At 47.7% G+C, this 117,851-nt stretch overlaps 1 protein-coding gene and 1 long non-coding RNA gene across 2 annotated transcripts; both read left to right on the forward strand.

Moving 5' to 3' along the window:
• Window positions 1-3,337: 3,337 nt before the first annotated feature.
• TAS1R2 (taste 1 receptor member 2) lies at window positions 3,338-33,284 on the forward strand. Its single transcript, XM_037810415.1, is given in 16 exon segments — window positions 3,338-3,459; window positions 3,461-3,528; window positions 7,803-7,871; window positions 7,874-8,035; window positions 8,038-8,146; window positions 8,267-8,276; window positions 11,579-11,648; window positions 11,694-11,857; window positions 31,212-31,294; window positions 31,296-31,442; window positions 31,444-31,531; window positions 31,580-31,682; window positions 31,685-31,970; window positions 31,972-32,021; window positions 32,024-32,063; window positions 33,227-33,284. Coding segments are annotated over 16 exon segments (1,629 nt in total).
• A 15,771-nt stretch (window positions 33,285-49,055) lies between these two features.
• Window positions 49,056-78,260, forward strand: LOC119520669. The gene is made up of 4 exons (XR_005214213.1): window positions 49,056-49,142; window positions 61,218-61,324; window positions 61,919-62,005; window positions 75,805-78,260. It is a non-coding gene; the product is annotated as an uncharacterized LOC119520669 (long non-coding RNA).
• The last annotated feature ends 39,591 nt before the right edge of the window (window positions 78,261-117,851 follow it).

Genomic DNA, 117,851 nt, shown 5'->3' on the forward strand with positions numbered 1-117,851 from the left:
CCTTGGATCAGGACTCAGAGCTTGGGGGAGGGACATGGGAGCCTTACCCCCTTGGCAGCCCCCCACCCCCACCCCAGCTCACGCAGGAGCTGCCACAGATTTGTGCAGGAGAGGCTGACTCCAGGCAAAGCTGGCCCATTCTAGGAGCCTGTGAATGGCCGTTCCCAGGCTGGAGCTTAGGGAAGGGAAATGGGCTGGGGCTGGGGGGTGACTTCCTTTTAGAGCATAGGCCCTGCTAATGATTTTTCAGTGAGTGCAGTGGCTTGCCCAAGGTCACACCAAGACAGTGGCAGAGTAGGCTAATTACTGGCTGTTTATCCACACAGTCTCATACAGTCTTGACGGAGACCTTACGTGATCTCATTTAGCCTTGACAATGACCTTATCAGGTAGCCATTATCTGCCTTTAATGGAAGGGCTAGTGGAGGTCAGAGGGGTGAAATGACTAATCCTAGGCCACTCAGCCGGTTCCTAGGAGGGCTGAGGTTTGAACCCAGTCTGTGGGTGCCCAGAGTCCACCTGCTCCATCAGGGTCCCCCGACTCCCAAGCCATGCCCTTGACCACTGTAGTCTTCCGCTTCCCCCAAACCCTGGTTCCCAACTCTCAAGGGTCCAATGCCTGCTCGGTGCCCGAGTGCTCTGCATGGTTGCCACGGTAAGTCCTGGGACCGCAGTGTCCCAAAGAGCCTCTACATTTCCCTGCTGGGGCTGGGGCTTGGCCTCAGGCTGGGATGGAGTGTGGACCATTTGAGGCCAGTCGTCCTTGCCGCTGTCATCAGTGGGCTGCCACTAGGGTGAGCCCTCTAAGGACATGCAAGGCCACCTGGGCTGCCTCCCTGGTCACCAGGCTGACCCAGAGCTCCTGGGAGATGACAGGAAGCAGCAGCATGTCACAGAGTCACATCATTTCCATCAGCCCTTCCCTCCATCCCTTCATCCTTCATCATAATTCCTGTATGTATGCGGTTTGAAACCACCTTTAATTAAACACAGGCTGTGTGCTAGGTGTTGTGTTAAGTGCTCTAGAGGTCAGATCCTTGGGTCTTCACAGCTTAAGGTTCGTAATGTTACTCCCATTTTACAGATGGGGAAACTGAGGCACGGGTGGGTTAAGTAACACACACCAGTGAGTTTTCAATCCCAGACCTCTGACTGTCAAGCTTTGCTCTTAACCACACTGCACTGGCCCCCAATAGCCCCCCAAACACAGCCCCTGGAGTCAGGCCTGGGCTCTAGCCTGGCCTTCACCCCTCTTATCTGTGCCCCCAGCTTCCCGGGCTTCAGCTTTGAAAGGTCTCAGGGGGCTGAGGAGCAAATGAAATATTAGAACGTGCTGGGTACCATACACTGCAGAGTGTGCAGTGCTCAGCAAATGAGAATTTGTTCATTTCAACTACCCCCAACACGTCTTCATTCTGGATGTGTACGCCCAGGAAGGAGGTGATGCCAGATCTAACTGAGCACCTGTTACAGGCCAGGTGCTTCCACTAATTTTCTTGGACCACACCAGACCTGTGAGGAGGAGGGTTTATTTTAACCCCATTTCACACATGAGGAAACCAAGGCTCGAGGAGGTAGAGGGCCAGTGGCAAGAGGGGAACTTGTTCCTAGTGGCCACGCCAGCACCCCCTGGCCCTGGTCCCCCATGGGTGGGTGGATGGGTGGGAGGATGCGCAACTGTCGGGGCCTGGAAGTTTGGGCTGATTTGTGGCTCAAGCACAAACAGCCAGCCTTGTCCTCCCCTCACCTAGGTTGCCAGGGCATCAGAATGCTGTTCCCAGGCTCTTCGCCGTGCCCTCCCTCCCAGCCCTGGATTCCCAAGTGGTTATCCTGAGCCCCTCAAGCCTTGGGCACACGGAGGCTGGAGCAAAGTGAGGGGCTGACATTTTGCTGGGCACCTGCTTCCTGACCTGCCTGGCGGCAGGTGTGGTTGGGAGGAGATCGGCTCCGGGAGGGGAACTGCTGCACAAGGTCACATGGCCAGTAAGGGGCAGAAACTGGGATCGGAACCCAGGTCAGCCAGAGCTGAGTCTCCGGAAGTGAAGAGTCGCCGGGTCATAGACCCGAGCCTTCTATTGGGGCTAAAATTGAGAGTCTCACACCAGTCTTTAAAACAAACGACAACACTGAGCAGGTCCTTGGCGTATGTGATCTAATCTCATCACCCAGGGGCCACCCATCTGCCCAGACCTTCCCTGGAGAGGTCCTGCCTGCCCATCCCCTGTTCCATCCTAAGCCAGATTGGAGCTGTCCTGGAGGAGGGAGAACTAGTAGGAGAGAGACAGATGGAGAATGAGGAAGAGAAGCGAATGGAGAGATGGGCAAGGGTAAATCGAAAGAGATAGTGGGAGGGGTGGGGGAAGAAGAGTGGGTGTAACCCCCAGTTCTTCTTGGGAGTTCCTTCCGTGCCCATGCCCCTTCCCTCGACCATGGCAGGGGGAAGGAAATGCAAGGCTGCCCCCTCCATCCTAAAGCAAATGTGGCCAGTTCCTTCCTGTGAGCACCCGGGGAAGAAGATGCCCAGGTGAGTGGGAGACTTCTCCAGCCTGCTAATTCCATGGCTCCCCCTTCCTCTCCCATGCCCACCTGCTTTACATTGGCCAGTCACAGGTCTCTGTTGCCTTGGCAACCAGAGGCCATACCGGTGTGAGCTCAGGACTCAGGCCCTGGGCCTCAGGTGAGGGCCTCTTTCAACCTGGGACGCCGTGTGCACAGCCCTGTTCTCGACACTGAAGGGTGTTCCTGGGCATTTGTCCCCAGGGTGGCCAGTGCCCTACCCAGCACCCACTCACCCCTCCCAGGAGATTCCAAGGCCAGGGGCTTCTTGGAGATCACCCAGCCCAGGCATTCAGCCCAGAATCCATGGACGAGCCCATGAGCTGTGACACTCCTGGATTTGGGTGTGCATTGCATTTGTGGGTGTGTGTTAGTGTCCAGGGCTTCCATCAGAATCTCAAAAGGATCGTCTCCCCACCCCAAATGTTGAAATGTTTGGCATTTCAACATTTGGGGTGTTGAAAATGTTTGAGGCACAGGAAATGTTTGAAACATCTGGGGGTTCAGACCTGTCCTCAACCAAGGGGCAGAGGCGAGGGCTTTTTTTTTCCAATAGGGTTCCCCTGGACATCCAGCCCCACTGAGCCCTGAGAAAGGACCATTCTAATCCCAGCTCCCACCCTCAAGCCCTCAAACCTCCCCACCTGTCCCAGGTGCTTCCCCTGCCCCATGGTCAGTGGCAGGCACCTCACTATGTAAATGTGCAAATCCCATGGTGTCAGAGGAGCCACCAACTCTCCAGTGAGGCAGGGCTGCCTCCTGGGAATTCCACTTCCCAGCCATGGGGCTCCAGGCCAGGCAGGTCTGCTCCCTGCCCCTCCTGCTGCAGGCCCTGTCTAAGGTGGCTGAGAACTCGGACTTCCAACTGGCTGGGGATTACTTCCTGGGTGGCCTCTTCACTCTATGCCAACAGGAAGGGCTTCATCCACCACAACTACCTGCAGGTGCCCAAGTGCAGGGAGTGCCTCTCCAGTGTGAGGCTGGGAGTGATGGCAGGGACAAGGTGGGAAGGCAAGGCTGGCCCTCTAGTCGGAAGAGAAAACAGAATACTCCTCCTGACTCATTGCCACACCCCCATCCTGGGATCTGCTCCACTGGCCCCCAGGGAGGCCCCCCAGAGTCCATGTCACCCAAATCATTGGCATTTGTGTTCTAAAACATGGAGACATTGGGTACCCCAGTGTCAGCTCTCTTCGTAGAGTTACAGGATGTCAGAACCTAGAGGAGTCTTAGCAATCATCAAAACCACCCCCAGGAGAGGATCTAAGATGGCAGCACAGAGAGGAGTGGAAGCTAAGTAGTCCCCCTGGAACAACTGAAAAAAAAAAACAAAAAAACAGAAACAACTAGTAAATAATCTGGAATAACTGCAGGGGGACAAATGTGACTGTCCACTCATCATACACTAACATGAATTGGGAGGAATGCCCGAGATCACAGCATAAAATCTGTAAGTAAAAACTGTGGATCCAAGTCGGGAGAACCCTACCCGCACACCCGAGCTGCAAAGCATCGTGGTGCCAGAGAGAAGCTCTCTCCCAGCAAGCGAATATAGCTCAGCTGAGATCCAACTGGGGTTTTAACTAGTGAGTGTGAACTGCTCATTACGAGGTACGAATCCCCAACAAGCAGACAGAGGCTTTGGGTGACGACTGACCTCGGAGAGCTGGAGGGTCGCTGTGGACTAGCTCTGAAGGGGATTTTCTGTTTCTTTTTCAGCTCAGTGGAGAACACCTCAGCCATTTTCAGTTCCCAGTGCTGTGACCCAGACCAGGGTGGAGATAGCACAGGCAGAGAGAGACCATTGAAATGCTAATGACCTCCCCCTAGGGGGTCTATCTTCTCTAAGAGGAAGGGGGTGGAGCCCAGCTCTACTACCTGCCTTCCGTTCTGAACCAGACCCCAGAGCCTGGGGGAAAACAGCCATGGGCCACACCTCCTTACACCAGTCTAGAATTATAGGCTAACAGGTGCCACCTGCTGGGCAGAAAAGTACAGCGACCTGAGACCTCATAGGGTGTACCAATTTTCTAAGACACAACTTCAGCAAAACCAGATACTGAATATTTCTTCCTTCTGGGACCTGAGCCCGTTCTGGTCTGGGGAGGCCTGATTGGGGTAACCAAGGAAACCATGCCTAGACAAGAGAAAACTACAACCTACACCAAGAAAAATGAAGTTATGGCCCAGTCAGAGGAACAATCTTACACTTCAACTGTGATACAGGAATTGAAACAACTAATAATAAGTCAATTCAAAAAGTTTAGGGAAGATATGGCAAAAGAGCTGAACCGTATAATGAAAACACAGGAAGTGCATAAGGTAGAAATTGAAAGTTTGGAAAACCAACTGGCAGAATCTATGGAAATGAAAGGCACAACACAAGAGATGAAAGACACACTGGAAACATACAACAGCAGATCTCAAGATGCAGAAGAAAACACTCAGGAATTGGAGAACAAGGCACCTGAAAGCCTACACACAAAAGAACAGATAGAGAAAAGAATGGAAAAATATGAGTGATGTCTCTAGGAACTTAAAGACAAAATGAAAAGCAAGAATTTATGTGTCATTTGTGTCCCAGAGGAAGAGAAGGGAAAAGGGGCAGAAGCAATAATAGAGGAAATAATCAATGAAAATTTCCCGTCTCTTATGAAAGACATAAAATTACAGATCCAAGAAGCGCAGTGTACCCCAAACAGAATAGATCTGAATAAGCCTATGCCAAGACACTTAATCAGATTATCAAACATGAAAGACAAAGAGAGAATCCTGAAAGCACCAAGAGAAAAGCGATCTATCACATACAAAGGAAGTTTGATAAGACTGTGTGTGGATTTCTCAATAGAAACCATGGAGGCAAGAAGGAAGTGGGGTGATATATTTAAGATACTGAAAGAGAAAAACCACCAACCAAGAATCCTATATCCAGCAAAACTATCCTACAGATATGAGGGAGAGCTTAAAATATTCTCTGACAAACAGACAATGACAGAGTTTGTGAACAAGATACCTGCTCTACAGGAAACACTAAAGGAAGCACTGCAGACAGAAAGGAAAAGACAGGAGTGAGAGGTTTGGAAAACAATTTTGGGAGATAGTAGCACAGCAATGTAAGTACACTCAACACTGATGACTGTGAGTATGGTTGAAAGAGGAAGGCTGGGACCATGTGGGACACCAGAACAAAAGACAAAGGGTAAAGACTGGGAGTGTGTAACTCAGGGAAAACTTGGGTGCTCAACGATTGTAATAAAAGGTACAAATATGTTTTTACATGAGGTAGAACAAATGAATGTCAACATTGCAAGGTGTTACAAATAGGATTGGAGGGAAATACAATCAAGGCAAACTGGAGACTAGAATTAACAGAAACATTGTATTATGCTTCCTTTAATGTAACAAAGGCAATATACCAAAGCCAAATGCATATGGGGGGTGGGGAATAGGGGAAGGGTATGGGACTCCTGGCATTGGTGATGTTGTCTGACTCTTTATTATACTTTAGGTTAATGCTATCTTTCCTTTTATTGCTTTCTGGCTATCAAGTTTTTTTTTATGTGTTTGTTTTTCTCTCTTTCTCTTTTCTTTTTCTTTTGTCTCTCTGCCTTCTTTGACTCCTCCTCCATCTTTGTGGAGGAAATGGAGATGTCCTTCTATAGAGAGTGGCGATGTGCTCAATACTTAAATACATGATTATATGGAGAACAAATGATTGTCTACTTAGGATGGAATGTATAGTGTGTGAATAAAACCATCTTAAAAGAAAGGGGTTGATGAAGAAATCTTGAGGGCACTATATTGAGTGAAATAAGACAGACATATAAAGGCAAATATTGCAGGGTCTCACTGATATGAACTAATTATAATATGTAAACTCACAGACATGAAATATAAGTTACTAGATATAGAAATGAGGCTAAAAAATGGGGAGCGTTTGCTTATTATGAGCAGAATGTTCAACTAGGCTGAACTTAAATGTTTGGAAATAGACAGGAGTGATGGTAGCATGTTGTGAGAATAACTAACAGTGCTGAAAGCTGTGTGAAGGTGGTGGAAAGGGGAAGCTCAGAGTCATGCATGTCACGAGAAGGAAAGTTGGAGGTTAAAAGATGGAAATGTATGAAACAGTGAATCTTGTGGTGGACAATGTCCTTGATTAACTATACAAATATTAGAAATCTCTCCCATGAACTAAAACAAATGTATGACACTATAACTAGAAGTTAATGATAGAGAGGCATATAGAGAAAAAATATATACCTATTGCAAACTATATACAACAGTTAGTAGTATTTTAACATTCTTTCATCAACAGTAACAGATGTACTATACCAAAACCATGAATCAATAATGGAGGGGGGCTTGGTTAGGGTACGTGAGGATCTGAGTTTCCTTTTTTTTTAAACGTCTTTATTTCTTTTCTGGAGTGGTGAAAATGTTCTAAAAATTGAAAAAAAAATTAATTGTGTTGATGGATGCACAGCTGTATGGTGGTGCCGTGGGCAATTGATTGTACACTTTGGATCTTTGGGTAGTTGTGTGGTATCTGAATAATCTCAATTAAAAAACAAATAAGTAAATTTTGCCATTAAAAAAAAAAAACAAAAAAACAAAACCACCCCCAGCCCTTTTGGCAACGGGGATGCTCCCAGTGGGTCGACTTTGAAGCCCAGACCAGAAACTGGGTGCCTTTGAGAGGCAGAATGTGGTTTTTCTGTAGCAAATCTCCTGTCTCCATTCTGTTTGGTTCCCGATTGGAGAGGAAGTTTTGCATTATCCGAGGGCTGTGGTTGGGTGGATAGAGGTGCTTCCAGGACTGGAGGGGATTTCTCCTGGCCCCCTGGGAGCTCCATGGTAACATCTCCTGGAGGCTGGGTGCTGGTGCCAAACGTGCTGTTGTCAGGGATGCTCTAACGCCTGTGATGATGGTAGGCGTGATGTTGAGGCAGTGACCGTGGTGCTAGGGATAATGCTGAGAAGAGTAACACTAGCAATGATGAAAATGGTGACGAATACGGTGGTGGTGGCTGGTTTTGGTGTTGGTGTTGATTGTGGTGAAGGCGATGGTCGTGATGGTCGTGGTGATGATGGTGATTGTGATTTTGTTGATGGTGCTGAAAATCACCAAGCTCTAGGTCTGGCACCTGATGGGCGCTACAGACACATTATCATCATCATGGTCCTCCTTGTTAGCACCATTATTATTATGTTAAGCATGAGCCAAGGGCCGGGCACACCGTTAGGTGCTCAGTACGTGTTCCTGGATGCTTCCGAGTCCCGGGCCATTGATCCCATCTTGCACAAACTCACCGAGCTGGGGCTCCCACCTGGAGGGTGACCATCCCAGGCTTCAGTGAGTTCTGCGTGTGCCCTGCCCAGGCTGGGCTGCCTGCACCCAGCAGGGCCAGCCCGCAGCCCACCTGCAACCAGGAGGGTGACCCCAGCCTGGACACCACTGAGTCCTTCAACACCATTCTTGTGTGGTCTGCATCGTTCACTTGGCCATCTATGCCGTGGCCCACGCCCTGCACAGCTTCCTCAGCTGCAGCAAGACCACCTGCTCCAAGGGGGTGGTCTCCTTCCTGCAGTGAGGGTCCAGCCTGCGGAAACCCGCTGCTCTTCAGAGCAGGCCCGGACTCCCTGGTTGCCATGGGGATGAAGGTGCCCCTCTGCCCTGCTGCAGCCCGTCCTCCCTTGGTGGTTCTAGGTTAACGGATGTGAGAAGACAGGAGAGCCTCCCCCCTTACCTCTGTCCCTTACTGATAGAACCCAAAGTCTTGGTGTCAAAACAAAATTCCTTTTTTATTAATTTAATCATCACAATCCAAAATAGTTCAGTCTTTAGAGATTCAGGTGAAATTCGCTTGAAACCGTTATGGTTTCTCCTGGGCTTCGGGCCTGGGGTTGAGCTGTTTCCATCCAACTCTTTAAGGCCTGGCTTCAGGTTTCTGCATCTTCTCCTTGCCTGAGCTCAGTAACCCAGTTGACTCAGATCTGGAATTTAATTTTTTTTCTTGATTTATACCCCCACCCACACACACACATTGAGGATCTAGGGAAGCAGAGGAGACTTGTAGCAGAGACATACACTGTATGCTTCAAGAGTAGACATCTCTCTTCCTAATCAGTTCCTTGGCTTTTTTCAGTCTGCACCAGCCCCACACACGATAGCTCAGCTGCTCCCCAAACCTTTGCCCATGACCCCTCTATATTCTTCCCCCTCCACCCTTTTTCTATATCTCCCCACTCCCCAAATACCTGCTCACTTTTGTAACAGTGATTGAGTTAACTCTGAAAAAACAAAACAAAACAAAACAAAAAAACTCTCTCTCTTTTCCACCCTTCCTCTATCTATATCTCACCATCCCATAACCACCGAACCTAATCTTGCAACCTTAAGAACTTAACTTAGAAAAACACAAGCACAGTTATTCTTTACAAAGATTCTGGCTCCAGATGGTAAAATACTATATTTTGCTATGTAACCTGCTACATGAATAGAATCACAATCACCACAGGAGCGACACTGTTTCTGGAGTGCCTTTTAGGCACCGCAAGCTCAGGATGCATCGCATCTAGCATGTGGCTGTTCTACAAGGTTAATAATCTATGACTGGGGAAGCTGCAGGACTGCGGTTTGAAGTGACTGGCCCATGATCGCTGAGCAGTAGGCGGCAGAGCGTGGCTTTTGGTTTTCTACAGCTGTTGGAACAGAGTGCCAGAAATGAGGTGATCTGAAACCGCAGAAATTTGTCTCACAGTTCTGGAGACCGGAAGTCTGAAATCGGGGTGTCGGAAGGCCCGGCTCCTTCTGAAACCCGTGGGAGAATCCTCCCTGGCCACTCTGGCTGCTGGTAGTTTGCCGGCCATCACTGGCACCCCTTGGCTTGTGGCTGCAGCGCGTCACCTCTGCCCTGTTGGCGCACAGTCCTGGTCTGCCTCTTTTCCTTTTCTCATGAGGACACCAGCCATAGTGGGTCAAGAGCCCAGCCCAGCCCAGCACAGTGTGGCCTCATCTCACCGAATTCCATCTGCAAGTCCCCATTTCCGAACCAGGCCATGTTCTGAGGTCCTGGGGTTGGGACTTCAGCAGATCTTTTTCAGTTCAGCCCACAGCTGCTTTGAGCCCAGAACGGGCTGTGTCTTTCCCACTTCACCCTCCTATGCCTGGCAGGAGCTGTGATGGAAGGTGTCTGCCCCCTCTTCTCTCCCAGCAGCCAAGGCCAGAGGGCACCAATCATAGCAACCAGGATATCCAATCCCATTTACTGAGCACCTACTGTGTGCCAGGCCCTGGTTGGCGCCATGGGAGAATCAGAGCTGAATCTGACAGGACCCCACCCTAGGGGGAGGCAAGGACAGCCAGTAAGAGAAGCTGAGCGGGGTGGGAAGTCAGAATTAGGGGCATGCAGAGGGGGCAGGAGGCATCACTGTGTTGGGAGGGTGTCAGGGAAAGTGAAGTTTAAGCAGAGGGGTGGGGGCAGGCGCTGGACACCCCCAGAGGAGACTGGCAGAGTGAGCGCCTGGCTGTATGGCCAAAGAGTGGGGTCAAGGGCACTGCAGGGGAGCTAGAGTCCATCAAGAACTGGATAAAAGAGATGGGGCTTTGATCTGGAGGCAGTGGGGGGCCACAGAAAGTCCCCGGCAGAGCACCAAGATGATGTTTTGAGACAACCCAACAAGCCAGTTTGGGGTTGGGGTGGATGGATGACTGGAGAGAGGTGAGGCAGGGAGCCCAGCCACACAGGCCTCTGCTGACATAGCAGTGTCAGCAGATTAGAAAACGTCGCCCCTCTGTGCAGACACAAGACGCCCTTTACTCCAGGGGGACACAGCCCTGCACTGAGCACATGGCTTGGTGAACCGAGAGTGGGCTGGCCTCCAGCTGCCCTCCCCAGTGCCCTAACTGGACCCTCCCTGCCAAAACAGCACGTGGCACCCTTACCCCACCCCCAATGCTGGGTCACATCACTTTGTTCCTGTTTGCTTTTGTCACAGCATTTATCCCAAGTTGTTCTGACTGAGTTTATTTGCTTTTATATTTGTTTTCTATTCCCTTCTTCCTCCTTTCTCCCCAGTGCAAGTCCATCAAAGCAGGAAACTTGTTGATCCTATTCACCACTGTTTCCCAAGCTGCCAGCACTGGATCGAGCTCAGAGTTGGCCCTCAGTGAATATGGATTGAAAGAGCGAAAGAAAAAAAGAAAGAAAGAATGAACGAATAATGGGCACTTACTTTTGCCCTGCTCTGTACATGAATTACCCTTCATCCTCAAATCCCCTGTGAATAGACACTATTACTGCACTGTTGCTCTCCCACACACGAAGAAACTGAGGTTCAAAAGCAGTGGCAGCCACCCACCCAGAGGCCAGGCTGAGACTCGACCCCATGCCATCTGAGTCCTTTGGGAAGCTTTTGCAATGGCCCCAGGGGCAGGGGGTGGTGGCACAGTGGGGCAGGGGTGGTGGGGATGGAGAGGGGAGGTAGACGAGGTCCAGAGGGGGTGATCATCAGAGGATGTGCTGCCTAGCGGTGGTGGGGTTAGACTAGGGGGAGGCTGGGTAAATTCAGACTGGCAAATTTGAGGGGCCTGTGGCCATCCAAGTGAAAATGCTGAGCAGGTTATTGGAATCATAGAGGGTCAAAGATGTGAGGACTTTTTTGAATCTTCTGGTCAAATTGCCCTTATTTTACCAAAGGTGGGGAATGGGTCCCTAAAAGGGATCATCCAGCAGCTGCTGTAGAGCAGGCCCATAGCCAGGTGCATTTGCAACTGCTCCCCATCTTCATACTTCCTCCCACATCTTTCTCTCCACCTCTGTCCATCCCTCGGGCATCTCAGATCCAGCCCTTCTGTCCATAGGTTAGGATGTGCCTGGTTCCAGAATCAGAGCTCGCAGTCACTGCCTCTCAAGCTGCGACATTGTTGAAGATTTATCATCCCCATTTCGTGGGTATGGAAACCGAGGCTAGTGGAATGGAGATGCTCTTTGAGGTCTGGTCCAGCCTCTGATGCCAGCCCTGTTTCCCTTCTCTCTGGCCCTTCCAGCTACTTTGGGACATCTGGAAGGCCAAGGTCACCCTCCTAGGTCACCCTCCTAGGCCAAGGTCACCCTCCTAGGCCACCCTCCTAGGTCACCAGATCTTCTTCAACCAGCCAGGGGACCTGCCAATGGGCCTGGAGATCATCCAGTTGCAATGGGACCTAACCCAGAACCCTTTCTGGAGCATTGCCGTCCACCACCCCTCACACCAGCAGCTGAAGGCCATCTGCCCCACCTGGCCATCCCTCAGAGGGGTGTGAGCAGTCAGGGCCTAGGAGCTGGGTATTGGGTCTCAGGCTGGGGTGGTAAGGGCCCTTTTGGCCAAGGAGGGCACCCAGAGGCTCATTATTGATACCTAGTGGATCTCTGTATGTAGATGTATTGTCTGGGGTCCTGTCCCTTCCCCATTGACTGAGGACAGTGGAAGTTCAGGGCTTTTCAACTCCCTGGACACAGGGTCTCAGGGGTCTCTGGTAGGTAACATTTACTGAACACGTCTGCCAGGCCCCATGCTAAGAAACTCCGATCCTCATATTAACCCTGTGGGATGGATGGTGCTGTTCTCCCCAGTTTTTTTTTTTTTGTTTTTTTTTTGGCTTTTATAAAGGGGGTTTATTTGGTTACAAAGTTACAGTCTTGAGGCCATAAAGTGTCCAAGGTAAGCCATCAACAATCAGGTACCTTCACTAGAGGATGGCCAATGGTGTCCGGAAAACCTCTGTTAGCTGGGAAGGCACGTGGCTGGTGTCTGCTACAGAGTTCTGGTTTCAAAATGGCTTTCTCCCAGGACGTTCCTCTCTAGGCTGCAGTTCCTCAAAAACATCACTCTTAGTTGCTCCTGGGGTGTTTTTCCTCTCTTAGCTTCTCCAGAGCAAAAGTCTGCTTTCAACAGCCATCTTCAAACTGTCCCTCATCTGCAGCTCCTCTCTTCTCAGTTGCTTTGCATTCTTCAAAGTGTCCCTCTTGGCTGTAGCAAGCCCAGTCCTGTCTGAGCTTATATAGTGCTCCAGTAAACTAATCAAGGCCCATGCTGAATGGGTGGGGCCACTTCTCCATGGAAATTATCCAATCAGAGTTATCATCTAAAGTTGGGTGGGGCACATTTCCATGGAAACAACCTAATCCAAACATTCCAACTTAATCCCTACTAATATGTCTGTCCCCACAAGATTACATCAAAGAATATGGCTTTTTCTGGGGGACATAATATATACAAACTCTCCCCAGTTTTTGGAGTAGGAAACTGAAGGCACAGAAGGTTGCAAGGCCTGTCTACAGCTTGCCCATGGCGGAGGGTCTTGGTACATAGCAGTCAGGCTCCATCCTGCCATTGAATACTCATGCTTTTGGTACAGTAGCAATGCCTTTAACTGTGTCTGACATCTGTCCATCTAGGGAGTCTTTGTTTTGCCCTCTTTTAGATAATAAACCAGAATTCTGCTGGAGTGGCAGTGGGATAGAGATCCAGCCTTGTGGAGTGGGGAAGGTGATCTAGGGATCTAAAATCTGAGGCTTCACCGCTCTCCTTTGATAACTACCCCTACACCCACACCCACACAAACACATATACTTCACCCCCAGTTCCAGACGTACCTGGTGCTTCTAGTGCCTCAGCTAATTGGGGGTTTTGTGTGCAAGTTGCATTGGTGTCTTAGCCTGGTTTCCCCCAGGAAGCAGAGCCTGAGACAAGGGTTATGTGCAGAGAGTTTATTTCAGGATGTGATCCCAGGAATCAGAAGTGGGAGACTGGGGAGAGTGCAAGAGGGAATTTGGCAGAGTCAGTACCAGGGTATGTTCTCAAGTTGGACACTGCTGTGAGCAATTGGAGCTCCATCTTACCAGGACTTCTGAGATGCCACCTTAGAATTGTCCCCCAAGGAAGGAAAGAGGGTTGCATTTGGGCATAAAGAGTACTTACTGCTTCCTGTTCACCACATCTAGTAAGTATGATGCCATTAATATAGTGGAACAGCTGATGTTCTGCAGAATGTCCAGATGATTGAGTTCTGCGTGGACTACACTATGATAGAGAGCAGAAGATAGCTCTGGAATAAGATAGTAATTGTTATTGATTCGAGGTCTTTCTTCTTTTTTTATATTGCTGTTTATAGCTGTAAATTTCCCTCTCAGCATTCTTTTGCTATAACTCATAATTCTTGGTATCTTGTGTTTGTGTTTCAATTATTCCCAAGTATTTTCCAATTTCCCTTGTGATTACTTCTTTGACTCAATGTTATTTAGGAGTATGTTGTTTTATTTTCACATATTTATGAACTCCTCATATTTATGAACTTCAGTCTGTCACTGATTTCTAATTTCATTCCATTGTGGTCAGAGCATGTGCCTGGTATGATTTCAATCCTTTTACTTTTTCTTTTTTAATTTTAAAATTTTTCATTTATTGAGATTGTTCACATACCATACAATTATCCAAAGATCCAAAGTGTACAATCAATCAATTGCCTCTGGTACCATCATACAGCTGTGCATCCATCACCGCAATTAATTTTTTTTTCAATTTTTAGAACATTTTCATCACTCCAGAAAAGAAATACATACCAAAAAAAAGGAAACTCAAATCCTCCCATACCCCTAACTACCTCTCCTCCATTGTTGACTCATACTATTGGTATAGTACATTTGTGACTGTTGATGAAAGAACATTAAAATACTACTAACTGTAATCAGTTTGCAATAGGTTTATTTTTCCCTATATGCCCCTCTATTATTTTTTTTTTAAGTTTTATAGTCATCTTATTTGATTTCACAAAACAGTGGCCATGTTATAAATTTTAAAGATGCGGATATTGTTGCACTATTCTCACCATACCTAGGTTGCAGAGTAAATCTGAATACAGATCAATATTTCCCCTTCTTCCTCATTTGTGTATTTACAAACATGCCTACTCATAACCCTTGCTATTCAAATTATTTTTATCTGAACAAAGGAACTAAAAGCATTGAGACAATTTTATTTTATTTATAGGAATTCTCACTGTAAACTACACAAGCTTAAGGATCAGAGAGCAAATAGATTTTTTTTTTTTGCCAAACCCTCTATCTGAACTCAGAAGCTAAAATGGTTCAGTATTTTCCATTAACTGTGCAATAAATAGCAAATCTTGGGTCCACAATTAATGTTCTTTTGTTTCAGTGTATGAAATAGAAGTTAATAATTGCCACTTAAATTTAGAGGTTCAATGACTCTCTCCATAAGTAGACATTTTCACCAACACTGCTCCCTATATGCCTTTGCTCTATATATCCCATGCCTATCTCCAGACAATGGCATCTGATCTACACCAACCAATAAAACATAATTGAGTATACACATTTTTCAATGGTCTCAAAAAGTATAAGAGTATTCATTTGGATTTTCAAAAGAAGTCTATATTTTCAGACTTTAATTTAATAGTTTTTAATTATTGTTAGTCTAATTTCTGTTTTATCAATTAGGAAACTAAGAGTCATCTTACAAGTGAGATGACCACATTTACAATCAGCAAGTCAGAAAAGTGATGCAAGTATCTTCATCTTCTGACTTCTAATGTTTCAGAAAGAATGCCATACCATAAACCTGAGTTATCCATTTGAAATAGAGTGAAAGAAATGGTAGCATGGAATAGGATGTGATACGAAATATGTTTTCTCCTTCATAATGTCACCACTCTGCAATGTCTGTTTATTACTCTCTGAAATATGGAATTAAAAATAATTTAATAGAGGGTTGTGTCTTATGATGACTATGATGATAATAAAGCCAAACTTATATTCAGTGGTCACTATATGGCTTAAAAAATGCATCTTCATCTAGTATTACAGAACCTTTCTACATATCTCTCTCTCCTTTCTTTGTTTCTTTTTTGGTAGGGCTCCCTTTAGTATCTCAAGTAGGGCAGCTCTTTTATTAGCAAAGTCTCTCAGCATTTGTTTGTCTGTGGAAAATTTAAGCTCTCACTCAAATTTGAAGGAGAGCTTTGCTGAATAAAGAATTCTTGGTTGGCAGTTTTTTTCTCTCAGCATTTTGAATATGTCATGCCACTGCCTTGTCACCTCCATGGTGGCTACAGAGCAGTCACTACTTAGTCTTATGTTGTTTCCTTTGTATGTGGTGAATTGCTTTTCTCTTGCTGCTTTCAGAACTTGCTCCTTCTCTTCAGTATTTGACAGTCTGATTAGAATATGTCTCGGAGTGGGTTTATTTGGAGTTATTCTATTTGGAGTTCACTGGGTATTTATGCTTTGTGTATTTATATTGTGTAGAAGGTTTGGGAAGTTTTCCCCAACAATTTATTTGAAAACTCTTTCTAGACTTTTACCCTTCTTTTCCCCTTCTGGGACACCAATGAATCTTATATTTGGATGTTTTATTTTATCTATCATATCCCTGAGGTCCATTTCAATCTTTTTGATCTTTTTCCCCATTCTTTCTTTTGTTCTTTCATTTTCTGTTTTGTCACACTCCAGGTCACTGATTTGTTGTTCAGCTTCCTCTAGTCTTGTACTATGAGTATCCAGTATCTTTTTAATTTGGTCAACAGTTTCTTTTATTTCCTTAAGATCATCTATTTTTTTATTTACTCTTGTAATTTCTTCTTTATGCTCTTCTAGGCTCTTCTTCATGTCTTTTACATCCTGTACCATGCTCTTCTTCATGTCCTTTATATCCTGTGCCATGGTCTCATTGTTTATCTTTAGTTCTTTGATTAATCGCTCCAAGTACTGCATCTCCTCTGATCTTTTGATTTGGGTGTTTGGGTTTGGGTTATCCATAGCGTCTGTTTTTTTCGTATGCTTTAAAATTTTCTGTTGTTTTTGGCCTCTTGGCATTTCCTTAACTTAATAGGATTCTTTTAGGATATATATGCTAATTCAAACACTTCCCTCTAATTTGTCAGGTCTACAGCTTGGTGGAGTACACTTTCTCTAACTAACCAGCAGGTGGCATCTGCAAGTCACCTATTCCCCTCAAGTCAATTTCCCCAACTTTGTCTTTGTGGTTTGTGGGGATCTGATTCTTGTGGGGTCCAATTGATGCACCAGTTTTGTGTGTGTAGTTGGTGCTGTCTGCTCTGAATGTGGGGCATTGTCTGAGTGGTTAGGGAGCGAGGACAGCTTTAACAATCAAACCTCCCAGGTGTTCCTGGAGATTTAAGGCTGTTCCGAGAGTCTAAACATTCAGTTCAGTCTTGCCACAGATTGTCTCTGCCACTGACCCACAAGACCTTGGTATTGGCAGATGGTCCCTGGGATTTCCAAGTGGGTCCCTCTTCCAAGCTGTGCTCTTCTAGGGCCTCTGCTGAAAGAAGGCTGTGCTATGTCACAAGTGTGCGCCATCCCTCAAGGGAAGTTCTGGGCAGCAGGGCCATGTAGAGGCGTTCCCAGACTGCTGAAAGGATGGCTGAATGGGGCGTGTTAATTTTCCCCTTTTTGCACCGCTCTGCCTTCCTAGCTCTGGGACAATTAGCCGTGGGTGTGCGAAAGGCTATTGTCCATGCCACATATTGTAGCATGTGCGCATGTTGCTGGAAGCACTTCCCATCGCACTGGGTTTTTTTGGTGCAGCTCTGCGCTGTGGTGCTGGTGCCGGGCAAGAGCGTTCCCAGCCTGCCGGGAAGATGGCTGTAAGGGGCATGCTTTTTTTCCCCTTTTGGCTCACCTCTGCCTGCCTCACTCTGAGACAGTTAGCAGCGGGTGTGCAAAAGGCTATCATCCACTCCAGATACTGAAGTGTACTCATAGGTTGTGGAGATGCTGTTCCTGCCACACTTCCCTGTGCGGTTCTCACTGCCATATCCACAGCCACTTTTGGGTTTTTAAAAAAGAGCTAGTCTGACTCCAAATGCCAACCCATGGTTTCCCCACACTGCAATGTGACTGCTGGATATTTAGCAGCCCTACTCAGTTGTTTCAGAATGCAAACTCCCAGTTTTACCAAATGCATGGTCCCTGTGGATTTAGCAGAACTTGTCCAGCTGGTGCATTGCTGGAACTGGTGTTCTGGGTCACTTTCTGGATTTTATCTAGTATTTTTCATGGAGATGTTTTTTTGCCCTATCTCTCCTAACCGCCATCTTCCAGAAGTCTGGATCCACAGTTTTTACTTAGAGATTTTATGCTGTGATCTCGGGCATTCCTCCCAGTTCAGGGTGGTGTATGATGAATGGACGGTCACGTTTGTCCCCCCGCAGTTATTCCAGCTTATTTACTAGTTGTTTCTGTTTTTTTTAGTTGTCCCATGGGGACTACTTGGCTTCCACTCCTCTCTATGCCGCCATCTGAGATCCTCCCTCAATCCTTCTACATTTATTGAGACTTATTTTATGGCCTAACATATGGCCTGCCCTGGAGAAAGTTTCATGTTTCACCTGCACTTGAGAAGAATGTGTATTATCAGCTGTTGGATAGAGTGTTCTATAGAAGTCTGTTGGGTCTAGTTGATTTTTGAGGTTATTCAAGTCCTCTATTTTCTTGTGTAGTTGTTCTACCCATTATTGAAAGTAGGATACTGAAGTCTCCAACTATTATTGTTGAACTGTCTGTTTTTCCATTCAATTATGGCAGTTTTTGTGTCATGTATTTTGGAGCCCTGTTGTTAAGTTCATACATCTTTATAGCAATTACATCTTCTTGATTGATTGACCCTTATATAATTATAAAATGTTTTCCTTTTTCTCTAGTAAAATTTTTGTCTTGAAGTTATTTTGTCTGATATTAGTCTAGTCACTCCAGCTCTTTTTTGGTTATTGTTTATGTGGGGTATCTTTTTCCAACCTTTACTTTGAACCTATTTGTGTCTTGTCTCTAAAGTGTGTCTCTTCTGGTCAGCATGTAATTGGATCATGTTTTTAAAATCCATTCTGCCAATCTGCCTTTTAATTGGAGTGTTTAATCCATATACATTTAACATAATTACTGATATTGTAGGAGTTATGTCTGCCATTTTGATATTTGTTTTCCGTATGTCTTATGCCCTTTTTTTGCTCCTTTATTCCTCCATTACTGCCCTAGTTTGTGTTAAATAGATGGTTTTAATTCCTTTGTCTTTTCTTTTACTAGGTTTTGAGTTATTTTCTGAGTGGTTGCCCTGGGAATTACAGTTAACCTCTTAACTGACAGCAATCTGGTTCAGGTCAATACCAGCTTAACTTCAATAGTATTCAAAAATTTTGCTACTATGTCATTCCATTCCTCCCCTCCTCCTTTGTGCTTTATTGGCATAGAAATCACATCTTTTTACTTTGTATACCAATCAACACAAATCTATAACTATTGTTTACACAGTTGTCTTTTTAATCAGATGGGAGAAAAAAGCTACAAACAAAAATACATTTACACAGTCTTTTATATTTACTTATATATTTACCTTTCATGATACTCGTTACTTCTTCATATGGATTTGAGTTTTTGTCTAGTGTCTTTTCATTTCAGTCTGAAGGACTCCTTTTAATATTTCTTGTAGAGCAGATTTGCTAGCCAAAAATTCTCTCTGTTAAAAAAAAATCACAGAATATCTTAATTTCCTCTGTATTTTTGAAGGATAGCTTTGCTGGATAAAGAACTTCATGTTGATAGTTTTTTCTTTCAGCACTTTGAATATGACACCCCACTGCCTTCTGGCCTCTATGGTTTCTGATAAGAAATCAGCTATTAATCTTATTGAGGATCACTTGTATGTGAAATGTTGCTTCTCTCTTGCTATTTTCAAGATTCTGTCTTTTATATTGGCTTTCAACAGTTTGATTATGATGTGTGTTGGTGTGACTCTCTTTGAGTTTACCCTACTTGGAGTTTGTTGAGCTCCTTGGATGGTAGATTAATGTTTTTCAACAAACTGGGATGTTTGGGACCACTTTGTCTTCAAATATTCTCTCTCTCTCTCTCTCTCTCTCTCTCTCTCTCTCTCTCTCTCTCTCTCCCTCTCCCCCTCCCCTCCCTACCCTCTACCTCTTTTCCTTTTAGGATTTCCATTATGCATACGTTGGTATGCTTGTGGTGTCTGACAGGTCTGAGGATCTGGTCATTTTTCTTCATTCATTTTTCTTTCTGTTCCTCAGACTGGTTAATTTCAATGGACCTGTCTTTGAGTTTGCTGATTCTTTCTTTCACATGCTCACATGTGCTATTGGGCTCCTCTAGTGAATTTTTCTTTTTAATTATTTTGCTTTTCAACTCCGGAATTTCTATTTATCTTTGAAAATTTTTATCTCTTTATTGATACTCTCTCCTTGGTAAGAGATCATTCTCATGCTTCCCTTTAGTTCTTTAGACATAGTTTCCTTTAGTTCTTTGAACATATTTAAAATAGCTGATCTAAAGTCTTTGCTAATAAGTCTATCATCTAGCCTTCCTCAGGGACAGTTTCCATTAATTGTTTTTTCCTTTGTATGGGTATACAGAGGGGCTCTGTATGCATGTCAGGGGATACCTTCAACATTCAGCCAGGTGGCTGGTAATTCTGCCTTAGCCTTCACTTTCTGATTGTGCAGAGCCACAAGATCAGCCAGAGGTGAGAGCTTAGGACCTTCTCAGATTTTTCCTGATCATGTGTTGAGCCCTGAGCATGCACACAGCTCTGTGCATTCACATGGCCTTCTAGATTCCCAGGAACATGTTGGAGCTGTTCAAAGACCCTTTAGTATCTTATTTCCCAGATTTTCTTTTTTTTTTAACATATGAAAATTGAATTTTATTTTTACTTCAGACCCTTTTACATTCTTAAAATTAATAATGGCCTCTAATATTCTTTTGTAAATTTAACATAGCTTCTATATACCAAGACATGTCATCTGCAAAAAAAAGTCTCATTTTTTCCTAAGTTTTCTGCTTTTTCTTTCCACTCTGACTTATTATGATACATAAGTCCACAATTGTATCTATACATAATGGAAGTTATGAGAAAAGATAACTTTTTATTGGTCTTTATTTAGGGTAAAACAATAAGTCTTTTGATATTTCATAAAATATAAGGTATATTGATGAGGACAGAAATACTTCTACTGTCCCCAATTTTAGTAGGAAAGAATTCAGCACACTTTTCAAATTATGAAATTAGCTGAAGAGTTTTATATATGCATGTTCCAGATCATAATTTTTCCAAAATTAATGTCAAGGACTGGATTCCCACATCTGGACTATCATAATAGCATTGCCTATGGGTCCTGCATATTTTGGAACTACATCTTTGATTATTTCAGTGTGTTCTGACTGATACTCCCTAATGGGCCATTGGTGAGGGGCAGTGGGAATTATCTGGATGTCTGTTTGACTCAATGAACTAGTGCAAGACCCTTTCATCCACTGATAAATATTGTTATTGAGATGAAGTACTGTTCTCTCTAAGATCAAAAAACAAAGCAAGCATATCTGTTCCTACCCTTCGTATATTTAATCACTGCTTAAAATATTCATCACTGATCAATTAGAGGCAACCCCAGAAGCATATTCATTTACCCTAGAAGACTCCAAAACCATAGACTTTACATTCTATCCCCACACCAGTAGCATTTCCAACACTGCTGTCCATTACTCAGCCACCAAATATCCAATAATTTACCCAATCCCCTCAAACACTACCCCTCACAGACACAATAACTCATGATCTCAACCTCCCAAATTTTGGAATAAATGATTTTCCAACTTTATATTAAATACATTCTCCATCACAAAATTTCTGGATCTCCCCCAAGGAGTATTATCCTCCTCCTCAAGACTTTTCCCTCTTACATCATGTTTTTATGACTTTCCCATCTTATTTCATGTTTTTGTGGTTATTCTTAAAGTAGGTATTTTTTAGCACACTAAGGCTTGCTTTTCACTGAATGACAGGGCACAGTAATTAGAGACTTAGTGTTCATTGCTATGTAGTCCACTTATTTTGCTTAAAGGATAAATTACAAATTAAAGCATTCCTTCATTGAGTACACAGAATTCCTCACATGTAATTTCTCTGGCTTGCTTATCAGTTAGAGTGATAGATAAGGACTCTCCACTTCCATTAGATTTTTGAGTTCTATCATATATCAGACCATCCACTAAGGGCCTTGCTACATAGATGACATTGGTACAGATTCTCTCCTGTATGAATTTCCTTATGTTAATTGAAAGAGTATGGCTAGCTAATGGCACTACCGTATAGATTACAAACAATACTTCTTAAGTCCTTGAGTTCTCTGCTGTGTTTAAAGGTTAAAGCTGTGTCTGAATTCTCTTCCATATTCAAATTTTGTGTAGCATGAGTTCTCTCATTTCATCTAAGGTCAGAATAATGATGGAAAGTTTTCCCAAATTGATGACACTCATACAGTTTCATTCAAGTTTGAATAATTTCATGTTGTCTAAATTTAGAAAAATTAAGGTTTTCCTATGTAGATTACATTCTTATGGCTTCTGTCCACTGTGTGTTCTCTCAAGTTGCCTGAGGGCAAAACTTTGAGTGAAAGATTTCCCACATAGATGACATTCATAGGGTTTCTCTCCAGTGTGAGTTCTCTCATGTTGTTTAAGACCAGAATATTGACTGTAGGCTTTCCCACATACGTGACATTCATAGGATTTCTCTCCAGAGTGGGTTCTCCCATGTTGTCTGAGATGACAATATTGACTGAAGGCTCTCCCACATAGATGGCATTCATGAGGTTTCTCTCCTGTGTGAGTTTTCTCATGTCATCTAAGATCAAAATATCAACTGAAGGCTTTCCCACAAACATGACATTTATGGTATTTGTCTCCAGTGTGAGCTCTCTCATGTTCTCTTAGGTTAGAACAACAAATGAAGACTTTCCCACAGGTATGGCATTCATAGGGTTTCTCTCCAGTGTGTGTTCTTTCATGTTGTCTAAGATAAGAATATTGACTGAAGGTTTTCCCACAGGTATGGCATTCATAGGGTTTCTCTTCAGTGTGTATTCTTTCATGTCATGTGAGATGATAATATTGACTGAAGGCTTTCTCATATAGATGGCATTTATCGGTTTTCTCAACAGTGTGTGATCTTTCATGTCACCTAAGACCAGAGTATTGACTGAAGGCTTTCTCACATAGATGACGTTCATGGGGTTTCTCCCCAGTGTGAATCTCCTCATGTTGTCTAAGTTGAAAAAAACTAATGAAAGTTTTCCCACATGGAAGGCATTCATATGGTTTATCTCCAGTTTCAGTTCCCTTGTATTGTCTGTGGCTAGAGCTTCTAATAAAGGCTTTAGCACTTCAAGGACATTCATGTGATTTACTTCTAGTGAGAATCTGTTTAAGTTGATTAAAAGATAACTGGTCACTGAGGTCTTTTCCAAATTATTTGCTTTAATATGGTTTCTTTCTCATGGGAATTAATGCATGTAGAGTCACCGTGGATCTGAGAGTTGAATCTTCTTGCAAGTAATTACATTGAAAGGAATTCTTCTGAGTATGAGATATCTGCAATGATATGATGTTAGATTTATCTTTCCTGCAGGTAAGTTGCATTAATGTCATTTCTTGCTTTTTACTGTCATTTATCCTGCCTGGACTCTGTTTTAGGAGAAATCCCATTCCTTCTCTCCACACTTCCTCTCCTTGTGCCAACTGGGAAAGCACATCTGTTGTGCAGACTTAACATCTGAGACAAGATGATTGATATTCTCCAGCATCACTTTTCTGAACAGCTTTCTTTGGGAAGTGTCTAGCAATGCCCACTCTTCCTGGGTGAAGTCTACAGCTACATCTTTGAAGGTCATTAACTCCTGTGCAACCAGTTGTCAATAGCTCAGCTGACAACAGTCTATCTCTGGATTATCACTGGTATCCAAGGGCCGGTGCTGTCAAAGCACTCCTGCTCCACACCCCCTACCCCTACATCGCAGGGCCATGTGGGCCCAGGCTGGTCCGCATATGGATCGCCATACCTTCTGGGGGACCCTCTGCACCACTGGTCAAGCAAGTAACCCTCCTCGCCAGTTGAGGGGAGGCTCACGGGAACGGCAGACTCAGATTGGAGAGCTAGAGTTGCCATCACCAACTTGTGGCCATTGCAGCCACTTTGCATGGCCCCAGGCTGCTCCCAGATTTTCTTTCAAAGCTTTTTTGGTTAGTCTATTGCTTTCTCCAACTGTTATCTACTGCCTTAGGCAGATGTGTAAACAATTCCTTCTAAATATTTTTGACAAATGCCTCTGGGGAAAAGACTTTTCACATTGGGCGATCTCTTGAGTCAGGTCAAATAAATACAGACTTGCAAATGGTGTTCTTCAGGGAACCACCAGACAGGTCAAATGATGACAATGAGGAATGAGTTTCTGAAGACATGCCAACTCTGTTCTGCCTCCTCTGGTAGCTGCCAGGCTGCCAGTTTTCACTTTGATTGTTGGCTGTTGGTTTCAAGGCTACAGGACAGGAAGGAGGAGGATAGTAACAAGCAAGTTAAAATGCTATAAATCTTACTGTCTTACTGAGATCCAGCCACTTTTTCTTGAGTAAATAATCTCCCCCGTGGCTGCAAGCATTTGGTTAATTTCCAGAGTTCTGAAAAAGTTGATTCTGACCACCCCCCCCCCCTTTTTTGGTCAATTTTCTTGTTGCTTTTATGGTGAAGAGGATTTTCAGGGGTCATTGCTCTGCTATTTTCACTGACACCATCTCCCAAAATGGCAAATGTGTACTATCATCCCTCTCATGTAAATGTGAACTGTTTTTAATACTTATTATTGGGAGTTGAAAAGAATGCATTCACCAGATCAATAGCCACACACAAGTGCAAGAGATTATGTCATTCTGTTCTGGTAGAGATAGCTAATGATTGTATGGTTGTGGTGTCTGGTAAGTCTGAGGGTCTGGTCATTTATCTTCACTCTTTTTTCTTTCTCATCCAACCCAGCAGCCACTTGGTAAAGTTAGTGGTGGTTCACCTCATCTGCCAGACCTCCTCTGGTTTTAGCAGGAACCATTCAGGTGAATTCAATGGGAATATGATGGAGGTGACCACTCCTGCGTCTTTTAGATCTTTGGTGGTAGTGCTTATCCTTGCAATTCCCCCCAGGATGATCGACTGTCTTGGCCTCGGTGGAGTGCAGTTTCATGGCCCTTCACTGGCCCTTCCTACCATAAAACTCTTATTCCATAAACTCAGGAAACCAGTGTGTTTGCCAGTTGATTGGTGTATTCATCCTGAAAGTGCCCTCAGAAATCTGGACAAAAACCAGAGATGAGTCCACAGACCCATGGAGCTATTGTAAGAAGTACTTGGGCCAAGACTCCACTTATGACCTGGCCTTCATGAGCTGCCCTCTAACCAGGAGACTGCTGATGTAGTGTCAACTCAGACCCTGTGCTGGATGTCTCAACGGATCTAGGTATTTTCCTTTCCCCAGTGTACAGTTACTCTTGATAAATGGCTCTTTTGCTGTGGCATTCCAGCTTCCTCAAGGAGACCCAGCTCCCCTTCAGTCAAAGGACTCTCGGTCTGTCAACTGGTTAAATCTGCAGATTAGGTGAGGGATCACAATTTTCCACTGTGACAGCTGATATTAGCTCATATGCATCAGTTGTCCATTAATTTTGTTTATAAAAGTCAAGTAACACCCTAGGTGTCTATCTCACTACACAGCTACATAATTAAATTCTGAGTTTGACTTTCATCACAGTCTGCCCCACCACTGCAGGAGGGAAGGCTCTCTCAACACCAACACAGATGCCTTCTCATTTTCAGAGTGTGCCTTGAGTTAATTGTTGGATGGGCTGTACCCAATGTTTTCTTTTTTCAAGGTTTATAAAACAGTTAACAAAAACCAACTAATTCCACAATCCTTATAAGTATCACTGCCTGAATACTATTCAAATGCCAGTTCCCCTTGAGCCTCATCCCTGTCCACCATGGGTGACAGTCTTAGCAATTGTGATGCTACTGTATGCCAGGTGATATCGTACTCCATTTACCATAAGCGGTGATGTCCCCAGGACCACTCCCAGTACCAACTATCCTAACCCAGCTTCTCCCTGTAAGGCAGAGCCTGAGACACAGAAGTTTGTAAGCAGGTAGTTTATTCTGGGAAGTGATGCTTTGGGACGGGAGTAGGAGCTGAGGAGAGTGAAGCAGGGAAGGAGGGAAAGACATTGCAGGGTGCATCCTTGAGTTAGTGCTATGTGCAATCGAAGTTCAGTCTGTTGGAATTTCTGAGATCCATGCAGAATGTACCTCAGAATTGTCTGCCTGGCTGCACTCCCACACTGGTGGTGGAGTGTTAATACCCTCACATGTGAAGATCACATATGTGTGTTCTGGGTGGATTCTTTAAGTGTTCCACGTTACAGTATCAAACAAGCCCGGGGGCAGAGAATGAGGGGTATGTGGTTGAAGGCAGATGCTGGTAGGTTGCACCTACATGGATTTGTTCTTATATCAAAGTGTGGAGTAAAATATGGGCCACTGAGAGAGAAGGCAGGACATAAGAAGTGTCTAGTACAGTTGATTCTTTGCTTTTCCTCCTAAACACTTGGGGTTTAGCTTTTTCAGAGCTGTTGTCATTCACCACACATCCATCTACTTTCCAGCTTCCAAAATTTTATTGCTGTTGACTTACTATCTGTTTTCTATATTCTTATGGGTTTAGTCTTTGAAAATATCTCCCATTGCTATCATTTTAGTGGGGCTTTGGGAGTGTACTGGTTTGTATATATTATGTCCCACAGAAAAAGCTATGTTCTTTGATGCAGTCTTGTGGGGGCAGACGTATTAGTGTTGATTAGGTTGGAACCTTTGGATTAGGTTGTTTCCATGGAGATGTGACCCACCCAACTGTAGGTGATAACTGATTAGATAATTACCATGGAGGTGCGGTCCTGCCCATTCAGCATGGGCCTTGATTAGTTTACTAGAGCACTATATAAGAGCTCAGAGAGAAGGCACTTGCTGCTGCAACTTACAGAGACATTTTGAAGATAGCCATTGAAAGGAGAGTTTTGCTGATGCTTTGGAGGTATTAGCCCAGAGTTTGCCCCAAGAAGCTGACACAGAGACATTTTGAAGATTGCTGTTGAAAGCTGACACCGTTTTGAAACGCACCCTGGTAGCAAGTGGACGCCAGCCACGTGCCTTCTCAGCTAACAGAGGTTTTCCAGTTGCCAATGGCCTTTCTCCAGTGAAGGTACCAGATTGTTGATGCCTTACCTTGGACCTGTATGGCCTTAAGACTGTAAATTTGTAACCAAATAAACCCCCTTTATAAAAGCCGATCCATTTCTGGTGTTTTGCAAAAGGGCAGCATTAGCAAACTTGAACAGGGAGGGAGCAAAAAAGATGAGTGTTCAATCTGCCATCCCAAGGTAGAAGTCCCCAACCTCTCTTGAACGCCCTCCAACGAGGCTATTACCACGCTACTGTTCTGAAGTTGCTTTTGTCAAGGTCACCAATGTCTCCACATTGCCAAAACAATGGTCATCATCAAGGTCAACCTGTGAACAGTATTTGACACAGCTGATCACTTCCTCTTTTTGGAAACAGTATCTTTACTAGGATTCTGGCCACTCTCTCTCTGTCTCAATTTTCCTGTATCCATGACTGCCCTTCTAAGTCTCCGTTCTTGGTTCCCCCTCATCTGCCTAACCATTAAACACTGGAGAGTTCCAGGGCTCGGTCACTGGACTTGTTCTCTTCTCTGTCTACATGGATTTAAATACCATCTGTATGTTTACAACCCCTAAATTTGTATCTTCAGACTGGCTTTCTCCCCTGAACTTCAATTCATCCACCTGCCAATTCAAACCTGCTCCCCCAAACCTTTCCCACCTCAGGAAAGACACCATCCTTCAAGTTGTACTGGCCAAAAACATTGGTGTTGTCCTTGCCTCCTTTCTCCTTCAGGCTCCTCATCCAATCCAGCAGCCAACTCTGTCTGGTCTACCGCCAAAATTCATCCAGAATCTGATCACTTCTCACCTCCTCCATCGCTACCTCTTTAGGGGGATCCACCATCAGTTCTCACCTCCTGCCTAGTCTCCTGCTTCTCACCCTGCTCCTCCTGTCTGTACTAAGCACAGAAAATAGGGCAATCTTGTTAGTGAAGTCAGATTCTGTCACTCCCCTGCTCAGAATCTTCCAGTAGCTTTCATTTCATTCCAAGCAGAAGCCAAAGTATTTTGACTCTACCTCCTCGAATGGATCTACCATTCTCCCTCTGCTCATTCTGCTCAAGCCACATGTGGGCTCCTTGCTGTCCCTCAACTCTGCCAAGTCTCCCCCACTTCGGGGCCTTTGCATTCGCTGTCCCCTCTGCCCAGAACAGCTTCACGACTTGCTCCTTCATAGCCTTCAGGTGTGGTGACTTCAGATGACTCCAGGGTCATCTGCTCTATGGAGTCATCCCCCCAACCCCATCATTTCCCACGCCCTTTCAGACCTTATTTTTTGCCCGTCATATTACATATTTATGTTTGTTGCCCCTCTTCTCCTATAAAAATATTAATTTCGTGAGAGCAGGGACTTTGTCTCTTTTGGTTCACGGCTATATTATCAGGACTTGGCATCAGTATGTGAGCAATAGCTTTTCACTGCATCATTCCAATTTTACTATTGTGCCATTGAAGCAAACACGACCCAGTAACTTTGAATGAATGACTATCAGGACAAGAGTTCAAGGGTTAGATGTAGGATTAATTTGATTACTTAGGGACTATGAAGAGATGAGTTTGGAAGGGAGGAGAGGATATATGGGCAGAGAGGGGTGGGATGAGGTCAGGAAAAGCTAGCAGTGTGTGCATGGGTGCAGGTGCGTGAGTTGTGTGCATGTGTATGTGCATGTGTGTATGTGTGTGTTTGCTGGTGTGCTGAATATGCGTGCAGTCACATGGGGGGCAAGTGAGACCACGGAGGACCTGGAAAGCTTGGTGGGGGATCAGACTTTTAATTTTGGCAGATGGGGAGTCCCTAAGGTTCTTCCCTGAAGACATTTCAGGGAGGAGAGCAAGACTTCTGGAAAGGTCCTCTGACAGCCGTGTGCAAGAGACTAGAGGACAGAACATGAAGGCGGGAAACCTCTGAGAGACAAGAAGAGAGGGGCTCTGGGACCAAGCGGTCCTACCATGGCTGCCCTGGTCTGGGCCTTTGGCCCTTCTTATGGGAACTCTTGAAATACCCTCCTAGTGGGCACGCCTCCTCCATGCTGAGTACTCTTCCAGGATCTGGAAATATTGCAGTCAACACAATGGACATGGTCACTGCCTACCTGAAAATTCCCTGACCTCCATAAAGGCTATGTTAATTAGGATTCTTGGTTGCAGTTAACAGAAAGTGATGTAAACAAAATGTTAATTTACTGCCTCAAGTAATTAAAAACTCTGGGGAAGACTGTGAGGCTTCAGGCAAGGATGGATCCAGGGTCTCACTCTCTCCATCTCTCAGTTCCTTTCCTGGGCATGTTCTCCCCTCTGGAGACAAGTGGTTACCCACAGCCCCAGGGTTGCACCTGATCCTCTCAGAAACCTCAGAAAGTCTCGTCCTCAAGGGTTGGGTGCTGTTACTAGAGGCAGGTGGAGGAAGTCTTTGGCAGGTAAAGCTAAGGGGGTCCCTACGAAGGCCCAGCTCTAATGGCGACTTCCTTTCCCCCTTGCCCAGGCAGGGGCCAGACTCCCTTGAACTTCCTACCAGTTGGGGAGAACAGGAGGGTCCACAGAATGGAGAAAAGAGGGCTCAGGTCTACTTGTCCTCCTTCCTCCAGGCCCCCTTGACCACAGTTCCAAGGATGTCAGGCTGGGTAGAGGAAGCAGCCTCCATCCCTGCTGCTTCAAGGGCCACAACTGCCTCCCTGGCCCCTTCCTACAGCTACAACTCACAGGCCCGGTGCCCGCCCTACCCTGACTTACCCCTGGGGTCTTCCTCATGGGATGGAAGTGTCCAAAGGCCAGGGACCATGCCTGATTCCTCGTGTATCTCCCCCAAACCTGGTGTGCCAGTTTGAATGTATTATGTTCCCCCAAACGCCATTATCTTTGATGTAAGCTTGTGTGGGCAGACCTATAAGTGTTAATTAGATTGTAATTCTTTGAGTGTTTCCATGGAGATGCGCCCCACCCAACTGTGGGTGATGACTCTGAATGGATAATTTCCATGGAGGTGTTAGCCCACCCATTCAGGGTGGGTCTGAATTAAATTACTGGAGCACTATATAAGATCAGACAGAAGGAGCAAGCTTGCTACAGCCAAGAGGGACATTTTGAAGAATGCACTGGAACTGAGAGAGGAGCTTCAGCTTACAGAGACATTTTGGAGATGGCCTTTGAAAGCAGACTCTTGCTCCGGAGAAGCTAAGAGAGGACAAACGCCCCAATAGCAACTAAGAGTGACATTTTTGAGGAGCTGACACCTAGAGACGAACATCCTGGGAGAAAGCCATTTTGAAACCAGAACTTGGAGCAGACGCCGGCCACGTGCCTTCCCAGCTAACAGAGGTTTTCCAGACACCATTGGCCATCCTCCAGTGAAGGTACCGGATTGTTGATGTGTTACCTTGGACACTTTATGGTCTTAAGACTGTAAATGTGTAACCAAATAAACCACCTTTATAAAAGTCAATCCATTTCTGGTGTTTCGCATTCCAGCAGCATTAGCAAACTAGAACACCTGGTGTAGAGCAAACTCCTCAATACAGTCTGGTTGAGGGAGGGAGAAAGGACAACACTCTCCCAAGGCCAGGAATGTAACTCATCCCCACTCCACAATCACATGACCCAGGACCCAGGGATGGCTGGCCAGGAAACGTCCACTGGGCTGTGAATGAATGAAGGAATGAATGAATGGCTCTCCCAAAAGAAGGAAAGTTTCTGGCCAGCAGGGACATTATCTGATTTTTCTCTCTGGCCTCCCAAGTGCTAGTATAATTCAGAGTAGATAATAGTTGAATGACTTTCTTGATTAGAAGAATTCACATTTCTCCCTATGGAATATTAACTCCAAGAAAGTGGGAACATTGTCATCTCTTTGTCAATATTAGCACAGTTCAGAATTGGGGCTCAAAGTTTGTTTTTCATGACTTTGCTGACTAGTAAATGAAGTGAGGGTACCTGGAGCAACAAAAGCACTGACTATGTTCCTAGCAGAGTGCAGGGCACAAACTAGGTGCTCAACAAAACTCTGTTGAATGACTTCTCTGGTCTTCCTTTTCCAATCAGATAGGAGCCCCCAGAAGGCAAGGGCTGGGTTCTCTCTGTCTTTCTGTGGTCCCCCATTCTAGGTGCATAACACAGTGGATGGTGCTCAAAAAAAAAAAAAAAGAAAAAATTGTTGAATGAATTATTCCATGGATAAGGTCTTGGAAGGGAGAGATTACAGTTAGGCTCTGAATCAAAGAGAACTTGGCTCAAATCCTGCCACTGTAACTCACTGGCCTTGTGACTTTGGACAAATTACTTAACCTTGCTGAGCCTTGGTTTCCTCATCTGTGAAATGGAACTGCTGTGAGGATTTGATGAGCCCAGGCAGGGCTTGATGAATGTTAGCCGTCACTGCAGGAGTTGCCCTTGGCTCTCTCTCCACCCCAGAGCCTGGCCCAGTGCAGGGCATGCAGGATATGGGTGCACGGAAGCTGGGGTCAGCTGCTCTGATGGGAAAAGCCGTGGGATTTTGCAGGTGTTTTTGATGGCCAGCCCTGCTTCAAGCAGCGGCCAGCCTTCCTCAAATGGTGTGAGACACCCACCATCCTTGTGGTCATGCTGGCTGCCTGGGTGACCTGTCATCCTGGCTGTCTCCTGGAGGCATGTCCAGACACTCATGGTTTGTTCGGCCGGGGACCCCACATGCTTCCTGATACTAACACTGCTGCTGGTGGCCTATCTGGCAGTGCCCATGTACGTGGGGCAGCCCAGGTCCTCACCTACCTCTGCACCAAGCCCTCTTCACTCTCTGCTTCACCATCTGTGTCGCCTGCATCACCTTGTTATCATTCCAGGTCGTCTACATCTTCATGGTGGCCAGCTTGAAGGTGTAGACCATCTTCAAGGTGGCAGACCTACAGCTATTAGGTCTGCTACCACGGGCCTATGTCTTCATGGCACTCATCACAGCACTCAAAGTGGTCATTGTGGTGGGCAACGTGCTGGCCATGACCTTGTCCCCACTGCCCACACCGACCCTGATGACCCCAAGGTTATGATTCCCATCCCAGCTACCGCAGCAAGGCTGCTGTTCAACACCATCCAGGACCTGACCCTCTGGTTGGTGGGCTTCAGCTTCATCAAGGAGCTGCCCACCAACCACAAGGAGGCCAAGCCCATCACCCTCAGTGTGACCTTCTACTTCATCACCTCCATCTCCCTCTGCACCTTTGTGTCTATCTATCAGGGAGTGCCGGTCACCCTCCTGGACTTCTCAGTCACAGCGTTCAACCTCCTGGCCGTCAGCCTGGGTACTTCAGCCCAAGCGCTACGTGAGCCTCTTCTCCCCAGAGCGCAACATGCCAGCTACTTCAATGACGTGGTCCAGGGCTACGCCATGACGAGGTACTAGCACTGCCCACCGGAGGGACAGAGGGCCTCGGCTTTGGGAGATGGAGGCTGGGGAACTTGCTTGTTCAACACCAAATGGATGTGCAGAAGCCATCTCTGACTATTACCATCTGGTCTAATTTAGCATCTCAGAGTCTCTCTGCATCCTGGGCCTTGTTACCCACTTAGTAATGGATGCTGAAAAACACTCACACTTTGTTTCTTCCCCTTGAGCTATTGTGTTTGCTAGGCACTGACACCCCATCCTGGAAAATGGTCCAAGGTGACACCCATCAGTCCCCAAGGACAAAGTCTGCTTAGCAGCCTACACCTGCCATCTGGTGGTCACAGTGGGTACCTGCAGTTTCCTGCTCAGTGGCCTTCCGGGGCTCGTGGGACACTGGGCTGGGGTGGTGTGGGAGGGTGTGAGTCGGAAGCTGGGCCAGCATTTCTCACTACCTGCTGCAGGTGTCTGCATCTCATCTCCCCAATTCCCCAGGAGCTCAGACTCAGCTTTCTATATCATAGCTAAGTAATGGCTGGGCACAGTGGGTGCTTCATAAATGCTTGTGACTAAACCTCACAATCATGAATGAGCATCCTGCATATTTTCAGAGATCCCCCGAGAAAGAACAGGGGCTGTGGCACCAGAAAGGCCTCAGCTTCAATCTCAGCATTGCCACTTCCCAGCTGTGTGTCACTGGCCAATGATTTGCTGTCTCTGATCCTATATTTCCCCATCTCCAAAATGGGGACAATATCTGCTTCTTGGGGACATTCACGGATCAAGGGTAGAGTGCCTATAGGAGGTGCAGAATAAGTGCCAACTGTTTGCAAATCCACATGATCCTGGAACCTTCAGGGACAAAACAAGTTTGTGCTTCTTTTTTACACCCAAATGCCCACAGTACATGCACTAGTCCATGGGACTAGCCTCTGTTGGAAATTATCCTTCCTCAGATGGTTGAAATTCTGGGTGTCGTCTTGGGGGTGCTTGGGCTTCTCGAGGGCTCCCGGTCAGTGTTTGCTGCTACACTGTTGCCTCTGATACCACTGGCCCCCCAGAGCAGCTGCTCTACTAGATGTGACTGCACCTGCACCCCACCCCACCCCTGCCCCAGTGCCTGACTTCAGCTGCTGGAGGGGCTCCGACCTGGCCCATTCTCACTGTCCACCAGGGAGTCGGAGCTCTTCAGTGCCGAGGCCTCCAAACTGCTGCCCAGAGAGGCTGAGTGACTGGCTCAGGGGCACCCAGCTCGCAGGAGGAGGGCAGGTTTCAGAGCCTCCATGGAGTTCACCACACTCAGGCAGACAGCTGGGCACCCACTCTTGTGGGCACATCACAGCCTTCTCTGATCTTCCCCGGGAGTGGCTTATAATGTGGCCAGTGCCAACCCTGGCGGGAACAACGTCCATGAGCTTATTTGCAGCTGGGAGGGAGGAATGTCTCCTCCTTGTCCTGAATTTACCTCTTCCGAGCTTCGAGGTGGTAGGTGATGGGCTCTCGGCCACAATGATCTCGGATTTGGGGGAACGGCCACTTTTCTCCTGAACGGCAGGGATCAGGCCTGATTCTCCTTCCAGAACCTGGCACGTGGCTGGCACTCCGGGGATATGCACCCGATGGCTCAACCCCTCACCTTCTCCTCCTCCACCAAACCACTGCATCATTCAATATGGCTCCTTTACCACGGCCTTGTGTCCTGGTGCCGAGGGGCATCGGAAACAGGATACGAATATTCCTATCTACTATGACGCTAGGATCACCATAAGAACCACAGCTAACATTTCTCGCCAGACCCCTTGCTAAGAGCTTTACTATTTATCCTTTCATTCCTCACAACACTCTATTAGGTACCATTACGATCCTTATTTTATAGATGGGGAAAAAAGGGGACTCCAAAAGGTTACAGACTTGCCCAGAGTCACGTGGCTGGTCTGAGCCCACCAACCCAGCTCTGGGAACCACTGCTGCGTGTTCAGTAGCACCCAGGTGGCCCTGCCTGGGAAGGTGGCACAGAGGAACCCATGTGACGGGGGGATGTCCAGTGTCCCCCAACAAGTGACCACAGCTTCGGACTTTAGGGAGGCGACCAGTGGATGCAGCAACCAGGAAAGAGTTTGAGGGCAGCCAGCCTTTGGAAAGAGCCTTAAAGGATGGGGGATTCAGTGGGTGGAGGTGGCACAGTGGGAAGACAGGAATAAAGATGTGGGGGGAAGAACTGCGCTTTTGGGGAGCCCACTGTGCACCGCTGGTTCCTGGATGTGGCTGTGTGCCATCCCCACGCCCTCGGGACCAGATTGTCAGAGGCTCAGGGAGTTTTAAGCTCTTAATTCTCTTTTCTTGCACGCTTCTGCCTCCTTGGTTTAATTTTTTGCTTGTTGTTTAAAGAGATAATGACCTCTTTTTCCTAGTCCTGCCTCATGGACCACCATTAGGGAAGAGAATCCTGGGATCCCACTGACTCAGAAGACATTTGCTCCCCAACTCCTTCTATAGCGGCCCTCACAGCTGGGCTTTGTCCTTCCTTGTTTGCCTCCAGTGACGGGAGGCTCATTGAGGACAACTCCAGTTATTAGAAAATACTTATTTAGATTGAATCAAAACGTGACTCCAAGAATGTCTGCGTGTAGACCGTAGTTTTATCTTTGGGGGCCACAAATTAAATCTGATACTTCTTTCTCATGGTGGCCTTTCCTACGGGATAACAAAAAGAATAAGTGCCTTTCAAAAAGCACTTACTTTGTGTTGGTGCCTCCCAGAATCCTCCGCCCCTCCCAGCAGCCCCTGTTCGCTGAATGGAGATCTGCGCGGCCACAGGGAAGCGACTCCACCTCCTGGCTCCAGCAATGGAGCAGGTGACCTGGCCAAGCCAATCAGCACCCGGCTTTCCCTTGGCTACAGTGATTGGCTCAGAGGTGGACACATGCCCTTTGTTGGTCCAATCAGAGGGAACCTCAGGGCTAAGACTCTTTCTCTAAGAGCTAACAAGACTGAAGATCCATGAGCTGCTGGCAGCTCTTATGGGACTACAAGGTAGCCTAAGGGGGAAGCTGGATTTCATAGAAGGCAAAGTGGAAAGATGGGAAAGCTGGGTTTGTGGACCTCTCGTTGATCTAGTGAATCTTGCCTGAAGACAGCCCTACCTCAGTAATCTTCAATTTCCTGAGTCAATTAATATCCATTATGCCTTAAGATAGTTTGAGTTGGGTTTTCTGCCACTTGCTCCCCAAAGCCTCCGGATCCTACTGGGGAGGAACTGAAGCCCAGAGGGGCCGATTAACTTGTCCAAGGTCACTCGGCTCTACAGTGGGGAAGCCAGGATTTGGGCTCATGGGGGGATTTTGGATGGATGGAGCTATTGTGTTCTCGTTGGGTCATTGCCTCTTTGGTCTAAAGGTCCCCGGTTGCTCTGAGGACCTGACTTTAACCACCATCCTGGTCCTCTCCTTTGGACACACTCTGATCAGCTCACCTCTCCTGCCCCATTTCCCCAGGGCCACCCATGTCCCTCCTGGACATTCCCAAACGTGTTGTCTAGTTCCACACCTTTGCGCAAGTTGTTCCTTCTTTTTTGTCTCCTGGTGGATTTATATTCATCCTTTAAGGCCCAGTGCTAGTGTCTCCTCATCCGAGAAGACTTCCCTGCCTTTGGGCCAAAGGAATCCTTTATACCCCCACAGCTACTTGGGCATCACCCCGGGGTCAGCCTCTGTGAAGTGGCTTCTGCCTTTCCGGGCCCCCTGCAGGGGAGGGAGGGACCCTTCTCCTCCTCCTCCTCGTCCTCCTCCTGCTTCTTTAAAAACTTTTTGTTTCAGTAACAAATATACAACTCACAATTTCCTGTTTTAACAACTTTCGAGTGTATGATTCTGTAGTTCTAATTACATTTGCATTACTGGGCTACCATCACCAGTATCCATTACCCCAACTTTGTCATCACCCCAAACAGAAAAGAAACTCTGCACCCGTTAAGCAGCAGCTCCTTCTTCCCACCCTCGCCCAGGACCCCTGGTAAACTGTGAACTATTATTTGTCTCTAAGAAGTTTGCTTCTTCTAGGTATTTCATATAAGCGGGATCACATAATATTGGTCTTTTTGCGTCTGGCGTATTTCACTCAATATGACGCCTTCGAGGTTCATCACATTGCAGCAATGCAAAGGGACATAGTTCTTTTTTATGGCTGAGTGATATGCCATTAGCCTGTTCTTTGTGCAGCCTTTTTCTGACCACAGTCCATGTGTTGCTTGAGGCATTGAACACTTTTTGGATGTGTAGGGAAATATCTGGGGCTGTTTTCAAGGGCTAGCCCAGACCTGGCAGGGTGGCCCTTATGGGGAGCTGGCTGTGATCAGAGTCCTGGGGCCAGGCTAACCGCGCTGATTCCAGGGTTCCTGGGATAGCAGAGCATGGAAAGGGTGAGGGAAGGAAGTGGGAGAGCTGGAGCCGAGCCTCGTGGGCAAGGACCGAGGCCCTCGAGAGGCTCACCGATAGCCTCTCCGTCGCTCTGGCTGGAAACCTCAGAGTCATCCTCACTCCTCTTTCTCTCTCACCCTGCATCCTCTCTGACAGCAAAACTGTCCACCCTACCTTCAAAATACATCCAACTCTGGTCCTGTCTCACAGGCTGCACTGCCACCCCCTCCCTCCAGCCCCCTGATTGCTCTTCTTGCTTCTGCGTGGACCCCTGCAATGTCCAGGGTGGTCCTTTGAAAACTCAAGTCAGTTCACCTCCCTCCTCTGCTCACCACCCTCTGGGGCTCCCACCCACTCAGGGGAAGAACCAAGGTCCTTATGTGTGGGCCAGACCCCCAAGGCTCCCGCCAGCTCTTCCACTCTCTGCGGCCTCCTCTCTCTCTCATCCATGCCTCTGCAGCCACGGTGGCCCCCTGGCCATCCCTTGAACAAGCCATGCTTCTGCCTCAGGGCCTTTGCACCATCTATTCCCTCTTCTTGAAATGGTCTTCTCCAGATAGGGAACAATGACTTGTTGCCTCATCTTTTTTTCTTCCTGCTTAATTTTTTCCTTAACACTTATCACTAACACACTATTATGTTTTACCCTTTTCTTTTGTTTATTGTTTATGTCCCCTAATAGACTATAAATACCATGAGGGCAGGGATTTTTGTCTGTTTTGTTCACTGATATAGCTCAAGCACCTAAAAATGTGCCTGATGCAGAGTAGGTGCTCAGTAAATGCTGGTGGAATAAGTGAATGAACGAAACAGAACTACAACAGATCATGAGGTCAGAAGCCAGGAGAATGGGAACAGGTTGGGAATTATGGTCAGGTGAGTGGTTCAAGTCTTCACCTGTGAGCAAGGAGAGAGTGTTGGAAGCCAGCATTCACTCACTCACTCATTCAATCACTCATTCATTCATTCATTCACTCAACAAATAGTTACTGAGCATGACCACAGGCCAGTCCCTGTGAGACACTGAGAACACAACATCACCCAAGAGGACGGTCCCTGCTTCCAAGCAGCCCACATCCTAGTGGAGCAGTTAGGACATGAGACAGACCATCACGGCACCATGTGACAAGCGCTGTGAGGAGGTGGGTTCAAGGTGTGATGGAGGCACCCAGAAAGGCCACCTCACCCCACCTTGGGAGGTGACATCAAGCCAAAGCACAGAGAATGTGTGGCTGTTAGACAAGTGAGGGAGACACTTCACCAATTTGCACCAGGTGGAGGGACAGCATGGGTAAAGGCCAGGTGACAAAGACACGTGGCAGGTCCTGAAAGGAGAGAGAGAGGCTTTAGTGCTGCTGGCTGGGTGGGAGTAAGAGTAAGGGGTGGGGTGTGGGGGAGAAAGAGGGCAACAGGAGGAGGAAGGGAGGGAGACAGGCAGGGAGAGGGAGATAGAGGGAGAGAGAAAGAGACACAAGGAGGGGGGTGGGGGAGAGAGAAAAGAAAGACAGAGGAAGAGGGAAGGAGGGAGAGAGGAAGGAGGGGTGACGATTGAGAGGGAGGGAGGCAGGGAGACCTGTTTGGAGTCTGCCACCAAGTCCGGGTGCATGAGGGTGGTGGCCTGGGCCCGGTGGCAGCCGCAGGATAGGGTGGAGGTCAGATCTGAGAGATGGGAGGGGCAGGATCAGCCATCCTTGGTGATGGCTTGGCCATCGGGAGTGAGGCCAGGGATCCTGGTGAGGGCCTTGGCTGGCTGGGAGAGCGGCCCTGTGGGTGGGTTTGGACCACCTAAGAGTCAGAGGTACATGAGGTCATGCCCACCAAGCCCCTGCCTCTGGGCAGGCTTGGCTCCAAGCCTGGTGGCCTTTGCTGATCCAATGTGTAAGGGTCTCCCAGAGCCAGGAAGCACTACAGGGAGGGACCTGGCAGAAGTTTTTAGACATTCCAGGAACTTAGGACCATTTGGACGAATTCCCATCTCGCCTGCTCCATAACCAGAAGGCCAATTCTCCCTGGGCCACAAATCTCCCGCCTGAGGAGGGGCCCCTCAGACCTTCTGCCATCTCGGGGGTGTCTGGGGTGAGCAGGGGGTGCAGGGTGCCGGTGCAGCCGCTCCCCTGCTGCAGGGAACTGGGAAGTACCGTGTTTTCCATACAATAAAGTATGGGTCCATCTGCTTCCACTTAGCAGCTCGGGGTGAGCCTAATTGGCAGATCAAACCATTTGATGTTCCATGTCAGATAAGTAGTTAGAGCAGCCCCAGCAGAGTGTGACTCTTTCTGGATGGAGCCCAAGCCCCGCATCCGACCACCACGGTGGGGCTGGGGTGCTAATGCAAACCAGACCCTTTGCACAGAAGCAGGAGGATATTAACAAGTGTCAAAAAGCTTTGAAGCGCCTGGGCAGATGCTGCTCTGCCTTCTTCCCCTGCAACCTGAGGAGGGCCCAGGGGCTCCCGAAACCTAAGCTTGATCATTAAGGAGGAGGGAAGAGCTCACAGAGGGTGGTTTCCTGACCCGGGCTATGGCTGGGGACATCCACAAGCCAGGGGCTACTGCCACGGCAGAGAGACCCACTGGGAAGCAGTTGGGCTCAAGGTTAGGAGACCCCCATTCTCACTTCCTGCATGACCTGCTGTGGGTCACGTGATGTGAAGGGGCTGAGACTGTGTGACTTTAGGCAAGTGGTTTTTCTTCTCAGAGCCTCAGTTTCCCCATCTGTAAAATGGGGGAAAATGATCCCTGCCTCATTCAAGGCTGACAGACTCAGTTCTGACTCCCAGCTTTACTACCAACCACTTTGGCCAAGAACCTTGGTATTGTCATCTGTAAAATGGGGATAATAACAGGAGCCATCTTTTCAGGGTGGGGAAGAAATGCCTTTATTCATGTAAAATCCTCAAAACAGTTCCTGGCCCAGAGTAAATGCTGCATAAATGCTAACTGTTGTATTAGTCAGCGTTTGGTAGGTTATGCTATTGTGACAAACATCCCCCAACTTTCAATAGCTTTCAAAAACAAAGAGGGTATTTCTCTCTTGTGTTACAGGATGGCTGTGGGCTGGCTGCAACTCTCCTCTCCTCCAGAGACCAGGCTATAGGAGCTGAATTCATTTGAAACATGCTATTTTCATGCAGGAGAAAATAACAAAACCACATGGTGACTCTTAAAGCTTTTTCCAGGGCAGCACATGTCTCCTGTGCTCACATTTCATTGGCCAAAGCAGGTCACATGGCTAAGCTTGATGTTGTTGGGGAGGGAAGTAGATTCTCTCTTGGGGAGGGGCACAAAACAACAGTGATCAACCAGTCATGGTGACAGCACATGCTGGGGCTGTGAAGGTGTGGGGTGTTTGCAAACAAGTGTTTCGTCATCATCTCATTTCATCCTCCTGCCCACCCTTGGGTGGGTATTATTAGCCCTGTTTTCAGATAAGAGAATTGAGGCTCAGGGAAGTTCAGGAACTTACCCCGGAGGTTCATCCAGTAATGGATGGATTCAGATTGAGATCCAAGTCTCTGAATTTAAAGTGATGATGGCAGTGGCACTTCTGGTGTTGAGGTGGCAATAACCTTACAGCAGCCTCATCAGCAGACACTGCGATAACATGTAGCCTAACGTTCCGGTTTGCTAATGCTGCCCATTATGCAGAACACCAGAAATGGATTGGCTTTTATAAGGGGAGTTTATTTGGTTACAAAGTTACAGTCTTAAGGCCATAAATGTGTCAAGCTACAGCATCAACAATCAGGTACCTTCATTGAAGAAAGGTCATTGGTGTCTGGAAGACCTCTGTTAGCTTGGGAGGCACGTGGCTGGTGTGTGCTTGCTCCCAGGTTGTGTTTCAAAATGACATTCTCCAAAATGTCTGCATCACCTTCCAACGGCCATCTTCAAAATGTCTGTCTCAGCTACAGCAGTGAGCTCCTGATACCTGAGCTTATATAAGTCTCCAGTAAACTAATCAAGGCCCATGCTGAATAGGCGGGGCCACACCTCTTGGAAATTATCTAATCAGAGTTATCACCTACAATTGGGTGGTTTGCATCTCTGTGGAAACACTCAAAGAATTACAATCTAATCAACACTAATACATCTGCCCCCACAAAATTACATCAAAGATAATGGCATTTTGGGGGACATAATACATCTAAACTGGCACACCTAATGACAGCCTCCATTAAGGAGGCTGCCTGTCCTGGGGTTGGGAGTTGGGCTTTCAGCTCTGGATCCAGACAACAGGTTGGAGAAGGGCAAAGGAGGAAACTCTGTGCTAATGCTTTTGTTCCCATTGTATGTGAATCATTGTGTTTAATCCTCACAACCTTGCAAGGCATGCAAAATTATATGCTATGAAATTATGTATTTTCTGAAGAGGAAATTGAGGTCCAGAAAAGTAAAAGGGACTTGTCCAAGGTCATAGAGCAAGGTCATAGAGCCAGGGTTGGAATCTGGGGTAGTCATTTGCTGTTGGTGGACAAAGAGGTCATGCTGTTAGCAGGATAGTGATGTAGGTGGAGACTTAGGGTAAATGATGGTATGCAACCACAAAGAAACCCCCCCGAATGCTTAAACAGGGCTGGCGTTATTTCTCTGCTATGTAAGTCTGGAGGTGTGCAGTCAAGAACTGGTGGGCAACTGTCCTTGACAGTAGCATGTATCTCTAGGCCCAAGGAAGCTCCCCAGCTCCCACCATCACATCTGTATCCCAGCCAGCAGGAAGAGAGTATAGGCCTGTTCTTTTCCAGGTGCATCCTGGAAGTGGCACACATCATTTCCTCTCACGGGTCATGGGCCAGGACTTAGCCTGACCACACCCAGCTACAAGGGAGGATGGGATGATGGTGGGCAGCCAGAGTGGACTCTGATCCACTACTCAGACCCTCTTCAGGACTGAAGGACTTAATCTCCCAGCTGCTGAGAGGGTGGCTGGCTGATAACCTCAGCCCTCTCCAGAAATGGCTCTTGGCTGGAGAGCACTGCCTTGCCCAAGGTTATGCCCCTTCTGGGGACGGCCTGGATCAGTGACTGGACAATGTAGGAGAATCAAGGCCCCTCCTCTTAGGGATAATGCAGGACAACCATGAAGAGCCTTCCCAGCTTCAGTGGTCCTCATGGGGGCAGCTGAGGTCTTTGTTGGGACAACATCACAGCCCAACTTCTCCTTCTGCCCAGTCCCACTTCCTTCCCTTCCCTTCCACAAGTGTTGACCCAAGGGCCCTCCCCAATAAAACTCTTGCCCACCGAGCTCTATCTCAGGGTCTGCTTCCCAGGGAACATAACCTGCAATAGCCCAAATAAATGTGGGAACTCCGTCATTAAAATGACAGAGGATTCCTGCTGATGGACATTAACAATCTCTGTCTCTGTAGTGGGTGGGGTCACAGTGGTAGTAATTGTGGGGTAGTGAGAGCATCAGTAGCTGTGGTGAAGGTGGACATGAGGCTGGTTGTCATGGTGATGGTGGTCATGGCAATAATAGTAAAGCATGGGTTGCTGTGATGGTGTAATGTTGATATTCACTCATCAGGGTTAGGTTTACCTGCCTGCTGGACCCAAACTCTAAGAAGCCACATGCTCCTGGCCTGCTCCTCATGTCTTGAGTGGGCTCAGTGGGCAGCTGCTCTCTCCCTATCTTGGACCACTGTCAGCTTGCTTTCTTACTCCTCAGACCCTTTCTTACTCCCTCTGCCCATTAGCCAGCCCAATGCCTGCCCCAGATGAGGTCCTGGCTACTGCTTCTAATCTGTCCCAATTACAGGCCAATCCAGCCCTTCTGGGTCTACTTTCCTGCTGATTAATTGAGCCATTTGGCCCCACCAGGAGACTGGTGCCCAGCCCATTCTCACTCCCTCCAGCTAGCTTTCTGGGTTCATTGTCAGCTACAGAGGATCCCCTTTGCAATCTGGTCCAACCCAGCTTGGATCTGGCTTGGTCATGATGGTGGTGAGGTGGTGATGGTAGTGATGGTGATGATGGTGGTGTTGGTAGAGGTGATGGTGATGGTGTTTAAGCTGGAGTTCTTGGTGGTGGCAGAGATGCTGGTAATGGTGCTATTAGTGGTGATGGTGCTGGTGGTGATGGTGATGGTAGAGTTGGCATTGGTAAGGATGGTGCTGGTGGTGCTGGTAGAGATGATCATGGTGATTGTATTGGTGTTGGTGTTATTAGTGGTGATGGTGTTGGTGGTGATAGTGGTGATGGTGGTGGAGGCAGTAGTGATGATGGTGGTGATGGTGATGATAGTGGTGTTAGGGTCTGGTGGAGATGGTGGTGGTAGTTGTGGTGATGGTGGTGGTGATGAAAGTGGTGTTGGCCGTGTTGGTGCTAGTGGAGGTGGTGGTGATGGTGGTGGTGGAGATGGTGGTGATGGTGTTGGTGATGATGGTGTTGGTGTTGCTGGTGTTGGTGCTGGTGGAGGTGGTGGTGGTGGTGGTAGTGGTGGTGTTGGTGATGGTGGTATTGGTCATGGTGCTAGTGGAGGTGGTGGTGATGGTGGTGGTGGAGATGGTTGTGACAGTGTTGGTGATGGTGGTGGTGGTGGTGTTGGTGCTGGTGGAGGTGGTGATGGTGATGATGGTGGTGGTAGTGGTGGTGTTGGTGCTGGTGGAGGTGGTGGTGGTAGTAGTGGTGATATTGGTGCTGGTGGAGGTAGTGGTGGTGGTGGTGATCATAGTGGTAGTGGTGGTGCTGGTGGAGATGATGGTGGTATTGGTGCTGGTAGAGGTGGTGATTATGGTGGTGGTGATGGTGTTGGTGATGATGGTTGTATTGCAGTATTGGTGCTGGTGGAGATGGTGGTGGTGGAGATGCTAATGGCAGTGCTGGTAGAGATAGTGGTAGTGGTGGTGGTGGTGCTGGTGATGATGGTGGTGATGATAGAGGTAGCATTGGTGAGGATGGTGCTGGTGGTGCTGGTAGAGGCAGTGATCATACTAATGGTATCGGTGTTGGTGTTATTAGTGATGATGGTGTTGGTGGAGATGGTTGTGATATTGGTGGAGGCAGCAGTGGTGTGGATGTTGGTGGTGGTGATGGTGATGATGGTAGTGGTGGTGGTGGTGGTGATAATGGTAGCTCTGGTGCTGGTGGAGATGGTGGTGGTAATGGTGGTAGTGGTGGGGGTGGTGCTGGTGGAGATGGTGGTAGTGGTGGGGGTGGTGCTGGTGGAGATGGTGGTGATGGAAGTGGTGAGGATATTAATGCTAATCCTTTCTGTCTGAATGTCTTCATTAAGCTTTGATTTGTGGGCCAAAGGCCAAGGTCATTTCTGCTGTCCTTTCTTACTCCAGCAAGATGAGACTCACTCTTCATCAGCTCTGAGTTGTTAGGGATTTCATTCAGATTCTGGTTGTAGTGGAGCTGACCACAGGGTGGGGTGAAGGGGAAAGAAGTTTGGGGGCCAAAGCCATGTTACTTTCCTGCCCTTCTCCATCAAGCTCCTTCTCTAGGAAAGGGCAGGCAGACCTGACCAAACCTCTTACCCCCTGTCATCCCAGTCATGCAGGCAGGCCTTTGGCTTGTGGTGCAAGAGAGAAACAGCGCTGGTCAGGGAGTCAGGAGACTGTGCCCTAGTTCTGACTCCCTGAGTGGCTGTGGCAAGTTCTTTTGCTGCTCTGTGCCTCAGTTTCCCCACTTGCACAATGAGGGGATTGGACTAGAGCTGAGGGTTTAAGCTGTTTCTCACAGTGGAATAAGGATTGCTTCTGGAGCAAAGTGAGGTAGGCAATTCATGCTGCCTGGGATTGCCATGGGCTTGCCCAGCTGGCCTCTGACCAGTGTGTGTAGTTTACTCACCTGGGAGACCACATGAGAGAGAGGGAACAGTTTGGTGTAGCTGGTGCCTGTATAGCGGAGGGTGGGTCACACACTTCACCTGTGTGTGTGTGTGTGTGTGTGTGTGTGTGCAAGTGCATGCCTGTGCATGTGTGTGTCCACCTTCCCAGCAGATCCAGAATCTGATTACTTCGCACCCCCTCCACTCCAACCACCTTAGCCTGAGCCACCATCATCCTGCACCTGGATGCCGGGCAGCTTCCTCACCGGTCTCTCTGGCTCCACCCTTGCCCCTGTATAGTCTATTAACCACACAGAGTCCAAAATGAGCCCTATAATTAAAAGCATTTGCATATCAAAGGACTTTACCATGTGTATTAGTTAGGGTTCTCTAGGGAAACAGAATCAATGAGAAATATCTATAAATATAAGATTTATAAAAGTGTCTCACACAACTGTGGGTATGCATGAGTCCAAATTCCACAGGGCAGGCAGCAAACTGGCAATTCCAATGAAGGTATTTGATGAACTCCTCAGGAAATGAACTGGCAGCTTCAACGAACTCCTCAGGAAATGCTCTGATGGTCGGCTGAAGAAGCAGTGAAGGTCCTCTATCTGTCTCACTTAAAAGTCTTCAACTGATTGGATTAAATCCAGCTAATTGCATTCTCTCATTGTGGAAGTCACACCCTTTGTTGACGTAATCAGTCACAGCTGCAGCCAGTTGACTGATGATTTAATAAACCAGTCTTCTGGTTTATTAACCAGCCACAAATGTCCTTGCAGGAATGGTTAGGCCAGTGCTTGCTTGACCAGACACCTGGGTACCATTACCAAGTTGACACATGAACCTAACCATCACATCATGCAAGTAAAAAGTCAGCTTAATCAACAGGATAAAATATGTGGAAACCAAAGATCTGATAAGGGTTTACTATCCATAATATACAAAGAAATCCTACAATTCAGCAATAAAAAGACAAAAGACCCATTTTTAAAATGGGCAAAAGACTTAAATAGATATTTCTCAAGAAAAGAGAAATGAATGGCCAAAAAGCACATGAAAAGAGGCTCAACGTCATTAGTCATTAGGGAAATGCAAATCAAAACCACAAATGAGATACCATTTCACACCCACAAGAATGGCTACTATTTAAAAAAATGACATCAGAAAATTACAAGTATTGGAGAAGGTGTGAAGAAACAGAACACTCATTCATTGTTGGAGTGAAAAACAATGTAAAATGGTGCAGCTGCTGTGGAAGACAGCTTGGGGGTTCCTCAGAAAGCTAAGTATAGGATTACCATATGACCTGGCAATCCCACTTCTAGCTATATACTCAAAAAGTCTGAAAGCAGGAACTCAAACAGATATTTGCACACCAATGTTCATAGCAGCATTATTTACAACTGCAAAAAGGTGGAAGCAAACTCATAGAATAAGCAAACTCAAAGGGTCAGAATCTAGAATATAGGTTACCAGGGGATTGGCTGGGAGCAGGGAATGGGGAGTTAGTGCTTAAAATGTACTGAGTTTCTATTTGGGTTGATCATAACATTTTGATAACGGATGGTGATGATGGTAGCACAACACTGAGTATGTAATTAACAGCACTGAATTACGTATTTGAATGTGGTTAAAAGGGGGAATTTTAGGTTATATATGTTACTAGAATAAAAAATTTAAAAAACCATAGAACTGCACAACACATTGAACCCTATTATAGATGATGGATGGTAGCTAATAGTTCAATTATTAAAATGTTCTTTCATGGTTTATAACAAATGCACCACACTAATGCAAGGTGTTAATAATAGGGTTTGCATGATTTTTCTGTAAACCTATAACTTATCTAATAAAAGTAAATAAAATCCAAAAGCCCAAGTCCCTACAGTGGCCTAGAAGGCCTCTACCATCTCCCCCCTTAGCTCCCCAGCCTCACCCCCTGCAACTCACCCCTCTGCTCACCCTGCTGCAGCCAGGCAGCTGTCCTCAAGCACATGGGCAGACCCCACCACAGGGCCTTTGCACAGGCTGCTTCCTCTGCCTAGAAGGGAAGTGCACATGGCTGGCTCTACCACCTCCTTCGGGTCTCTGCTCAAACAGTCCCTTCGCAACTATTACCCTCCCCCCATACACACACACACACACACACACACACACACACACACACACACACTTTCCCGGTGCCCCTTTCATGCTGTATTTTTCTCTGCCTCCCTTAGCACAATCTGGCAGGATATATATTTAGCTAATTCATCTGGTTTATCTGTCTTTCCCAGTAGAGAGGAGTTTTGTCTGTTTTGTTCTCTGCTCTATCCCCAGCACTTGGGACATGGCTGGGTATATAGTAGGTGCTCAATAAATACTTGTTGAACAAATTTCTGTGTTTTTTGGGATCCATGTTTCAGTAGCACCAACAGAGCTGAATGGATTCAAGGATGCATATACTTCCCTGTCCCTGTATTTGGTGTGGGGGACAGTGGAGAGGGACTGGGACTTGGAGTCAGCGCCCCACGGGGTGCTGAGGGGCAATGTGAAGTTTGACCAGTTACTGCAACCCCCCGAGCCTCTCACTTCTTATCTGTAAATGGGATGAGATGATCAGCCCCACAGGAAGATGGCTCATCCCAGCCTGAGGCTTCTGGTCAGCTTTTGGTAACTAGTAGCTCTCATGACTACTCGTCTACTAGTATCAGGAATCCTCAACCCCCTAAGAGTCTATGCTATCTATAAGCGCAAAAGGGAGAGGCAGGGATGGGAGTTGGAAACCACCCTGTCCCCAGGCATCCTGTACCTTCAGGCTTCGCAAGGTTCCCTGGTCTGGGAGGGAGGAGGCCTTCCGGACCCGTTTTAGGGCCAGGGATGGGAAACGAGTCCCCTCATCCCTGTGGAAAGGGCAATTCTTAACCAAAGGGAGCCAGGAGGGCCAGCCAGGTGCAAGGACAAGCGCTTTGGGCTGGAATCAGAGGACTGGGACTGATTCCTTGCTGGGTCATCAGCTCGTGCAACCTCAGGCCAATCACTGCTCATCCCTGGGCCTCGGTTTCCCCATCTGTAAAATAAATGCCTTGGACCAGGCCATTGATAAGGCTGCTTCTCTCCAGTGGGCCAGGGCAGCCTGCTCTTTTGTGGGTTCTTGCCTGGGTCTCCCCATCTGTGCAGCCTTGTTCACAGGGGAACAAAGCACAAGGGCACCTGGTGTGGAGAGAGTGTGTTTCCCACAGTGGGTCTTGGTGGGCCTGTCCCGGGTAGGGCCCAGCATGTGGGCAGGGGGCCTGCATCTCCCATCACTACCCCCAGGCTGCTGACCTCCCTGGGGCCACCACACTGCTCCCCCTACCAACGAGTCTTCGCCTGTCGAAGAGTCTTAAGATGAGAACTGAAAGGAGGAATTTGAGAAAAACACTCCATTTGTGAAGTTCCCCAGCCCCTTTCCACTGGGAAACCAGTGGTTCTCTGCTGTTATTCCCTTGGCCTCGGTTTCTCCACCTGTATAAGGAAAGTGGGTCCCCAGACTTGGGTGTTAGGAAAACCTTCTCAAGTGGTTTTGATGACCAACCTCATTCTAAACGATGATAGTGGAGGGTCCCTGCAGCTCCAGCTTGTTCTCAGGATCAAGGCTGTGCCCTGGATCTTCCAGAAAGCCAACCTGAGGGCCAGGTGTGTGCTTTTCCAGGAGCCGACAGCAGATGGTGCTGTTGACTCCATTCCTGGGCAAGGAGAGAGACAGCTGGACAACTAACTGTCCAAGACTCCCTGCTCCAAGGTGCTGGAAGGGGCTCCAGGGGGGTGGGTGTCCCCGTTTCTAGATCCCGAGGATGGGTTCTTGGGCACACTCTCCTTGGCCCTTCACTTGCCCTGGGGAAAGGCCCCTGTGGGGGGAGGCACAGCAAGGCAGGGGGGCAAGGCTGTGTAGACACACACGCACACAGGGACACAGAGGCACACACAAGTGTTAGAGTCCATCCAAATTTAATCTGCTGTGACTATTACTGTGGGTTGCATGAAGGTGTACCCTGTGCCACCTCACCTGATGTCCTCCTAACGCCCCCACCTTACAGAGGGGGAGACTCAGGTTCGGGAAGGTAGAGTCACTCGCCCGCGGTCCAACAGTGAGGAGGTGGTGGAGCTGGGACTTGGACAGATCCAGCCTTGAGCCACGCCACAAAATCATGGTGCTGATGAGGGACAGGCCCCTGCGGCCCTCCTGGGGGACCAGGTGTGAGGGGCGAGGGTGGAAGGAGGGAAAGGAGCTCATGGCTCATAGAGTTGGAAGGAGGCAAATTGGGACAGTGGGAAGACTCCAGCTCAGACAGATGGCAGAGCTGCCTGGGGGCGTCCGACCAGCCCTCAGCCGCGGGGTCAGCCTCTAGGGCTTCAGGGCGAGGGGCTAACCCCAGCCATGCTGATCCCTGACCACGTGCCAGAAATCTCGTTGGGCCCCGCCCATCCCTATTCATGCAACAAATATTTATTGAGCGCCTACTGTGTGCCCGGCACAGTTCTAGTAGCTGGGGATCCAGGGACAGCCCCTCTGCCTGCAGTCAGGTTGTCTAGACTCCAGAGTGCCAGAGAGACAATCAAGAGAGAGAGAAAGAATAGCACAAACAATGTGCTTTTGTACCGAGGTCAGTGCTGAGAAGGAATGGTGGCCGGGCCCCGTGGTGGCGGGCGGCTGGGGCTGCTTTGCACAGTGTTCTCCGGGAGGGAATCGCTGAAAGAGGGCCTTCATTACTGAGGCCTGGAGGATGAGGAGGGGCTGGAGGGAGGAGGGTCTGGGGAGGGAAGGAGTGGTCAGTGCTTGAGGAAGGACAGAGCCGGAAGGTGGCAGGAGCTGGATGGAGCAGGGCCTTGTAGGCCATGGCTTTAGAAATAAGATGCATGGAAGTTTTTAAGCAGGTGAGCTACCCGACCTGATTTGTGCTTTAAATCTCCCCTGGGTGCAAGGAGGGGAAGGGCTGGTGGGGCCAATGAGCCCACAGAGCGGGACCCACAGGCAGCAGGGACCCCTGCCCACTCTGTGTCAGTGGGTTTAGGGGTTCAGGGTTTTGAACCCTGGACCCCTGAGCCCAGCTTTCCTCCTGTTCTTTTCCATCCCCTGAGACATGAGTTCTGGCTTTTTCCCTGCACTTATCGTCTCATGTACAGAGAGCAGAGAGTTTTCTTTGACACTTAACTCTCTGAATGTTGCTTTCTTCTGTAGAATCAAACGTATTTGGAAGGTATTGAAGAAATTCAAATGGGATGTGTGGGAAAGCCTGTGGTGCATAGGAGGTGCTCAGAAAATGGGGTGCTGGGGTGTAACCTAGCTGGCCCAGCCTTCTTGGGAGGCGGGCATCATGCCAGCTCTGCAGAGAGGACTTCTGGGGACAGAAGCACGGCCAGGAGGGCATCAGGGTCAGCACCCGGCCCCGCAGACACTCCCTTGGGCTCTCCTTCCATCTGCCCTTCCTCCACCATCCTCCTTCCCCTCCACAGTGCCCTGGGAGTGGCGTTTGCCAGTCTCCCAACGTCCCTTCCCGTCTCCCAATTTGCATGTTTAAAATGTATATCTGCAGACGCATCTTGCATCTTGGGCCCAGCCTCCTTCCCTCCCCTCCCTGCTTCTCGGAGCAGAACTGCTGCTTGCACAGGGCTCCGAAAAGCACATCGACTGTGGCCCCTTCATGTCCTGGCCTTTTCCCTTTGGGGTGTTGGAATTTCTTTTTACTTCCCCCAGTCTTTGCCTGCTGCCATGTGGCTGTGCTCCGTTGGTGGCTGCTGGGCGATGCTCTCAGATCACAGGCCTGACATTTTGGTGTTTGTGTCTCTGTGCCAGGCAGGCACCGGCCTGAGCAATCGATTCTCCCTGCATAATCGCTAAGCACTGTCCATAACATTTCATCAGCCCCCATCAGCCCTTCCGGCTGCTTCCTTTGGGCCCCATGCTGGGCTGCCTATGCCCTGTCTTCTGGGACTGGATGCTCTATTTCCAAATCCCAGAAAGTACTGGCTGCCTCTGAGCACTCCCTTTCCACTCCTTGGGAGGCCAGTAAGGCCACCTCAGTTCTGGGCCACTCCCACCTCTGTACGTCTTGCACCGGCCTCATTATGTTCCCTCAGTCTCTCTAAGAACTGCTTGCTCTTTCCACCTCTGGGCCTTTGCACATGCCATGTCCTCCACCAGAACTCCTTCCCCAAAGCCCCAACACATTGTCCTTTTTGCCTAGCTTGTGCTTACTTGGCATTCTCGTCTCAGCTTAACTGTTACTTCTTCCAGGAAGTCCTCCTGGATTCCCCAGGCTAGGTTAGATTGTCCCATTCCTTTCCTTTGTAGGACCAGCTATCTTTGATACTCTGTCCCTCCTGTGAAGATTTAACCTCTGTCTTCTCCATTCCATTTGGGTAAGGCTGTCACTGTTTCATTTCTTCTGTATCCCAGTGGCCACACGTGGTACTCAATAAACATACATTGAATTGAATAAATTATTGAATGAATGGTTATTGAATGTAGCCATTCCAACAAAGACTCGGTCTTTTGGCTGTGGACATTTCTCTCTCCACAATTGTGAGGAAAAGGATTGGCCACCCTTTGTGTAGTGGTAAGGCTGAGGTTGGACGGAGTGGTCCTGAGGACGGGTTTGGACACGGGCTCCCTGAAGCTGGACCGGGCTTGCTTGTCTATCGTTTTTCTCTCTCAGGTGTGCGGTGGTGCTTGGCTGGTGATGGCTGAGCTGAATCTCAAGAATGACGATCAGGCTGGTGGGGCTGGGGGAGGCGATGCTGGTTGAGGGGTGCTGATGGTGGGGATGCTGATGCCAGTTGTTTACTTGGTACTGATAACAAGGACAATTTTGCTGTGGTTTGGGGGTGCCGGGTAAAGCATGGACTTTGGGGCCAGACAGATCTGAATTCCTCCCCCGGCTCTACACTTTAGGGATCCAAGAACCTCTTCAGTGTCTCAATTTCCTCATCTGTAAGGTGGGCACAACAAGAGGACCCACCCCATTGGAGCCGGGCTGGGGCTGGGGTGGCCATGTCAATGAGAGGATGCCTGGGACACACCCAGCACAGTGCCCGGCCCTCAGGATGTTCCGAGGAATCATTTGTGGAATGGCACCGATGACAGCAGCTCTGAGGGGACGTCCTAAGGACTGTTGCCAATGCCGATGATGACAATGGTAGCATCTGTGATGAAGGTGATAAAGAAGGCGAGGACATTAGGATTTATTAACTCAATCTGTCTGTTGAAAACCAACCTTTATTTTGCGCCAGCTCTTTTCTGGGAAAATAGAAAATACAACCCTTGATTTTCAGGAATTCAGGAATCCTCAATCCCGATAGCGAATTCACACACACACACGCACACACACACACACACACACAGAGCCCTGGAGCCCTAGAGCATGGTGTCAAATGGATGTTTTGCTTTAAATGAGACCCAGGGTTGGATGATCAGGGCCGGCGTCAAGGGGGAGATGTTCCAGGGCTGGAGCTTGAGCGTTGGAGCTCCAAGATGCAGGAAAGCTGTAAGAACAGGCACCAAGGTCAACAGCTAGGGGAGAGAGGGAGAGGTGGCAGGAGGGGAATGGAGAGGAAGAAAGAGAGAGACAGGAGCTGGGGCCTAAGCATGGAGGGTGACGGTGCCCTGTGCTGCCAGGAGGTACCTGGTGCCACGTGACGAACCTTGGCCCGGGTCTGGAGCCCTGGTCCCAGCCCCAGATCCGCCCTGACCCTCTGTGTGACCTTGGGCCGGCTCCTTCCCTGGGAATAGCCCTGGTTCCCGAGACTCTAAGGTTCTTGACTTAGCTCCCATTTCACGGATGGACAGGACTCTCACTTTAGAAAGCGGGTGGCAACGTTCAGAAGGAATCCTGCAAAGTATCGGGCTTGCAGGTGCCCAGGCAGGGTTGAAATCCGTTTCTCAGGAAATGCACCAGGATATCTGAGCATTCTTCCCTTCTCCCAATTGGTGCATTTAAAATGTATCTGCAGACGTATCTCAGGAAGCCAGCCTCCCTGCCTCTCCGCCCTCGTATCTCGGAGCGCAAGAGCCCAGAAAAGCACCTTCATTGCGGCCCTTCCTTGTCAGCGCCTCCCATTCTGTTAGCATCAAAAATGGAAGTCATGACCAGAGACGCCAGCACCTTGCCCAACGCCACACAGCTGGGGGAGGTGGAACCACAGTTCACAGAGACAGATGAAGGTCAGAGTGTGACCCCCCACCTTGCCCTGGGCTCTCCCCACACTGGGTTGACTTCCAGGAGTGTGGGGAGCAGGAGGGGGCAGGGGAAATAGGGATGAAGGAACTAATTAAGCCTGGGGACCTTGGAGCCAGATGGCCTAAGTTTGAATCCTAGCTCTGTTACATAGTAGCTGTGTGACCTTAGGCAAGTCACTCAGCTTCTCTGTGCCTTGGTTTTCCCATCTGTAAAACAGAGGTGATAATAACAGAGCCTACCAACCTCAGACGATTCCTGTGAGAACTGAACGAGTTTATACCCAGCCCCTAGTATTATATGCCCTGTGCTTGGTGTCCAGCCTCGCCTCATTTAATTCCTCAGGTAAGAATTGCACCCACTTTGCAGACTCAGAGAAAGGAGGTGGGAGGCCTGTCCAGCCAGGATTCATGTCCAATCTGGCTCATCCCTGAGGAACTGCCTTGGGCAGGGGAAGAGAGAGAGAACCGGGAGGGGGGAGCCTGGAGGGGTGCTGGGGGGGTGGTTTGGGAAGCAGCCAGCCTGACATAAGGCCCTCAAGAATGTGATCTGCTTCCTCCTGGGCCCCTGAGAGCCTGGTAATCCTGGGGCGGCTGGGATGCGGGGAGACAGCTGTGCTGGGGGTTGGGGGAGGAGGGAGGGCCCCCGGATCCGGGGCTTCCCTTCTCTGCTTTCCCTGCGGGGGGTGGGGGCTGCAGGCCAATTAACCCTGGCAGGGCTGGGCCTGGGGGTGGGAGAGAGGGGAGAGGAAGGGAGCAGAGGCAACTCAGGGTGGCGGGGGCATCAGGGGTCTGAAATGGCCCTGTGGGTGAGCCTGCCCTTGGTGGCTGTCCCCAGGTGTGGCCAGCTGGCCCTCCCAGGGAGGTGCTGGGAGACTCAGCTTCTGAGCATGACAAGAGAGGAGGGAATGGCCTTTCACAGGGTCACAGCTCGAGGGGCTGTTGGTGGTCATCCAGCCCCATCTCCTCACTTTATAGAATGGAAAACTGAGGCCAGAGAGGGTAACAACTTGCTCAATGTCACACAGCAGTCTGTGACTGAGCTGGCGATAGACCCCAAGGGCTCCTGGTTCTAAAGCTGGAAACTTCTTTACCGTGCAAGCTGCACCCCATCCTCCATCCCATCTTGGGGAGGGAATTTATCTGGACAGTGGACAAAACATCTGTTGGTTGATCTTAGCTGCACCAACGATGTTTCCTTTGCAGTGTCACGTGCCCACCCACTACCTGGAACGTCAACCGTGGAATAATAATCACGGTATTAACAATGGCATTCTATAGCTTTTTTATCTTATAAGTATTTTATAGTTTATAGCTGTTATAGTTTATAAAGCATTTTACAGTTTATCAAACATTCTACATCCATTATCTCATACTCTTACTTTACAGATATAGACACTGAGACCCAGAGAGCTGATTTATTTAGTCACACAAACTACTTAGTCCCAATAATAGCAGTGAACATTTATTATGGAACGCAGGCTCTGGGCTCCAAACTGCAAACTCTCCCATGGAGCCACATGGGAGTTGCCCTTAATTCCCTCCTTTTCTGTACCCCTACATCCCACCCAGGAGCAAGATGATGGTGCCTCCCCCACTACCCCTCTTTCAGCTCCATCTCCATTGCTGCTATGCTGTTACTGGCTGCCATGCTGGTGTTGGCTGCCATGCTGGTACTGACCGCCATGCTGGTACTGGCCGCAATGCTGGTACTGACAACCATGCTGTTACTGGGCACCATTCTGGTACTGGCCGCCATGTTGGTACTGACTGCCATGCTTGTACTGGCCGCCATGCTGGTACAGGCTGCAGTGCTGGTGTTGCCCACCATGCTGGTACTGGTTGCCATGCTGGTATTGGCCACCATGCTGGTACTGGTCGCCGTGCTGGTACTGGCCGCCATGCTGGTGTTGGCCGCCATGCTGGTGTTGGCTGCCATGCTGGTACAGGCTGCAATGCTGGTATTGCCCACCATGCTGGTACTGGCTGCCATGCTGGTACTGACCGCCATGCTGGTGTTGGCCGCCATGCTGGTACTGGCTGCCATGGTGGTACTGGCTGCCATTGTCTCTTGCTTGGATGATGGCCACAGCCTCCTCACTGGTCCATTCTCCATGAGGCAGCCAAGGGCAAGTTCCTAAAGGGGGACTCAGCCCATGCCCCTCCCCTCCTCACTGCCCTCAGTGTGTCCTCCAGTCTCAGAGGCACCCCATCACACTCGGACCTCATCTCTCACGGTGCCCCTCACTCCCATGACTCTCCCATCACATCCTCGCCCTCGAGCCTTTCTCATTCCCACCTTGGGGCCTTTGCACGTCTATCGGGGCACCTGCCCCTAGTCCACGCGTGGTGTCCCCTCGTCGGCTCAGCCAGGCTTCTGCTGGCCACCCTGGCTCGTGCTGACCTCCAGGCTCGTCGCTCAGCTTGATTGTCTTCACTGCACGTATCAGCATCTGAAGCCATCTTGCTTGTTTTTTAGTTTATGATCTGTCCACCCCACCTCAATGTAAATGTCCCGAGAGCAGGGACTTCATCTTCTGGTCACTGCTGGAGCCTCAGTTCCCAGGACAATGCCAGCACATAGCAGCTGCTTAACAAATTAGCGATGAACCGACAGCCACGTGGACAAGGTGGTTGTGCGCGTACATGGAATCCATTTCCTCTCTCTTTGCCTGCCTGGCTGTCCCCACACCGACTCCCAGACTGCGACCACCTCACCATGTGCCAGGCAGCCTGCTCGGCCCCGGAACAAAAGAGGGGAGCAAAAATCAGATGTTGCCTTCTGGGTGCCTAAGATAAAAGAGGCAGACAAAGGGTTCTAACATTTATTGAGCACCTACTATGTGCTAGGCCCTTTGTAAACATGGCTACACTGAACCCTCATTGAATCAATAAATCCTCACTACACCCAGCACGGTGGGGATCTTTTCTTCATTTTACACATGGGGAAGTTGAGTCTGCAGAGAAGAGCAACTTGTCCAGGGCACATAGCTAGAAAGTGCCAGAGCTGGAGTCAAATACAGATCCATTTGACTCCAAAATCGCTGCCTGAGACAGCATGGCGGGGGTGGGGGTCGTGTCTGGTGGGGAAGTGGAGTCTGCGATGGAGCTGAGCATGGAGTGAGGGTAAGGTTTCGGTGGGTGGAAATGGGGAGGAGAGTAGATTTCTGGCAGGGGACAGTGTGAGCCACAGCAGGGAGGTGGGAAAGAGCTTGACAGTTAGGGGACCAGGGGGTGGCTGCGTCTTCCTGGAGCATAGGGTGAGAGGAGGAGGAGGGAGGGAGGTGGGAGGAAGCTGGGCTGGGCAGACTCTGCAAGCCTGCGCCGGTATTTGTTCAGCTTCACGGTGGGCAGTGTGGAGGGATACGGGGAAATCTGGGGTTGAAGCTGAGCCCCAGGAAAATTCCTGGGCAGAGCCAGAGGGATAGTTGCTGGGAGGAGGGCAGCCCCCTAAATTCAGCTCTGTCCCGGGGTTTCTGGGAAGTGGGGTGGAAAGAAGAAGCTGAAAAAAGAAAATTGTGTGAGTTGAAGGGAATTTGAGACTCAAATTTGCGAGGCTGTGAAGCAGTAAGCCCATTGCTTTAGAGGGCAAAGGTGCTGAGGGCTTTGGAGTGGCCAGGCTCGGGTTTGAGTTCCAATTCTGCCATTTCCTGATGTGGCTTTTGTAAGCCAGATTAGTCTCTACGTCTCCGTTTTGCAGCTAGAACAGGTTCTACCATTACTATGAGGGCTAAATGTCATAATGCATGTGATACGGCCGGCAACAATGCCCAGTAAAGCTTCTGCAAGCTCTCCCAGTCCCCACCCTGCCCCAGCACCGGAGGAAACCCCGACTGCACACGTTGCAAACTGAATTGCATGAGGCAGATTAGAAGGGGGCAAAGCAGGCGGGTGGGGACTATGGGGAACTGTATAGCCTGAACTTTTTTTTGAGAGGCTGGAAATATGGATTTTAATGTGAAACCTCCCACAGCTCTGGAGTGAGAACCCCTCCTTCCCCAAATAAAATGCCGCGTCCAGAAGCAGCCAGTTTGCAGACCATCCCATAGAGCACCCGGCTGAAGAGATTGGGAAGGCTTTCTGAGGTGGGGATGGGGATGGGGAGGGGATGGAAAAGTCCAGAGTATTTAGGCAGTGGGATTGTCAGCTGGCAAGTTGATGAGGGAGCAAAGCTCTGCTGACCTGGTTAAAGTTACTCTCAGAGCAAGTCCCTGGAGTGAGACTGAGAGCAAAAGACAAGGGGACAGTGCAGGAAGGAGCAGGGCCTAGGAGCCAGGAAGCCAGAGATCTGGCCTGGGCTCTGGGCCAGACTGCTGTGTGAGCTTGGACAAGCCCCTTACCCTCTCTGAGCCCCTGTGAAATGAGGCAGATGGGCTCTGTCAACAGTCCCAGCTTTCTGTGCTCCAGGGGAGAGGGGGGAGGCTGGGTCTCTCACCGCAAGCAGAAGGTGGAGACAGACTTGTTGGGGGTGGGGGCTCTTCTCGGATCCTGGGAACAGTACGAGGCCTAATCTGCTGTTGACATTCCACTGGGACTTCAGGCCATGTGCACGGCTTTGGTTTCGCAGCCTGTGCAGGCACTAGGAAAGAGCACTTGCTCTGTGTCACTCTGGGGTGGATTAGGGACCCCTGGGCCAGGGATTGGGGGTGCTGAGAGCAGGGGAGATGCCAGCTGCTGAGTGGGGGCTCTTCTTTCCTCAAAGCCAGTTTGTAGGGAATGTGCTCAGATAACAATATGGTGGGGTGATCCTGGGCCTTGGAAATTAGGGTCACTTACACAGTCCACAGATGCTAACTGAGCACCTACTATGTGCCAGGGCCAGATAGGGTAGAGATAGTCTGCACCATTTCACCATTGTTATCCCCATGTAACAGAGCAGGGAGTGCAGGCTCGGGGAGGGAGATGACGCCCCAGGACACATGGCTGCTGGGTGGTGGGGGGATTTAAGCCTGGGCAGCCAGGCTCTCAGGCCTGCACACTTAACTCACACGCTGTTGGGTGGACCAACATGGAGAGTGGCAGGCAAGAATGAAGGCCACCCCAGGGGGTGGGGGGCGTGTGATGGGTGGCCAGGGTGGTCTGGGAGGGCCTTCCCGAGAAAGTTGGAAGTCAGAGTCCTGGTGAGCGGTAGTGAGGTGTGGGGGGCGTGGAACAGTCTTAAGAGGGGTCTGATTTGTGTTTAAAGAGCTCTCTCCCGGCTTGGGTGCTCTGAGGAGGGCCTTCTGGACGGGGCTTTGTGATATTCTGGGCAAGTTCCAAAGGCTGCTTGTTGCTTTACCTGGCCTGGCCCTGGTGTCCCGTGGTGGGATCTGGGCATCCGTGGCCGGCTAGGGGCTGAGGACACTGGGAAGGAGGGGCCTGAAAAGGTCTCCGCAGACCGTGCTTCTCCTGGAGCTGTGCTGGGAGCAAGAGCCCTGGCAATGCATCCTGGAGCTGACTTGGAGCCCACCCCCCACTCTCCTTTTTGTGTCCTATCCCCCTTCCTCCCTTTTTCTTCTGCATCCTGTGAGCCAGGCCCTGAGCTCAGCACTAAATGAGTGACAGGGGACCTCGGAGACCAATAAGCACCCTATCTGTCCCCAAGAGACCCACGATGGGAGGGTAAAGACAGGTGCTTCAGTTATGACTCCATGGGTGGGAGGTCTCCAGTCAAGGTCAAAACCAAGTGCCTTGAGATCTGGAGGAGGAAGGGGCTGCTGGTGCACAGCCTCAGGTACGCTGCTTCCTGAGCCTCAGTTTCCCCATGTCGCAGCATCCTGGCTAAATGAAATTTTAGGTAGAAAGCATCTAACACAGCCCTGGCACACCGACTTCTTCTCTTCTCTCATTTGTTCACCTAGAGTGCCAGGAACTTCTCCAGGCATCCAAAAGTATAATGGGCAACATAATTCATTAATTTCTCAACACTAGGCCTGATGTTAAGAGCTCTATACTCGTCACCTCATTTTCCCCGCCCCAGAGCTCCGAAGGGTGGGTACTATTATCTTGCCCATTTACAGATGAGCCCTGGGGAGGTTGTGTGACATGCCCAGGGTCACACTGCTTGCAAGTGTGGGATCAAGCCCAGATCAGCCTGGTGGCAGAGCCCAAGCCCCAGTTGTCACTTTAGTTCGATCTGGTCCCCAAGGCCTCACATGGTGGGTGGCAATGAGATCTCAGAATTGTTCTTTTCCATGCCCGCTAGATGGCAAGCTCTATGAGGTCAGAGACCGTGGCTGGTTCTGCTCATCACTGGAGCCCTTCTCCTGTACACAGCAGGTGCTTAGGAAATGAATGAGTGACTGAGTGTATGAATGAGTGAATGAATGAATGCCCCACCCAGGCCATGGCTCCTGAGGGTCCTGTTGGGACTCTGTGGGCCATTCTCAGGGCTAGGGGTGAGCCCGGGCGCTCTCTGCCCTGTGGCGTGGCTGTGGAGGCCATCTGTCTGCCTCTCCACTGCCCAGTCTCCCGCAGGGCTCGCAGGGCCTGTGGAGATGGGCCCGTGGTGGGTTCCAGAAGGCTCCGGGTAGAATCTCAGTCGCTGAGCCCTTGAAAATCTGATCCCACCCCAGCCCATGTCCCCAAGGTTTCCCCCAGACCATCAATCAGCAGCAAAACACGATCGTATTTTATAGCCACCCACGGTGGGGGGTGCCATGAAACCCAAGCCCCCTCTCCGCCTGGGGTCCTGCCTGCTTAGGGAGATCAAGGCGGGCTGGGCAGAGCCTTAACCCTTTGTGATCCTGTTCCTACCAGCTGCGGGCACAGATCCTCTCTCCCACCAACCTTGCCAGACTGGGTCCCTCAGGGATGGTGGAGGCACTTCAGGGAGCAGGGGAGGTCCTCTGGGGAGCTGCCGGGAGGCCAGGGGAGCAGAGGATGGCTCTGACTTAGAGTTTTCCCCCGCATGGCTCTGCGGGCTCAGGCAGGTGGCTTCTTCCCCCATCTGGGCTCAGCTCCTCACCTCGGATCTGGGAATCCTGACAGCTCCCTGCCTCTCTCACTGCGGGGTGTCCATGAGGCTTGCTCCTTGGCTCCGGGCCCCACCATCTTGAGAACAGGGTCCTTCCCCCTGGGAATGATTTATCTGTAATAAGAGACTCTTACTTCCCTTAGGAATTGGAGTTTCCATTTTAAAGGTGAGGAAATTGAGGCCCAGATGGGAGTTTCCCACAGCATATTGCTGGAGATTTCGGCTGGAGCTCAATTTTCTTTGGCTGATCTGGGGCTAGAACTCCCCACCCTTCTCTTTTCCTCCCTCCTCTCGTTGGAAACTTCTGTGGACCTTCCCAGGGGTTGTCAGGGCTCAGGTGAGCAGACGGAGGTCCAACCTCACCTGTGAGCAAAGATTGAGGAGTTTCTGGCCGAGGAGCAAGAGAGAAGGCGGAGAGTTGGCCTGAAGGCACTGTCCCCAGCTCTGAACCTCTGAGGGGTGTCCTAGGGAGGAGGCCACGTGGCCCCAGGAGGAACGAGCCTTGTGGGCACAGGTGCAGTGTGGGAGAACTTGTTGAAAAGGAAGGAGGCCTGCTGGGCAGCTTTGGGGGGGACCCACCTCAACCACTAACTGGCCGGGTGATTCTGATGGGGCACTGAGCCTCCATTTCATCATCTCTGGGGTGAGAATAATTATACCCACTGGTATTAGGCTTGAGGCTTCAACGAAATAATGGCCACTCGCAATGAATGGAGCCTACATCACCACAAGGTCATTTGTTGTCAGGGCTCACCAGAGATGGTGGGCTGCCCCAGGAGGAGCTGGGTGCCCTCCACTGGGCCGGATTCAAGCAGACCCTTGGTTTTATGCTAGAGAGGGCATCTTGGTTGAGGGGGTGGAACTAGACAACCCCAAAGGCCCCTTTCAGTGCTGGAGATCTAGGACTCAAAAGTCCAAATCCTGGAAACCTGCTGAGGGTGGGGGCGGGCAGTGGCGGGGTGGGGGTGCCCTCTTGGTCTCCCGTTACCAGCTCCTGGAACCCCGAAGGTCATTCTGGGGTGGGGAGGGAGCTCCAGAGCAGCTTCCTCCGGGGGACGAGGCTCTGGGGATGTGGGTGTCACGCCAACAGCTGGATGTGCCGGGTTGATGGATGGCTGCTAGAAAATCAATTTTCTGAAGCCCCGTCAGTGGGGTGGTGGGCAGGCCTTGGGGACCCTCAGGGCTGGGCTGGGAGGGGCTCTGTGCCCAGCAGGTGGAGCTCACAGTCCCTCTAACCCCGCCCGAGGCCCTGTCACCTTCCCCTCCTCCCTCACCAGGCTGGACCTCAGGGGCAGAGACCTTCCCCGTCCCTTCCTGGGCCTCTTGGGGTGGGGGCGGGGTCAGGAGGTCTGGAGCCTAGTCCCAACTCTGCTTCTGATTGACTGTGTGATCTTGTGGGGCCTCAGTTTCCCCATCTGTAAATAGGTGGAGTTGGGCTAAATGACCCCCATTTCCTGGGAAACAGGGAGCCAGGCTGGCTCCTTCTTATCCTTCAGGTCTCAGTTTTAATGTCGCCTCCCCTGAGGGCCACCCGGTCCCCTGCAGCCACCCTATCGCATTAGGTTCCTTGGTCCCCATGTTCATAGTAGCTTGCTCATTTTTCCTAAGCCGTAAGCGTCATCTCCTGTGATTCCGTCTGTGCCCGTCTCTCCCACTGGAAGGGAAGTTCCATGAGGGAAGGGACCAGCCTTCTTCTTCACTGCTGTATCCCCAGGGCCCGGTACGTAATAGGTCCTCAGCAAATAATGCCGAATAAATGATGGGCCCTCTGCTGTATACGTTGGAGGCTCAGGAGAGCCGCCACCCAGCCCCTGTCTTCTAGGAGTTAACAGTCTGACGGGGGCAGCCAATGTGTTCCTGAAAGACTTCAGCTCCGAAGCAATGAATGAAAGCCCTGGAAGGAGGGAGGTGGCTGGAGCACAGGGTGAGGTGAGGCCACGAGGGGCAAGGATGGAGGTGGGTGGGGTGGGCGGCCCATGCCCTCGGCCCCCGGCCAGCCCCCTGGCCAGCTCCGGAGACAGGGTCTGGGATGAGGGGACCCTCCTGCTGTGCCAGAGCCTCCTGGATTTAGCTCAGAGCCTTCAGCCTTGCTCAAGTTCTTCCTGGGATTTGGTGAGGGTTCCACTCGGGGGCCCCAGGCAAGGCAGCAGAGCATCCCGTCCAGGTCCAGATCCCCGCTGGCGGTCACTCGCCAGGCATCCCTGGAGCACAGCCTCTTAATCTCTCTCTCACCTCCCACCTGTGGAAGGAGGCAGCGCTTGCTCTGCCCTGGGGTCTGTGGGGTTTTCGTGAGACCCCACGGGTCAGCTCCTGCCGTTGAGTAGGGTTCAGAGCCACCGTGCCAAACCCCAGTCTCGGTGGCCAAGAGGACGGACCCTACCCCGATCCTAGCTGGGCACTGCGAGTCCCAGAGAGAGGCAGGCCTGATTCACTCCATGTTTAATTAGGTGCCTGACTCTGATGCACCCCGAGCTGGGGAGAAGCCTTTATCCTGCTCTGCCTAATCTCTCTCCTTTTGATTAGACTTTTCAGAAACTACGGGAATCCTGCCCCTGCTCTTTGCTTGCGGAAAGCTGGAAGAGGCCTGTCCCCCGTCTGTCCATTTGGCAGGTGAGCAACTAAGGTCCAGAGAGCTGACGGCCCTGGCCCGGGCTCCACGGAGCCCCAGAGGCAGAGCCGGCTGGAAATGAAACCCCGAAGCCTCTCGGGGGCCGCCAGCGTCTCCCAACCCTGTCCACGGAGGGGCAAACAGGGTTGGGGAACACTGTGGAAGGCCTTGCCTCCTCTCTCTCTTAAATTTTGTTCTTCTTTTCTTACTAAAAAAAAAAGGGGGGGGGTCTCCCACGACCTGGAAAGCTGGCTCGAATCCTGCGTCTGGCTCCAGAACACTTTTATGGCCCTTTCCAGGCAGGGATGTGAAGCCCCCGGTGACATGAGCTCCCTGTTCCGAGGCCCCGGCCAGGGACGGCCCATCCATCTTCCCAGCTGGCGGCTGCGTGTGGGAAAGGCCTGGCTGGCGGGGGCGCACCTGTCGCTCTCATTCTCCCTAAGCCCAGCACCGAGGGTTGTTCCAGCTCCTCGGGGAGGCCGAGGGAGTCGGGGTGGGGGGAGGCACGGGGAACAGAGGGAGGCCGAAGAAACCTCTGTCACCATCACAGACTCTGAGCACTGCTGACAGCACCCAGGGTGACGAGGCTGTGATAACAGTGAGGGTCTGTCAAAGGTTTCCCTCTCAGAAGAGAAGACCCTGTAGGGCTCACATTCAAAGGGGAAACCCAGGGCTCAAGGGTGATTACAACACAGTGCATAGGTCAGGCATGAGGGCAGGCCCCTAGCCGGATATTGCTACCTGAAGAAGTGGGTGGAAAAGTATTCAGGGCTGAAGGAACAGCATCTGCAAAGGCCCAGAGGCAGAGCTGGGCAGGGTGTATTTGGGGAAACGAAGTGGACCCTGTTGGCTGTGAAGCCAGGAGTTTCAGCTAGAGATATAGGCAGGGGCTAGATCACAGAAGGGCCTCAGTCTCAGGCTAATCCTGAAGCAGGAGAGTGACAAGGTCAGATCTGCACAAAGACTTCCCTGCTATGAGGGTGGGGAGGGATGGAAAGGAGGAAAGCAAGGCCGCGAGTCAGGAGCTTGGTGCCACACAGAGGGTCCTGAAATGCGTTCTGACCCAGTAGACCCTGAGGCTGGGGGGACTGAGAATAGGCTCAGGAGTGGGACACACCTGGGCTTGCACCAGGCCCCAGCACTCTGGGAAGCATTCCCTTGGCAAGGCTCCTCCCCTCCCCGGGACTCAGTTTCCCCCTTTGCACAGGCGTGGTGGGGTGGACCCCAGACCGACCCGAGTCATTATGTAGCTCTGTCACTTTTCAGTGATGGGAACAAGTGGCTCTGTCCCTTTGGGCCTCAGTTTCCCCACCTATAAAATGTCACACTTTCAAGGTCGTTGGGAGCACCAGCCCCCTCAACCCCATTTGTAAAGTGTCTAACACAGGGTCTGGCACATAGTAGGTGGTCATTGATTGAGAATTTCCTGTTTTAAGCCCCTCCCAGGTGGAAACTGCTTTATTTCTGTGATTACTCTAATTGGGAGTTTGCTGGGAAAACACGGGGTAGGTGCTGAAGGAAAATGGTGTCCGAGTGAGCCCCGGGCGGGTGGAGGCAGGGGTGGGGGCCGGGAGGGTGCGCTCGGGTTTCAGAGAACCCACAACCTGCAGAGCTGGGAGGAATTTTCCCAGGCTGGGCGGCAGGCAGCTGGAAGCCATCGGTCCCAGGGAAGCGGAGAGGGCCAGGGGTCCTGCCAAGGACTTTTGCTGGGAATGAGAACTCGGGAGGGGGGCAGGATTCTCCCACCCAGCCTGGAAAGATGAAACCTTCTGCCCGGGCAGCTGCTCACAGGGATGCCAAAAATGAACCGGCCACTGGGCGCTCCTGGGGCTGTGACAGGGTTGGGAGGAGGGTGGCGTCTGGAGCCCCAGCAGCCCCGGGAGCCAGGAGGAACAGAGCTGTACTCTGTCACCCTCCAGGCTGGAGAGCCCTTTAGCACAGACCTGCCTCAGGTGGGGGCCTGAGGTTTTCCTGGGGTAACCAGGGTGCTACAGCTCAGGAGACTGGCACAGCAAGAGCCCCACCTCGGAGCCCAACAGACCCTGAGTTCAAATCTCGGGGGTTAGCATTATCTGCTCTGCAAGGTCATTGTGAGGGTTAGGGCTACTGTCTGAGAAGATTCAGCATCTAGTAGGTGCTTAATAAATGCTCATTTTATTTCTGGAGAGGATATAGACCAGTGATCGGGGCACAGGCAAAGGCTGATTGACTTCTTCAACTTCCTGGACTGCCTGGGTTCAAAGTTCACCTCTGCTCACCTGGCTGTGTGGTCTTACTTAATTTATTACCATCTCTGATCTTCAGTTTCCTCATGTGCTAGCAGTGCAGTGAGCCCTCAATAAGTACTCGCCATTACCGTTATGACTACTGATATTGACATCATATGAGTACTTTGGACTCCCATTTACAGGATGAGAAGGCTGTTTTTCTTGCCAACCCAGGTTATTTGGTTTCTTGCCCCATTTCGCAGGTGAGGAAGGAAAGAGCCTGAGATATGCAGAGACTATTGCCCAAAGCCTTACAGCCAGGAAGCACCAGGGAGAAGAGATTTCAGGTGAACCTCATGGAGCATGATGCCAGGCCCAGGGAGGGTTTCCAGGCAATGGAGACAGATGTGGATCCAGTGGAAAGAGCACTGGACTGGAAGTCAGGGGCCCAGCGTTCTTGTAACATGCTGTGTGGCCCTGGGAGCAATGGTTAACCTCGCTGAGCCTCTGGTTTCTCATATGTAAAATGGAGATAATAATAGCAGTTACTGCATGGGGTTGGGATGCACCTTCACTGAAATCATGTGCTTAGAATTCCAGGCACAAAGTGAGTGTGGTGGGTGGGGTGTTTGCCAGGAGGTGACCTTGTGCTGTTGGTGCTAATTATTATTGGCGTTGCTGGGTGGCTTAGTGTAAAAGCAGGCGGTGGTAGTGTTCAGGTAGTAGCAGAGGCTGTTGTTGGGATTATTGTTGCTGTGGTGGCAACGTGGGCTTGGGGATGGCAGAGTTGGGTGCTGGTGGTGCAACTGGTGGTGGCGTCAGTGCTGCTGTTACAGGTGTTGGGGTTGTTTTTGGTGGTGGTGATGGTGCTATCAGTGTTGATGGTGGTGGTTTTGGTGTGAAGACTGGTATCGGTGGTGTGTTAGAAGGGTGGGACAGTTGGCTTAGCAGTGTTGAAGTTGTTCTTGGTGATGGTGTTGATGTTTTACTGTGATGGGGTTGTGGTTGTTACTGTTACTGGGGTGGCGGTGCTAACTTTTTATGGTTGGTGGTGGTGGTTTGGGGGTGCTGTCATTTTCTGGGTCCAGCACCCAGCCCAGCTGCACTGAAGCAGTGCCACGGCCAAGGCCCTTTCAGTGGCTCCAGCCAGACTTTCCTTAAGGAGTCTGGGTCCCGTGAACATGCCTATATCCATGTATTGGTGCCTGGCTCTCTTTGCGTTTCTTATTTTCCTTTTGAAAAACTCCATCGTGGCCTGGCTATGAGGAAAAAGCATTTGAGCAGCATTCAGTCGGGTTAGGGAGGAGGATCAGGGTGGCTGGCGAGGCCAGTAAGCAGGTCCCCAGCTGGAATGATTAGGAAGGGACAACGTGGGGTGGGGTGAGACCTGAGGGAGGCAGGGCCCTCGAGCCTTCCCCCCAGGGGTTTTTCCTCCCCCCCCCCTTTTCTGTCCTCCCTCCTTTCTGGAATTCACTTTTTCAGCAAACACTCACTGGGGACCCCCGGTGCTGGGCCTGATGTGCCAAGGTGAATCCAACATTATTTGAGGCTGTGAGCACGTGAGCACGTGAGCACTGGTTGCACATGTACATCCCAGAATTCCCAGCACCTGTTGATGGACAGATGGAAGGATGGATGGAAGGATGTATGGAAGGATGGATGGTTGGATGGATGGATGGATGGAAGGATAGATGGATGGATGGATGGACGGTTGGATGGATGGATGGAAGGATAGATGGATGGATGGACGGTTGGATGGATGGATGGACGGACAGAAGGAAGGATGGATGGAAGGATGGATGGATGGATGGATGGATGGACAGATGGAAGGAAGGAAGGAAGGATGGATGGATGGATGGATGGATGGACAGACCGATGGATGGATGGATGGATGGGTGGAAGGATGGATGAATGTGTGCACAGAAGACTAGGTGCCATCTCTTCTCTCAGGGGGCTCACAGACTGGCAGGAAGATCAGGGGTGCAGTGGGGGTGGAACCCCAGGCTCTGGGAGCAGGTGGGAGGAAATGATCAGTTCTGACATGCGGGTCTGTGGAAGCTTTATTAAAGAGGTGACAATTGATCAAAAGGACAAACAACTTCACCAAGAGAAGGGGAATGGAAAGGAAATCCTCACAGAACTTCGAGTGTTAGTGCTGGAAGGGCCTTTACAGATTGTCTGCCCAGTGCTTCCCAAACTGGGTTCCTCAGAGCCTTGGAGAGAGGGAAATCCTGTTGTGGCCTCCAAGACATGATGCGTCCTGCCCTGCAGCCTTTTGAGTCTCACCTCATACCAGTTTCCTTGGCTCACTCTCTCTCTGAGGGCAGCATGCTGCCCACCCTTGACCACACTGCTCGCTCCGTCCAGGACAGCAGGCCGACTCCTACACATCTGGGTGTTTGCTTCCTCCAGGCAGTCCTCCGAGATCCAGTTCCCCCACCCCCACTCACTCCCACACTTCCCCGCACTCCCCCCATTGTCCCACACTTCCCCCAACTGCCCCCCACTCTCCTCCACTCCTTCATGCCCTTAGAACCTGGGCCTTTCCCCCCTGGGGTCCTTTCCCTGCTCCGTTCTACTGAAGTCATTGGTTGTCTGACTGTCAGCTCCGTGAGGGCAGGGGGCTGCTCTGTCCCCTTCACTGCTGGGTCCCTGGGCCTAGCCTGGGCCCGGCACACAGAGGGTGCTCAGCAAACACTGGTGAGCTCAGCCCTTTCGTCCAGCCCTCTTGGGTCTAGATGCAGGTGCTGAGGCCCAGGGTAGGGGCACGACCTGCCCGGGTCACAGGCCAGGTCAGCGCCAGGTGCCCCATGCCCTCGCGCCCTCTGGGTGTGCTCTTCCCGCCCTCCCTGTGACCTCTGCAGGGCTCTTCTCCCACCTTCCCCGGGCCCACCTCCGGGGCGTCCCTGGGTCCACGTCCGCCTCTGCTGCCCCCACGCCCCCCACCCCTGCCCTAATCCTTGCACTTCCCCTGGATACTCCCTGGAACATCTGCAAGCCGGGATGGGCATGGGAAGCTGGCAGGGGCCTTGTCTCCCTCCGGAGGCAGGAAGCTCCCCCTGCTCCCACCCCAGCTCTGGCTGCTTGGCCCGGACCCCGCTGCTCTAAGCCCCGGCCTGGGAAAGGCTGCCTTTGGCCCCAGCCCGGTGCTCCTGGCCCAGCCCTGCCCAGGGCCTCCGTGGGTGAAGGCCGGGACCATGATGGAGGTGGGGGCAGAGCTGGCCTCAGAGCCGCACGGTGGGCGTGGGGCATGTACGGGAACCCATCCTCCTGCCCCCACCCCACCTCCAGCTCAGCCGCGAGAGGAACGAGGGTGGGGAGGGCCTGGCCAGGAGGCGGCCAGCGGCCAGGGCGAGACGGGGAGAACCAGAGAGGCCAGACCACTTCTGGGAAACACCCTTGAAAATCGATACTCGGTGTGGAAAACCGACCGGCAAAGTGGGGTCTTCTGGGGTCTCTTGGGCTTGCGGGTTCTGGAGCGTTCCCTTCTCCTCTGGGGGCTGCCGTTCCCAGGCCAGCGGGTTCCGCCCGGGGCCCAAGGAACCAACGCCCGTCTGGATTTACAAGGCTGTGGCCGGCTAGGCAGACGCTAACAGCAACAATGACAGCCTGTGACGTTGATTGCTGAGCTATTTCTCCCCCCGCCCACCCACCCCCGGGTTCAGGAGGGGTCAGAGGCAGCCTGATAAATTCATATTCCACTCCCCAAATAAAGGAATGCTCTTGCGTTGTAGGAACGCACTAGATACGGGTGGAATATGACTGTCTTCCTTCATGTGGTCTCATGACAACCCTGAGAAGTGGGAAAGATCACTAGTTCCCATTTTGCAGTTGGGGAAACTGAGGCTCCGAGATGAGGGTCATCCCCCAGGACATGTAGCTGGCGGCTCAAATGGTAGACGCCCACTGTCCACAGAAGGGGCGAGGGTGGGACTGGGGGCAGCTCGCCCAGGCCCAGGCCCCACTGCGCCAGCAGCCCGGATAGAGTGCCGTCAAGACTGAGAAACTGTAGTCTTGCAGCACCACAGGCTCCAGAACAAACAGGCAGGCCACCAAGAAACACGTTCTAGTGTTTGCCTATTTTTTCTTCTGATTATTACAGTAGGCTATGCTCATTAGAGAAAATACAGAGATGTATACAGAGGGAAAAAAATACCCTCCCCAGTCAATGGGGCCAGCTACTAAAGCGGAGGCAGTGGGAGGAGTGGAGAGCCGGACACTCTGGGTTCAAATCCCATTTCTGCCCAGGGACACCCACTGGAATTCCCTGATGGGACTCAGTTTCCTCCTTCACAAGATGGGGATAATAATCCCTTTTGACATCACAATCCCTTTTGATTGTGGGAACAAAATAGGATGGTGTTTGAAAAACTCCCTCCATGGAGCATGTGGTCAGAGCTCAACAAATTTGCCACATTGTTTTTAGGCAAGAGGAGCTTCTGCAACTGATGTTCCATCATTAGGATCAGGCTGTATTTACAACTTTTGGATCCTGCTTTAAAAAAATACTTTTTACTTTGAAATATTTATAGATTCACAGGGAGTTGGAAAGATAAGAAATTTCTGTGTATACTTCACCCAGTTCTCCTGCAATGGTTATATCTTATGTGATGATAGTACAATATCAAACCCGGGTATCTGACATTTGTCCAAATGTATGCACAGTTCTATGCTGTCTTATTGCACGTGTGGATTCACGTGACCACTATCTCAGTGAGGATACAGAACTGACCTGTCATCACCAAGATGTCCCTCGTACTATTCTTTTGTGTCACACACACACTCCTCCCACCATCCCTAACCCCTGGCAACTACTAATCTCTTCTCCATCTCCATAATTTTGCCATTTTGAGACTGTTATATTAATGGACTCCATCCATGAATGTGATCTTTCAAGTTTGGATTTATTCCCTCTGCATAGTTCTCTGGAGATCCACCCAGGTTTTTGCGTGTATCAATGGTTTGTTTTATTGCTGAATAATAATCCGTTGTATGGACGTATCACAGCCCGCTTAACCATTTGCTCCCCGAGGGACATTTGGTTGTTTCCAGTTTTGGCTCTTACAGATAAAGCTGCTACAAACATTTGTGTATGGGTTTTTGTGTGAACATAAATGTTCATTTCTCTGGGATAAATGCTGAAGAGTGCAATTGCTGGGTCATATGATAAATGTATGCTTAGTTTTTTAAGAAACTGCCAAACTATCTTCCAGAATGGCTGTACCATTTTACATTCCCACTAGCGATTTGTGAGAGATCCAGTTTCACTGCACCCTCATCAGCATTTGGTATTATCACAATTTTTTATTTTAGCTGTTTTAATAGTGATATATGATTGTGGCCTTAATTTGCTTTTTGCTAACATCTAGTGATGTTGAATATCTTTTCATGTGCTCATTTGCCACCTGAATCCTGCTGTTTTTCACCCAACATTCAAGGTCAGTCCCTGCTGCCTGCTCTGTTGCATACTCTGCACAAACATCATTTGTGACAACTGCCTGACCCGTCATATTTCATTCCACCATCCTCCCATCTTCCTGTTATAACTAATGCAGGATGAGCATCATTGTGCATAAGTCATGTTCCACAGATCACTGCTTTCTCTTATAACAGATTCCCAGCAGTGGAATTCCTGGACCAAAGGGAGTGAGCCAGGTTCAAGGTGTGGATACACATCCAGATGTTCTATGGAAGGATGCATCCCTCCAGTCTTCCCAGTTTTCCCTTAATCTCTTCAGCAACAGCCAACTCCTCTTGAGTGAGGAAGTGAGAGATCTGATCCCAGGTCTGGGCTTTGGGGATCAAATCCTGGCCCTGCCATCCACTTGCTGTGTGACCTTGGGGAGGTTATGTAACTTCTCTGAGTCCCCCTTGCCTCCTTCATACAAGGAGGGTAACTGAGGAGTCTTTTGCCAGGCTGTTGTGAGGGTTGAATGAAACATCCACATAAAGGGCCTGGCACATGGCAGGTGCTCAGGAAATCCACATTTGCTATGATTATTGTTATTATGCTTTTCTCCCCAGGACACAGAGATGAACAATATAATGACTATGAGGTGCTCAGAGTCTTGCTGGCAAGCATAGAATACTTGAGTAACCCACTCAGGAGCAACATGATAAATTGACACATGTATGAACTTCGGTGAAGCGAAGTTCCGTGAGGCCCAGAGCGGGAATTCCCTTTGTGTGGATTGGGGGAGCAGGGGGCACACTGAGGGGAGCTGGGGAAAGCACCGCCGACAACCTGAGGGTGAGGATGGGGAGGGCTCACTAGAGAAGAAGGAGCGTGGGCCTTCCAGGTGCAGGGAATGGGGTAGAAGCAGAGAGCCGCCAGCCGCTGGGCTGAGCCGGGCAGGGCAGATGGTAGCGAGTGGGAGAGCGGAGGCAGCAGAGAGGGACAGAGGGTGAGGGATGGGATGGGGGTTATTTATGTTTAGAAAGCTCCCTTCGGTTGCAGTGTGGAGGCTGGACTAGAGGAGGTGGGAGGGATGGTGGGGAGACAGTGGAGACCCCCACACATCCAGGCGATGTGTGAACTGTAGCCTGACAGGACCTCAGAATCCCGAAGCTGGGGGTGCCTCTGAAAGTGTACAGTCCCCTCACTTTGCATTTGTGGGAGCAAAGCCCTGAGAAGGCAAGTGACCAGCCCAAGGTCACACGGCATGATGGCAGGGCCAGAATTAGGGTGAAGGAGGGGGAGGTGGAGTGAGCTCCTGGCCCTGTGACAGGTGGCAGAGGCACCACCCCAGGGGACCCCTCCAACCCCTAGCTTCTGCCACCCATTCTCCACTTGCTGCCCCACCTCTCCACTAGCCTGAGACCCCAGTTCCCAAGCACCTCCCAAACCTCCTTTCCTACCCACCTCTCTGGAGACGACTTTTTTTGGCCACAGCCAGACTTCCCAGCTAAGATCTCATGTGACTAATGAAAGTGGATGGCTGAAAGGCCTCTCTGTTAATCAGGGCCTAATCAGATGCGGCTGCAGCCAAAGCTGGACGGAGGGAGGGGCATCGACCCTCAGCGCCGGTCCCCCTGGGTATCCCTCCTGCCACCACCACAGAAGCAGAGGCCCAAGTCACAGGCAGTGGGGGCCTCATGGCCCCTCATTCCTTCACTTCACAAAGATGTCTTCAGGCAATACATGCCTGATACTAACAATATACCAGTGCCCAAGATCGACACGAACCAGACAGACAGACACAGCCCTGCCTTCCCGGAGCTGACAGTCTGAAAGCATAGTCAGGTGGTAAGCAGGTCAAGAAGCGAACATCAGGTGGTCAACAAATGCAGCTGGAAAATAAAGCAGGAAGGGGGTGGAAACCACCAGGGAAGGACCTATGCTATAGATGGTTCGAACAAGAAGGTGACATTTGAGCTGAGCCCTGAAGGATGAGAAGGAGGGAGCCCAGAAAAGATCTGGGGGAAGAGCATTCCAGGCAGAGAAAATAGCTGATGCAAAGGTCTTGGCAGAGCTTGGAACCAGGAGTCAGAAGCCCCTGGTTCAAAGCCTGACGCTGCCACAACTTGCCGATGGCCTTGGGGAAGGTGGGGTTGGACTTGCTCATTTCTCCCAAACCGTGGAAGCTGGGGCCGCCACCCGGGGTGTGGAAGGGGAAGCAGGGATGTCACCTGGGAGCTGGGCGGCTCTGAAACAGGTGTGGAAGTTTCCACCAGAAGCCTGCCAGGCTGTGACTGCAGGCAGGCAGGATGCCCACGCTTCACCAGCCCTGGCTAATTGAATTAACTTTTAGCACTTCAGCAGCCGGTGCTCCCATCTCTAGGTTTCCCACATTCAGCCAGCTGCAGCAGTGATTTGTGAGAGGGTCTTTCATTTCTCCAAGGCTAGAGACGGTCCTTGGCAGGTGGGAGCCCTGGGGAGGTGGGCCAGGTGGCTCCATGAAGGCTTGGGTCTCAGGTGGGAATCTGGGGACATTAAGGACAGGCAGGTGCAGTGAGACCCGGTGCTCCCCCTCCTGTCCTCACCCCCAGGGAACTCCCAGAATGATGAGGGAGAAGCAGCCCCTGCTTCGGACATTCCCGTATCTGATGGGGGAGACCTCGTACCTGCTCTGGGGAATCAGTAAGTCTGATGGAGGAGGCATAGCTCTTACCCTGGGGGAACCCGAAGTCTGATGGGCTGTACAGCAATAGGGAGCTCCCTGTCTGATTTTTTTTTTTTTAGAATAAACAAACAAAAACACATACCAAGAAATGTATGAATAAAATCAGTCCTGGTTGCTGAGAGCCCCAAGGGAACACTGCAGATGCCTCTGTTCTACATGAACTTATTAGAAGGGTGACTGGCACCCTTGGGGGGCACAGCGATGCCTGCTTGTTTTAGCCAGGGTGCTTATCCCCTCGGGATCTGGCTGGTCAGTGAGAAGCAGTAGGGCACAGGGGTTAAGAGAGCTGGCTCCGGAGCCAGGCCGCCTGGGTCTGTACCTGGCTCCAGCACCCACTAGTGCATGACCTTGAGAAAGTCCTTTGACCTCTTGTGTTTGGTGTCTCCATCAGTAAAATGGGAGGCCATGGGCTTAAATTAATCCAATGCCTGTGAAGTGCCTAGAACAGTGCCAGGCAAATGGTAAATGCTGGATAATTAGCCGTTAGGTTGATTATTTCCCTCTCCCCATTTTGCTGCTGAGCAGGCAGGCTCCAGAGGGACCATGATTTACCCAAAGTCTCCCAGCCAGCTGCTGGCCGCCCTAGGACTCGAACCCAGACCTCCCGACTCCATGTTGGGACTTCTTTCTACTGTACCAAATACTTTCCCATCATGAGCCTCCCGGGTGCCTCATAGTTGCCCTGTGAAGTGGTCCAGGGAGGATTGGTGCCCCATTTTTCAGATGAGGAAACTGAGGCCCAGTGGACTTTGAAATCTAAAGGCAGAAACCACATCTTGTTCACTGTAGCATCCCCAGGACCTCAGCCAGTCCTTGGCACAAAGAATATGGTCAGATGACACTTGTCGAATTGAAGATTAGAAGAGGAAGGAATCAGGGTCTGGGGCAGAAGGGAGTTTAGCACAATTTGAAGTCCCCCAGACCAGAGCTGGGGCTCCCAAGCCAGCGTCTGCGTCCCTCCACCACCCCACCTGCCCCAGTCGGGCATCTGAATTAGAGTCCCACCCTCTTCCGTTTTGCTTGCAGCCCATATCCCTAAAGTGGGGGGAGGCTTATGTGAGGTGGGAGGTGAGGGTTGTGGGCACTCTGGGTCCGGATGCTGAGGCCTCATGTCCAGGGCCTTGGAAAATTCTCACCTGGCCAGGGAAGATGACAAACAGCAGAACAGTGTCTGTGACGTCCTGGGCTGTGGGCAGAACATGCGGGGGCAGCAGGGGTAGTGTCTCCATCCTTGATTAAATTGGAAAGCTTTTGCCAGACTGCCGGAGATGGCAGCTGAAGTGGAGAAGATGTGACTGACGAGTGAGGGGAGAGGGGCATGGGGGGGGGGCCGGGGAGGAAAACCTGGAGCAGGGCCAGGCAGAGGCTCTGAGCCACCCAGAGAGGGCTCTATAGCCTGGGGCTCCCCATCTGGGCAATAGAGTGTCTCACCTCCATCCATCCTCCCTCCCTGCCCTGGTGATGCAAGCTGCCCCTGGGGGCTCCTGGGCGACCACTGGCTGAGCAGTTTCACTCAGTCTGAGCAGATCCCAGAAGTATGCATTATTCCAACAGTCTGTGTAGAGGTGGCTTCTTGAACTGGGTGTTGTCAGCTGAGTAGGAGTTTTTGTGGCTCACTCACACTGACCTCATCTCTTGCTATCCTCCCCACTTCCCTCCCAGTTGACTACCCACATCCCTGTGCTTTTGCACTTGCTGTTCTCTCTGCCAGGAAAAAGAGCCTCCTTCCCTCCCCTACTGTGCCATCTGGCAGCTTCCTATACATCCTTCAAATGCAAAAGCAAGGGACACCTCCTACAGGAAGCCTTCCTAGTCTCCACCAAGAACGGATTAGGCGTCCTTCTTCTATGCTCCCCTAGTCTCCCATTCTTATGGAGGCATTCAGGTTCTTTGTTCAGACTATCGAGGGTTTGACTCTCATTTTTCCACTCATTAGCTGTGTGTTCTGAGCAAATGACTTAACCTCTCATTTCCCTCAGCTTAAAAATTGGAGATTGAGATGATAAATATATAGTGCCTAGAACTGCTCTTACTATTAGCATGAGTAGTATCGCCAACCCAGAGAGCATCAGGTGGATGGAGATGGATTGTTTACACATCTCTTCCCTCTTTCCGCCTGGCTCCCAGCCACTGGCTGTGCTCTATTACACTCAGCCGGGCCCAGGCACTGCACAGACACCTCTATCTGTCAGCCTGACCCCACTGATCTGGAAGCTCCTTGAAGGTAAGAATGATTTCTTATTTGTCTCTGTTCGTAATGTCTAGCTCAGGGTTTAGCCTGGAATAGGAGGCAGAGGAGGTCTCCTAAGTGAATGAATAAATGAATGAGTGAATGAATGAATGGTGTGGTCACAAAACCACCTCTGCCTTCCTTCTTCCACTCTCAGGCCTCCTCTCTCCCTTGCCCTGCTGGGGGCAGGTGAGGCTGGGACCCATCCCACTGCAGGAGGGTTGGACAACGGGGGGGGGGGGGCGGTGAGGGGCTCCATCCAAAGGCAGGCTTTTTTTTTAAATGCAATTTTATTGAGATATATTCACATACCCTACAATCATCCACAGTGTACAATCAGTTGCTCACAGTACTATCATACAGTTGTGCATTCATCACCCAAATCAATTTTTGAACATTTCATTACTCCAAAACAAAAAAATAAGAATAAAAATTCAAGTAAAAAAGAACACCCAAAACATCCCATTCCCCTCCTCCCCCCTATTATTCATTTAATTTTTGTCCCCATTTTTCTTCTCATCTATCCATGCACTGGATAAAAGGAGTGTGAGCCACAAGGTTTTCACAATCGCACAGTCATACTGTGTAAGCTACATAATTATACAATTGTCGTCAAGAATCAAGACTAGTGGGTTGCAGTTCAACAGTTTCAGGTATTTCCTTCTAGCTATTTCAATACACTAAAAACTAAAAAGGGATATCTATATAATGCATAAGAGTAACCTCCAAAATGACCTCTCAACTCTATTTGGAATCTCGTAGCCACTGTTTTGTTTCATTTCTCTTCCCTCTTTTGGTCAAGAAGGCTTTCTCAACCCCACAATGCTGGGTCCAGGCTCATCCCCAGGAATCCTGTCCCATGATGCAAAGGCAGGCTTTTGACAACTGGAGATCTCCAATGATAAGTCAGGCTGCTTCCAGAGGGGATGAGTTCCCTGTCACTGGAGGTGTGTAACCAAGGTCAGAGGTGCCATGGAGCCTTTGTTTCATTTGTTTGTTTATTTTTATATGCATTTGTTCAGCCACTATTTATTGAGCAACTTTGTATGCTGGGTACTAAGTTAGGCTCTAGGGGTAGAAGGCTGAGCAACACTGGGTAGAAAACATCAGATCAGTGATTTCCGAAGTTGGGGTGTGGAACAAGAATCCCACTCATCCCCTCCTTGGGCAGTGTCCACAGCCTCCCACCGATCCCCCACCACATGATACCTCTCTCTTCTTCTCTCTGTCTCAAACCATAGAAAAAAGGAAAAAGAAGTTCACAGAAAAAGAGACCACTAACCACAAAGAAAAACCAGTTTTCCTAAAGAGTTCAGCTACCGAGATGTGACAGCAAATGTCTCTTCATGACGCCAAGGAGAATGATGAGCTGAGCCCTGCTGACTGCTGCCAGACTTGGACTTTACAGTGCTTTTCTTTTATAAATCTTCTTATTGACATATAAAATAAATACAGAAATGAGCACAATCATAAACATATAGCTGGAAAAGTTTTCACCAGGTAAACACACATGGGCAACCAGCAGCCAGGTCCAGAAAGAACATCCCAGCCCCCCGAGGACCCCTCCTTTCTCCCCCAGTCCCCACTCCCCAGGGTAACCACTTACATATAAATGGAAACTCAGAGCTCAGAGCACATGCCTGTTTGTGTCTGGCTTCTTGAATTTCCTCTTGGCATGCTATTGCATTGCTATACTTCATTCCTTCTCATTGCTGTGTACTATTCTACCCCATCGGGTGACTATACCACAATTTCTTTGTCTATTCTACTGCCGAGACACGTTGGATGGTTTGTGGTTGGGGCCTGCCATGTGCATTCTATGCAATGTCTTGTGGAATCACCTCACAGTTTCAATCTGCATTTTCCTAATGTTTAGTGGAATTGGGCACCTCTTAACATTCATTAGCCATTTGGATAATTTCTTTTGTGAAGTGTCTGTTCAAGTTCCTTGCCTGTTTTTCAATGGGTTTGGCTTTTTCTTATTTATTGCTAGAAAATTTTAAAAATATTCTGGGTGTAAGTGGTCAAATGCATGCAAATATCTTCTTTGTGGATTGCCTTTATACTTTCTTAATGGTGTCTTCTGATGCACAGAAATTCATAATTTTAATGTAGTCTGATTTATAATGTTTTTCTTTTATGATTAGCAGCTTTTGTGTTCCGTTTAAGGAATATTTGTTTACTACAAAGTCGCAATGACATTCTCTTGTTTTATTATTTTATTATTTTGCTATTTACATTTATACCTGCAATTTATCTGGAATTTCTTTTTGTGGATGGTGTGAGAGGGGTTTAAGATTTCAATTTTTTTCTATATGGATTTTCACTTGACTCAGTGCCATTCACTGGGAGGTCACAGGTGGAGGCAGGGAGGGGAAATGTTTGCAGAGAATTGGGGTCGATGGCCAGGGTGAGCAGGTGGAGCACTCTCCTTTGCTCTGATTGGTCTGTCTGAAGGTGACTCCTGTCTCCCAGACCCTGGGACATAAGGCTTGTCCCCAAACTACTTCTCTTTGGCAGGGTCCTGTGCAAGAGGCTGTTCCCATGTAAAAACCACCCCGCCCCTCCCACCGTGCCCAGGTGGATTCCCCAGGGCTCGGAAGCTGCCTGAGGCTACTCTGGACAGACCCAGATTTTACTCACTCATTTACCCATTTCTGCATTCATTCATTCACCCCTTTCTTCCTCTCTCTTTTCTCCTTCCCTTCCTTTCCTTTTCCTCCCTCCCTCCCTTCTGTCCTTGATCCCTCTATATAAAATCTCACCCCCTGATTCCCTCCTTTATCTTCTCTTTAGCATTTAGCACTAATACCATATATATGTATATGTGTGTGTGTATATATGTAATATGTGTGTATGTATATATACATACCTGTTGCTTATTTTTCATTGAGGTTTAATTTATATACAGTAAAATGCACAGATGTTGCCTAGTACAGCTGGGTGAGTTTTGACAGATGTATATATACATCCATATCACCACCTCCCCAATCAAAATACCCAACATCACCATCCCCCAGGAGGACCCTTCGTGACCCATCCAGTCAACCCTCCCTCTGCAGGCAGCCACTCTGCTCATGTCTATCACCATAGATTAGTTTTGCCTGTTCTTTTTTTTTAAATGCAATTTTATTGACATATATTCACACACCATATAGTCCTTCCAAATTATACAATCAGCAGCTCACAGTATCATCATATAGTTGTGCATTCATCACCACAATCAATTTTAGAACATTTTCATTACTCCAAAATAGAGGAAAAAATAAGGTTTGCCTGTTCTTGACCTTCATCTAAATAAATCCTACAGTAACACAATACATTTTACTTATTTTTCTTGTTTACTGTCTGTCTCCTGACCAGAATATAAGCACTGTTTGTCTTGCTCACTGCTAACTTCCTCGCTCCTAGAACAGTACCTGGCACATACTAGGCAAAATATTTGTTGAATGAATGAATGAATGAAGTTATACAGTTACCCTTTTACTCACCTATTTGCTCGTTCTTTTCTCTAGCAGGGGGCAGGATAAGGTTAAATAAGAGGGCCCCAGAATTAGACTGCATATACTTACCTGCTTTCTGCACTAGGACAAGTTGCCTCTATTTTACCATCTGTAAAATGGGGATGTGAATGGTCCCTACCTCATAGGTTTGCAAAGATGGAAGGAGTTAATATATTTAAAACATCTAAAACTTAGCAAGCTGTCAATAAAAGCCAACGACTGTGATAATTAATCAACTGTTTGTTCATTAATCTACCCTTAAAGATCATCTAGGTCATTTTTTCATTTATTTGCTCCACAAATATTTACTGAGTACCTACTCAGTGACACACACTGGTGTTATAGCAGTGAATTAGACCAACAAAATCCCTGCCTTCACAGGGGCTGGCATTTTCATGGCATTGTGTATTAGTTGGAGTGTATCCTGTCTAAGTTGTTAGAACAAATAGATCCAATTAGACAGTGGCTTAAACAAGTTAAAAGTTTCTCTTGTTTATCTGTTTGTTTGCTTGTTTTATCTCAAGTAACATAACAGAGATAAGTGGTGCAAGCCTTATATGGCATCTCTGCCATCTTCAAGATGTGGCCTCTGTGTCCAAATGGCTGCTGCAGCTCCTGCCATCTCATCTGCAACCGAGCCAACAAGAACTGGGAAAGGGCAAGGGAAAAGTCTGCCTATTTCTTTTAGGGTATGACCCAGAAAGTTCAGCTATCACTTCTACTCACATTCCACTGAGCAGAACTTAGTCATGTGACCACACCTACCACAAAGGGGTCTGAAAAATAGAATCTCTAGCTGAATTTTCTAAGAGCTTGGGAACTAGTGGTCTGGGCACTGATCCCATGTCCTGTTCCCACCTCCACCCCAGATGAGCCAGGGCCAGTGTGGGGTAGCTTGGAGTGTCTCAAAGCTAGGGCTGCCAGATTTGGCAAATAAATATACAGGACATCCAGCTAAAATTGAATTTCAGATAAACAACAATATTTAGGACATCCTTATATTAAAAAGTTACTTGTCATTTACGTAAGCTTCAAGTTTAACTGGGCATCCCATATTTCACCTGGCAACAGTTCTCAAAGCTTTTCCTTGGGAAGGGCCCCAGTTAGTCTCCCCTGAGTCTCTCCCAGCTCTGCCTCTGCCCCACATGGTACAGATGGATGTCCACTCCACAAGGTCTTAGCTGTGCAGTACTGGGTCCCTGATACTGCAGGAGGACCCAGGAAGCCCAGGTGACGGGTGCTGGTACAGGGACAGGCAGCCACATCTTTCCCATGAAGGTGCATCAAACGAAAGCTCACGTCACACCACGTGGGACAGCCGGGCTGTGTGCAGGCTAGAGGTGCCCTTCACAGACCTGATCACAGTGGCTTCCCGGAGGAGCTGGGCCCTGAGCTTGGGGTTTCCATGTGGCACTGGGACAATGCACAAGTTCTGGAATCACTCCAGCCCTGCTTCAAATCCCAGCTCTGTCCCTTCACGTCTCAAGCCTCCGTTTTCTCATCTGTAAATGGGGATCAAAACCGAACCTACATCACAAGAGCAATTGAGAGTGATCAAGATCAACTGAGAGAATGTTTATGTGATGCGCTTAGTGTGTTTGTGTAAAGTGAAACCTGGACCAAGGCTTCTGGTTGAGTTGTGGATATTTTTATTGAGACTTTGAAGCAAACAAAGGATTTGGATTGTTATGCTGGAGACCCAAGGACTTTGAAAGCAGGGGTGGGGGTGATGGGAGAGCAAAGACAAAGTTGTCACAGGGTGGCACCCCAGGGCCGTGCTGGGTACAATGAGTGACCAGGCTGGGGACAGAGCATCAGCATCCAAATGCCGCCGCACTGTCCCCTCCCCTGTCCCCTGTCCCCGTGCTTCTGCCCCTCACCACCCCTCCCTCTGGTTCCCGGCCCTGCTGGGTCCCAGCCCACCACGGCCATGGCCACGCTGTGGAATTTCCAATTTTCAGCTAATGTGCAGGTCGTGACAGAGGCTCAGAGGCCCTGGTCAGACATAACGGCAGAAGAATTGTAAATGTCGCCCCGAGTGAATGGCAATGAGGAAGGGCGGGGAGGGGACATTTTCCATCGGCTGCGGAGCCGAGCCCGGGAATACATTTTCTCTCGGAGTGTGTCGCATTAGATTTCCAGAGGTGCTCGGGCGCCAGGTACATGTCATTAGTAACAGTTTGGGTGATAATGAATCCTTTTATTTCTTTTCCTCACAGCTCATGAATACATAACAAGGCCCCCGCTCAGGCGCATCTGGCCCGGGCCAGCACCTCCCGCCACCTAATCCCCGCTCCAATATCCAGGCGGCCCAGCTGGGGCCTGCCTTAAAGGAGCCACCGGCCCTTTCCTGCCTGGGGCACCCGGCCCAGAGCCCCGAGCTGCTGAGGCTGCTGGTGGAGACCCAGGTCAGGCAGGCGGCCGGCAGAGGCAGGCAAGGAAGGGGTCACGGACGGTATCCCAGCTCGGTTGGTGGCATGGTGCAGTGCATCCAGCAGGCGCTCAGCAGAGCTGCTTAGTGATCAGAGACTGCCCGGTTGGATCTCTTGGAGCCTGGCAAACCACTCTGCCTGGTGGGCGTTATGGCTCCCATTTTCCCAGGGAAGCAACTGAGGCCGAGGGGTGGAGAACTTTGTCCTGGCCAGGAGTTAAGGAATGTTCTGGTTTGCTAATGCTGCCAGAATGCAAAACACCAGAGATGGATTGGCTTTTATAAAGGGCGTTTATTTGCTTACACAGTTACAGTCTTAAGGCCATAAAGTGTCCAAGGTAACACATCAGCAATCGGGTACCTTCACTGGAGGATGGCCAATGGCATCCAGTAAACCTCTGTTAGCTGGGAAGGCACGTGGCTGGCATCTGCTCCAAAGTTCTGGTTTCAAAATTGCTTTCTCCCTGGATGTTCCTCTCTAGACTGAAGTTCTTCAAAAATGTCATTCTTAGTTGTTCCTAGGGTGTTTGTCCTCTGGTAGCTTCTCCAGAGCAAGAGTCTGCTTTCAACCACCATCTTCAAACTGTCTCTTTTCTGCAGCTCCCCTCTCTGCTTCTGTGTATTCTTCAAAGTGTCCCTCTTGGCTGCAGCAAGCTCGCTCCTTCTGTCTGAGCTTATATAGTGCCCCAGTAATTTAATTCAGACCCACCCTGAGTGGGTGGGGCAATACCTCCATGGAAATTATCCAACTAAAGGTCTTATGCACAGTTGATTGGATCACGTCTCCATGGAAACACCCAAAGGATTCCAAAATCTAATCAACACTAATATGTCTGCCCATACAAGATTACATCAAAGATAATGGTGTTTTGGGGGACGCAATATATTCAAACTGGCACAAGGAGGTTCCCTGGGAAGGACATTTTATTATGTATTCTTGGCTTTACAGAATGTTTCCCTTGACCCCAAATTCAGCTTTTACATTCATGATGGATCTGTTTAGTTTTGCCTTTACTGAGCCAATGTTTAGTGGAAAAGCAAGAGTGTTAATGTTTTTTCTTGTTTTCCCAGAAGTCTGCAATCTTTTCTTTTCGTCACTGTCCTTGTGGATGATGTACCACATGGTCGGAGTGGGGGCTTTGCTCTCAGCTGCCTCTCCAGCACCGAGGACAGTGCCTGGAACATAGCAGGTGCTCGACAGACACCTGCAGAATCACTGACCTTGACTCCACTGACAGCCAAGGTCGCCCCAAGGTTGGGCTGCTGGACGCCACTGGAGGAAGGCCCAGGAGCAGGCTGGGCAGGTTCCTCGGGCATCCGAACCAGCGTGTGGCCTTGTATCTGGGGCTCTCTAGGACCCTCGATGTGCGTTCAGGCCTTGGTGGTCCCCTGATGGGGGTGGAGGTGGGGGAACAGGGAAACATGGCTTCCTGATGGGTGGAGGGTAGATGAAAAGTTTAGACGCTGAGCCAGCAACGTCCTTGCTGATGCTTTAGGGACCCTGGCCCTCTGACGGTTCTTTGCTGGTCAGATGGACTCTCCCTTCCAGAACCCCAGGGTCCTGACGTTTTAAGCCGGTCTGATGCTGGGGCCCAGCCCAGGACCCCCTGTTGGGCAAAAGAGCCGGTGCTCCTTGAGTGTTTGCTGTCTGCCAGGCCAGATTATAAGCACATTACAAACATTAAAAAATGTAACCCCAGAACACCTCTGAGAAGCAGCCCTTATTATCATGAACCCCATTTCCCTAGATAAGGAAACGGAAGCACAGAGAACTTGGGCAACCTGCTCAGGGACACACAGCAATAAACAGCAATCAAGCAGTCAAATCAAAGGATTTGAACCTGAACAGTCTGGCTTCAGCATGCAGGTTCTTTGCTCCTGGCCCCCACTTCTGTTCCTATGGGTGTGGTGTCACGATGCCCTTTCCGCAATGCCAGCCAACCTGACTTTCTGGAAATCCACTGAACACTGCAGAACACTCTACGATTCCACTCCTAAAATCTGAGCAGTGTTGGTGTGAACTCTTGAGTGAGCCGGGCGCCTGGGGGGCAGTGTAGGGTGCTGAGCTGTGTGGGTCCTGGGGTCAGATGGGGTTTGAATCTTGAATCATCTTGTAGCCGTAGGAGCTTGGGCAAGTCACTCTGCCTTTATGCCTCAGTTTCCTCATCTTTATAATGGGGATGGTGTAGCACCACCCCACAGGGAGGTCGGGAGGATTAATTTGTCAGTACACATAGAGATTTTATAACAGTGCACATAATGCTTGGTAAACGTTAGATTTTTATAAGATGCAGGGAGATGGCAGGATTGGGGCTTGGGCTAAGACTCTGCCATAACTTCTTCATGATGTTCACTTCTGTCATCAACTCCCACCACCTCCACCGCCTGCACCTTCCCTGTCCTCATTGCCACAGTCATGCACCGGCTGTCACTGCAGTCCCTGTCTCAGCCCCAAAGCAGCGCTGGCCCAGGGCCCCCATGCAGGTGCCTGGAGTACCTGTAGCCCCATGAGGACAAGGTGGTGCACACCTGCCTTGGGATGTGTGGAAGCCACCACAGAGCTCGCACCCAGAACTCGGAGCCGACCCACAGCACCCACAGCGGCACAGGATCTCTGGGCTCGGTGCTCAGGCTCTGACGTGATGATTATTTACTGAATGCCGTTAAGGGGTGAACTGTATTCCCCAGAGACATGTCTGAGTCCTAATCTCCAGTCCCGTAACTGTGACCTTGTTTGGAAATAAGACCTTTAAAGATGTACTTAGTTAAGACGAGGCCCAACCAGATTGGGTGGGCCCTAGTCCGATATGACCGTTGTCCTTAGAGGAAGAGGAAATTTGGACAGAGACAGACAGACAGAGGAGAGGATGACCACATGAAGTGGAAGCAGTTTCAAGACAAGGAACACCAAGGATTGCGGGGAAACCACCAGAAACCAGAAGCGGCAGGGAAGACTTCTGCCTCGGGCTTCAGAGGCCACGGGGCCCTGCTGACACCTTGACTTTGGAGTTCCAGCCTTCGGACGGTGGGACGATAAATTTCTCTCATTTTAAGCCATTCAGTTTGTGGGACTGTTTCAGCAGCTCTAGGAAGCAGACAAATGCCTACGAGGTCCTAGGGCTGAGTACTTTACATCTATTACCTTGTGTAATGTTCACAAAAAACCCTGAGAGGAAAGTATTCTGATTCCCTATTTTATAGACAGGTGAATTAGGGCTCAGAGAGGTTAAGCAATCTGCCCAAGGTCACCCAGCTGGTACAAGGAAGAGCCTGGATTCAAACCCTGGTCTGCCTGACTCCAATGCCCATGACCAAAACCACAGCACAGAACTGCCTTCCCTCTGTCCACATGTCCTGGCTTCCGGTTTCTAGGTTAAAAGACAGAGGGGGAGTAAATGTCCCCTATCCCCTTGCCATCACCTGTACCTGCTTGTCCCATGGTCCGAGGCTTGCCTTGCACTGACCTTGGGCAAGCCTTGCCCCATGGCCAATGCCTTTCAGGCTGCTTCTTAGAGCTGAGCGTCTGGAGGAAGGTTCAGGAAGGAGAGGAGCTCGGGGTCAGTGCCTCAGGGTCCAGCCACGTCCCTTCAGGTGCCAGCACTCCTGTTCCAGACCTCATCACCCCTGGCTTTGGCTGCTGGCCCTATGCTCTTGTGGGGCAGCAGGGTCTGGGGGAGCCAAAGGGCTTCCATCCCAGCCCCACCTCGGCCACTTATTTAGCCCTGTGGCCTTCTGGGACATGGCCCCTCTGCATCTCGGTTGCCTTGTCTATGAAACAGAGATAATAATGCCACCTCCTTTGCAGATAGAGCTCAGAACAGTGCCTGGCAGTTGGAGGTTCTCAGTAAACATTTAGCTATAATTATGACAATATTTTATTTCCTTCTCTCCTCGATGTACCTGTCCTGTAGCTCATCCGTTTGGCACCTGTCAGTATAGTCCTTGCTTGCCTGCATTGCCCTCTTCACTCTTTCCTCTCCTTAACCCAGTTTGGGAGAGTTGCCCTGATGATTCTTGATAACACATCTGTAATTACGTCAACACCATCCTTAGGAAACTTCAGTGGCTTTAAGACAATGGCTCAAAGACAAAGTCCAAACCATCCAGCCTGGCATTCAAAGCCCGTCACCAACAGTCCCCAATCCCCATCCAATCTTAATTCTTTCTTAACCCTGCCCTATGCCAACCCTCCACCCCCCAGGAGGCACCTGCTGACACATGGACAGCACAGCCCCTTTGATTTGCTCTTGCTGTGCTCTCTGCCTGGAATGCCTTCCTTACCTCCTCTGTCTTACTCATCTTCCCGCTGAGCTTCACGTCCTCCAGAAAGCTGTCCCTCTCTTCACTCCACCTCTCTGAGCCTCTGTTTTCTCACCATTAAGTGTACCCTTTCCATGCCCACTTTGGGGAGTTACAAGAACCGATTATAACAAGACAGCAACGGCTTCGAAAATGGTAGCCTTGTTTCTCAAAATGTTAAATATAGAATTACCAAAGGACCTGGCAATCCCACTTCCATGTGTGTATATACCCAAATAAAGTGAAAACAGGGTCTCAAGCAGATACTTGCACACCAATGTTCATAGCGTTATTCACAATTGCCAAAAGGTGGAGACAACCCAAGTGCCTGTCAACAAATGGATAAACAAAACATGGTACACGGCCACAGTGGAATATTATTCAGTCATGAAAAATAATGAAGCTCTGAGACATGCTGCAACATGGAAGAACCCTGAAAACATTGCGCTCAGTGAAATAAGCAAGGCACCTAAGGACAAATATTGTATGATGTCACTTACAAGAGATGACTAGCAATAGTAAATTTGCAGAGATAGAGAGCAGATTGAGGTGACGAGGAGTTGCAGAGACAGAGGAAGGAGGAGAGCTTGTCTGGAAGGAAAAAAAAAAGAAGAAAACAGAAGCACACAGTCATTTGGCTTGTACCTGAGGAAAAAAAAAAGGTGGATGTTGTGAGTTTTTTCCTTGATCCCCCAATTCCCCAGCACAGAGCAGAGCATGCTGGGTAGCAACCTGATCAGAGTGAAGCCCCTGAGTTGCCCCTGCCTTGAGGACCCAATGCCCTGCACCCCACTTCCCCACCCCCCGCCTCACTGTTGACTTTGGCACATGGCCCTCACCTGGGCTGCTGTGACCGGCCTGGAATTTCAAGCTGAATTTGATTTGACCTGTTCCGCGGGGCTGGCTCCTAAACCAAACCATATTCTCGCTGAGCCCCCAGTGGCCAGCGGCCCCCCGGGAGGTGGGGACAGAGCCTGGCTGGGCCACTGCCCGGGGCCACCTTCACCAGCCCCTGCCCAGCTCAGCCTCCTGAACTAATTCCATAATCCCGTGTCCCGCCTGGCCCCGGCAGCTCAGGAAGGGCTCTGTGGTCTGCTCTGATCCCACCTTCCTGCCCAGCCCGGACCGTGGCCCCTTGGCCCCGCACCCACCCATGCCAGGGCCATGCTGAGGTTCTGAAATTCATTTAGGCCCCTTACTCTGCTGGCTCAGTACCCCCCCACCCTCACCACCACCACACATACAGCCTGCTAGGCCCTGTAACAGGATCCAGATGCTCCCTCCCTGTCCCCGGGGTCCCTGGGATAATCCGTGACAGCTGGGGGCCAAAGGGGGCAGGTGCAGCTGCAGGGGCTGCCAGGACAGGGGACGGATGGGAATGGAGTATGAGGCCCAGTGTCCAGGCCAGTGCAGGGATAAACTGATGTGCCCCCACCCAGGCACCCTCCGTCTGGCGAACTCCACCCTCCTCCAAAACGCATCCTTGTCTCCCCAGGCGAGAGGGTGGAAGTGCCTCTGTTTACTGGCTGTGTGATCTTGGGCAAATTCCTGACCTCTCTGAGCCTTAGCCTCTTTGCCTGCTGAGTCGGCTCTGACCTCACAGTGCTGCCTTAAGGTCATGAAGGTGAAGGGCTAATTTAGCACAGGAGCCTGGCACACAGTCGTGATTCATCGAACAAAATGGGGATGACAGTGCCTGCCTTTCAAGGCTTCAGGGAAAATTGGCCTCCCTCCTGCCTTCCGGTGCTGCTAGCTACACCACAGGGCAGAAGGAGGGGCGCTCCATCCCCACAGTCTGCCAGGGTAGGCCTGGACTGGCCATGGGGAGCCAGGACGCAGAGACCCGGGTTCTAGTTCCAGGTCTGCCTCTGGGCAAGTCTTTTCCCCTATCTGGGCCTCAGTTTCCCCATCTGAACAGAAGGTCTCTTGGGACCCTTTCAGCTCCTAGAACACAGAAGATGCTCAATAAATACCTGATACTCAGGATATCCTCCATCCTTTTCTCTCTTCCTGCTTTCCCACCCACTGGCTTTCCTGGTTCCCCCTCACCCCCCAGGGCTGGACACCCAGCAGAGGAGATATTGAGGACCAGATGATGGACAGAGAGGACAGACCCGGGAGGACGCACTGACCCCCCTGCCTGTCCTTCTGCTGAGGAAGCCAGGGGGCAGAGTGGAAGGCCATGAGTTTTGGGGTGAGGACACCCTGCCTCTGTGGTTGTGGAATTTTCAGGAAGTCACTCAACTTCTCTGCACCTTAAATTCCTCTCTGGAAAGAGAACAATAGTAGCGACCAAGTCCTGGGGTCCTGGGCCTAACAGAGAGTCAAATGTGTAAGAGCCTGCTCTCCACTCCCTTTATCTATGTTAGCGGTTCTCAAAGCAGGTCCAGCGAATTATCAAGCTCCACCCTAGACCTGCTGAATCTGGAAACTCTGGAGCTGGGGCCCAGCAGCCTGTGTTATCCCTCCAGCTAATGTGTTCATACTCAAGAATGAGAACCACAGCTCTACACCCTCACCATCCTCCTCCTCACCCAGGCCCTTCCTGTCTACCCCTTCCTCTGAGAACATCACTTAATAAGCCCGTGCCTTCCCCTCCAGACTACGAGGAGCTCTGCCCCACTTTCCATCCCCATCTGCGTTTAGTGGCTGTGCCTTTTCCTGGCCCAGAATCATCAGGTTTTTCTACACACCTGCAAGGTCCCTGCAGGCAGATGCCCTGCCCATCCCACGCCAGCTGCACGTGCATCCTTGAGATGGGTTGGCTGCTGGCCACCTCCTTTTAAAGTGATCAAATACCCTGCAGGCATCAACAGGACACCCCTGACCCCTGACCCCCAACACACACACACACAGCCCGAAGTTGGTGATCTAGTAAAAGGAAGTGGTTAAAAAAGAGTCTGGGTTTGAATCCTGGCTCCTTCACTGACTAGCTGTGTGTCCTCAGATAAGATTCCTAACCTCTCTGTGTCTCGGTTCCTCATCTCTAAAACAGAGATAAAAGTATCCATTTCCCAGGATGGCTTCAAGGATTAGAGACGTTAATATGGGTAAAGTTGAGAACAATTCCTGCCACGTAGCATGTGCCCCATACTGTTGGCAATTGTGGCTCTCTGGGCTTTGTTCACCCGCACCCCAGCCTTACCTGCTCCTTCTTCCCTCTGGGCACCCCGGGTGCCAGCTACACTACGATGCTGTCAGCCTTGAACCTGCCACTCTTTTTTATGCCTCCATCCCTTTGCACATGCTGCGACCTCTATCTGGAATGATTTCCTCCTCACCTGGGCCCCCTCCCCTCTCTCCGTGCCCCCTCCTCCTGATGTTCACAGCCTGTTTGGCTGAGCTGCCCCCATGCATGCTGATTCCTTCCTCCCAGCCCTCCAGTCCTCAAGTGCCTTAAATACCTAATTTGATGTCTGGCTCCCCTCCTAGGATGTGAGTTCCTTGAAAGCAGAGGCTGGGTCTTGCTTATCTCTGTATCCTGTGTCTGGCTCTTAGTGGGTGTTTAATAAATGTCTGTAGAGTAAACATCAGGAGTGAATTTTTAAAAAAATGAATTGGAGTTACAGGGACCAACTGATATAGTTCTTTAAGACAAATTGAGTGAAATTTAGAGGTGGCAGAAAAAATACTTGTGCTATCATCCTGTTTATAAATGCTCCACCAATGTATTTCTGTACAGAAATATATTTATATATTTAATGCATAGGAAGGAATATGGAAGAATCAACACCAAAGTGATAAAAGGAAGGCACTTGGGGAGAGATGATGGGTGAAGGGGGCTCTGTCACCTTGTCTTGTTTGAATTGTTACAAAGTGGTCATTGTGTATTAAAAATAAATAAAATGATTCTCCTCCTGCTAGAAATGTTGGTGTGAAACCCTTCCCTCACTCTGGTCCCTCCACACCCCAGCTCAGCCTGCTAAGCCTTTTTCTACCCCAGGGCCTTTGCACTCGCTGTCCCCTCGCCTGGGATGTGCTTCTCCAGCTTCCAGGGGGCCACCTCCTGCTTGTTGTTTGGGTTGCTGGGTAAATATCACCTCCTCCAAGCAGCCCTCCCTGACCATCCCGTCCAAGGCAGCCCAGCTTTGCTGGCTCAGAGCAAGTCCCTGCTCCTTCATAGAGCTCACCACAGGCTCTAGTTATTCTTTTCAATAATAATTGGTTTGGCTGTTTGTTGTCTGTCTTCCCCCAGCAGAATGTGAGCTCTCTGGAGTCAGGCATCGTACTGTGCTGCCATACCCCAGCACCCCATGCAGACCAGGAATATAGTAAGTGCCCATTTAATATTTGTTGACTGAATAAAATCCTCTTTAATGATCTTTTCTCTGTTCAAATGCTCTTAAACTTTTTTCTCTGTCGTGTTTAGCTTCCCTAGAGTTCAAATCTCAACTATCAAATATATTCCCCTCCCCACCCACCTGGAGCGCTGCACCCCTCACTAACTCAGACTCACTGGAAGAAATGCCTGAAGGTGCAAATAAGCTTTTCAGGCGATGTCAGAGAAGAAATGCAAGTTTAAAGCCCTGGAACCCAAGAGCTGCTCAGGAGAAATGGTTCATCTGATTCATGAGTGTATGGCTGGTGACAACTACCTATTTGCACTTTCAAAAGAGTATCATCTTCATTTTCCTTAAAATTTTTAAAATTGAATGATTCAAAATTCAAAAGGGTAAAAAGAGACGTCTCTCCCTGTCCCCCTCCCTAGTATAACCAGTTTCTCATGTAGCTTGCAGAGACTTTTTATGCAGGTACAAGCAAGCACACACATACATTCTTTTTTCTTTTTGATGCACAAATGTTGGTATGCCATACACACCGTTCTGCATGTTATTTGTTTACCTAATTGGTTATTTTGGAGATCTCTCCAAGATTAGCAACCCAGAGCATCCACATAGCTTGTTTACGGCAGCAGAGAAAGAAGCATTGTTTTTTGACATGAATTTGCCCATGATATTTCCAGGACTCCTGCCTAGGGAGACTGTACCTGCTGGTGGGGAAGGACAGAGAAACCAGGGTTCCAATCCCAGCCCCGCCCCTGGCCCTTGGGTGAGTCTCTTAACTGGAAGAAACCTCAGGGTGCTCATCACCAAAACTCCAGAGGGGGCACCTGCACCTGCCTTGTGGGCAGGCTGCAGGATTAAATAAGAGAATGCAGTCAAGGTTTTAGCATTGGGCCCAGCACACAGTAGGTACTCAATAAATGGTGACTTCTATGACAAGTACTATTCATTACAAAAATAGTTATCATTGCCCAGGCCTGTGCCAAGGAAGGAGGATTGCTGGAGGTTGTGATATGCACGTTCTACTGAAACTGGAATCATCTATTTAGAAATACCTGTACCAATGGCTCGTGAATGGAGATCCTGGCACATTTGGGCAGGAAGGGCCCCAGGAGGGCATCTACCTACCTCCTCGTGTGAAGATGGGGAGAGGAAGAGGAGTAACCCAGGGGACATGTGGGCCTTCCCCGTGTGGTCACGGAGAGCTTTCTTTTGCAATCTTTTGTTAGCTCTTGGTCACTGGACACATTTAGGCTTAAAGATTTTTGTTACATTCCTTTCCTCTGTTCCTTTCTCTGATGGGGACAACTTCTGCTTTCCTTAGAGAGTTGTCATTAACAAAAAGGTGGTAGCCGAGAACCTGGAATTTTTCTTTAGTCTTCCTCCTCACATTTATTTGTTCCTTGTCTGCCCTTTCTGGTTTTATAAAATATCTAGTTTTCAAATAACAGAGAACCCATTTGGAGAGTTAAAAAACAACAACCCATAATTCCATTCTCAATGGTGATTTCTATTACCATTTTTATACTGTCCTTGTGGTCTACCTTCTATGCACTTTTAACATATTTGAGTTCCTATCAGAAAGTCCGACATTATTTTGCTCATTACTGGAGAATAAATATTCCCCTATGTTGTTAAAAATGTCATAAATATCCATTAACAGGGCTTCAGTCCGTTGGCTGGAAATGCCATGTTTTCCTTTAATCATTCTTCTGCCATTGGATAATGATATAATGTATGTAGAGTACATAGTAAGCACTTGGCAAATATTGGCTATGTAATGATTAAATGGTTACATTGTATTAAGTTAAACTGTCACCTGTTACATTGTATAAGAGGATCTCAATTAACTTCTAAGATAGTCATTGTCCCATTTTTCAGGATGATGAAATGCCTTGACTACATTCAAGCTGTGTGATGGCTGGAGGTGGGGAAGAGAGTAGTGTTACTGGGTGCCAGCAGGAAGGCTCCCCAGGGTCCCTGGGCTGTTTGTTCTCCCAGCGGCAAGGAAGCAGAAGGGTCTAGCACCTCCCTTTCTATGGCTTAGATCCAGACACCTGTAACAGGTGAGGAGAAGCTTAGAGGGCTGCAGTGTGGACCAGACAGAGTGCGTGTTAGAATAATGTCACAATCAAGGGTGACAATGGTGTAATGTTAGGATGTTAAAATGACTGGTTAGAATGTCCAGAGAGAACAATAATTGATAGAACATGATGCTAAAAGAACTTTGGCTTTGGAAGAGCTATTAAAGAGGATCTAGTCTTTTGATAAATCAGTAGATGTGCAGAGCCACAGAAAAAAATGTGCAACTTCCACAGGTGATGGTGGAGGTGGTTGTACATAGAATTTTGAGGGCAAAATTCAGAACTGAACTGGCACCGCTTTTATATTATGGCATGCATCATGCATTTGGAAATAGAATACAAAATTTACATGCATTTTTAAGACTAAAAAACTGTGACCACTCAAATAAATGTTGGGTTTGGAGGTGGGCTGTTTGGGTTATCTGCTCACCCTAAATGCCCTTAGGTGTGGTCATTCACCTTTCCTTTTTACCTGTGGAAACATGTGTAAGTCATTGATTACAGATCAGCCCTTCATCCTACATGTGAAAATGCAAAGGCCCAGAGACAATAAGTGATCTGGTCAAGCCACATCAGGGACATTGCAGAACCAGGAATGGATTCTGACCTCCTGACAGCCATCCAGTATCCCCACTCCCCACCACTACCCCTCACCATCTGCTCCAGCTGCTCCATGGGATGATCTGACCAGACTGCCAAAGGGGTGCTTGGTAACCCCAATTCCTGTGGTTGACACCAGTGAATTCTGCCTTGAAGTAAAGCTACTAGTGTACATGTCATAGTTGCCTACTAGCTGTTGACACTCTTATGGTCTCTGGACCATTATTAAATTACATATCTTTACTGAGAAAATGAATAGTGGCCAAAAGACGGTCATCTGGTCTACCTATGACACTCGTGTATAGCAGATTTTAGGAGTCAGAAAACCTGGGTTCAAATCCTAGCTCTGCCACTTCCTAGCTGTGCAATCCTAGGCAAATGATATGAACTCTCTGTGACTCAATTTTTCCATTTGTTAAGTGGGGTTGGTAGTAACCTCATAGTATTGTCATAGAGAGTAAATGAAATATCACGACCCTTCGCACAGTGCCTGAAACAGAGAGTAGGTGCTTAATAAACGTTATTATGATCGTTGTTTCTCTCTTGCCTGCTTTTCCTAAACTCCCACCACCCCAACTCCTGCTCACATATCACTACTCAATACTCTGGTGCCTATTTCAGTCATGGAAACTTAACTCACCCACTAAACACCAACAGGTTTCTTAAGTGATAGACAAGATTTTTTGGGACTTGGGTTTTTATTGATGAACTAGAGGATAATACACAGACACACACATACACACAACACACACACACACACATCAAAGCCCCTTAGCAAACTAGGAGCCACAGCATGAGAGGGGAAGTTCACACCTGCTGAGGACTTGCCAAATGCTCTCAAAGTTAATTCTCATGACCTCCATGTAGAAGTATCATTGCCTCCATCTTACAGGTGAGAGAAACTGAGGCACAGTGACCAATTAACTTGGCCAAGATCAGAGAGCAAGAAAGAGATGGATATTAGATTCCGAAACACTGAATTCCTGATGCTAAAATTCATTCTCTTCCCACTAAGACATGCCATTTGCTTTCCAAGCTGGAGTATGATTATGTCTACCCTGCCTTGGGGGCAGGGCGGGATAGAGTCAAAGGAAGAAGGTATGGTTCAAGCTCACAAAGTCTATGAAGTACCTTTCAAACAAGCAGCTAGAAGACATGACAGTGGGTCTGGAATTGCTTTGACAATTTGTTGCGTTGGTCTAGAATACTAGGTTATTTCCTCTGGAACACGTTGAGTACCTTGCTTATGATGAGGTCCTCCATATAGGGCAGTTGCAAGATGGGCTAGAACTGAGGCAGGTGAAAGTGCTTGGAACACAAGCAAAATATGCTAAACAAAAGCAAAGGGCTCTGAGCACTGCATCTCATCTTCAATGTTTCTCCTCTAGAGCTTCTTTACATTTCACAGAGAAGGTGAGAAGTCAACCAAGATGAAGGGAGGAAACTGGAGCCAGGCTAGAGCATCCAGGATGAGTATTTACCCCAGGAGGGCCTGAGAATGAGCTGGAAGATCCCTCAAGGAGGGAAAGGCTGGGCACAGCTGGCCCAGAGAGTGGGAAGGGACCACAGATTGGAAATCAGTCCTGAAGACAGTGGCTGGGGGATCCAGAGTGAGGAAGCCTGCACCCTAGACCACGAGTCAAGGCGGGAGGCTCAGAACCAAGACCGTGAGCCAAGTGAGGGGTTGAAGGTTCACTTTAGGTTATTTGGACCAATCTAATGGCCTAAGAGGTCCATTCAAGGCTGCAACAGGCACAGCTCAGTCCAAAGGAATGGGTTATTCAATATGACGGTCATTCAGACTCAGGGAGGAGATGGATTAGGGTAAGAAGGACCTTCGTCAAGTCACTCTGCTCAGGTGATAATCAGAGAACTCCACCCAGAGAACCAAGACCCGCTGGCCTTGAGCCTGTCCACTCCCTGTGAGGCCCAAAGTCCAGGGGGCTGGAGCAAGCCATAGGCAGCAGCTGTTCATCCTTTTGTCTCCAGCCATAAAGAGACAACAGAATGGAAAAATAATTAAAAAATAAGAGTGGAGCTGGGGGGGGGGTGCACTGGTCGTGGGGAGAGCTGGGGGCTGGGGAAGCGATTCCCAGAGAATAGCGGGACGGAGGGAGAGAGCGGTTGGCGTTGAGATAACCAACAGATGCGATTCTTCAGATAAGCGTAGCAATTTAGATAAATCTCAGGCTTTGGATCTGGTCGCCTGCGTCCCTTCTCCTCCGTCTGCCTTTTTTCAATTTTATCTCTGAGCCAAGGGAGGGGGGAGGGAGGGCAGGGAATTCTGAGGGGTGAGAAGATGGGAGGAGGGGAGGGCAGGGAGGGGGCCAACTTCATCTTCGGGGACTTTGGCTTTTCTTTTTAATGTGTTTTTCCCAGAAGGCGGGAAATGCCAACACACACGCGGAGTCCTAGAAGGCCGCCTATGTTTTTTAAAAAGCAGCAGACAAAAATCAAAATATTTGAAAATGTATTTCATGGTAATTATGTCATATTTCATGGGCTGGTGCCACTACTGAAAGAGAGGCTGAATGCCTTAATTTGTATAGAAATTGTAATCATTTGTTCATTTCAAGGTGAAAATTGCATTTTTTAATTTAAATTGTATCCTGCATGATAGTCTATTATCTAGTAAAATTGTCTCCATGTCTGAATGCCTTATATGCAGCTGCAATGCTTGTTACAAATCCGCTTATATTCATAAAAGCAGGTGGACATCTCAGGAAATGGAAGCCATTGTGTGTGCGCGTGTGGATGTGTGTGGATGTGGGTAGATGCGAGCAGATGTGGGTAGATGTGGGTGGATGCTGCAGCGCCTTTTGCCCATCTCTGAGGTTGTCTTCTCAGTCCCACCCCTTCCCAACTCATGTTGGCATTTCCAGATCTGCTTAACAAAGTGGGGAAGCTGCACGATGAGGGGGAACAAGTCCTGGACTGTCAGGAGGCTGGGCAGCCTTTATACCCCCTCTGGGCCTCAGTTTCCCCATCTGTAAAGTAAAAAGCTTTGGGTGAAGTTTCTGCACCACCACGGCAATAGGGTGCTTGAGAACCTGGCTCCAGTGCTCGACTACCTAACTTTGAATCCTGGTTTTGCCACTTTCCAGCTGTGTGATCTTCCCAAATTCCTTGATCTCTCTGAGACTCAGTTTCCTCATCTTTAAAATGGGTAACAACAAAATCTACTTCATATGGCTGTTGTCAGCAAGCTACAGCTCTCAGGTGGCCAAATCACCTACCGCTTATCTTTGTAGACAAGCTAAGGATGGTTTTTACATTTTTTAGTGGTTGGAAAATAAGTCAAAAGAAGGATGTTTTGTGATATGAAAATTACATGAAATTTCAATTTCAGTGTCCATGAATAAAGTTTTACTGGAACGCAGCCATGTGCATGTGTTTATGGGGGCTGCTTTTGTGCTATAAGAGCAGAGCTGAATAGTTGCAACAGAGCAAATGATATACAGCGTTTAAAATATTTACTATTTGGTCTGTTATGGAAAAGTTTGCTGACCTCTGAAATAACATAGTAATGCACTTAGGCCGGTGTCTGCCATGTCATCAGCATCAATTCCTGTTCACGGTTGTGGTAGGATGGGGGATTTAAGGGCAGTTGGGTGTCAGGAAGAAAAGCAACCAACCAATATTTATGCAGCAATCTCCATAGGCCCATCTTATGTCTGGTACATACCTGTAAAAGAGACAGACTTTCTCATTTTTCTCATTTTTCTCATTTTTCTCATTTTTCTCTCTTTTCTCTGGGGTTGACTCCTTGGTCATTGCAGGACCCTGATTAGAAGCATCTTCCACCCATCTCATTCATTCATTCATTCAACAATTTCCAAGCACCTCTTATGTCCCAGGCACTGTCTTGGGGAAGGCTCCACTGTGGGCCCTTTTAATTCCAGTTTCCTTTTGGCATGTCCTTTGGTGAGTGACTTCATCTCTGATCCTCAGTTTCCCCCACCAGAAAATGGAGCTAATAATTTCCCCCTCCCTCGCAGGATTATGATAGAGGATTCAAAGAGATGCTGAATACCAAAATGCTTTGCCAATTTTAAAGAGTTTTGCAGTTGCTATTTAAGAGTTTATATTTTTGCCAAGAGTTGGGTTGGGGACCCAAGGTCACAGACCTAAAAAGTAACCCAGATAGGTTTAACTCCAACACCCAGTTCTTAACCACTCACTACACTTCCTCCCCCAATATATTTTTTTTATGTAGGAAGGAGAATGACTATTGTTTGCAGCCTGAGGGTTTTGGGGGGTATAGGAGAGGGTTAGGGTTCAGGCCTCAGTTTCCCCATTGGAAATCAATACTGGCTGTGTGTCAAAATCAGTTGGGGAGCTAAATAATTAAATATAATGGTGCCTGGGCTTCATTCCTAGATTCTGATTTTGTGGGTCTGGGGAGGAGCAGTTTAGCCAACCCCCCCCCCACCCCGACCCATGGTTCTAACACACTGCTGCCAGGGTTGACAGCCAGTCAACTAGATGCACTTGAAGCAGAAAACAACATGAAAAGGTCCCCTGGGTTTGTGCCATGAGGTGGCCCAGTCTTCAATGGCCTTGCATCTCCCTCCCACTATGGGAAGTGCCGCCATGTTGCATTATGGAAAGACAGTGGGCCCTGAGGCCGGCAGACCTGGATTCTAACCCTAGCTCTGCCCCGACCCCCTTTTGATATTCCCATGTTACAGGTGAGGACTCGCAGGCCCTGAAAACTTCCAGAACTTCCTCTTGGTCATGAAGCTGGGATGGGCAGAGCTGGGAGTGGATCCTCAGGCTATGAGAGTTGGGGCCCCAGGTGCCCCAATCTAGCATACCTCTCCTAGGAGTGTTTGCCTTATTCAAGAGGGGCAGGAATCTAGAGGCAATTCCCTAATGGCGGGCTGACATACAGCAGCGAGGAGTTTGTTGATATGGAACTTTCTTGGTGATCTTCCAAGCATGTTTAAGAGTTAATAATAGCAATATTTACCAATTATTTTGGACCTACTATGTTCTAGGTGCTTTACTTAGGCTGTTTCATTGAGGACCTACTGTGTGCAGGTGCTTTGCTTATGCTGCCTCATTGTCAGTCTACTATGAGCTGAGTGATTTTCTTGTGCTGCCTTTTGGAGGACTTACTATATTCAGGGTGATTTACTTGTGCTACCCTATCGACTGCTCTCTCTGGCACCATCCTCCCCTCTTTTTCCTCTTGTCCCTGTCCATTCCTTCACAAACTCCTGCTGGATCCTTTTCCTTTGAACTTTAAAGGTTGGAGGTCCAGGGCCCAGTCCTTGGCTCCCTTTTCTTCTTCTGGTTTCTACCTCACTTACTCCCTTCATGATCTCAACCAAATTTTAAATACCAACCAAACTTCTAAAGTCATGTGTTCAGCAACATCCTTTCCTCCACACTACAAAATTGTCATGGTGGTGCCATCTCCACTTGGGAATCTCATAGAAAATTCTCAGCTCTAAATGGCTGAAAAATACCTGTTGAGGTAGGGTTATTATACCCATTTTACAGATGAAGTAAAGGAGTCTTGGAGCAGTTCAGTCCTGTGCCAAGGACACCCAGTGGTTAAGTGAGGGAGATAGGATTTGAACTCAGGCCATCTGACCACAGAGTCCCTGCCCTTTTCCTGTGCACTTCTACTTTGAATGTGACCCTGTCCCAGACCCCTTCCCTTGCCTCCAGTTTGGGGCCAGAAGCACATCCAGCTGCTGCTGGAACTCCCCACCGGACCTTACATTCTGGCTGTGAGTTGGGGCCCCTCGATCTGCAGAACCCTCCACCCCACCCCACCCCAGGGCCTGGCCATTCCCAAACCAGCTGCACAGGCTTGGAGAAGGCACTCTCCAAGACAACGTGTACCCAACTGAAAACAGGCAAACTGCCACATCCATCTGTCTTTCGGAGCGAACTGGATCAACTGCCGCTCTGGTAAAGATGGGAAAATTCTGTTGATTTAGGGAGCCTGGACACAATGTAGGAAGACTGAAGTCTCAGTCCCCCAATCCCTGCTTGGTGGAGCCAACGCCACTCCTGATCCTCTCTCTCCTCTGGGGTTTGTCCACCTTGGCCCTGACATTTTGGGCTGGATAATTCTCTACTGGAACTGTCTGTGCCTTGTAGATGTTTAGCAGCTTCCGTGGCCTTTAATGCCTAGTTCCTCCTTTCAGGTGGTGACAATCAAAAATGTTTCCAGATATTGCCAAATGTGCCTGGGGGTGGGGGTGGAGGCAAAATCACCCCCAGTTGAGTACCACTGCTCTAATCTTTTTTCCTCACTTTTTTTATTATGGTAAAATACATATAACACAAAATTGGCCGTTAGTTACATTTAGTACATTCACAATATTGTGTCACCATCACCACTAGTTCCAGAACATTTCATTACCTGAAAAGGAAGCCCCATATCCATTGAGCAGTCACTCCCCATTCTCCCTCTCCCCTGCCCCTAGCAACCACCAATCTGCTTCCTGTCGCTATGGCTTTGCCTATACTGGATATTTCTGTAAATAGAACCATACATTATATGGCTTTTTGTGTCTAGCTTCTTTCGCTTCACAAAGTGTCTTCTAGGTTCATCCACACATAGATCTCAGTCATCCAAACTGCCCAGACTTACTAAATCAATGACTTTTTCTCATCTTTACCAGTGCTTGGTTCCTTTTTTGTGGCTGAATACTGTTCCAGTTTATGGATAGACCATGCTTTGTTTGCCCATTCACTTGTTGATGGACACTTAGGTTGTTATGGCTCTAATCTTAAACACAGCCCGATCCTTAACTAGTCTCACTTACAGGATAATTATTGTTATCCCGGGTGGAACTTTTCCACACTGGAGGTTTCTGATTATTAGTAACTCCTATTGAGCATCTATCAATTGGCAGGCACCATGTTAAGCATCTAATGTAGCCCAACTGACTCACTGAATCCTCCACCAACCCTGTGAGGCAGGTACTTTTATCACCCCACTTTACTGATGAGGAGACTGAGGCACAGAGAGATTAGGTGAGTCCCCCAGGGTTATGCAACCGGCCATGCCAGGAGGTCTGACTCCAGGCCCCTCTGCCTCCAGACCACCCTACCACGGGCTGGGCTTTCTGCTGGGAATGTGTCTACATGCACGTTCTCATTCGGTCCTAACAACCTCACAAGTCACAGCTTTATGACGTTCAGATGTCTGGCTGTTTCTCTGAGCCCACCCAGTAATGGGCAGAGCCAGGGTTTGAACCCAAGCCTTTCTGTAAAGTTGCCTTTTAGAGACTTGTCAATATATTTTCAGCTTGATGGGTGCTTGGAGATCATTGACTTATTCAGCAAACTCTTATCGATGCCCACTCTGCACCAGGCCCCATGGATAAGAATGTGGCTTTTCCTTACCTTTTAGAGACACGTGCTGAAATATTTAAGGCTGAAATCACGTGAGGTCTGGGATTTGCTCCAAAGTAATCCAGGGGGGAATGTGGGTGGGGTACAAGAGAAATGATGTTGGTTGAGAGTTGATAATTGTTGAGGCCAAGTGATGGCTACAGCTCTACTTTGGGGAAATTTTCCATCATGCATTTTCTTTTTTCTTTTTCTTTTTTTTTTATTCTGAAAAATCTCTGCTTTATTCACAACTTCCCAATTGAAAGGGAAATTTTCCTTCATTATTCTATATCTCTCCAAGTAAAATTTAAGTACATTTATTAATAACAATAATAATAAATAAAATTGTATTGAACCCTAGGTATGTGCTAGGTACTCTGCTAAATTCATTTCATACATTATACTGCATTTTTTTCTTAAAACAGTTATGTGAAGTAGATGTTATTGCCATTTACAGAAGAGGAATGGGACTCAGAGGGGTTAATTAATTTGCTCAAGTTCACTACTAAGTGGCAGAAGAATTTGAAACCAGTTCTTTTTGATTCCTAAACTAAATGCTCCATCATTTTGCCACATTTTGTGGTGCAATTTTATATTTTCATTCAAAATGCATTTGTTTTGCACTGTGGTAAGTATTATACATGTAAAATGCATTTGATGTAGTAAATTAGAAGAAACAAAGATTGTGGGGTTAGAGATCATGCATTTTCAAAAGTGTGGGCTCTGAAGTCCTTCATCGGGTTCAAGTCCTGGCTTGGGTGGTTTTCTTCACCTCTCTAGACCGTGGTTTCCTCATCTATAAAAAGAAGATACTAATTTCTAGCTCACAGGGTTGCTGAATTAGGTGAGATAATACAGGAGAACACGTGACATGGTACAGCACAGAGGAAGGGCCAATAGCATCTCTTCCAGGATTTGTAGCAGATCCTCTTTCTTCACCTCTAGGATCTCACTGTCTACAAGGGGACATCTGAGCGCCATCCCATGGCACCAGTGAAACCCTAAACCCTGCCATGGCCCTGGGGGTGCTCTAACTCTGAGTAAGTCACAGAGCTGGGTGGAGACAAAGTTCCTAATCCCCATGAAGGGCTTGGAGCCCAGGCAGGCCTTGCACCCCCTGGCCTCAGCTGTGATGAGGCCTCACCCGGAATTCCCGGTGGGTGAGCTGCCAGCAAGGTCTGTGCCAAAGCCACAGAGGACCCTCCCATCCATTCAAACCTCTCCCCTCACTTCCTCTGTACCCTCTAGAGGCCAGTCCCTGTCCCTCATCATCTGGGGTTGGTTGAATTATTTCAATGTTCCCAGACTCTCAGGGGTTGGCATGGAGTGTTGGAGACCTTCCAGGAATTCTGTCTGGGTATGGGGCATGGAACGGCTTGGCAGGTGAACCCTCCCTCATCAATGCCTGACCACTTCCGTTAGGCTGATGGGAAGAGAAGAGGATTATCTTGGGCTCAGAGGACAGCTGCACTGGGAACGAGCCTCCATGGGTGCAGCAGATGGAGTCAGGACCCAACAAATTTTCCCTGTGCTGCTCTACACTTCCCAGACTCCTCTGTGCTAAGTTGGAGCCATGTGACTAGTTCCAGCCAATGGGCCATGAGTGGAAATGACAGGTAACTCCTGGGAGGTGATTAAGGACCAGAGTGCCTGTCCATCCTTCTCTTTGATGCAGTGACCTTGGAGGCCATGCATTCCAAACAGCATAGGAACACAAAACCTTTATTGTGTAGAGCCTCTGAGCTTTGGGGTTTATCTGCCTCTGTGGCAGAGCCAAGCCTGGCCTGACATACACCAGGCTAAACTATGTTGATAGGATAGGCCTGCATGTGATCTACCATGTCAAATTGTCATAAACAGACATAGGACCCCAGGACCAGGAGATTCTTTTTCTCTCACAGTTCTGGAGGCAAGGAGTCCAAAATCAAGGTGTCATGCTTCCTCTGAAATCTGTACAGAAGAATTCATCCTTGCCTCTTCCTAACTTCTGGTGGTTCCTGGCCATCTTGGTGCTCCTCGGTTTGTAGATGCATCACTCCAGTCTTGGCCTCCTCCATCTTTTTGGCTTTCCTTTTTTTAATTTAATATCTTTATTGAGATATAAGTCACATAACATAAAATTCACCTGCTTTTTTCCAAAACACTCCCCCTTCTCCCCTATACCTATCCTCTGGTAACCTCAAATCTACTTTCTATCTCTAAAAATTTGTTATTTCTATCATCTCTTATAAATGATATCATGCAATATTTGTCCTTATGCACGTTGCTTATTTCACTGAGTATAATGTTCTCAAAGTTCCTCCATGTTGCAGCCTGTCTCAGAACTTCATTGTTTTTCATGGCTGTATAATATTCCATTGTGTATATGTACCACATTTTGTTTATCCATTCATTTGTTGGTGGAAACGTGAGCTTTTTCCACCTTTAGCAATTGCGAATAATGCTGCTATATACATTGGTATACAAATGTTTATTTGAGACCCTGTTTTAACTTTCTTTGGGTACATACCCAGAAGTAGGATTGCCAGATCATATGGTAATGCTACGTTTAATTTTTTGGGGAACCATTTGTTTTAGTTTCCTCATGCTAAAGCAAATCCCATGCAATAGATTGGCTTAAACAATGGGAATTTAATGGCTCATAATTTGAGGTTTGGAAAAGTCCAAATCAATGCTTCATCAAGGCAGTGCTTTCTTCTTGAAGACTGGTGTTCTGGGGCTGGCTGTCTAAGATTGTCAGTACTGGGCTCCCCTGTCACATGGCAATGCATTGGAGGTCTCTTCTGGTCTCTCTGTTCTCTTCCAGGTCCCTTTGACTTTCAGCTTCTTGCTTCCTGTGGCTTTTTCTCTCTCTGTCTGAATTTCATTCTGCCTATTAATGACCCTAGTAATAAGATTCAGATCTGTCCTGATTGAGTTGGCCCCACCTTAACTGAAGTATCCTCATCAAAAGGTCCTAGTTGCAATGGATTTACACCCACAGGAATGGATTAAGTTTAAGAGCATGTTTTTCTGGGGTATATAGCTCAAAACCACCACACTGCTATATTGCTTTCCACACTGGTTGTACCATTTTACATTCCTACCAGCAATGCACTAGAGTTCCAATTTTTTCCACAAACTTTCTAACACTTATTATTTGCTTTTTTTTTTTTTTTTTGATAATAGCCATCTCTGTGGGTATAAAGTGGTATCTCGTGGTTATTATTCGCACTTCCCTGATGGCTAGTGATGTTGAGCCTCTTTTCATATGCTTACTGGTTGTTTGCATATCTTCCTTGGAGAAATGTCTATTTGAGCCCTTTGTCCATTTTTAATTGGGCTGTTTGTTTTTTTGTTGTTGCATTGTAAAAATTCTTTATATATTCTGGGTATTAAGCCCTCCACAAAGATTAATCACCCCTCCATTCCTTCACAAATTCCTCACGTATTTATTGAGCTCAGAATCACATAGTGTCTAAAAGCATATCCTCTGGAGTTGGACAGACTTGTATTTAAATCTTGGTTCCATTATTTTACATGCTTGTGACTTTGGACCAGTATCATAGCCTCACTTAGCCTCAGATACCTTATCAGTAAAATGGACGTGAGAAACTATCTCAAGGGTTTTTGCAAGGAGTCAATGAAATAATGCATGTAAGTGTTAAGCACAGAGCCTGGCACACTACAAGTATATTGCCAGGCTCTGGCTATACTATGGTGAAAGGGCAGGACGGGTCTCTGACCCCAGGGAGTTAGCAGTCAGATCAGGAAGAAACCAGAGAAATCAGAGTCTAGATTCATTTTCTTATTCTAGTTCCATAGAAAGCAGTGGCCAGGGCAAAGTTTATGTGCTAAAGCTGTTTTGGGGTGCAACCTCAGGGACGTAAGAGTTAGGGAAAAGGGAGGTGCAGCAAGTAAAGAGAGAGAGCAAATACAAGTTTATGCATTACCAAGCCAGCCACAGCTTCTCCAGGAAACATAGCTGATTGTCCAATCACATGGGAGGTCTTCTGAGCTGTCATTTGGAGCCCTGCCTCTCACAATAGCCAGGGAGAGGAAGGACATAGATTTATCTGCTGGCTCCTCAGCTCTCCTGCCTTTTCTTTATTAAAACTGTCCCATGGGGTATTCATACCCCTGGACTTCTGGTCTGTGTCATCCAGTCTCCCTGGGCAGTTGCTGGTGAAGACAGCATCTGGATCAGCCTCTGGAGCCACAGAGAGAGTGATTTAGGCTGGGTCAAAGCCCTGCCCTTGCCTCTGTGGCATGCTAGGTCAGCAAGTAGTGTTAGGAGTTGAGGCTTTGCAACCACCAGAACAACTCAAGTGATTGCTGGGCTGACTCCAGAGGGAAGCTGGGCAAGCAGCCAAGGCCTGAGGGACAGGTAGTATGGAATAGACCCAAGAAGGCACATAAACTGTGTCAAGTTCACTCATTTTATGGATGAAGCCAGAGAAGCTCTGAGAGGGAGGTGACTTGCCCAAGTTCACATGGTGCTACATTGAGCAGTGCAGGGCCTAGGGCCTAGGTCTTTGGTCTTCCAGGCTATGGATCCTCCCATCCTCCCACCCCCACTCCTCTGTACCAGGATTGCTGCCTTTGTCTTCTTCTATCATCAAAGAACTGTATCCAAATGTAGCACCTCATGAATGGGCCTCACAGATTCATGGAAAATCTGTCTCCTGGGAACAAAATCACAAATGAGGAAAAAATGCAATGGAGATCACCCTTGACAACACTGGATTACCTGGCAGTGCTTGATAACCTTGCAATCCCACTCTGGTGTGTTTAATCCAGTCCTGTAAAGGATCCAGTGCAAAGATGCTCATTGCAGCATTACTTGTGGCAGTGAGGAGATGGAGACAGCCCAGGTGGCATCCCTCAGGGATTAGAGAAATGAAGTATGAAGTGATGCTCAACCATAGCCATGTGAAGAAAGTTCAGTGTCACCTGAAAATGAGGAAGAAAGAAATCTATAGCACAAAGACTTTTATACAAATTCATAACACACACAGTTATCTTTCAAGAATCTAAGTATATACATTCAATGTGATGGACAATAATGAATGAAGAAAATGATAAAAGAAGGTAATAAAGTTGACATTTGATTATAGATTATAGAACCCTGGGAGGAACCAAAGTTCATGCAATTATTGGTATAAATATATGGCCTATTTGTCTTGTCCCCTTTGGGGATCTTTGCATTTTGCCTCCCCCTTTTTTCTCACCTTCACTTAAAACAAGTACACTAGCTCTCACTGATTACGATGAAGCTCCTCTTGCTTCCTGTGTCTTATGTTCGCCTGGTTTCCGGCCTGTCTCAGTGCCCTATGAGCCCAGAGATTCTGACAGGTAGATCTAAATGACTCTTTCAAGATGATCAGGGGTTATCAGTCCTCTCCAGTTTATAATCACTTGGGACACTTAGAAAAAATACTTACACCCCTCATCAAGATGCAAATATAATTGGTTTGGGGGAGGGGGGTTGCATTGATGAGCTTTTAAGGCCTCCCAGTTGCACCCAGGTATGAGAAACGCTGGGGTAGATGATTCTCCCAGGGTCTCTGTCTGTCAGAACTCCTCTCACAAAGCAATTAAACTTTCTACTTGTCTCTCCCCAACTAAGCTGCTTCTGAACCACCTTGAATAAGACCTGGCATAGCACAAGCTCTTAGGAAAACTTCTGTTTGATTTGGGGTGGACTGTTTTTGAACCATTCAAACAGATGAGATGCACAATGCCATTATTCAGTTCAACCCACCCAATGATCATATTTTGTTTCAGTCACTTCCAGATTCTGCTCACGAGTCTGGAAGTGGAAATTCCCACCTGATCTTGGACCTCTTGCTAGCAGAGAAACAAAAGTATTCTTTTTTATTTCTAAAGTTTTAAACAGCTGGAAACCACTGCATCAGTTCACTGCTTTATTGTGAGCTCGGGTTGATACACTATAGCCCAGGGTTTGGAGAAGGCATTGGGGTATCTGGGCCTGGACTTGATCCTGGCTCCACAACTCCCTAGCTGTAAGACTAGGAGCTGGACACCCAACTTCTCATCCATAAAATGGGCTGCCTTGAGAATTCAGAAAGATAGTATATGCAGAATGCTTAGTACTGAATCTAGCCCATATAAACTGGTAGTATATTTTAAGAAAACTATTCTTAGCAGCTCCTTTTGGTGATTTTTAGACACCTTCAAGCATTAGGACTGCCTGAAGACTCAGGAGACCAGGAAGATGCAGAAGCCAAGGGTTCAGTTGGTCAGACAGTTTATGGAGCACTCCAAATGTCATGCCAAACCTGAATCTCAGAGCCAGGGGGCATAAAGACCAGCAGTTACATGGACCCCATTTGCCTGCAGGTGGGACCATTCCAAAACCTTGTCATTCTGATTACAGGACCAGTAAAAAGGAGCTGGAGAATGTCAGGAAATCTGTTTGGTTTTTTCTTCTTTTTTTCCTTAAAACTCAGTGCTGCCCTTAGGACAGCCCCAGTGATGAAGTCATAATGTCAGTGTGGTTAGAGGAGCCAGGAAATAGGGCCTACTTGGTGTGAAGTATGTGGGGAATCCTGGAGTGGTTTATCTCTATGATCTTTTGTATGTAGCTTCTCCCTGAGGCAAGTCTAGTCACATGGAGCTGTGTGATAGCAACAGGGGCTAAAACACTAAGAGAATCTCACCATTCTGGCCAAAAGAACCAGAAAATGAGGCCCCTGAGATACAGAGAATGTGGGAGGAAAGAGATGGAGAAGGGCAACCCCTAAGTCTGTGAATGAACTAACACAAGTACAAGGCTCATTTTCAAGCTGTGCATGCAGGGAACACACATAAAGAAATGCAGCAAAGGCTTTGAGAACTGAACAATGATGGAAACCATTGTCCAAACAGTAGTATGTACCCAAGCAGCATTGCAAAGGCTTCGAAAGCTGTACTGAATTGGAACCACCACCCACAGAAGGCAAGACAGATCTTGTGACTTGTACATAAGTGGGTTAATTGCTTGCTCAAGTAAATGCATATAACAAAACAAGCCATTTTCCAGAGGATTTTAACAGGATCCAGAGTCTCACAACAAAATATTCAAAATTTCCAAAATTACTTGACATATCAAGAGCCAAGAAAAGACAATCCGTAGATGCCAACCTCAAGATAGCCCAGATATTAGACTTACCAGAGAACTCTACTGTGGCTATTATAACCTTGCCCCGTGAGGTAAAGGAGAAGCATTCTTAAAGTGAGTAGAAAGATAGAAACTGCTAGCGGAGAAATATAAACTATTAAAGAAAACAAATTGAAACTTTAGAACTGAAAGATAGACTATCAGAAATTTTAAAATTCACTGGATGAGTTCTATAGACATGGAAATAGTCATTGATCTTGAAGATAAATAAATAGAAATTATCCAATCTGAAAAACAGAGAGAAAAAAGATTGAAACAAATGAACATAGCCTCAGGGACTTGTGAGAAAATAAGAAATATCTAACATTTCTGTCATTAAAATCCCTGAATGATAAAAGAAAAATATTTAAAAATTTAAATATTTTTTAAAATAATAGCAGCTGTGAATAAATTGGAACACTTGCACATTGCTGATGGGAATGTAAAATGGTGCAGATGCTGTAGAAAGCAGTTTAGTGGTTCCTCAAAAAGTTAAACATAGAACTACCATATGACCTAGCAATGCTACTGCTGTGTATATACAAAAAAAAAAAAAAAAAAAAAAAAGAGACTCAACAGACAGTTGTACTCCAATGTTGATAGCAGTATTGCTCACAATACCTAAAAGGTAGAAACAACACAAGTGTCCACTAAAAGATAATTGGGTAAACAAAATGTGGTATTTACATGCAATGAAATATTATTCAGTCATAAAAAGGAATGAAATTCTGCTATATGCTACAATATGAATGAACCTTGAAAACATAATGCTGAGTGAAATAAGACAGACATGAGAGGACACATATTGTATGATTCCACTTATATGAATAGGCAAATTCATATAGACAGAAAGTAGGTTACAAGTTACCAGGGACTGGAGAGAGGAGGGAATGAGGAGTTATTGCTTATTGGGTATAGAATTTCTGTTTGGGGTTATAAAAAAATTTTTGGAGATAGATGGTGGTTGCACAACATTTGAGTGTAATTATTACCACTGAATTTTATACCTAGGAATTGCTAAAATTGTAAATTTTATGTTATATGTATTTTATCAGAATAAGAAATGGATGAAAATTTATCAAATATAGTGAAAAATATAAAATCTGGTGATTCAAGAAGCTCAGTTATCCCCAAAGAGGATAAATCCAAAGAAAATTATGGCCAGATACAATCCACTCAAGCTTCTGATAACCAAAGATAAAGAAAAATGTTTAAAGCAGTCAGAGAAAACTACACATTACATATAGGAAAACAGCAATTCCAATGACTATGGATTTCTCATCAGAAGCCATTGAGAACCAGAAGACAGTGGAACAACATCTTTTCTGAAAGAAAATACCTGTCAACCCAAAATTCTACATCTAGCAAAAATATTCTTCAGCAATGAAGGCAAAATAAAGGTATTTTGGGATGAAGTAAACTAAGAGAATTCTAAACCAGCAGTCATGCTCTGAAAGAAATGCCAAAGGGAATTTCTTCTGGCTAAAGGAAAATGATACCAGAAGGGAAATTCAGGAATGAAGGAAGAAAATAGAAATGGTAAATATCTGATAATACAGTAGATTATTTTTATCCTTTTAAGTTCTTCAAAATATATTTGATTGTTTAAAGAAAAAATTATAACATTGGGAAGTTTGGTGTATATACATGTAATTCATATGACAACTATAACTTCAAGGGTTATAAGGATTCTGTTTTATTTTAAGTAGTAAAATATTGTCTAAGTAGACTGAAAAAAGTTAGTATGTATATTATAATCCCTAGACAAATCACTAAAAAATAATACAGAGGGGTGGCATCATCAGCATGGTGGCATAAACAGCTACTGAAAACTCCTCTCCAGAGATTTAATGAAAAAAAAAAAAGGGACAATTCTGAACTGTTTGAAACTCTGTAGGAGGATGTAGCCTGGAGAAGGACCCTGAAGATGCTGAACTGAAGAAAGAGAAGAAATATCAGTCATCATTTTTTCTCTTTTTTTTTTCTTTTTTTACCTCTTCCTCTTCCTTTGTGGAAGAAATGGAAATATTCTCACATAGATAGTGGTGGCGAATGCATATCTATGTGATTATACAGGGAACCATTGATTGTTTACTTAGGAGGGAATGTATAGTGTGTGAATAAAACTGTCTAAAAAATAGAGGGATACAAGTGCTGGAGAAAATGTGGAGAAAGAGATGGACCTAATCACCGTTGGTGGGGTGGTAGAATGGTGCAGCCCATATGGAGGGTAGTGTGGTGGTTCCACAGGAAGCTAAGCATGGGGTTGCCATATGGTCCTGCAACCCTGTTATTGGGTATACACTTGGAAGAACTGAAAAGAGGGACACAAATGGACATTTTCACAGTGGGGTTTATGGTGTCAGTATTCATGATTCACAGTGGATGGAGGTGGCCTAAGGGACATCGACTGATGAATAGGATGGCAAACTGTGGTGTATACATACAAGAGAATATTGAACTGCTACAAGAAGGAATGAAATTGTGAGGTATGCATCTAGGTGAATGGTCATTGAGGACAGTATGTTGAGTGAAATAAACCAGAAATGAAAAGACAAACATAATGCCTCACTAATATGAACTAACTATAATGTGCAAACTCTGAGAATTGAATCTGAGAGCATGGGTTATCAGGGGAAGGCTTATTGTAAAGGTTCCTAGATTGTAAGTATTTACAGAAGTCACATCTATTCCCTGGAACTTTGGGTATCTGTGTGACACTTGAGACTCAGAGCCAGTCTGGCAGCTATGAATGTCAGTATTACCCCATACAGCAAATGTTAAAGAGTCTGAAAAAAAATTCAGACTTCAATTAGAGACATGCAGGAAATGGACTTGGTTAGGACTAAGATAAATCAGACTAAAGGGTAAAGGATGATATTGACAGTGTTTTTAAAACTTCAACCTCTGTGTGAGACCAAAGGAAGAGATGTTCATTAGGTGCAAAATCTATGTTTTTTGTAGCACACTATATAATTTATTTTTTTTATTAAATTCAGTTTTACTGAAATACATTCACACACCATACAATCATCCATGATATACAATCCACTGTCCACAGTATGATAGCATAGTTATACGTTCATCACCACAATCTATCTCTGAACATTTTCCTTACATCAGAAAGAACCAGAACAAGAATAAAAAATAAAAGTGAAAAAAAACACCCAAATCATCCCCCCATCCCACCCCATTTGTCCTTTAGTTTTTATCCCCATTCCTCCACTCATCCATACATTAGATAAAGGGGGTGTGATCCACAAGGTCTTCACAATCACACTGTCACCCCTTGTAATCTACATTATTATATAATTGTCTTCAGGAGTCCAGACTGCTGGGTTGAAGTTTGGTAGTTTCAGGTATTTACTTCTAGCTATTCCAATACATTAAAGCCTAAGAGGTGTTAACTATATAGTGCATAAGAATGTCCACCAGAGTGACCTCTCGACTCCATTTGGAATCTCTCAGCCACTGAAACTATTTCGTCTCATTTTGCATCCCCCTTTTGGTCAAGAAGATACTCTCAGTCCCACGATGCCGGTTCCGCATTCATCCCCGGGAGTCATACTATGCGTTGCCAGGGAGATTTACACCCCTGGGAGTCGGGTCCCACGTAGGGGGGAGGGCAGCGAGTTCACCTGTCGAGATGGCTCAGTTAGAGAGAGAGAGGGCCACACCTGAGCAACAAAGAGGTACTCAAGGGGAGACTCTTAGGCACCATTACATACAACTTTAGACTCTCCTTTGTGGTAATGAGCTTCATAAGGGTAAGTCCCATGCTCGAGGGCTCAGCACATCAAACCGCCAGTCCCAATGTTTGTGATGACATATGCTAGGGGATCAGCATCTCAAAGTTTAGAGATAGGCCTTATGCTTCAGGGATAGAGTTAACTGCTGTAAGAGCTTACAATCTAGGGACTATTACAATTATTGTGTCCACGTTAGGCTATGTTCTAAGATTCAATTCTGAGTTTACACATTGTAGTTAGTCCATATTGGTGAGGCATCATCCCTCTCACCATGTTTTCTCCAACACTTTTACTCCTATATATATATTTTCCTACAATTTTAGAGAGTTATATTCACATACCATACATTTATCCACAGTGTACAATCAGTTGTTCATGGTATCATCATAAAGTTGTACATTTATCACCACAATCAGCATTTGAACATACTGATTACTACAAGAAAAAAAAAATTTTTTTTTAGCAATAAGAAAAAATGATAAAAAGAAAAATAACATGTCATACAATACAATATACTACTAAGGACAGCAAATAACACCACTACCAAGAATCCCCTATTACTCCCCTATATCCCCTTCTCATATACATTTAGCATTGGCGTATTGCCTTTGTTACATTTAATGGAGGTATATTACAATGTTACTGTTGACCATAGACTCCAGTTTGCTTTGATTATGTTTTTTCCTGAATACCATCCCTTTTTCAAATTTCTACATGGTTGACATTCATTTGTTTTCCCACATGCAGAAACATTTTTATATTTGTATATTTAGTAACAGTCATTGGCTACTCCAGTTTTTGCCACGTTTTACAGTCCCAGTCTTTATCATCTATCTTTACCTCTGGTGTCATACATTCTCCTATCCCACCTCTTTCAGCTTTACTCACAGACATCTTTGTTCAGTGTACTTACAATACCGTGCTACCATCACACAGTATTATGCTATCTATTTCTGGATATATGCAATCAATCCTAAACATTCTGTAGTCCTTCAGCATCAAATGGCTGATCTCTGCCCTCTTTCTATCTCCTGGTCGCCTGTGTTGTCAGCTTTTAACTCCCAAAGTTTGTTCATTAATGTCTGTTCATATTAGTGAGACCATACAGAATCTGTCCTTTTGTTTCTGGCTAACTTCACTCAACATAATGTCCTCAAGGTTCATCCACATTATTACATGATCCATGTCTTTGTTCTATCTTACAGCTGCATAATATTCCATCATGTGTATATACCAAAGTTTGTTCATCCACTCATCCTTTCATGGACATTTGGGCTGTTTCCATCTCTTGGCAATTGTGAATAATGCTGCACTAAACATTGGTTTACAAATGTCTGTTTGTGTCTTAAGTTTCAGTTCCTCTGAGTATATACCCAGCAATGGAATAGCTGGGTCATATGGCAAATCTATATTTAGCTTCCTGAGGAACCTCCATACTGTCTTCCAGAGTGGTTGCACCATTCTACATTCCCACCAACAATGAATAAGTGTGCCTCTTTCTCCACATCCTCTCCAGCACTTGTCATTTTCTGTTTTTTGGATAATGGCCATTCTGGTAGGTGTGAGACGATATCTCATTGTGGTTTTGATTTGCATTTCCTTAATAGCCAGTGAAGTTGAGCATTTTTTCATATGCTTTTGAGCCATTTGTATTTCATCTTCAGAAAAATGTCTGTTCATGTCTTTTGCCCATTTTTTAATTGGATTGTTTGTCTTTCTGTTATTGAGATGCAGGATTCCTTTATATATTCAGGATATTAAACCCTTATCTGATATGTGGTTTCCAAATATCATCTCTCATTGTGTAGGTTGCCTTTTTACTTTTCTGACAAAGTCCTTTGATGTACAAAAGTGTTTAATTTTGAGGAGATCCCATTTGTCTATTTGTTCTTTGGTTGCTCGTGCCTTGGGTGTGAGGTCTAAGAAACCACCTCCTTTCACAAGATCTTTAAGATATTGCCCTACATTTTCTTCTAAGAGTTTTATGGTCTTGGTGCTAATGTTTAGGTCTTTGATCCACTTTGAGTTAATTTTGGTATAAGGTGTGAGATGGACATCCTCTTTCATTCTTTTGGAAATGGATATCCAGTTCTCCAAACACCATTTATTGAACAGGCTGCTCTTTCCCAGTTGCTTCGGCTTCACTGCCTTATCAAATATCAGTTGTCCATATATGTGAGGGTCTACTTCTGAACACTCAGTTCGATTCCATTGATCAGTATATCTGTCCTTATGCCAGTACCATGCTGTTTTGAGCACTGTAGCTTTGTAATATGCTTCAAAGTCAGGTAGTGTGAGACCTCCCACTTCACTCCTCTTTTTCAAGACATTTTTGGCTATTTGGGGCACCTTACCCTTCCAAATAAATTTAGTTATTGGTTTTTCTATTTCTGTAAAGTAAGTTGTTGGGATTTGAATTGGTATTGCATTGAATCTGTAAATCAGTTTAGGTAAAATTGCCATCTTAACTATATTTAGTCTTCCAATCCATGAACATGGTATGTTCTTCCATTTTTTCAGGTCTTGTTCAATTTCTTTTTGCAGTTTCTTATAGTTTTCTATGTAAAGGTCTTTCGTGTCCTTGGTTAAGTTTATTCCTAAATACTTGATTCTTTTGGTTGCTATTGTAAATGGGATTTTTTTTCTTGATTTCCTCCTCTTGTTGCACATTACTTGTATATAGGAACACTACAGATTTTTGCGTGTTGATCTTGTAGCCTGCTACTTTGCTGTATTCATTGACTAGTTCTAGTAGCTTTGCTGTAGATTTTTCTGGATTTCCTACATATAGAATCATGTCATCTGCAAATAGTGAAAGTTTTACTTCTTCCTCTCCAATTTGGATGCCTTTTATTTCTTTTTCTTGCCTAATTGCTCTAGCTAGAACTTCCAGCACAATGTTGAATAGCAATGGTGATAGTGGGCATCCCTGTCTTGTTCCTGATCTTAGAGGAAAAGCTTTCAGTCTCTCCCCATTGAGTGTGATGTTAGCTGTGGGTTTTTCATATATTGCCTTTATCATATTGAAAACGTTCCCTTCTATTCCTATCCTTTGAAGTGTTTTCATCAGGAAAGGAGGTTGAATTTTGTCAAATGCCTTTTCTGCATCAATTGAGATGATCATGTGGTTCTTCTGCTTTGATTTGGTGTGGTGTATTACATTAATTGATTTTCTTGTGTTGAACCAGCCTTGCATACCTGGAATAAATCCCACCTGGTCATGGTGTATAATTCTTTTAATGTGCTGCTGGATTCAATTTGCGAGTATTTTGTTGAGGATTTTTGCGTCTATATTCATTAAAGAAAGAGTTAACTCTTCAATTTTTGCTCTCTCTTCTCTTTTAATATAGGCATTTAGGGCAATAAATTTCCCTCTCAGCACCGCCTTTGCTGCATCCCATAAGTTTTGATAAGTTGTGTTTTCATTGTCATTTGCCTCGAGGTATTTACTAATTTCTCTTGTAATTTCTTCCTTTACCCACTGGTTTTCTAAGAGGGTGTTGTTTAGCCTCCATATGTTTGTGAATTTTATGACCTTTTGCCTTTTATTTATTTCCAACTTCATCCCATTGAGGTCTGAGAAAGTGTTTTGTATAATATCAATATTTTTAAATTTGTTGAGACTTGCTTTGTGACCCAACATGTGGTCTATCCTAGAGAATGTTCCATGAGCACTTGAGAAAAAAGTGTATCCTGCTGTTGTTGGATGTAGTGTTCTATAAATGTCTGTCAAGTCTAGTTCATTTATCATACAATTCAACATCGCTGTTTCTTTAGTGATCCTCTGTCTAGATGTTCTATCCATTGATGAGAGTGGTGTATTGAAGTCTCCAACTATTATTGTAGAGGTATCTATTTCTCCTTTCAGTGATCGCAGTGTTTGCCTCATGAATTTTGGGGCATTCTGGTTTGGTGCATAAATATTTATGACTGTTATGTTTTCTTGATGAATTGACTCTTTTATTAATATATAGTGTCCTTCTTTGTCTCTTTTAATTGTTTCGCTTTTGAAGTCTAACTTGTCTAATATTAATATAGCTACTCCTGCTTTTTTCTGGTTGTTGTTTGCATGAAATATCTTTTTCCAACCTTTCACTTTCAGTCTATGTTTGTCCTTGTGTCTAAAGTGAGTTTCTTGTAGACAGCATATAGATGGGTCCTGTTTTTTAATCCATTCTGCCAGTCTGTGTCTTTTTATTGGGGAGTTTAATCCATTTACGTTTAGTGTTATTACTGTAAGGGCAGTACTTTCTACTACCATTTTGTTTTTTGGAATTTATATGTCATATCTTATTTTTTCCTCTCCTTTTACATTTCCTGATAATCTTCATTTCTGCAGTCTTCTCCAACTCTCTCTCTCCTGTCTTTTCCTATCAGCCTGTAGCACTCCCTTTAGTATTTCTTGTAGTGCCGGTCTCTTATTCACAAACTCTCTCAGTGTCTGTTTGTCTGAAAATGTTTTAATCTCTCCCTCATTTTTAAAGGAAAGTTTTGCTGGATATAGAATTCTTGGTTGGCAGTTTTTCTCTTTCAGTATCTTAAATATATCATGCCACTGTCTTCTTGCCTCCATGGTTTCTGCAGAGAAATCTGTACATAGTCTTATTGACTTTCCCTTGTATGTGATGGATTGCTTTTCTCTTGCTGCTTTCAGAATCCTCTCTTTGTCTTTGACATTGGACGATCTGACCAGTAAGTGTCTTGGAGTAGGTCTATTGGGATCTATTCTATTTGGGGTACGTTGTACTTCTTGAATCTCTAATTTTCTGTCTTTTATAAGAGTTGGGAAATTTTCAGTGAATATGTCTTCTACTACTCTTTCTGCCCTTTTTCCCCTCTCTTCTCCTTCTGGGATACCCGTAACACGTATATTTGTGCGTTTCATGTTGTCACTCAGCTCCCTAAGACCCTGCTCATATTTTTCCATTTTTTTCACCATCTGTTCTTTTGTGTGTATGAATTCGAATGACCTGTCTTCCAGTTCACTGATCCTTTCTTCTGCCTGTTCAAATCTACTGTTGTGTCCCTCCATTGTGTTTTTCATCTCCTCCATTGTGGCCTTCATTCCCATGAGTTCTGCCATTTATTTTTTTAAGTTTATGAATTCTTCTTTATGGTCAGCCAGTGTCTTCTTTATATCCTTCAGCTCTTTTGCTATATATTCCTTCATTTCATCAAATTTATTTAGCATTAGTTGCCTCCACTCCTGTGTCTCAGCTGAGCTATTAGTTTGTTCCTTTGGCTGGTCCCTGTTTTCGTGTTTCCTGGTATGGCTTGTTATCTTAAGTTGTCTAGGCATCTGATTCTCTTGATTAGTTTATTTTGGAGCTTGTTTTCTGTCTTTTACCTAGTGGTTTTCTTGTTAGTTGGCTTTGTTTTCTGGCCTCTGTTATTCAGTTCAGCTTATTCTAGACCTCTAACTTAGGTTCTATTTAGTTGATCAGAATTTTTCCCCTCTTGTTTTTTCTGTTTCTTGCTCTGCCTCTATGTAACCTTTTTGTGAGTGGGTCTCCTCAGATATGGTCGACCCTAGTCAGATTTTCCCAGTCTAGTGAGGCCCAGGTCTCATTGGGAGGGTATGGAGTTTTCCTGAGAATGAGACCCTCCTATGAGGCCTTTAGAATTGGTGCTTTTCCTCTCCTGTCCAGCAGGTGGCGCTGGCTAGCCCGCAGCTCCCCCACCAGTGTAAGGAGGTGTGGAGCCTTTAGTTCTCCTGGTGACTCTGATCCTGTTGGGGGCGTGGCTGACTGAAGCCGGAATCTGAATTCCAGCCCCTGGGGTCTGAATTCCCAGAAGGAGGACTGCCAGTTAAGCTGGGCCTCCCTCCACTCTCCCAATCCTCAGAACTCCAGTTGTCTCTCAGGGGCACTATTCCCTTCCCCTCTCTCCTCTTTGGGGCCACTCCAGGTAGATTCCTTGGTCAGCCTGAGTTGCCAATTAAAGACAGGGCTGGAGGCCTTCAGTAGTGAATACGGAATTCAAAGACACTGTGGGTACTCTGTCTCCCCTCAAGCCCAGCCTAGTCCCTCAACCTGGGCTTTCCGATAGAAAATAACCACATATATTACTTTTAGATTTAAAAAAAAAAAAAAAAAAAAAAAGTAGGAAAGAAATCAAGAAAAAGAAAAAAGGGAAAAAAAAAAAAAAGATTCTCTTTTAAAGGTCTTTCCCCAGCCTGGAAGTTTTGTCAGTGTCAGAATAGAGCATTTAAAGGTATGCTTTGGGCTATTGTCTGATAATTACTCTCCAACCACTTCTGTTCCACCCCTGCCAAGGGCTAGAAATGCAAAAAGATAAGGGATCAGTGAGAAGCCAGAAGGGAAAAAATGTAAGGGAAAAAAAAATGGCTTTTTTGGAGTCAGCTTTTACGTGCCCCCACTTCTCAGAGCCCAGCCCTTCTTTAGCACCCCAGCTCCCAAAGTTAGTTAATTAATTTGTTAATTAATTCTGCAGTTGAGGCTGGGTTGAGCCTCCCTTCTTGCCCTCAGCAGATTGCTGTTTTTTGGTTTTTTTTTTCCCCCCTTTCAGGGAGCCGGAAGCAAGACAGTCTGTGAGGTCTGGGTGGGGAGGGGCGCCAGACCCCTGGTCCGGGGAACTTACAATGTTCGCTGCGATCTCAGCTTTTCCTCCAATTCCAAACTTGTGTCCAATGTGTGACTGGTTACTGGAGACCCCGAAAACACTGTTTCATATAGTTTTTGGGTAATTGCCAGCTGCTCTAGGGGAGAGATGAAATTCTGCTCCTCACCACTCCGCCATCTTGCCCCGCCTCCTATAATTTAATTTGTATGGTCAGTTTATTCAAACACCATAATTACATAGAATTTTGAATAGAGAGTGAAATCTGGTTGGTTTGTACAGGCTAGTGTGAAGCCCTGATACATCCCAGAGTAATTTGGGCAGGGAAATAATGTATTTGCAAAGCCCCCTTGAAAGACTGGGGGAAAATGTGGAAATATTAAACTCCCCCACCTGGGGAATTACTGATAGTCTCACAAGTATTGGGGACTACCAATTTAGAAGGCTGAGCCCTCAATCTTGGGGACTTGCAGTTATGAAACTTTTTACTGCAAAGGAGAGGCTAAGCCTACTTATAATTTTGCCTAAGACCCCTAGAGGACCTCTTTGCTGCTCAGATGTGGCCTCTCTCTCTAAGTCAACTCTGCAGATAAACTCACTGCCCTCCCTCCACCCCTACATGGGACATGACTCCCAGGGGTGTAAATCTCCCTGGCAACGTGGGACATGGAGATGAGACTGGCCCTGGCATTGTGGGATTGATAAAAGCTTCTTGGACCAAAGTGGGGAAGAGAATTGAAACAAAATAAAGTTTCAGTGGCTGAGAGATTTCAAATGGAGTCGAGAGGTCATTCTGCAGTTTATTCTTATGCATTATATAGATATCCCCTTTTAGTTTTTAGTGTATTGGACTAGCTAGAAGGAAATACCTGAAACTGTTGAACTGCAACCCAGTAGCCTTGATTCTTGAAGATGATTGTGTAACTATATAGCTTACATTGTGTGACTGTATGATTGTGAAAACCTTGTGGCTCACACTCCCTTTATCCAGTGTATAGACAGATGAGTAGAAAAATGAGGACAAAAAGTAAATGAGCAATAGGGAGGGATGGAGGGGTATGGGATGTTTTGGGTGCTCTTTTTTCACTTTAATTTTTATTCTTATTCTTTTTCTGTGTGGTAATGAAAATGTTCAAAAATTGATTGTGGTGGTGAATATACAACTCTGTAAAGGTACTGTGAACAACTGATTGTACACTGTGGGTGATTGTATGGTTTGTGAAGATATCCCAATAAAATTGAACTTTAAAAATACAGAAA

This window comes from Choloepus didactylus, chromosome 2 (genome assembly GCF_015220235.1).
Source record: "Choloepus didactylus isolate mChoDid1 chromosome 2, mChoDid1.pri, whole genome shotgun sequence".
NCBI lineage: Eukaryota > Metazoa > Chordata > Mammalia > Pilosa > Megalonychidae > Choloepus > Choloepus didactylus.